The 144,179-nt window shown below is 41.5% G+C and overlaps 3 protein-coding genes across 7 annotated transcripts; 1 reads left to right on the top strand and 2 right to left on the bottom strand.

Moving 5' to 3' along the window:
- Positions 1 to 8,242: 8,242 nt before the first annotated feature.
- On the bottom strand, positions 8,243 to 67,611 carry NSUN3 (NOP2/Sun RNA methyltransferase 3). Of its 2 annotated transcripts, XR_006888226.1 has the most exons (8): positions 67,329 to 67,611; positions 66,631 to 66,740; positions 51,552 to 51,895; positions 41,036 to 41,190; positions 40,196 to 40,317; positions 34,880 to 34,933; positions 33,971 to 34,113; positions 10,209 to 10,324 (listed from the first exon to the last, which is right to left on the bottom strand). XR_006888226.1 is itself a non-coding variant. In XM_046658558.1 (6 exons), exons 1-6 carry the CDS (start codon positions 67,443 to 67,445, stop codon positions 10,054 to 10,056), a joined length of 1,119 nt encoding a protein of 372 aa, XP_046514514.1. In that variant the 5' UTR covers positions 67,446 to 67,605; the 3' UTR covers positions 8,243 to 10,053. The 2 variants fall into 2 exon arrangements, 1 of the variants encoding a protein (XP_046514514.1); XM_046658558.1 differs by lacking the exons at positions 33,971 to 34,113; positions 34,880 to 34,933 and having other exon boundaries at positions 8,243 to 10,324; positions 67,329 to 67,605.
- Positions 67,612 to 73,224: 5,613 nt separating this feature from the next.
- ARL13B (ADP ribosylation factor like GTPase 13B) lies at positions 73,225 to 141,182 on the bottom strand. Of its 2 annotated transcripts, XM_046658406.1 has the most exons (10): positions 140,865 to 141,182; positions 125,373 to 125,443; positions 116,635 to 116,884; positions 95,027 to 95,132; positions 93,970 to 94,172; positions 91,296 to 91,410; positions 87,414 to 87,633; positions 84,472 to 84,588; positions 83,192 to 83,260; positions 73,225 to 75,091 (listed from the first exon to the last, which is right to left on the bottom strand). In XM_046658406.1, the coding sequence occupies exons 1-10, from the start codon at positions 140,921 to 140,923 to the stop codon at positions 75,015 to 75,017; spliced, it is 1,287 nt and encodes a 428-aa protein (XP_046514362.1). In that variant the 5' UTR covers positions 140,924 to 141,182; the 3' UTR covers positions 73,225 to 75,014. The 2 variants fall into 2 exon arrangements, with proteins under 2 accessions (XP_046514362.1, XP_046514363.1); XM_046658407.1 differs by lacking the exons at positions 116,635 to 116,884; positions 125,373 to 125,443.
- STX19 (syntaxin 19) lies at positions 97,684 to 111,526 on the top strand. Of its 3 annotated transcripts, none has more exons than XR_006888215.1 (2): positions 97,684 to 99,587; positions 100,996 to 101,046. XR_006888215.1 is itself a non-coding variant. In XM_046658408.1 (2 exons), exon 2 carries the CDS (start codon positions 108,146 to 108,148, stop codon positions 109,028 to 109,030), a length of 885 nt encoding a protein of 294 aa, XP_046514364.1. In that variant the 5' UTR covers positions 97,684 to 99,587; positions 108,133 to 108,145; the 3' UTR covers positions 109,031 to 111,526. The 3 variants fall into 3 exon arrangements, 2 of the variants coding, with proteins under 2 accessions (XP_046514364.1, XP_046514365.1); XM_046658408.1 differs by lacking the exon at positions 100,996 to 101,046 and adding an exon at positions 108,133 to 111,526; XM_046658409.1 differs by lacking the exons at positions 97,684 to 99,587; positions 100,996 to 101,046 and adding exons at positions 101,134 to 101,170; positions 108,133 to 111,526.
- Positions 141,183 to 144,179: the final 2,997 nt, after the last annotated feature.

Genomic DNA, 144,179 nt, shown 5'->3' with positions numbered 1-144,179 from the left:
AGCTCTTTAGTCTGATGAATTTCCACTTGTTTATTTTTTCTTTTGTTTCCCTTGTCTGAGAGGACATGGTATTTGAAAAGATCCTTTTTAGTTCGATGTCAAAGAGTGTACTACCGATATTAGCTTCCAGGAGTTTTATAATTTCAGGACTTACCTACAAGTCTTTCATCCATTTTGAGTTTATTTTTGTGTATGGTGTGAGATAATGGTCTATCTTCATTCTTTTGCATGTGGCTGTCCAGTTTTCCTAACATTTATTGAAGTGACTGTCTTTTCTCCATTGTCTGTTCTTGGCACCTTTGTCGAAGATTAGCTGTCTGTAGATGTGTGGTTTTATTTCTGGGCTTTCAGTTCTGTTCCATTGATCTGTGTGCCTGTTTTTGTACCAGTACCATGCTGTTTTGATCACTATGGCTTTATAGTACAATTTGAAGTCAGGGATTGTGATATTTCCAGCTTAGTTCTGTTTTCTCAGTATTGCTTTTGCAATTTGGGGTCTTTGGTTGCCCCATATGAATATTAGGCATCTTTGCTCTATTTCTGTGAAGAATGTCACTGGGATTCTGATAGGGATTGCACTGAGTCTGTGGACTGCTTTGGCTAGTATGGACATTTTCACTATGCTATTCTTCCAATCCAGGAGCAAGAAATCTATCTCTTCAAGTCATTATCAATTTCTCCCAGTAATATCTTATAGCTTTCATTGTATAAGGCCTTCACCTCCTTGGTTAAATTTATTCCTAGGTACTTTATTCTTTTAGTTGCGATTGCAAATGGAATCATATTCTTGAGTTCACTTTCTGTAAGTTCGTTATTGGAGTATAGAAAAACAACTGATTTTGGTAAGTTGATTCTGTACCCTGCAAATTTACTGTAGTTGTTAATTATTTCTAGTAGTTTTCTGATGCATTTTTTGGGGGGTTTCTATATATAAGATCATGTCATCTGCAAACAGTGAGAGTTTCACTTCATTCCCTATTTGGATTTCTTATCTTGTTTCTGTTCGCAGGGGGATGGTGCTCAGTTTTTGCCCATTGAGTATGTTAGCTGTGGATTTGTCATATATGGTCTTACTATGTTGAGGTAATTTCCTTCTATCCCCATTTTGTTCAGAGTTTTTATCATAAATGGCTGTTGGATCTTGTCAAATGCTTTCTCAGCATCTATTCAGATGATCACGTGGTTTTTTATTCCTCAGTTTGTTGGTGTACTGTATCACATCGATTGATTTGCAGATGTTGAACCATCCCTGTGTCCCTGGTATGAATCCCACTTGATCATGGTGTAGGATCCTTTTGATGTGTTGCTGTATGTGGGTTGCCAAAATTTTGTTGAGAATTTTTGCATGTATGTTCATCAGCGATACTGGCCTGTAGTTTTCCTTTTTTGTGTTGTCCTTGTCAGGCTTTGGTATCAGAGTGATGTTGGCTGCGCAGAATGTGTTAGGAAGTGTTCCATCTTCCATAATTTTTTGGAATAGCATGAGAAGGATAGGTATTAAATCCTCTCTGAAAGTTTGGTAGAATTTCTCAGGAAAGCAGTCTGGTCCTGGGCTTTTATTCTTTGGGATGCTTTTGATTACTGTTTTCATCTCTCTTCTTGTGATTGGTCTATTCAGATTGTCTGTTTCTTCCTGACTCAGATTTGGGAGGTTGTAAGAGCCTAAAAATTTATCCATTTCCTCTAGGTTATCCATTTTGTTGGCATACAGTTTTTTGTAGTATTTTCTTATAATCCATTGTATTTCTGTGGAGTCTTGTTATTTCGCCCCTTTTATTTTTGATTTTGTTTATTTGGGCTTCTTTTTTTCTTTATAAGACTGGCTAGGGGTTTGTCAATTTTATTTATCTTCTCAAAGAACCAGCTCTTTGTTTCATTGATTCTTTCTATTGCCTTTTTTGTTTCAGTAGCATTTATTTCTGCTCTGATTTTTATTATTTCTCTCCTTCTGCTGACTTTTGGCTTTGTTCTTCTTTTCATAATTCAGTTAGGTGTAATGTGAGATTGCTTATTTGGGATTTTTCTTGTTTGTTAAGGTGAGCCTGTATTGTGATAAATTTCCCTCTTAATACAGCTTTTGCTGCATCCCATGTGAGTTGGTATGTTATTATTTTCATTTGGCTCCAGATAATTTTTGATTTCTCCTTTAATTTCTTCAATGATCCACTGCTTGTTCAACAGCATGTTGTTTAGCCTCCACATCTTTGTCCCTTACTCAGCTTTTTTCTTGTAATTAACTTCTAGCTTTACAGCATTGTGATCAGAAAAGATGCTTATTTCAATTTTCTTAAATTTATTGAGGCTTGCTTTGTTCCCCAACATATGGTCTATCTCTGAGAATGTTCCACGTGCAACAGAAGAACGTGTACTCTGCTGTTTTTGGATGGAGTGTTCCATATACGTCTATTAAGTCCAACTGTTTTAGCTTGTCATTTAGCTCCACTGTTTCCTTGTTGATTTTCTGTCTGGATGATCTGTCCAATGATGTGAGTGGGGTGTTGAGGTCCCCTACTATTATTGTGTTATTTTTAATATCTTCTTTTAGGTTTGTTAATAGTTGCTTTATGAATTTTGGTACCCCTGTGTTGGGTGCACAGATATTTATGAGTGTTATTTCTTCTTGATGGAACGTCCCTTTGATCATCATATACTACCCCTCTTTGTCTCTCTTTACTTATCTTGAAGTCTACTTTGTCTGATATAAGTATTGTGACATCTGCTTTCTTTTGTTTGACATTAGCTTGGAGTATCGTCTTCCACCCCTTCATTCTAAGCCTGTATTTGTCATCGGATCTGAGGTGTATTTCCTGGAGGCAGCAAATTGTTGGGTCTCGTTCTTTAATCCATCTCGCCACTCTGTGTCTTTTTATTGGAGAATTCAATTCATTTACGTTTAGGGTGATTATTGATATACGAAGGCTTAATGCTGTCATTGTATCACTCATTTTCTGATTTTCCTGCATTTCCTTTCTCATCCTGTGTGCTCTGGCCTACCCATTGAATTATGTAGTTTTTTATGATGCTTCTTTGTTTTTTCCTTATTTATTTTTTGTGTCTCTGTTCTACTTTTTTGTTTAGTGGCTACCCTGAAGTTTGCATTCAGAATCTCATGTATAAGATAGTTCATTTTCTGATGGCCTCTTATTTCCTTAGTCTAAACCAATTCAGTCCCTTTCCTCCTTCCCTTCTAAGTTGTTTTTCTCATATCTTATCCCAACTTGTGAGTTTACGGTTAAAGTGATAAGACTGTCTTTGTTTTTGGTGTTTTCCTTCCCTTTAGCTTAATGCTGTAGTTGAATATTTGCTATCCTATTCTGATTCTGTCTACCTATTTATCTTCTTACTCTGTGTTTTGTGACCTCTTTCTCCCTCTTTTTCTTCTTTCAGGTATGAGGGCCTTCTTGAGGATTTCTTGTAGATGGGTCTCGTGGCTACGAAGTCCCTTAGCTCTAGTTTGTTTGGGAAAGTTTTAATTTCTCCCACATAGCTGAAGGATATTTTTGCTGAATAGAGTATTCTTGGCTGAAGATTCTCGTCTTTAAACTTTTGAATATGTAGTTCCATTCTCTCCTAGCTCGTAAGGTTTCTGCAGAGAAATCTGCTGAAAGCCTGATAGGGGTTCCTTTGTATGTTGTTTTCTTCTGCTTTGATGCCCTTAGTATACTTTCTTTGTCATTCCTTTTTTCCAGTTTTACTACTATATGCCTTGCAGTAGGTCTTTTTACATTGACATATCTAGGAGTTCTGGAAGCCTCTTTCACACAGATTTCCCTCTCTTTCTCTAGGTTTCGGAAGTTCTCTATTACTTCTTTGAACACGCTTTCTGCTCCATTCTCCTTCTCTTCGCCTTCTTGAATACCTATTATTCTTATGTTCCATTTCCTCATTGAGTTGGATATTTCTCAGAGACCTTCTTCATTTGTTTTTAGTCTTAGTTCTCTCTCCTCCTCTGTCTGGAGCATTTCAACATGTCTGTCTTCGATTATGCTGATTCTCTCCTCTATGATGTCCACTTGAGTGGGAGTCTGTATTTTATCTCTTTCATTGCGCCTTTCATCTCCAATATTTCTGATTGATTCTTCTTTATAGTTTCAATCTCTTTTGTGAAGTAGCTCCTGAACTTGTTGAATTGTTTCTCTACATTCTCTTTTATCTCGTTGAGTTTTTTGATGATAGCGATTTTGAATTCACTGTCGTTTAGATTACATATTTCTGTGTCCTCAGGACTGAGTTCTGGGTGCTTTCATTTTCTTTCTGGTCTGGAGATTTGATGAAATGCGTGATGGTGGAAGGATGGATCTTTCCCATTCTGATATTATTTGGTTGCAGTTACAGCCTATCGTCACCGAGTGTGGGTTGAGAACTGCGTATCCTGAGTCCTCCACATTCAGCCGGCATGGCACAGCATGGGTCAGGGGAGGGGCGCTTTCTCCTGCATGCAGTCCTGGTTTCCCAATCAGCTCTCGCTATCTGGTATCCTGGGGTCTTGGCTTGATGAGGTCACCCTGTGTGAAAACTTTTGCCCCATAGGAGGGCTTCCCTCTAGGCTGCAAGGGCCCTAGGGAGTCCTTGTTCCCGTGAATGAGCATTCCCCTCACCCACTCCTTCACTCATGGAGCCTCCTGTGGCAGCGACCACCGTCTCTAGGGGAGGGAGTGAAGTTCTCTCTTACCCTGTTCCAGCTCCTCCAAGGGCAACTCCAGCCTCTCCACCCTCTGTCCTGTGGCTGTGTCTCTCTCTGAGGTTTTTGTGCTGTTAGGGTATTTTCTGTTGGAATATGGTTGCTCCTTTCTGTTGTATGTTGGAGGGGAGAGAGTCCCGGGCACATTCACTCCACCATGATGCTGACGTCCTGGCTGTATTTTTAACGAGAATGAGAGAGTAAGACAGCTGCGACAGGAGATGCTGAGACTGAGTTTTCCTAAGTGCAGAAATTGTAGGTCTGTGTTGTCCAATGTGGGAGCCACTAGCCACAAGTGGCTACTCACAGTTAAAATAATTAAAATGAAAAATTATGTTCCTCAGTCACACTAGCCACATTTCAAGTGCCCCACAGCCATGCATGGCTTCCATACTGTCCAGACTGGACAGGGCAGATAAAACGTTTCCATCCTGTAGGAAGGTCCATTGGAGAGTGTAGATAATGCCAAGTTCCAGGGAATGCCCAGGAGTATGAGTTGCTGAAAACACTGGAGACAAAAGTCATTACGGGAGAGGCAGTGAAGGAAACGGGAAGGTAGGATACTGGATGGGTTTTCCACAGACGTTGAATTCAGCCTGTGGCAGGAGTTCCAGTGGAGAAGATATGAGCTGGACACTCAAGTCCTCAGTGAACGCAGGTGGTGTGACCAGACACACACCTAAACTTTGCTGGGAGCTGTCATGTGCTTCTGGAAGGGTTCATCCTGAACCCTTCAGGCTTGCTTTAGCCCTTGGCTTCTGAAACACGCGTGACCAAGTCAATCTAGGCCCGACCCAAGAGTAACGTTCCAGATCCCAGCTAAACCTGTCCTGAACCTCCCCCTGGTTCAAAATCACCTTTCTGAAACTAGAGCAAGTTGCTTCAGCCAACTCAGTACTATGGGATGGGAAAGGAACCTGTTGAGTTAAATCTACATGGTCAGGTTAACTGAGAACTGAAAATAACGTGTCTATGGGCACAGCCACAGCTTTATAGGGAAGATGTAACACAGACTCTCTGTACTAGGACATATAGGAAAAGCAATCTTTTTTTATTGAAGAACACAGGTAGTTTGTGTATGTCCACTGGGTTTATAAAACACATTTATTATATTCTAGGGCTTACACTGACATGTTTTTATGGTCAAGAAGGATGTCTCTCAATGTGGTAATATGGTAATGTGGTATAGCTAGTCATGTTGGCTATTCATGACTAAATATATCACACAGAACAATTTCCAGGAACGTCAGAGCTGGTTGCAACCACCATGTCCCCTTTCCTTTTTCTTTAGTCGGCAGCCATGAGCACAAGCACACAGTAACCTTGCCTACTGCTGTCAACGCGTGAGCACGAGTCGTCCAGTCCTCTTCCCTCCTCAGTCCCACACCCCAGTGAGTACTGTAACACCAGAAGGAGGGAGAAAGGTTGTTAATGCTTCGTTTGGATGAGTAAATGAAGATTCTTTCTCTATATAAGTTAATAAGGTGAAATGAGCCCAGTCCCTCTTTTCTCCTGTCACCAATGCTAATCCCTCTTCAGCATGTCCATTCTTGTTAATATCTGCAATTCTGCTCCTACTTGCTTTTAAGAACTAAGAAGCAGCTAGAAATCTAGTCCTTTCTTATTTTTCAATGGGCTATGTTTTCAGTCTCTGTTGATTCTGCTGGGCTATATAGTTATTTGTGTGTAACAGGCTCTTCCAGAGCACCATGCAGCAGAAAACTCCTCCTGACAAGCCACAGCAAGCTCAACTGAGTCACCATGTAGCCATCAAACGGCTTCCAGTGAAGCAACTGGTCCTCTTCCAAAGGCGGCAGGTGCTTCCACCTAGTCTCAACACGACCACATGGTCTCACGTGACTGGGAAACTACTTTCTTCATTCGTGAAAAGTTACAGAAAGGTGTGGCATTAATATTTGACTGGGCTAATTAAATTTTAAAGAGATGTACACTCTACCAGGCTTTTTTCCTCCTTAGACTTAGTGAAACGTTTTCTTAAAATCTTAGCACTGAATTACAGCTCAATGTTTTAAATTTGTTTTTTTACTCTATTGTCTAATCATTCCCTGAGAATTCCAAATCCATTCTTTTAAAATTTATTTTAAATGTCGCATAATAAGTAACACTAACAGGAACTACTCTGTCAATTGAGTATTTCTGATCCTCTCCCACTGACTTTGCAGCCTGAAGCCTCTCCAAATCCCGACATTACTGTCAATGTTTCCAGGACAGACGTTGCTAGAGCCTTCAGCACGAGCAACAGATTATCAGCAGACACTAGCTAACTTGAGAGCCTCCAACTGAGTATCCATCAGATACCCATGGGATCTGGTGCCATTACAGCTCCAGCGTCAGCCTGGAGTAGCACCAGTGATGGGCATCATCCTTACCTCCCTCCCCAGGGCAGCAATGAGGCAAAGACAAGGAGACTGTAAACCATCGATTTGAACCATATAAATGGATTAAAAATAAATTGTGCTACCTGTTATATTTGTCCCCAAAGCCAAATCTGCCTAACACATAATACAAGTGGTCCTGTTCAGTTACCTCAAAGGACTTCTTGGCATCTAGTAAAATGGCTGCTCTTGGTTCCAGTCTTCTCTTTGTGATTCAGATGAGCTGCATCAGCCTGCGTATCACCTGGCCCTCTTCTCCCAGGCAGGAGGCCTTCGTGGACAAGGGCCTGTTAGACTCGTTGTTACTTTATCTAATCATGTAGCAAGTGTTCTGGTATCATTTTATACCCACTCACGTTGTATAAAGGATATTTTTCACAATACTGCTGGGGTGGTAACATGCCATCTTGAGTATATGGCTATATGGACATATGCAACAGGATAAAGGATAGTAGGCCACCTTGATTCCAAACCACAGGTAATTTCCGAGGCTTTAAAATTCAGTACAAACCATTAAAAAAGCACTACATTTATTCATAGCCTATTTCTGAAAGTAGCGGCTGTTCAGTGTGCTGATGGCAGAGAGAAGTTAATGTGTTGGTGAGCAACCCAAATTATTACAAAGCTATTTTCAAAGTAACCCAATGCCACAGAAAGTAGCATCAATTACTCCTTGGTTTTCAATTGACATTGCGAGGCTGCTCCAAACTTCTAGTTTTCAGTTCAGCATCCGCAAAGACAAGGAAGGCACAGAATACCTCCATGGGAGATTTCTGAGCATTGCAACACAAGAAATTCTTCTTTAGAACACACACTGAAATATTTCAAAGGCTTTCTTCTCCACGTCTTGATTAACTTTTGACGCGCTGAGAATAGGGAGTCGCATACAAGTGGAAAACTGACCAACAGAGAGCAAGGGTGAAGCCCAAGGACAATCTGAGGGTCCCCATGACCCATACCCTGTGAGACAGCACAGCACAGCACAGGAAGAAGGGCCTGGCCTGTGGCACTGGTTGGAACCTTAGCTTCACCCGTTACCCACCAGTGTAGACTCGGCAAAGCTGCCACCAGCACTGAGCCTGGGTTTTCTCACTCGCAAAAGGCGGTTCCAATACTCACTCCTGGAGTCTTTTAAAGACCAAAAAGATACATCTGTATAAAGAACTTGATCAAATATTTTATGTTTAATAAATGTCAGCTCTTTCATTAAAATTATTGTTAATAATAAAGTGGGCTCGCTCTATCTTTATTTGCACTTTTCAGCAATCACAGGAAGGTGTAACCAGTGGCCCACAGAGTGTTCAGATGAGGCTCAGGGCACATGGTGAGAAAATAAGGACATTCAACAAAGTGCACCACGAAAATTTACTTTGTGCTTAACTTACACAGAATAAATGCACTTTTTAAACCTATAGTATCTGAAGACAGGATTTCAAGTTGAAATAAACCAATAAGCACCAACCAAAAAAATTAAATCTTTTCCATTATTATTAATCTTTCATATTAACCCAGTATGTGTCACTGAGTCCAAGAGATCCAGCTTTTCTTTAAACATATTGGTTACATATAAAGGGAAAAAAAGGCTCAATGGAATGAAGGTACAGAAAAAACATTCTTCCTAGGACTTTCCAGTTATTGGAACCTGGTCACATACGGTTCCCAGTTATTGGAACCTGGTCACATATGCTTCCCAGTTATTGGAACCTGCTCACATATGCTTGCAAAACAAAAACAAGTTCATAAGCAAACACTCTCTAGTTTAAATGCACAGAATGTAATAAACAATTCAAAAGGATTCAGCTTCAGCAGAATTTCATATTTATATAGTCGGTGTATTTTCTTAAAAAAGCTACTTTCCAACAGATATACTCTTTTGAAGTATGCTGCATAATTTTTCTTAACATTAGGAAAAAATTGTTTGGACTCTGAGAGAAGCAATGTCTAGAGAAAACACATGATCCAAACCTGAAGCTAAAACCACAAGCACACACGCAGAAACGCGCACAATCTTCCCAGGATATGTGTGAACAGGGAGCCAGTAGTCCATGCACGGAGTGTTGGTAACGGCTCTCACTAGGCGCCTCCCCCTCATGCATTAACGTGACCTTGTGCTCTCACACAACACTGCACAATGCAGTGAAGTAAACAGCCCCCAGACGGCAACTGCAGGACAGTCAGAGTCTACTGCTCACAAAACTCCAAACACAGTTCAGCCACTGTAGTCACTAATCATTCTGGGTTTGTTTCAAGTGCGTTCTCTACCGCCTGCTGGATAGACTCCATTCTCCCACCACCTGGATGTCGAAGTCAGACATGTACATGCGGATCTGCTGTTCTAAGGCCTGTCGACATAATTCACCCTTTCAATTTGTATTTGTGAATACGAAAAAGAGCAGAGACATAAAGCTGGTGTCGATTGTCACTGACCTTTGAAGCAAACAGAAGACAGTCCCTAAAAGAAAACAACTTGGCAAATAAGAAACCTATTTTGCTAGAACCAAAAATAGTGCTTCTGGAAGAAGTTACTTCCAGAATACCAATCAGTTCTTACAGAAAAGGGGGGAAAAACTCTGAAATCATCTGTATATTTGATAAGGAGAGGCCGGCAACATGCACTTTTAAAGGTTCAAAGTGCCAACGTCATGGATAGGTGTTTCTAAACATTTTATGCATAAAACTACATATTCTGATTAATTTAACTAGAAAATGCCAAGTAAAAGACAGCAGATTTATTATCACACAGAACAAGCACCATCTGTACCACCTTAAATCATTGCTATAGATGTATTTCTAGGAAAAAAATACACCTGGAAAATTCCCAAACCTCGACTCTGAGATGCTAAGGCATTAACTAAACAGGATTCCAACAGACCCAGGGAAAGCAACTCCACAATTATTTAAATGTCAACATGTAGCAGAGCTCAGAAAAACAAATATAATACGTTGACATGGTCCACAAAATGCAAGTCACCAATTTCACGCAGTCCACGATTTTTTCAATTTGGCTACATACATCGGGCCCCAGGCTCTGCCCTTATCTGGAATCACCAAGAGCCCACACTCCTGACCAGTGGGAGCAAAGGAGAAATCCTGGGAGCAGGTCCTTGCCATTTCCGTAATGTCCACGGCGATGACGTTGCTGTGGGTGTTTAACACATCATTGATCACGTCTTGATTTTCTGCCCTGGAAAGTGTGCAGGTAGAGTACACGAGGAGGCCTCCAGGACGCAGGGCCTTGATTGCCGACCTGCACGTAATCAAGAAAAAGCAGAAGACTGGTTAGGTGCCTTCAAAGGCACTGTGGGGTCTGAGGGCCAGGGAGCTTACACATCTGAAACGAAGCTTGCTCCAACCAGTGACGCTGCACCTTCTCTAGCTCAGGAGCCATTACCTTCTAACAGACCCTAAACGACCGGGAAATGGTAGCCAAATCAATCACCATGGGAAAGAGGATTTCCCAGGAAAAGAGTGAGAAAAAAAGTGGACTAAACACAGACACTCAGAGAGCGCCTATGCTTAAGGGGCAGGACTCAGACAGGGACTGAGAAGCTCCACCAGAGGGGCACGCAGCTGCAGGGAACAGACGGGGAGGAAGGTTTGCTTTTAGGAAGAAGACCTGCACTGTTTGAAAAGGGTGAACCATGAGAACAGCCCAGGGTTCCGACTGCAAAGGGACGTGCCGGCTTCAGGAAAGACGGGGTTGCACTCTTCGCCTGAAATAGCATGGAGCATGAACGGGAGCTGGGACGTTTTAAGTCAGTGAGGCGACAGACAGCTCTGACACTAAAGAGGCAAGCAGGAAGGTCATCACTGGGAGGCAAACCCGAAGGGTCAGTCCTGCTGCTGCAGCGACTCCAGGACAATTGCTGACCAGGAGCTGTTTTGGTAAGACATCATGTTCTAGAACCACTACTGGATTTAAGACTACAGGCAGCTCCTTGTCTCAAATCTGCATTTAAAAAGCTGGAGCACATCCCAGTAACTGAGATGTATAATGAAGATCCACATCATCAAAATAAGGTCAAATTGTGTTCTCTGTGTGATTAAGGGATGAAGAATTCTAATTCAAGACAAGCAAAGTCATGACAAAGTTTTCACTCCTCTCTCCTTCCTTAGACACCCTTAAATGAGATGAAAAGAAATGAATTACTAACTGAAAACAATAAAGTAAATAGCACGGAGAGAATCACTACCTAACAACAGATTTCGACAATTTCTGAAGGCTGACCCGCAGAGGAGTGGTGGTGGATGCAGCAGGAGGAGAGGCCTCTCATGAGGAGGACCACGGTGACAGAGGGCTCCTCTGACCCACCCAGCTGCAGAGAAAACGCCAGATGTAATGTGACAGGAGTGAAAATGAACAGAAAGATAGTAATTCAAAGCATATATAAGAAACGATGGGTTCCATACTCCCATATACGGCAAGTCTGGCAGCCAGGTAAAATGTTGAAAGGTTTTTATCTAAGAAAGTTGAATAAACAATTTGGGGAGCCCTATGGTAGGCACTGTGCGTATCTGCCCCTCAAACCAAAGACCTCTGCATCCTACCTTGAAGGGGCCTCCAGGTAACGGTGAGCTCATCCTGAGGGCAGGGTCCCATCCCTGCAGCAAGCCTCCTGGTGCTTCACTGTCCCATCAGTAAATAAAAATGTACAACCAAGGACTGCAGATAATTAAGCGTGAGAAATGCCCAAGCACTATGTAAAAGCAAGAATAAAATAAACAAAAAAAAATGGCATAGGAAGAAACATAAAATTCAGGAAACAAAAGAGATACAATGAGACCTAATAAATGCAAGATCAGCAAAGATGCAGCACCCGTAAAACAGTGACAGAATGCCACGAGACAGGATGAGGAACAGCGCTCAGGAATTAAACATGCTCGTCAAAATACAGCCTTCTGTAGAAGTGTCTGGAAGTTAAGGTTGCAGAAATCTTCCAAAAAGTAGAACAGTGACTGAAAATGAGACAGGGAAGATCAATCAAGTGGGTCCACATTTCAACTGACAGGAAGACAACACAGAGAACTGGGGGAGGGTACTTGAATTAACGAATAATCAGAAGAGAGTCTTCCAGAGATGAAAGGACAGGGGTGTTCAGATTGAGAGAACTCATCAAGAGGCTGGAAGGTTCGATATTGTTTCTTAAGCATCTACTACATTGCTGGGCATTGCTCTAGGTGTGGGGTATATATTGAAATAGAAAAACAACAAAAAGCCTCACCTTCATGAACCTTACACTCCAGCTGGGGGAGACAGAATATAAAAATAAGTAAGTCTATCATCGGCTGAACTGTGCCCCCACCAAATTCACGGTGAAGTCCTGGCCCCAGTGTTGTGACTGTATCTGGAGACAGGATCTTTAAAAAGGTAATGAGAAAAAATGACGGCTTTAGGGTGGTCCCTAATCCAATACCATGATGTCCTTCTGAGAGGAAATTTCGGCACAGGTACACACAGAGGGATATGATGTGAAGATACAGGGAGAAGACAGCTCTCCCCAGCTGAGCAGAGAGGCCTCAGGAGGAACCAGCCCGCAGCTCCTTCACTGACTTCCAGCCTCCAGAACCGGGAGAAGGAACTTCTGGGGTCCAAGGCCCCAGTCTGCAGACTGACACAAAGGATACACACATAAATACATACACACTCACAACACACACATGTGTATGTATGTTGTAGCAGGCCTGGCAGACTGATACACAGTATACACACATAAATACATACATACACACAACCACACACATGTATGTATATGTGTTTGCATGTTTTTCCTTCACCAAGCAATCCTCCAATTCTCTGCAAACGCTGACTGCATGTCCTAAAATTTACCTCAGTTCTGACTCTCCACGTGGAGTTTCCATCAGATCCCACGAGTGAAGAGCTGGGCCCTTCAAGACTGCCCTTCAGACGCCAAGTGCAAGCCCAGCCCTCCGGTACTTCTGACCCACGACCCCCTCCGTGGGTTCAATACTTTGCTAGAATGGCTCACAGAACTCAGGAAGACAGTTTATTTACTAGATTAATGATTTATTACAGAAAGATACAATTCAGGAACAGCCAGATGGGAGAGATGCCTGGGCGAAGCACGGGAGAAGGCATGTAGGGCTTCCATGCCCTTTCCAGACACCCCTCCAGCACCTCTTCACCCCCCGGGAGGCCCTCCAAATCCCTTCAGTTGGGGTTTTTATGGAAACTTCATTAAGTAGGCGTAAGCGATTACATCACTGGTCTCTGGTGAGTGGGCTCCATCTCTAGCCCCTCCCCCTCCCTGGAGGCCTCTTTGAGGAAAGAGGAAGCCAGTGAGGCTGCAGGAAGGTAAGCTAGCGGGGTGGAAGGATGAGATGAGACCCGAGAGTTAGGAGGAGAGGCAGAGGGTCTTATACAACACTGCAAGACTTCAACCTTACAATGAACGAAAACATCCACACTTAGGCTTTATTGCTAAATTTTAGAATGTCAAGAACAAAGAGAAGACACTAAATGCCTCCAGGGAGAAAAATGAGTGGCCCATAAGGGTCCAGGAGCGAGACTGGTGTCAGCGGAGCAGTGCACTCCAATCCTGGAAAAAGGCAACGTAAAGTGGGTACTATTCACTGCCAAACTGTCAAATAAATATACTGAAGGGATACAGAAAATGTCAGGTATTTGATGATTTAGAAATTAGACCTCTAGCAAAATGAGGAGGTAAATCAAAAAAAAGGAGGACGGTGATAGAGAAAACAGTGAACACAACATACAAGTGAAATCCCAGGATGATAACTGCATGGGAGCCCCGGAGGGTGACCACTCCAGATGAGAATGAGAGGGAGTTCTCCAGAGCCCCGGAGGGTGAGGCTCCAGATCACAATGAGAGGGAGGTCTCCAGAGCACTAGGGGGTGACCACTCCAGATGAGAATGAGAGGGAGTTCTCCAGAGCCCTGGGAGGGTGAGGCTCCAGATCACTATGAGAGGGAGGTCTCCAGAGCACTAGGGGGTGACCGCTCCAGATGAGAATGAGAGGGAGTTCTCCAGAGCCCTGGAGGGTGAGGCTCCAGATCACTATGAGAGGGAGGTCTCGAGAGCACTAGGGGGTGACCGCTCCAGATGAGAATGAGAGGGAGGCCTCCAGAGCCCAGGAGAGTGACTGCTTCAGATCACAATGAGAGGGAAGTCTCCAGAGCCCTGGGGGGTGACCACTCCAGATGAGAATGAGAGGGATCTCTCTAGAAAGAAGTGAGACACAATGACTCAAAACAGAAAAAACCTTGAAGACGGCACAAGTACCGGCAGGGTAGAGAGAAAGAGAGAGGGAGGAAGAGAGGAGAGAGATTTCCCCTGTAATCTGATGGTAGGAAATTTCCTTTCAGTGGCACTCCGATCACAACACCTAATCAACAGAGAAGGAAATTTAATTCTAACATCTTAGTCCATCTGCAGTGAACAACATTTACAGAAGTAAACAACAGATACTTACTACTGGTCTTCACCCTTCAGAATCATTCCATAGCCTGTTGTTAGTACTGTTACAGAACAGACATAAACTCTCAGAGAGAACCCTGTCAACCCTGACTAGTGAAGGTGCAGCTGTTAAGAGCCCGGGAAGCAGAGGGGCTGTAAATGATCCTGCATTACAGGGGCAGACATAGGGCCTTGCCCTGACTGCTTCTCAGAGGAAACAGAACAAAGCTGAAGCGTGTGAGAGGTACTCTCCACACTCACAGGAGCCAAGATGCAGCTCCCGGTGAGCAGGACTCGGGAGCTTACCACGGGCGAAGCTGAGAAGGGGTGAGCAGCAGGCGGGAAGGGCATGAAGGGGAAAGGGTAGTGCGAGAGAGAAGTCCCGGTGAGAAGTCAGCAGTCAGCGTCTAAAGCTCATAGATAAAAATAAAGAAGAAACGTGATTTAGAGGTTTGGGAGTGACCTGCAAAATAAAGAACAGAAATAATCAAGCAACTGCTCCAGGGAAGATGGGAGTGCAGGGGTAAGTTCCTTCACCTAAAAGCTCACTTGCATTTTAACGTTTTACCCATGTGTTGTGTTTCTATAACAAAAATTAAAGAGGAGCTGCAACAGTAGGATAAATACCAGCAACTTCCCATAGAGGTCAGGTAATTTTTTAAGATTTCGACTATAAGGGATTAACTCTCTAGAAGACTTATTCCCTGAGGTTCCAGATAACTGAAGTGTTATGGTAGCCAGAATTCCCAGTCCTCCCATGTATTCATTTATTGACTGAAGAACATTTGGGGAGGTACCTACCACTGAGGGCCTCCTGAACCTTCAGTGCTTGTCGTTAGTCTCTAAAAAGGTTTTTACGTGTATCTTCTTACTTCTCACTGTCCCCTAAATATCCCCCACAGAAACAAAAAAGGCTCAGATCTGGACACCAAAGACTTGAACTGTTAATGGGATAACAGCCTGTGGTAGGAAGACCAGAGGCCCCCAAAGATGTCCATCTCCTAATCCCCAGAACCTTAAACATGTCACATTGCACAGCAATAGGGTATCTGCAGATGTGATTAAACTGGGAGGTCATCCTTGTAAATGGAAATGGAAGCAGGGAGCCCGAGAGAGACGGAACTAAGGCTGGAGCTGACAACCCAAGCTGGAGCCAAGGAACGTGAAGAAGGCAAGGAAACGACGAAACACCCCCGCCTGGGGGGTGACGCAGCAAACATGGTCTCTCACAGTTCTGGAGCCTGGACTACACGTCAAGGTGCCAGCAGGTCCAGGTCTGCGAGGACCTGTCTCTTCGGCCACAGCTGTGTCCTCACGTGGGAAAGGGTCTCTTATAAGGCACTAATCCCATCACAACCGAATCTACCTCCCAGGGGCCCCTCCTCACACCACCACCTCCGGGATTAGGACTCCAACACACGAACATCACGGGGCACAAACATTCAGTCTACAGCGCCCTCCTGCAGCCTCCAGAAGGAACTGCAGCTGGCCAGCACCCTCACTTTGAACTTACGACCTCCAGAAGTATAAGATAATAAATCTGTGCTATTTTAAGCCAGTAGGTTTGTGGTAATTGGTCAAAGCAGCAACAGGAAGCTAACACACGCCTGGAGCTGGCTGTTTTTACAGCAACAAATTAAGGCATCAGTAGATTTTGCTAAAATTGTGTAAGTTACAACTACATTCATTTTGGATTATTTTCTACTAACTATAGCAATGGGTACAAGGATTTCTTTTAAAAAGCTGGATTACTGGACAAGGGATGTATGCAGATGTGAACACAGACATGTTACTCTGATCCCAGCTCCACAACTAGCAAAGCTGACGCCTGGCCCAGTGAGGGGGAGTCTGTCTCGTCACAGTCATGCAGGAGTCCACAGAAGCCTCACATTTACAAACACTATGTTTGTGGCTTCACACAAATTTAAATTAATTTCTATAATGCAGCCAACATTGGCTGGTTCTTTTGCTTTGTTTTCCTTCCAACATTCTAATTTATCTTTCTAAAATTCGGTTGGTGTAACTTCACTGGTCGTGCTACTTTCTGAACAAGGAAGCTGCGTGGCAACACCAAGGTGCTCTCACAAGCAGGTGCATCCCAGCACCAGGGCCGAGGTCAGGGAGCCCAGCCAGTGGCTGCCGCTGCTGTGCTGCTGACTGTGGTTTAAATACCACCTGTACCCTTTTGTTTGTAGTAGTTACAGATTCCAAAAATACCATCATACTGTATTCAAAGATCAAGAAAAATAGGCGATGTGAAAAAAACTCACTCACAGGGTTCATTTGGCCAGCCAAGACTTTTCTACACAGTCATGTGTCGCTTAACAATGGGGATAATTTCTGAGAAATGCATTAGGTGATTTCATACTAGGGCCAACATCAAGAATGTACTTAAGGGGAACAAAATTTGCCACCCCAAAATGTGTCTCTTTAACATAAGGATTATTTTAGGCTGATTATTTTTAAGAAACAAAAGACTCAGAAAATTTTTCTTGTTACCTCCCCCTTAACTGCCTCAAAGAATTCAGACAGATAAACCTGTCAGGAAGCGAGTGATCACCTTAGCACAACAGGAAGAGGAGGAACCTGGAAAAGCCTGTTTGTTGGGCTTCCCTGTCTGTCCTTCTTTCTGTGGCCAAACACTCATTTCCCAAACATACACTCCTTTTTACCTGCCTTCTTCCCTTTGAAGTTCCTGACTCTCCCCACCCCCAACATCTTCTTTTGAGTTTAGCTGAGGACAGTACTTAAGGTGAGGGCTTTGGCCATTTTGGCGAGTTACTCAATTTTCCTGGGTTTCTCCCACATATACATGTTATTAAACTTTTGTTTGTTTTTTTCCTGTTAATCTGTCTCAGGTCTATTTAATTCTTAGACTGGCCAGACGAACCCAAAAGGGTAGAGGAACATTTCTTCCTCCCCTACAGTACTTACACAAACCTAGACAGTACAGCCTAAGACACACCTAGGCTGTATGGTACTAATTTTATGGGACCACTGTCATATATGTGGTCCGTCATTGACTGAAACGTCGTTATGTGGCACGTGATAGCACTGAGAATTATTTTATAACACAGAAGACATTTTTCTCATGAATTGAACCACTCCATATTGAGGTCTACCACTGGTTTGACAGGAGGTATAAAGCTATTTCTAAAATTAGCATTGATCAATACACATAATAGTTTCTTCACTTTTGATACATAAACGGCAATAGGTACTCTATATTAGTTAAAATTAGAGTATTTAACAACACTATAATCAGATTAGTTCAGTGATTTAAAAACCAATACTTCTGGTATTGGTATTCCAATAAAAACTAAAAGATACTTTTAGCATGTGTTTTACAATATACTAAATGAAAATTAACACACTCCTAAAATCTAAGTACCTAATCATGCTGTAATCTGCCCACCACAGTAGTTTCTAGGATAAACCATCTGTTTCCATAACAATTCACCTATATTTTTATTTTATTTTTTTTTAACGATGGGCACCTGGGCTAACAACTGTTGCCAATCTTTTTTTTCTTCTGCTTTTATCTCCCCAAACCCCCGCTGTACACAGTTATATATCTTAGCTGCAGGTCCTTCTAGTTGTGGGATGTGGGATGCCGCCTCAACGTGGCCTGACGAGAGGTGCCATGTCCGCGCCCAGGATCCGAACCCTGGGCCACCGCAGCGAGGCGTGCGAACCCAACCACCCAGCCACAGAGCCGGCCCCTCACCTATATTTTCAAGTAGCCCATAAGAACCAAGTAATTATACTATAGGTCTCATCCAAATCATAAAAAGACTTCCAGTAGAAGGGTTAGGGTTCTGTACACCTATGTAAGTTTCTGTGCCATGCAAAGTTATTCTTTTTTTAGTAAGAGGAAGGAAAACTAAACAACTAGCTAAGCAACAGCCATCTTGGCATAACGGTATCCTGTGCTAACATTCTCCAAATGAGCTGTGGCCCTCGGCTTCTCAGTGACTCTAAGTTTAAGGCTTAACAAGACCCTGAGTCACGGAACATTCTTCACTTGCACTGCAACACTAACTATATTGCGTGAAACTACTACAAACCAAGTGGTATTCACCAGAACAGAGAGATGGCCAGCGGAGCTTTCTAATCATACTTAGCAGTGAAGGCAGAAAAAGATGTCATGAGTAAAACAGCAGATGAAGCAAAGTGTTACTTTGACCAGATTAGGCAGAAGCTTACCTTAATACTCTGAACTGAATGGGAACTAGCAGACATAATCTTGGGTTTTACAGATTATTCAACACACAATGTCCCACCACAATCAGAGCTGGAGGAAGTACTTCTAAAGGAAGCAGAATTGCCACGTAATACCATCCTGCTGTCATTTCCCCAAACATACTATTTCCCTCAAATTCTCCTACCTAACTGCTGATCAGGCTTAACTCCAACTGAAACATGAAACAGGAGTCTACCTCACAGCACAGCTGTAGGAAATAAAGCTGAGCCCGACTGCCAGCATGGTATAAACAGCGGGGAACGCCTTCCCCCAAGGACTCCCGGCAGAAGTGGGGGGGCGGCTTGCGTGCCGCAGACGTACACCAGGCACCCCGGGGCTTAGGCAGATGTCGGCTGTGCACGTTTGTCCAAACCCTGGGTCATCTTTCAGTTTACTATGGAATCGGCTGAACACATTAACTAGGTGCTTGGACCACCCAGTTAATGAAGCAGCTAAAAATAATACAAAACATATTCTTAAAAAACCACATTAAATAGAATATAATGTTAAATTTAATTTTCCCATCTACACACAGAAAATGTTAACTGATTTTGGGCAGCTCACAGAGTGGACCCAAATGACAATCAGGTCCACCATCTCTCACATTTCACTATAAGATCCAAAAGCTGTGCCAACTACAATTTTTTTCTTGAGTTTGTGGCAGACTCATTTGGCCTCAAAATCTGACCTAAATTATGTAAGCTATTTATGGTCAAGACTTAGCGCATGCGACATAATTATCCATATGTTCTGCTGAAAACGTATTAACGTTTGATCACTGAGTGCTGCCCAGATGCTGCTGGGGAAAGGAACGACATGAAATATCAAACAGGTACTATATCAAAGTCCAAGAAAACTGGAAGTCTGAAGCACATCTGGGCCCAAAGGTTTTGAAGATTTTGGATTGTATTTTAGATTCAAATGAGTTAAAATGCAAAGCTGTGTAAAGTATCTTCTGTATTATATCTACATGATAAACTCATAGCTCTGTGATGAAAGCTTGATTCAACTAGCTTTTCTCAGGAAATCATTTACACGTCAACTTCCAAAAGCATCAGACAGGCAAACTGCGATCTACGTGCACGCGTCATCCCTGTTCTCTCTAACACAAGCAGGGGGACGGGATGATTGGGGTCTTCTCAGCACACCAAGGCTTCTTCCCCACTCCCCCAAATAGCGTTTCGATTTGTATAATGCATTTTTTAAGGAACACCTTGTACAATCAATAACAAAGTCTGTTCTCAAGAGTTCATTTTGTCATTTTGTTCTGTGCTTGTCACTGAACTTCTCCATCCTTGAGAGGAACGGAGTCAAGTCCAAAGAGCCGTCTGAGATGCTGGCTGAGAAACAGGATGGGATGTGTGGCTTTCCCAGCATGAGAGAGACCACTTCCAGACCAGGCCATGCCGTCTTCCAACCGTCACAGGTGAAGCATATGACCAAGGCAAATAAAAGAAAAACATGACCTGATTTCAACACCTTGCAGAAAAATAAGTATTACCTTATGAAAGCATAAGTTCGATGACCTTGAAAAACTAAAAACAGAACAAAATCAGACAGTCCTGGAACCTGACTGCTGCCAAGGCTCAGAAAGAAGGCACTTCAGACTTCCCCAAAACTGAAAGGCGTGACCCCACTGCTCCACAGTGAGTGTGAGTCTTGGAGGGCGTCATCTCTACAGACAGCTACTAGAACAACCGGACGCATTTCAAAAACATAAATTCCACTTCTCTCGTCTATTCTCCTGGTGTTTGACTAGATATCTGGCATTCTGTTGCGAGGATCAGTGTTAATTAGATCACCAATTTAACTGTTCTCTGCATTTAAAAAGCCTGAGCCAGCTCAGAAGAGGACAGGCGGCACAGCAATAGCGCCATCTTTTGACGAAAGCAGAGTGATTCCCTCTGGCTAACTCCTCCTGCCTCACCGCTGGAGCCACGCTGCTGAGCGAGTCCTCCTGGGATGCGTCTGGAGGCACAGCCAGGCCTCTCCTACAAGACTCTCTGGTGCTAGAGCAGCCATGGATGTCTGTACTCTTGAAAAATCAGGATGACAGCTAAACATCCCTGTGACTAATATCTTTACTCCTCATCTTCCTCGTGTCCCTTCTATCACAATGAAAGCACCAAGGCAACAGCTACCATTCCTTCAGATGTAAATATGGAGACGCAATCAAGTGAAACAGACTTAAGAGTCCTTCATTGCCACAGCGTTATCAAGCCTGTCCCCCTTATCTTAGAGACTCTAGCATTGAACATTTTTTTAAAACCAATTTTTTAAAATATTTTAAAATTTTAAAATGAGTATAGGAGCATCAATCCTGCAATTGGTCCCTTGTAACCATTTAGTATTCAATTAATATTTCAGAGATTCTATATAAGGCTCCTTTATAAGGTTACTTGCACTTACGTAGAAAAGAAAAACAGTTATATATAACTAATAACATGAAAACTATGGGCAGTCTTTGCATCCTACTGCCCAAATAACAGTTAAACCAAATCTAAAACTGAAAAGGTGGCTTCCAGAAGACACTTTGCACACAGCACATACCACTCCACGAGGAAATTCTCACTCTTTCTTTAGAACAGAACAGAATATTCCTGAATCAACAGGAATGTGGATTTGATCCAGGAATCCAAAAGCATGCTGATTCCTATGTTAACAGAGTGAAGGACAAGTGATAACCCTAATTAATAATGTTACCATATGTTTATTTGGTGCTTAATTTAAAGAGCACTCCACACATGGGAGTCTTAACAAAACCTTACGAGGTGTACAGGGTAAATAGTCTGATGCAATTTATCAAACAGAGGGTCGCAAAGACTCGGTGACTTGCCCGAAGTTACACACCGAATTAATGCAGCACAAAGACTGCCCCCTAATCTAATGCCAGGAAAAGGTCTGCAAACTTCACCACTGCTATCCACCCTGAAGCCACATCACCACTCTCAAACAAGTATGGGATCGGGGGTAGTGAGACAGGATGCCACATGCACACGTTTCATCACCCAACTGTCCCAAATACTCACTGAAGTCAAAGAACAACTAGATTCTCTCAGACACTTTTAACATAAAGAAACTAAGGATGGATCGGTCCGAAGCGAAGACCTGAGAGTGCTGTCCACAGCTCCTTCCACAGATACAATCGTCACCCACCAAAGTGGCGGCGCAGAGAACTTAGGACAAGGTCAATACAGCAAACGCCTCATGCTGAGATGCAGTCTGAACCTCTCCACCCCAGACTGGCAATTCCTCAGTTCTAAAGAATTTTAACAGACTAGACTCAGCGGTCAGAAACTCAGATGTAGCTACTCCTTCACAAAAATTCCAAATAGAATAATTTGGTGATTATTACAAATAGTCTGGCAATTTCTTTAACCATACTTTGTTTCCACAACTCTAATAGTTAGATAAAAATATGTTTTCCTCAGAAGCTTGTTGATAAAATGAGTACAAAACCAGCCTAGATTACAAGGCTCACTTTCAGCCTTCACCTCACCTTTTAATTCTCTCGCTCACTCTCGACTTGGAGAGTCTCCCACGCTGGCCTCCTGTGCATCGCCGACATCTCTGAAGCCCCTTTTTGCCCTCCTTGTTACCTGTCCTCTTCTTCCCACCCCTTACATATCAGCCTTCCTAGAACTTCATCCTTGATTAATCTTTTCCCTAAAGTTAGATGTTGTACAAAAGTTATCTCCTCTAGTCTTTCAATTAAGTTTTGAGACATGAATTATTATTCTCACTTTGCAGATGAGGAAACTAAGGCAAGAGTGTTAAGCAACATGGACAAGCCCACCAAGTGAGTCAGCGTCCAAACCAGGAGCCAAAGCGAGGCTGGAGCCTACAGCTCATGTCTTGACCGCAGTCAGCTGTGACACCTTCTCTCCCTTCCCACTCCAGAGCCAATCAATGGCCAGATTCTGTTAATTCTCCTGAGCACATCTTGCAATGGGACCATGCGTCTATTCCTCTCCCACTGACTTAGGTAAGGACTTTGTCATCCACTTCTTGACTACTGTCAAATCTTTCAAATTGGTTTTCTTGCTAAAGGGTTTCCTAGTTAATTTTCTCTGTATCCTCCAGTGTTATCTGATCAAGGGATTTCCGACTTGTGACAGACACTTGCAATTGTTCTTCAATGTCTGCTCTCACATTCTTCTGCAGTAATGGGATTTTTAACTGGGCACAGCTAAGGCTAATCTCCTAGGCCGCCCTGCACTAAAGGCAGTCACAGGACCAAGTCAGACCCTGAGACGTGGGGAAGCAACGTGGGCAACGTGGGGTGTGCTCTTTTGTGCCTTCCTACTAGTCGCAGTGCAGGTTGAACAGCAAGAGCAGGAACAGCCACTGGCCATGAGGTGGAAGACAGACGGGGCCTGGATCCTGATGACTGTGGAGTCCGGCAGCCAAGTGATCACCACGACAACCCTGGGAAGCCTACTCAGACTTTTACTTATTTAAGTCACTCTCATTTTTATTCTCTCTCTCTCTCTCCTATATTGGAAGAAAAATTATCTTAACCAATATTGAATTTGGCACCAAATGTGGAGCTGCTTTAGTAGAATCTACAATGTAGAAGTGGTTAGTATGCAGACAACAGGGGGCAAGGCCAAACACCCCAGGCTAGAAAGCCAGTGGTTACTGACTTATGTGACAACTTGGCTGGGCTGTGGTGCCAATATTTGGTTAAGCATTATTCTGGATGTTTCCATGAGGGTATTTTTGGATAAAATTAACATTTAAACGGGTGGACTTTGAGTACAGTGATGGCCCTCCATAACATGGGCAGCTTCATCCAGTCAGCCCAAGGTCTGAAGAGAACAAGAGAAGGACCTCCCAAGCCGGAGGGAACTCTGCCAGCAGACCACCTTTTGACCTGAACCACAGCATGACTTCCCTCATCTGCAGGCTGCTGGCCCACCCTACAGACTTTGAACTTCCAGCCTCCATAATGATGTGAGCCAATTCCTTAAAAAATCCCTCTCTCTATATATACACATCCTATTGGTTCTGTTTCTCTGGAGAACCCTGACTAACACAACCAGTAACCCTGAATATGCCATGGAAAATATTTAACAGTATCACTGTTGATGATGTCTTGAAAGACAGACCATGTGCTAATCAAAGCTTATATAAGCCTGGGGTAGCTAGAAGAAAACCTCAAGATGTCAGTGTGTTTAACGAGAGCAGGCTCAGGAGAGATCCTGGGAATCTGGAAGCAAAGAGGGAAGGAACACAGCTCTGCCTAGGAAGGTCCTCTGCCTATGGATTACAAAGTCACGTGTCGCTTAAGGACAGGGATGTGTCCTGAGAAATGTGGTTTCATTGGCGTGCAGACATCACAGAGCGTACTCACATAAACCAAGACACGTTCTGTATCTCGACAGGGTTATGGGCTACACATGCCTGTGTCACTGTCCAAACGCCTTGAAACGCACATGTAAGCTTAGTGTACACACATTACAGAGCCACCAGCTCAACTTGCAGGTGGGGTGGGGGGCAACTTTCCCAGCAATCATGGGGTCTTCCTTTGGCTTCTCTGAATCCCATACCAGGTTCGTGTGCAGCTCCATGAGGAGAGGCACCAGCTCTTCTGCACATCACTCACATCGTTAAGGTTGGATGCCAGAGGTAGACATAAACCTAAGCAGGTTCTGGTGACAGCAAGACGGGACCCTTTATCCTCTGGGTTCTAGCGTGTCTCTGTTCTCTCCCACTGCATGTGCTGGCTGTCAGCCCTGCTAAACTTCTATTCCCAGACCAGAAGTCGGGGCACAACTACAGACTTCTAGAGACTACTTAACCAGCTTCCGTGATTAAGATCTAACTCCAGGAAGATTCCCTCACATCACCTGCAGTGATTCTTCTCTGACAAAGTCCTGACTGACAGTCCGCAACACCTCTGCCTCTTATGGAGCAAGACAGACACCGTGTGATTTACTATCAAGTCAAGGAGTTAAAATTCATTCTTTGCCAGATGTTGAGCAAGCTCTAATGCTTACATAAATTATTTTTCAGTTTCCTTTTGACCAGGTGAACCTCTACTCATCCTTCAAGACCCACTTCAAAGCTTGTATCGTCCCTGAAGCCTTCACTGATTCCCCACAGAATTCCTAATCTGTTTTCCCCAAGCAATAAATCTTCAGCTCTTTCAAAACAGGATTTATGTTACATTTATTCTGTATTTTTTAGATATAGCACAACTGGAAAGTATGTGCTCAAAGCATACTTATTAAATAAGCGAATGAATGAATGTTACCTTAATGAAAAGGTGGGTCAACAGAAGAACTTTTCAGGGCCAAACAGAGGAGTATATTTAATTGCAACTAACACTCAAAAATTCTGGTAGGGAACAGCTCAAGCAACCTACAACTCTCATGTTATAGAACAGATGGAAATCATAGAGGCCAGAGGCTTTATTTGAGGCAAAAAAATAAACTTTTTGCCAACAAATAATTTATCAAAATGAGAAAAAAGATTTTCCTCTTGGCAATAATAAAGGCCTACAAAAGGTAAAATAATCTGTTAATAAAGGCTGCTACTTAGCAATTGTGGTCTCATTTCTCAGTAAGTGGAACAGTCTGGTAACTTTTACTAAGTGAGCTTGGCTGCTTGGAAAACCATGCCCACTATTTTAAATTGAGATATGTGACACCAAAAAATGCCGCTATGACCTACTTAACAAATGTTATCCCTGAGACCGCCTTTCTAGAACACAAGGGAAACCAACACTGGGGGCTAGTGGGGGCAGGCAGTCTGATTTAAAAGTAAGACAATAAATCTAGTCTTTTAAAAAAGTTATTAGCCTTATTTGATGAATGAATAGAAATATTTTAACTACTACCAGACTATCTAACAAACGGTAAAACCAAACCTTCGACCTACCATTTGGAGTTCCATGAAGCTCTTATCTCTACGTTGTTCCTTTTCTGTCCCCAATCCTAAAGGTCTGATCCCTTTACATTTCATGTCTTTTCTTATTCTAAGTGTTTTGGGGAGTTGTTTCCTTTACTTTTCCTGTCCGTTCCATACTGCTCCCATGTTGTACCATTTTTCCATTTTTGTTCCTTTTCAGTAGTTCCCATTTCTTTTGTTTTTCCATTGCTGTTTCTCATAATTTCACTCCGTTTGTATCAGTTTATTATTTCTGCTGGCAAACAGAGAAAATAAAAAATCTCAGGCCTGGCCCTGTGGCCAAGTGGTTAAATTTTCATGCACTCTGCTTCAGTGGCCTGGGTTCATGGGTTTGGATCCTGGGCACAGACCCAGTCCACTCAACCAGCCATGCTGTGGAGGAATCCCACATACAAAAAAATAGAGGTGGACAGGCACAGATGTTAGTTTAGGGCTAATCCTCCTCAAGCAAAAAGAGAGGAGGACTGGCACAGATGTTAGCTCAGGGCAAATCTTCCTCAGGAAAAAAAAAAAATCCCACCACTATTATGGTCTGCGACCTAAGAACACACTAAAGGGAGAAGCTGAAGTTCATGTACAATCTACCAAACAAACGGAGATTCAAAATTAAGTTTCAGTTACTACAAGCATCCAAAACACAGATATTTCTAGTTTGATCGTTACCCAGTGCTATCATCAGTTTTAAGAGTATTATTTCGCACACCTTGAGGGTAGTCTTCACTGTGCTCACAAGTAGTCAAATTTCCAGATAGCAAATTGTTTATTACCAAAGAAGTTCTATAAGTTCAAGATAAAGAAACATGACCAGGCTTCTATTTTCAGAGAGACCACAGCCAGCAGCTATTCAGCCTAAGAAACAAAAACAATGCTGATAATTATCTTCTCGGCCCTGGAAGTAAGCTATCTCGAAGAAGGGATATTTTTATGCAGTACTGGTAGAGCAGAGTAAGGACACTAGACAGTCCTGAAATTGATTATAAACGACAAGTTTTGACATATTTATTATCAGTTTCTACTTGAAGATCTTGTAACCAGGGGCCCTCCAGGGCAGGCTCCACTTACCCACCTTATCAAGAGTAACTTGAGTGGTTTTCAGGAGCTGAGACCCCTTGTCCAGTTCAGGCCGGCTGAGACCACCAGCCCATCAAGCGAGCCTGCGTGGACGAGCAACAGGCGACCCTTTGACATCGAGGAGCTGAAAACTCAGCCTCAGAGAATGCTAACACCATTTTGTGAACATGCGTCCTATGAGGAGCCGTGGAGCTGGACCACAGTTGTGCAGATCGTCAAGTTACCTCACTTCTCATCACCTCTAGTCACCTACCTCCACACCTCAGACCACCCGGCCCTTCATCCCCTAAGTTGTGCCCCAAGCCCTGGATCGGGGAGACAGAGCTGAGAGCGCTGCCTCCTACCTCCTTGCAGGTCCACCTCACACCAAAGCCTTTTCTTTTCTCAAAAGCTGATGCTATAATAATTGAGTTTTTTTTAATGTGCATCAGGCAGAGAACTCACACTTTGTGCAGTAACATCTTCTCAGCAGCTGATTACCTCATTGAGATGGGCCTAGGAGGGGGCTTAGAGATGAACGTTAAGGAAACCAGCTTTGTGTTGCCTACATTAGAGAAGAGTGACAACAGACCACATGAGTTCTGCTAAACTTTAATATAGGGTCTTTGACATACTGTCAAATATAGTCCCTTCACTCATAAAAAGAAAAGAAATAAAAAGCTTGCAAGAAGACCACCAGAATTGACTTCATTTTGGCCCATGGCAAATGTGCTTATGAATGAACAGAGATTGCTTATCACTGACCAGCTTTTCAAGCCTTTTTTTTTTTTTTATTAGTAAAAAAAAGACTTTCTTCAAACGAAACCCTACAAGTCTAACCAGATGGAGACACCATGCTCCTTGCTGGATCTGCTGTGGTGAACTAAGAGGCTCTCCTGGTCATCCCTTTCCCATCCCTCAAGACGGCAGCTGAAGCGAGCCTCCAGGCCCTGTCTGCACAGAGCGGAGTCTGAACACCACTGCCCTCTAAATAATTCTTTGGGGGAAAACAGCAGCTCTCTCCTCCTAAAGAACAAAGTCGTTTGACTCCTGCAGTGGCCAGGTTATAAAGGAATTAAAAGCCTATAAAGTTTGCTGAGGCCTTTTAGTGACTCCATTTAGGTCACTAGCTCGGCAAGTTCAGAGACCTGTAGTGAGTGGCAGAATGAGGCCCAGCACGGGACAACCTTTCTGATGGAGAAGCAAGAGCCACAGGGACTCCTGATGGACAGGCTGGTCTAATCTTGCTTTTTCAGCCTTGGTCAAATCCTTTGCATCATAAAAGTCGTGGCTTCCAGCAGAAAGAAGACTCAGGGGAGGCAGAAATACACAGGTCACCAAGTGACAATCAGGAACACTCAGATGACAAAGAAGCACTTCCTCCCATGGCCGAGAGCCAGGTCACCCCCTGCCACACTTACTGGTCACTGTTCAGAAATCTCAGGAAAAAAGTGCACGACTTTTAAAACAGAAGAATTTACGTGCTCTCATGTTTCAAATACTTACTGCAGACTTACTGCAGACAACTTCTTATACTTACTACTCTGGATTCATCTTGTTTGATATCCATTAGAGGCTTTTCAAGTTATTACCAAAAATAATTTAAACTCTTGTTAACATCAATGATATTTTACAAACTGCATAAACTAGGACGAGTTAATGAAATGCTTACGTATCATCTTGAGTATCTTTGTGTTTTAACTTTAATCATTACTCGCTTAGAATTTTCAATAACCTCCTAATTAGCTTTCCTTTCTCTGTGCTTGTTCCCTTGTATGCATCCTCTACGTGGTATAAATGAATACTTCTAAAAGAAATGCAATCATGTCACCCCAGTATCAAAAATTCTTCAGCAGATCCCCACTGCAGACATAGCAGTTGTGCGAAGTTACAGAGTAAGCTACTCAAATTAAACGTTACGCAAAAGCACAGATGGTTAAGGCAAACAGAGGTAGTACTGTCTAGCTCAGGACTAAGCAGGGACAGTAGAGCCCATGTTTTAATAGCCAAGATGAGGGGCCTTAAGGGTTCTGGAGCAAGTATGAAAACCACTACAAAACAAAACCTCTATGCTTCTAATAACATGGCCTTAAAGTTGATGAATAAATAAAAAGCAACAGGATACGCTGGAGTATATGAGGAAGTCATTTGGGTTAAAACTAATTCGGCCTGACCTTGTTTTTCCAAAAGGGCCTGACGTGGCCTGTTGAGCAAGCACTGTAATCTGCTTTAAACATTTACAATGTCCAAAGACAAGAATGATGTCCTTAAACATAAGGATATAACTTCCCCCCATCCTGGCATTTCTTTCAGGATAAGCATCTCTTCTTGAAAAATAAGGATTAATTACTGACTTGCTGTGCTCACCTTGTGACCACTGACCTGCTGACCAGCGACCTGCTGTGCCAGCTAAGCATCTCATGACAGGTGTACAAGAGACATTCCTGTCATATGTGATGTATATGCTCTTTGCTCCAAGGCAGTATATAACCACTCTGTACACCCCACTTCTTTGGTGCCCTTCCTTCCTCAGGGAAGGAAGATCCCAGGCTAGTCCTCAGATCTGGCTCCTAATAAATGCTCCCCAATTTTGATTTATAGATTGATTATGGATTATTTGTGTCAACAAAATATATAAAGAGAAACCTGACAGAATGACAGGAAGAAATGTACAAATCCAAATCACCCTTGGAGATTTTAACACATCTCTTTCAAGAACTGACTGGAGAATTTTTTTTTTTAAGTAATGCTATAGGGGCCAGCCCTGTGATGTAGCGGTTAAGTTCAGCGCATTCTACTTCAGCAGCCTGGGTTTGCAGGTTCAAATCTCAGGTATGGACCTACACCACTCATCAGCCCTGCTGGGGTGGCAACCCACGTATACAGTGGAGAAAGACTGGCACAGATGTTAGCTCAGGGCTAATCTTCCTCAGCAAAAAAAAAAAAAAAACAACACACACACACACACACACACACACACACACAAAAGTAATGCTATAGAGGACTTGAATAACAAAATCAACAAATGTCACCTAATGGACACCTAACAGAACACCGTATACTAAACAAATGCAAAATTCACATTCTTCTCAAGCACACATAAAATATTTACAAAAATTGACCTAATGTGGGGCTATGAAGACACAAGAAATTTCAGATTTGATTTAATACAATATAGCATATGTTTTCCCATCACAATAAAAATTAACAAATAAGAAAGATAACCAGAAAGTTTCCATATGTCTGGAAACAGAAAACGAATTTACAAAAGATGATCAAATTTAAATGCTGGATCTCGAAAAGATAAAAATTTGACAACCCTCAGGTAAGACTGATTAACAAAAATAAAAGAGGGCATTATTATAAATCCTGCAGACATTAAAAAGGAGATAATTGTACACAACTTTATGTCAGTAAGTTTGCAGACTTGGATAAAAAGGGAAAATTACTAAAAAAAAAAAATCTCACAGAGCTGATTCAAGAAGAAAGAGAAAGTTTTCAGAGTCCTATAACTATTAAAGAGACTGAATTAATGGTCAAAACTTTTCCCACAAAGAAATCTCCAGGCCCACATGGCTTCAACTGCAGGTTCTACCACATATTCAAGGAAAAAAAAATAATTGCAATGTTACATAATCTGTTCCAGAGAATATAAATGAGAGCACACTCCTTGATTCCTTTTATGAGCCTAGATAACCCTGATCCCAACTCTAATAAGACTATCTCAAGAATGAAAAATTACCGGCCAGTCTCATTTATGAACATACAAGGAAAAAGTCTAAACAAAATTTATCATACAATAACCAGAAAAGAATTATATATATTTCCGTATACTACAGAATTATGAAAGTTTGTGTTGAAAATCCAAACGAATCTAGACAAATTTTTAGATTTAATAAATTTGCCAACATCATGAAATACTGGAAAAAATGTCAAAACTCTCCAAATTGATAGATTTAATGATTCTAATCAAAATGCCAATAAGTTTTTCACAAAATTTGACAAGGTAATTCTAAAATGCATATAGAAATATAAAAGGGTCAAAAATAGCCAAAATAGGGGACAGCCCGGTGACGCAGTGGTTAAGTTCCCATGTTCCACTTCTGCAGTCCAGGGTATGCCAGTTTGGATTCTGGGTGCGGACCTACACACTGCTTATCAAGCCATGCTGTGGCAGGCGTCCCACATATAAAGTAGAGGAAGATGGGCATGGATGTTAGCTCAGGGCCAATCTTCCACAGCAGAAAGAGGAGGATTGGTGGCGGATGTGTGCTCAGGGCTAATCTTCCTCAAAAAAAAAAAAGAAAAAAATAGCCAAAATACTCTTAACATGACAAAATGAAATAAAAAAACAGGCAGACTTGCACCTACGTTTTATGACATTAATGCTATGGCAATTAAGTTAGTGTAGCAGTAGCTGAGGGATCAATAAATAAAGCAATTAAATCAAATAAAAATCAGACCCTGTTAATGCAGACATTTGACTTATGACAAAAGTAGCAGTACAAAGTACTAGGAAAAGGACAGACTTTTCAATAAATGCTGTTTTGACAACTGAGTATCCATATGCAAGAAAAAAGGAAGGAAGGACGGACAGAAAAGAAAACAGATTCGTATCTCACACTAATAAGCAAAAATCAAGTGAGGTAGGTAAAAGACCTAAGTGTGGCCTATTTTTAATTCAAAAAAATAAAGGTTCCAGAAAATAACACAAGAAATTATTGGGGGTGTGGAAAGATCTCTTAAACAGGACACAAAAAAGGCATTAATCATAAAGGAAAATATAGATAGAATACATTACATAAAAAGTAACAACCTCTCTTTGTAATAATAAAAAAAAAAAAAACCCCAAAAAACACCAGAGAGAGTAAGACGCCAGGCACGTCACAGAGGGAGAAAGTTATCTGATCACAGTGTCAGAAACTGAAGGGGCTGGTATCTCATGCTGCCGACAAGTAACAAGCTCGCCAGCTTCACAGATGCTGGCAGAAGACAGAGACTCCCGAATGAGAAACCAGGGACAGCTACTTTCTCACAAGAATAAAGCAGCCAAGGCAAACAAAGTTTGACTGCCCTGTATCCCGCGGATGTGCGGACACAGACGGCACTCAGCAAGTACTTCTGGAAAGGACGAAGGGCCAGGGAGCACCCTCGCATCCTCGCTCTCCCTTCGCTAAGGAGAGTCTTCCTCCCCACGCACAGGCAGGGCAGGCACTTGGTGGAGTGAACAGTCAAAGACTCTCCACCTACTTATTCAAGCCTCTGCAAACAGGAGAGAAGGAGCAGCACCTACACAGTTGATGAAAGGCATCCATCGTCACCAGTTTTACTAACTATGGAGCCAGAGTGGAAAAGCCACCCTTTAGGAGCATCCCCACCTCTCGCGTCCTCGCAGACCTGCCTGGGCTCTGGCTCAGCGGGGCCTGTCCCTTCGTCTCTTGACTATGCTTCCATGCAGAGGACAGAGGCGGAGGGCTCTTACTTTCTGTCTGTCTAACTGCTGGGTGGTGAGCTGACTGAGTCCCGAGATTTAGATGTGGGACTGAAACACAGGCCTGCACTTGGGGCTCAGGGCCAAAGGCTGCTCCTCAATTTAGCTCCATCAGCAGTGCCTGGTGGGGTTCAGAGGAGAGCTAACAGGAAGAACTGGATCGTCAAATCAGGCTCTCCTGAAGCAGAGACCTCACCCTCTACCAAGCTTCACTAACATTTCAAGTATATAAGCAACCAAGTGACACGAGGGAAGCAGGGACAGCGCTGCGGCTTCCTGCAAGTCTCGTTTGCAGCTTAGGTCTTCCAGCCCAGAGTAATCGACGAGTTCTCTAAGCAAGGTTCATAGTCAGCTCACATGGGAGAGCGCATTTAGGCCACGTCAATCTCCAACATACTCTAGGAAGTCGAACAGCTTATAGGACATTCTCCAGGAAGCCAGGCCTCACCATCCTGCAGATTCTGGGCTGTGTTCACCCGAGGCAATCCTAACCAGGGACATCCTGCACAAAGCATGCCACAAGCAATTCTCCTCTTAGCAAAATGCCTCCGTCTATTTACCACAGAGGTCAGCTAGCAACACATTTAACTGGATCATCTGCCTTCTTTCTTTCGTGGGAGTGTCACCCTGGAAATGAGAAGGGAAATGGATCCCAGGCCAGCCGCCAACTCCTTCCCTAAAGAATAATCACACTCTTGCCCAGACCATTAAAAAAGATGACGTTTTCATCTCCATTACAATACGTTTTTGTAACTATTTCTTGCATTAATGAGATTCTATCATTAGAAAGAACAGTTTTTGATATTTCTAACTACCTGAATAAATGAATGAGTGATTTACTATAATACAGCTATTTGAAAAGCATGTTTTCAAAGACAATTTAATAATTAAAATGTTCATAATAAATGAAGTGGAAAAAATATCAAGTTGTATCACTATGATTTCTATTATTGTAAATACTATATGTAGTGAAGGGAAATAAGTCAGTGAAAGTTTCTTTTAATGAACTGCTTATTTTCTTCTTTATATTTCTTTGTATATTTCAAATGCTTTACGAGATATTACTTTCATGATTAGGAAAAACTATTAGAAAAATATCCTCAGCTTAAACGTTTCTCTGCTGCTTATTCTGTAAATATACCATCTTACACTCACACCCCACCCTTAACCTGAGCAAAGTCAGCTGTCCCTCTTCTTGCTCCCTCTGCACCCACACTACCCCTGTTACCATCTCCTTACCACACTCTATGATAACTGCCCTGAGGACCCTGAGAACAAGGAACCTTCTGTACATATTTTAGTATCTGCAGTACCTAGCAAAATTCCTGACATAAAGTAGATCCTTATTAAATGTTGGATAAAGTAATAAATGCTAATAAAATCTTATTTTCAAGATTGTATTTCACATTGTCAATCCACACCTGAGACATATCCTTATGACTGAAAATACAACTGCTACAAACTACAGCTTTGGATGTCTCTTCAGGCGTCACAATTTCACTTATGTGGATTATTTCGATCTGTAAACTTTTATTGAAAAGTATGTCCTTTGCCCAAATGAATTACGGATTTTTAATCTCAGAACCTCTGACTCTTGCCACTTAAAGCAAAAGGAAGAAAGAAGAGGAGAATTAGTAGTATAGTATTCATAGTGGCTTGCTTTTGTTTTCTGGATTCCACACGTATGACTTAGCATATGACGAAAGTATGAAAAGTTAACTGAATTAATTGAACTTTAAAAAGAAGATACACACATACCTGAAACAGTGGTGGAAATCTTTCATTCTAAGAGAGCTACATGTCCAAAGATTATTCTTCCAATACGAACACATCAAGTTCTGGTCACCAATGATGAAAGAGGAAGGCCGTGCCTCACAGTCAGGAGGTAACCCCTATCTCAGCTGGAGAACATGACAGAAGAGATGGGGATTTTTTTTCTAATGTTTCCTTTAAAACACAATTCTTGCTGTTATAGTACCACTTTTGAGGGATTGTTATCCGGGTGATTTATACAAATTTTCAAAATGTTACCAAATAACCTAAGGTTCCTTTTTCAACGAGTTCACAAATTGGATTTCACTTGTCAAGTAGAAGGAAAACCAGAAGGGGTCAGTATTTTATATGTGATTGATTTCCTCTGAGGAAATGGATGACATGATACATCACTGCAATAAGATACCTATATTATTGTCATAAATCATATTCTTCAGTTCGAGCTTTCCCATCTAAAAATCATGTAAACTTCTTTTGCACAAACATCATGGCTGCTTTCTAAAAACACTAGATGCTTATCATTTTCAGCATATTTTCCCACTGTTTTTCTTAATATAGTTAAATAAAAATGAGGCAAGAGAATCTGACTGTGGAGTATGTACATACATAGTATGTAAGAGAAACGACTGATCTCAGAAATTACTTCGAGAAATGATAATAAAGGTATACTTTCAAATGATACTCCACTAATAGAACTGGCTTATGCTCAATTCTTCCACGTGTTCTTGCCCCACGTTCTCCCTCACCTTCTGCACAGGGTTTTGGGGACAGATGTTTGAGAGAGCTACATACAACTCACACCTTCATGTTTTATAAATTTAATAGAAGATTCTAATTTTTCCACCTTTGTATGGATTAAATCCAAAGTCCTCAGTAAGTGTACAAAGAACTCACATGCTTTGGGACTTTTCTCCTGTTGTCACTGTGTCTTCCAATAAACTTTGCATGCTAAAAAAAAATCAGGATGGATTACCACTTTCATGGCTATGTATAACTCTATACATTTTTTTTTTTCGGTGAGGAACATTGGCTCTGAGCGGACATCTGTTGCCAATCTTCCTCTTTTTGCTTGAAGAAGATTATCACTGAGCTAACATCTGTGCCAATCATCCTCTATTTTATGTTGTATGCCATCACAGCGTGGCTTGACGAGCAGTGCTACGTCCACACCTGGGATCCAAACCTGTGAATTCTGGGCCACCGAAGCAGAGCACGTAAACTTAACCACTATGCCACCAGGCTGGCCCCATAAATTAATTTTTTAAAGAATTCTAAAAAGACTATTACATATCTACTAACATTACTCCTTTTAAAAAATTTAACATCAAGAAACTTCTATTAAATAAAGTATCGATTGTCATTTAAGTATCACATTCATAATATTGCAAGGTTAATATTTGGTTTTAGTATTGTGGTTTCAAAATCTGAAATTCTGAACACTCCGCAGGCTTCCTCCTTGATGTGAGCAGAAATGATTTCCAGTAAGGACACAAACACACAGCCATGGCAGGCAGAGGGTGCCTCTGAACACCACGATCAGCAGACATGCAGGCACAAGTCTTGCCTCCCACAAAACAGCACTGTCGGAAGGCTGTCCTTATTTGCCTCTCAGCCTCCTTGGGCTCCTCTCTCCTTCTGACCTGCCTCCTGCCCCCAGGACCAGGCCTGGCGGTCTCTGATCCGTGCCTCCTAACTGTTCTTTGCAGGTGCAAGCGAGGAGCTGAGATCACCCCTGCAGCCCGCTGACCAAACTCAGACACACCATGCATCTCTCTTGCACAGGTCCACACTGAAAACCTTCCCTTCTCACTGTGAAACAAAAGGACTGCCTTTCGCCAAAGGAAGGGAAAGCAACAGCTCAGCGAGGGGGTTAAGAAGAAGGTGAGAGAAATCTCTTGGTCTGTGATACAGCGAGAGAGCCAGCCCGAGGAGAAAAGTACTAGTCTTTTTGTTTTCCATTTTTTTCGAGCCAGGGGCAGGAGATAAAAGAGAGGCTGTGCTGGTACCATCATTTTTCCCTTCGCCGTTTTAACCCCCAGATTTGTAGACATCAGGGAATTAGAATCACTTTATGCATCTCCAGCCTGGATTTCTGCGCCTTCCCCCTCCTCATCACAGTCACACAGCCCAGGGCCTGAAAGTTTCAGCTGCTTCAGGTAGCTCTGAAGCCCCTCGCACAGACCAGGCAGCAGAGCAGCTGCTCAAGGAGAAGACTGCAGGATGGCTGGCAGGATGGTCTTTCCAAACACATACAGTGCATGAAGGTCTACACTCGTGACTGAGAGGTTGGTTTTGCACCCTGTCAACTTGCTACTAAAGTGATGTGGTACTAAAGACACTCCCTTTGGGGAGTAGGATGACGGGAGAGTGGAGTGGTCACCAAAGAAGAGCCTTGGGTGTCAGGGCACAGGAAGGCGCCTGTGTGAGGCTTAGGTAGATGCATGGCCTACGTGATGATGACTGAAATGCTGTCTGGTGTTAAGGGAAACGTATTAAATGGAGAAAAACTAAACTAAAGCCATGTGTGGTTGTGCAAAAGCAGTACCAACTGAACTGCTTTACATTTACAGCTAATTACCATGCAGCACAATAATGATTTTATCATTTTTGTCAGATTGACTTTGCTATAAATTTAAATGCAGACATAAATTCTAAATACTCAGGCCTTGTAATTTACTGCTTTTAAACAATTATTTACTGAATCCCTTCTATATGGTGGACACCAAACTATGTATTGGAAATAAAAATAAGACTGAAACTTGCTAAAAGACTGGATCTTAAAAGTTCTCATCACAAGAAAAAAACATTTTGTACAAAAAAAAGCACACTAAGACAATCCCTGCTCCCACGAGGCCCACAGTCTTGTTGAGGAGGAGACAGCACCCAACAAACGTGAAGCAGAGAATTAAATCATCAGTGTAGGTGTAAATGACGGCAAGGACATGAGGCAGTACCAACACCAGGCCCAGGAAGTCAGGCAAGGCTTCGATAAAGAGATGTCAGAGCTGATTACTGAGGAACCAGGAGAGTTGCCCATCCTTCCCCAGAGGGAGGAAGAGTTAGAGGAAGAACTCTTAGGCAACAGGAAGAGGAAATGCACTGAGCTCAGAAACGAAACACCATGTAGAGAGTCCAAGGAGCTGCTGCGTCGGAACTAACGTGGGGGGAGTCCTGAGATGGTGAAGCTAGTGAGGCAGGGAGGAACCAACCAAAAGAGGACTCGAGGATCACACTAAGGAGTCTGAGACCTAAATGGTGACAGCAAACCACTGCAGGACTTCAAAAAGCAGAACGACATGATCAGATCTACATTTCAGGTCAGATTTCGTTTTACCAGAGAGTGAAGCAGAGGTCACAGTTGGAGACACGCAGGGCAGTTGGAGCCCATTGTGGTGATTTAGGTCACAGATGTTGGGGGCTCAGGTTAGGCTACTAAGGACAGAGACCTGGATGGGCTTGAGAAATAGCCAACAGGTACAATGAAGCATCTCTGTGACTGACTAGGTAGAGGAGAGAGGGGGGTTGGAGATGGATTTCAACTTAGGCCAATGTAACTACTGAGCTGGAGAAGAGAGGAACAGAGGCAGTTTGGTGGGTTTCTGTCTTGAGTTTTCCTTTTGTTGATTTTCAAGGGGACAGGAAAGCATTAGAAATTATGAGTTCCCTCTTGACAAACTGAGTTTTACATGTCTCAGGGGCTTCCAAATGGAGATCTCTGATAGGTAACGGAGCATACATGTCTGAAGCTAAGGAGGAGATCTCAGCTTAGATGTATATTTGGGAGACGGCACTTTCTATCAGTTGAAGCCATCAGAGAGGGAGAGAAGGCAGCCAACATCAGCAGCCTATGGAAATCCAAAATTTATGGGATAAGCTGATTAAGAACAAATTAAGAAAAACAGGTAGAAGAAACGCAGGAAGGCATATGATCACAAAAATCAAGGGAAGATAATATTTTAAGAGGGCGCAAACAGTCAAAGCCAAATGCAACATAGTGTGCACCGGTACAGCCATTTTAGAGAACAATTCAGTTTAAGCAAGAAAAATGTTAATATGTGTGTCCAATGAGACAATTAAAGGATAGTTTGTATAAGTGAAAAAAGGACATGAAGTAAATATCCAAAAACAGAGAATTAAATGGAATATGATAGTCTGACCCTACCGAATATTTCACAGAAGTCAAAGAAAACAAAGTACATCTATAAGGAAAAGACTTTAAGAAATGTTAAGTACAAAAAAGAGCAAGTTACACAACAATATAGACACAGTGATAGCAGTTATTTTTAATGTATTTCTCTATGTATACACAGTTGAAGAAAAGCTATAGATGGCGCAGTCCTGGTGGCCTGGCAGTAAAGTTCAGTGTGCTCCACTTCAGCAGCCCAGGTTCAGTTCTCGGGCACAGACCTACACCACTTGTCTGTCAGTGGCCATGCTGTGGCAGCAGCTCACATACAAAAAGAGGAAGATCAGCGGATGTTAGTTCAGGGCATATCTTCCTCAGCAAAATAAAAAAAAAAAAAGGAAAAGAAAAGCTATAGAAAAAGTTTGGAAGAATGTACACCCAGCTGAAGTCCAATAGTTAACCCTTGTGAAGAAAGCTGGTATTTGTTTGGGTTTGTGGACAAAGGGGCCTTTTGCTTGATTTGTATCATTTGAGTTTTTTTACAATGAAAATGTTTCCATGTAATAGTTGTAGAATAAAATATATTTTTAAAATACCATCGAGATCAAGTAAAATTAAAATTGAAGAATATCCATTAAAAAATATCAATTTAACTTATCAATTTAGTAACTTTAATAAGCATAGGTGTGGAAGACTAAAGGGAACAGAAGATAGATAATGTTGAATTGAGAGAAAATGGCAAGAAAAGTAGTATTACAGAACATAAAACAGAGAAAGCCTGGTAATGGATAGGAAGAAAAAGAAGTGAGGGGAGGATTTTTATGAGAGAGAAAAGAAAAATGATCTTCTCAGGAAGCCTGGTTGCTAAGAGTTTAAAAAAAGACTAGAGGTCACAATGCTAAGCGGAGGTCATAAGATGCAGCATCTGCTCTGGGGGGCGTAAGAACAGCAAGGCTCGGAGCAGCACGAGGAATTAACTGAGGAGTCAGAGCAAGAGACTCGGGTGAGAAAAAGGACAGAGCCAGCTCAACCAGCATCCCAGGCTCACAGCCAGCAGGCAGGAGGGAAAGGTGCACAGAATTCGCAAACTGTCCCCTGGTGGCAGCAGATGAAAGGCACCTGCCGGAGGAGGAATGTCTGGAAGAACCTGCCGGCACGTACGAGCTAGAACCAGCACAACGAGCTAACACACTGCCTGTACAGGAGGGCCATCAGCACTGGCTGTGCCGCTCAGGGACCGGCAGGCGTTCGCCGTGGACCGCTGAGAAGGCGGACATGGACCCGGAGCCAGCAGAGCAGGTGCACCGCCCGCACCCTCACTCCACAAAGGAGCAGAGAGGACGCGGTGTCGCTTAACTAGACCTGACACAGCTCGGCACGTTCGCCGTGGACCAGTCAGAAGGTGGACATGGACCCAGAATCTGCAGAGCTCGTGCACCGCCCTCGCCCTCACTCCACGAAGGTGTCGCTTAACTAGACCTCACACAGCTCAGAGAATTCCTGTTAAGTACTGAACAACAGGAACCACTTGGGAGTAGGATAAAAGGAGAAATCTCTTTTGAAACCAGGATGGGATGTCCCAAAATGCCTCTGTTCTCAAGGAAAACAAGTACCTCTTGGTGGTCATGCTCTTCTGGAAAATTCTTAGAGGGGCGATGAGTGCTAACAACAAACCACAACTTCCTAGGAGGCTAGCTCATCCAGAACAACGTGGCCGCTGCCAAAAGGTGCCTCCTGGCCCAAAGCAGCTCCTACAGCGCTGCTCAGAGTCAGTGAAAGCACAGGTGATAAACCCAGGCTTAGGGTGGTCCCGAGGTGCAAACAACCCCAAGCCTCAGGTAAGTGCTCTGCGCCCTTTAAAGGACCAGGCACAGCAAAACTCCATTTCATTCAGGGGCAGGGCGGGGGCAGCGGGACAGGACAGCACAAAGGCTGGAAGGGAAAGGCTGAGAATTTTCCGGGTGCAGCGTCTGGAGGCATGACGACTGACCCCACGCAGGAGACCATCATTTGGGGGCTGCGTTTTGCCCAGCCTATGTAAATTACCACAGGACCAAGGTAAACCCCATGTGGAGACCTCTCACCACAGAAGCCCTCTCTGCAGCACAGGCAGACTCCTCCTCTGGCTTATCCTGCAGGCCGCCTTCTGAGCATCAGGAGAGAACAGCCAGCTCCGATCGTTTGAACACGGAGCATCAACCAGCACCTGAAACAAGGACAGTAAGGTAAATCTGCGCTGAAAATACACTCTCAGACACAGCGTGCACAGGGAAGCTACGTAAACCCGTGACAAAAACTGCAAATACACATGGACGTTTCCCTAGTAGCTGAAAACACACCATGGTAAATCCTTCTTTATGATATTTGTTCACTAACACTTTTCAAAAAAATGTCCTGTGCACTCTCAGTGCTTGGTTTTTTGGGAGGAGAGCGAATGGGAGGACCAAAAGACTACTAACATTTCACATTCTTGACAACTACAGTAAAAACTTTTACAAAAGTTACTCATTTGAAACAGACATTACTACTAGTACTCCTGAATTCTCAACATTTTTAAAAATGTTTCAACTTCAGTTTCCTGAAATGCTCCTTTTCTTTACCTGTCATACTCTGATACGAAATGTTAGCAAATTAAAGCAATACAGGGCAATTGTGTGTATGGACCCCAATCACAGCTTATCTTTTCCTGAGAATCTCTGAGGTACTGGGAAATAAAAACATTCTGTAGTTCCCAATCCCACAGTGGCTGCTTCCTCTGAGCCATGCTGACCACCCAGTGAAAACCGCATCCATGCTCCCATTATCAGTTTCCCATGGCGCTGAGAAATGGCATCCAGCCACTTCTGGAAGCAGGTGGAAAACAAGAGGCAACCTAACGGTGGCATACTGAGAGACATCAGCGCGTCACAACGTCATGAAGGCACCTTGTCAAAAGTTTCAGGCTGGGCGTCCCCCACGTCTCTGCCGTCCGACTGAGACACTTTAATCCCATTCACCAAAGGCTGTGGGATGAAAGATTCCAAGGTCTGCATCAGCCACTTCAACCTCAAATGATCGTATTCGTTGCAATGAAGATAACCTAAAGGATTAAAAGTTTTAATATGAATGCAAAGACACTGTTAAATTTCCACTTTTGATCAAATAAATTTCAGAAAGAAATCAGCTCACCCCAATTATGCAGAAATAGGACTCAGAGGTAAACATCGTGATTATTTTATGCTTTAAAAGCAGAAACACACACACACACAGCATAAAACATGCACAGCAGTCAGGCCGGCACAGTCTCTCAAAGGCTCCCACCATCTACTCACTCAAATCTAATTTTGTGAGGCAAAAACCTTTAGAGAATTATGGATTCCTAAAGATATGCCATACAACCAATTCCTCAGACCCATTCTTCCCTACAGCTCTTAAGAGTAGACGATCTATTCGATCATCTATCGAGCTCCTTCCAGGACAGAAGGCCTTCATTTTAAATAAAGGCAGGCATGTGGAATGTGGAAAAAGCACGTGCAGTGCTCCTGGCTCTGTGGTTCAGACAGACAGGCTCTAATGATGAGCTAAGAGACTTGTGGGGGAGTTCCTCAGCCCTCCTCAAGAGCCTCAGTTTCCTCACCTGTACAATGGGGACTGCACCTAGTGAAGGGCTCAGAACACACCACCCCAAATACGCTGCTCTGGTACACTGATTATTTTGAGTTAAAGATACCTGAATAACAGCAAACACAGGAATGGCATTTGACCTTCCTTTCTCCTCCTGAAAGCAGGAGATGGACTCACATGGGAAAGATACCCTTCCTATTCCAGAGGAAAGAAACATTCTTTAATTTTTTTTTTATGTCTTCCTTTTGGGGGCAGGGGGGAGGAAGATTGATTGGCCCTGAACTAACATCTGTTGCCAATCTTCCATTTTTTTCTTTCTCCCCAAAGCCCCAGTATGTAGTTGTATATCCTAGTTGTAGGTCATTCTGGTTCTTCTATGTGGGACACCGCCACAGCATGGACTGACGAGCAGTGTGTAGGTCTGCACCCAGGATCCCAACATGCGAACCCTGGGCCACTAAAGTGGACATGTGAACTTCACCATTCAGCCAGGGCTAGCTCCAAAAGATTCTTATCACCAGAGACAGGGAGTCAAGGCCAAGAGAAATCCATACAAACAGACCTTGCTAAAAATAACTCTTCCTTTCTTCTCCCCATCTGTTTCAGTTACTTTTCCACAAGTGGCACTGTTTGTTCAACCTGGTATATGAGCACTGAGGCCTAGCTACTTCTTCAGGTCTTCATTTTCCTGGGGTGACTCCCCTAACCGGTAAAATTTTATTAAATAAAATTTGTATGCTTTCCTCCTGTTACTCTGTTTTATGTCAGTCCCAGCTGGAAACCCTAAGAGGACAGAGGAGAAATTTTACCTCCCCTATACTCGCTACCTTACAAAGTGGTTGCTAAGACTCAATGCGATCCTTCAGTAACATATCTAGCATAGTACTGTAAAGCAGTGACTACAAATGTTTATAATAATTACTAACAATTCTTGTGTCTTTATCTTGTGCCAGGCATAGTCCTAAGACTTTCCATGTAGCAACATATCTGACCCTCATAAGCCCATGGCGCAGAGGCCTTCAGTAATACTCCTGTTCTACTGATGGAGACTCGGGCCAAGAGTGAAGTGCTTGGCCAGGTTCACAGGGCAGGAAGCCCAGACCTGAGTCCAGAGCCTACCTCTCACCACAGACACATGGCCCCTCGGCAGACAGGGCACCTCACTCCCTCATAAGACAGTCTTGTTTTCCTTTATTTAAACATATAGTTATTTATTTATAAATATTTACATACTTCTTACATAATAAAATTACACACAATATGTGTTTACAAAATATATACCTAAATACAAGCATATTTTTTAAAATGCATGAAAGTATAAAGGAAGAATATCAAAAATTACCTGAAACCCACCGTCTTCAGGTAACCACCATTTAACATTTTGATAAACAATCATACCATATCTCTTCAAGCATATAAGCCACACATAAAATTTATATAAATGCAATTTTATTTTTCTAGTATCACTTTTTTTTTTAGATATGCTTTTTTTGGTGAGGAAGATTCGCCCTGAGCTAGCATCTGTTGCACATCTGTTTTGGTTTTCCTCCCCAAAGCCACACAGTGCATAGCTGTATATCCTAGTTGCAAGGCCTTCTAGTTCTTCTACGGGGGATGCCACCACAGCATGGCTTGATGAGCAGTGTGTAGGTCCACACCCAGAAACTGAACCAGTGAACCCAAGGCCACTGAAGCGGAACGTGTGACCTTAACAACTACACCACCGGGTCAGCCCTTGAAGTATCAGTTTTTCACCTTATTCTTCAACCGCCCCCTTCACCAACTGCCCAACTATCCCATCAAAAGAAACCTCTACTATCAACCTGACATATATGTGCTTATATGATTATATGCCCAGGATTACATTTACACAGTTCTCTGCTTCCTTACTCTTCACTTATCCCAACACTTCAAAGGAAACACCACCATGTCAACTGGCACAGAGACACATAGTCTCTAAAGGTGCTAACAGTACGTGCAGTGGTGTCCTCTGCTCAAGCATTGCCAGGGGCTGGGGCTCACACTGCTGTCACTGACAGCAGCAGTAGCTGAACATCTTTCTACAGCTGTCCTGTCATCTGTGCTTTATTATTATGGGACATTACCAGAGGAGCAGCGAGGTCTGAGTAGGGGAACATTTAGTTTTAGCAAGTACAACTGCCTTGTCCCTCCACCAAACTCCTGCAGAAGTAAGCGCTGTTGGTCTGATATGGGACGTGATACTGGAGCACAGCCCTTCATTTCTCACACAATGGAGCATCTCTGAGACTGCCTATTTGCTGTTAAGTTTCACTTTCCTGTCAACTGCCTATTCTTACCCTTTGCCCTTTTCTACCTATTGCACTATTTATACTTTTCTTATTAAGGTGAGACCTATTTCCTTAGTATAGCTCTTAACCCTTTATCTGCCATCTGATTTGCAAATGTTTCCTAAACTGTCTTCTGAATTTATTTGTAGATCTTTTTTAATACATAAGTTTCACAATTTTTTGTAGTCAATCATATCACTTTTATAATTTCTAGGTTTTCTGGTCTTATTTAAGGTGGTCTTTTCAACATAAAATTCATGCAGGCCACATTTGGCATCACCCTACACAGAACAGGAACCTCCAGTGGCCAAGAGGGCAGGCTGACATCCTCTTTCCTAGAAGGCCTGTGGTGGCTCACACAGCTGGTAACTCAGTACGAGAAGTTGAGACTCACATTGGGCAGGTGCAGGAGCCGTTCTGGCCTAAAAGCCTCATGTCCCACAGGAGCCAACACCTCTTCTAACAACTGCAGAGGCACAGCATCCAGGGTCCCCACAGGAACATCCCGATTACAGTGCTTCACTGCACTCAGGAAGACCCCAAGCAAGGTCTCAAGGGGTTAATTGGTCTTTCTTTCAGGGCACGTGCATTTTACCAATCAGAATCATTTTTATCATATGCAACGTTGCCTAGAAACACAGTGACAGTCTCTGTCAGGTTACCAGGGAAACAAGCTAGAGAACTAACTGAAGATGAAATTCTAACGTCAAGGGGGAAAAAATCTCTGTAAACCCTTTGCTCAAATACATATACATATGTATGACCGTATGAGTGTGTATATACATCTACGTATCTATACGTATCTATACATACGGTGCTGTTGTCTCTGATCGTCTATCCACTGGTAAAAACTTTCAATGACTTCCCATCATCCACTGAATAAAATTCAAACACCTAGCCTTTAATTTCAGGTCTGTGACAGGGAGGCCTCAAGACAACCTTTCAATTTCAACCTCCCACCATCTCACCAACACGCTCTGTGCTCCAGCAGATGTGGCTGACGAGCCCACTTCTCAGCCACTCTGCACCTCACCTCCGGCGTGTGCCATATTCCACCTGGTGCGAGAGGTGTTCATGCACACTGCTTCCTCCCTACCACCCGGCCCACGTCTCCACACGGAAGAGGGTCAGGAGATGCAGCAGTTTTGTTAGGGGCAAAGAAGCAGAAAACCAGCTTCAAGCTGCATTTGCTTAGGAAGTGCGCTTCTTAATTTAGTTCACGTTTCTCTCAGGTGCTTTTGGGAGATTCGCTGATGTGGCTGTGGAGACAAGCGTGGCTGCAGGGCAGGCAGGCCCACCCCAGTATCTGATCAGCCTTGTGGAGCCCCGGCTCCAGGTGAATCAGCTCTGGGAGGCTCCACTCAGCAGGCTCCAGCTCTGCCTTCTAATCTGCCTTTTCAAGAAGTGATGAACGTGGATATGCAAGTTCCTCAGGTTAGGCACGTGCTCCCAAGTGAAAGGCTGGCTTCACTGCTCAATTCACTGTCTAGGTTTCCACTCTTTCAGATGCTGACCACTGAGCACTTGGAGATCGTTGATGCATTTAGAAAGGTTTTGTTGGGCGGGCCCCGTGGCTGAGTGGTTAAAGTTCCACATGCTCCACTTCGGTGGCCCAGGTTCACGGGTTTGGATCCTGGGCTCAGACCTACTCAACTCACCGGCCACCCTGTGGCACTGTCCCACATACAAAAAAGGAGAGGAAGATGGGCACAGATGTTAGCTCAGGGCTAATCTTCCTCAGCAAAAAGAAAACTTTTTTTTGGTTTTCCCTTAACATTAGATCCTACATATTTTAGTGGTTTCAGCAGGAGGCTGGGTTAGGATACCCAGCTGGTCATACCAGAGGACACGGAAGTCTTATTATGTCCACATCCCTTCCAGCTCCACACCCAACATCCCATGCCTTGCAGAGAGCCTGTGCTCATTAAATACAGCTGACAACTGAAACACAGCATTATAATAAAAGACATTTAAATCGCTAAAACTGAAAATCAGGGCAGCTTTTCATTAAATTATAGCTTTAGTCAAGATTCTCCGTTCAGCATTTTAAAATATCTCTCAGCTGAAATATAGGTTTGTGCTATATATTGTGGTTTGGCCTAGATACAGATTTTATTTGAAATAGTTTTAGATTGGTTAAACTTCTAAAAATATGCAATACAAAGCATCACAATCCAAGTTTCATATATATACTAAGACCTACTACATTGAGGTAGAATTAATGTCATGTTTAAATTGTCAAAAATAAACCAAATCTTGGTATCTTTTCATCTAAGCAGGAAAGGGGTGAATTTAATAAAAACTAAGCCTTGAAAAAGTCATCGAAGCTTTACATCGACAGATGACAGCCTTTGGTCCACGGAAAGAAACTAAAACTGGCAGTTTCATTCATTAATTTATTTTGGTACACATAACTCAGTAAAAACAATTCTGCCTACTTTCAGTTCTGCTGATTATTCCTTGGAGCCAAAAGCCATAATGATGATTGTTTTATGTCCCTCAGTGCAAAAATTGGAACAATGACACTGTCCATCCACTATAAGTACTATGAAGGCTAATGGTAAGGTTCCCTGAATCACCTGGAAGCAATGTTACAGATTCACAGAACAAACTGTTAACAACAAACTGACAACAGATTAAACACAACAGGTCAAAATACACTTGAGAGTACCGCTTCAAGGTTCTGTCTGCTAAGCACCTGTATGGACTGGGCACAGGGCTCCAGCTGCAGATAGAGGTAAGTGGGAGCCTGTCCCATGCTCAGCAAGCTCTCTGAGGGAGGAATCTGGGCAGGTCAGCAGCTGCATAACACTGGAGCCTGCAGAACAGTCAGGAGCACGTGACTGAAATCTGAGTTCAGACCCCAGCTCTGCCACCTAGCTAGGGCAGTTTAGTTAACTCTCTGTGTCTCAGTTTCAACTCTAACGTGGGGATAACAATGCCCAACTAAGAGGGTTGCAGAGCTAAATAAGATCATGTACACCAGTGATAGTCACACTGGGTTCTTCAGAGTCCTAGCACTTCCGAAAGATGTTTGTCTGGAAATACAACATAAGATGGGGAAGCAGACTACTAAAAAGTGTTTGAAAAACAAAGATTTAGGCAATGTGATTAATACAGTCCTTGTACATCCGAAGTGTTCCAAAATGGTCACTGTTTTTATTCTTACCAAAAAGGAGGGGCACCTAACGCAGGGAGCTCTGGGAAGGCAGTCCAGGAGGGTTGATTCCTGAGTGAGAACCTGAAGAATGGGAAGGAAGTCGCAGGGAGAGAAAGGGAAAGCCGTTCCTGTCAGTGAGAGCAGCAGGAGGAAGACAAAAGCAACTCAGGAAAGAAATGGTCTTTCTGATCTTTTCCACCACCAGAGCAGACTCGATGTCCACAAGGGATTACTGGCAACAAAGAGAATTTCACACCTGGAGGGATCTGGCTCTCAGCAAGAAAGCAGATCAACCCTAAAGACTCCACCAAAAACTGTTAGAATTAATAAATGCATTCAGTAAAGTGACAGGACACCAAGTCAACACAGAGAAACGTGTGGCGTTTCTATACACTAAAAGTGAACGATCAGAAAGAAAAACTAAGAAAACAATCTCATTTACAATTGGATCAAAGAGAATAAAATACCTATGAACAAATCTAACCAAGAAGTTGAGGGGGCTGGCCCCCTGGCCGAGTGGTGAAGATCATGTGCTCCCATTCGGTGGCCCAGGGTTTTGTCGTTCAGATCCTGGGCACAGACATGGCACTGCTCATCAGGCCACGCTGAGGCGGCATCCCACATAGCACAACCAGAAGGACCTGTGATTAGAATATACAACTATGTACTAAGGGGCTTTGGGGAGAAGAAGAAGAAGAAGAAAAAAAAAAGAAAAAGATTGGCAACAGATGTTAGCTCAGGTGCCAATCTTTAAAAAAAAGACGCTGAAAGACCTGTACACTGAAAACTACAAGACACTGATGAAAGCACTGAAGATGACACAAATAAATAACGAACAAGTGAGACTACATCAGACTAAAAAGCTTCTGCACAGCAAAGGAAACCATCAACAAATGAAAGGGCTACCTACAGAAGGGGAGAAGATATTTGTAAATCATACATCCAATAAGGGGTTAATACCCAAAATACATAAAGAACTCATACAACTCAACAACAAAAACCAAACAACTCAATTAAAAAATGGGCAGAGGACCTAAATAGACATTTTTCCAATGAAAATATACAAATGGCCAACAGGTAAAAGATAGTCAACATCGCTAATCAGGGAAATGTAAATCAAAACCACAAGGAGATATTACCTCAGACCTGTCAGAATGGCTATTATCAAAAAGACAAGAAATAAGTCTTGGTGAGGATGTGGAGAAAAAGGAACCCTCATGCACTGTTGGTGGGAACTGGTGCAGCCAGTATGGAAAACAGTATGGAGGTTCCTCAAAAAATTAAACACAGAACTATCATATGATCCAGCTATTCCACTCCTGGGTATTTATCCAAAGAACAGGAAAACACTAATTCGAAAAGATATATACACTCCTGTGTTCACTGTGGCGTTATTTACAATAGCCAAGATACAGAAACAACGTAAGTGTCCATCGATGGATGAATGGATAAAGATGTGGTATACAGATATATACACACACATAAGCACACAATGGAATACTACTCAGCCATGAAAAAGAGTGAAATCTTGCCATTTGCAACAACATTGGTGAACCTCGAGGACATCATGCTAAGTGAAATAAGTCAGACAGAGAAAGACAAATGTCACACAGTGTCACTCATTTGCAGAATCTAAAAAACAAACAAAACAAAATCAAACTCATAGATACAGAGAACTTGGTGGTTACCAGAGGAAGGGGGTTGGGGGGTGGGCGAAAGCGGTGAAGAGGGTCAGTCGCAGGGTGACAGATGGTAACTAGACTTATGGGGATAACCACTTTGTAGTGTATACACATGTCAAATTATGATGTTGTACACCTGAAACTTAAATTTAAAATAAAGAGAAAGCTGATCAAGCCACTCCACCATGCTCGGTCATTCTTAGTACATTAATGCTTTCTCATTTAGAATCAGACTTGTTTGCTCTTTTTCAAGACCAGGAGACCAGGACATTACAAGGCTATGTTGACAAAAACAAAACAAAACCATGACCAACAATCCATCACTGTGCTAACAGGTGCAAGCAAAAGAGAAGTAGATTAATGTTTTTAATCTTCCTAAAATATGAGCTTTTTAATCATTCAAAGCTGTAAGCCTCTTGGCCCAGAATAAAGGCCAGAACTGATCTAAAGAATTTGGAGTATAAACGAACATTTAGTGCAGGCATCAATTTAAGTTTTGCTTATATAAACTTTTCTAGCGTTGCCTCTGCATTCTAAATTCAGGCAATATAGCTAACCTACTTTGGGCTTTGAGCATCAGTGTGAAGGCACGTGTACTTCTTAGTAAGCCATTATCATTAGCCTGCTTGTACGAACAGCTACTTTACTTGGAATCCTGCCTGGCCTTCACTGCCCTTCACAGCAAGATTCTCCTCCACTTCAAACTCCTGGCGTACATCGGTTTGCCTCTGGACTCCTGACCAAACCACCTTTCCTACTATAAGCATGTGAAATATTTAGTCTAGTAATGAGGATAATTTAGGATTAAAATGCCCTCTCTTCAAAATGGTACCCAAATTTGACAAATTTACCTTTTACAACACTAAAAATTCTATATTCAAAATTGAGTTAGCAGCCAAAATAAGAATACTGTCAAAGAACAAAGGAGTGAAAGTAAAAACAAACACTCCTGATAATACATGATTCCATAAAACTTCAGCTCAAATAATAAAAATAACCTTAAAAAATAATCTCTCTTGCTGTGATTTCTTATATAAAAAGGACAGCAAGTTTCAGTAACAGAGTTTAAACCACAACTCTAAACACACAGTATGTTATCTCCTGAATATATGGTTGATAACATATTTGTACCAATGCCTCAACAACTGGATTCACAGTCCTTGTAGAAGCTTTTGTAATCTACTCCCACAGGCAATGCTCTCAAATGAAGATATAAATTAGCAATCCTCAGACTGGGATTTGCCTGCCCTGGGGAGACGAACAACGTTCTCAGGGATGAGCCAGCTCACATGGTTCTAGATTAATTTTCAGGTCCTCAACTTCCTAAGGAGAACAGCTCTGGTCAGGTGGTCAGGGATCTCCTTTCACAACGGCCTGTCCCCAACTTTACAAACGAGGAGCAAGCTCCCCCCGTCCAGAATCTTAGCACAGCAATCGTGCTGGGTGTGGAAACCACCAACGCACCAGACAAGGCAGGTCAGCACGTCAGTGCCGAGCTGGGAAAGGAATGAGTCAGACAACTGGAGACAATGGCTTTTGTGACAGACGGTTTCCAATGCCTTGCCATCCACAAAATCAAAACTAGACCCAAAGAGTGCGCACCTAGTTACCATTACAGTTACACTTGATGAAAGATATCTATGTGATTTGTGTGTAAGTCGGGAGCTTAAAGAACTCGTGAAACTCCCACAGCACAATTCCCACCGTTTCCATCTTCTTATCTATGTGAACAACAGCACCTGTATTTATAAAAACAAAACCATCACACAGGCCAACAAAGCCCAGACAGAACTGATGCTGAACCCTGTCTCTTGGAGCCATAACCAACATTCATCTAGGGAAACCTAATAATTAAAAAAAGTCTCATCGTCTCACTAAGAAAATAATTTACGACGAATGTCAACTCATTACCTTTAACAAATATTTATAAAAATGCACATTACATTTCATCGTTTTTGTTCTACTAACAATAGTAACAATAACTCACTTCCAAAGAACTTTTCAAATCTTTTAACTTACATTGTCCAATACCATATCGATTTGCCACAGATGGCTGTGAGCTTGAACGTGGCTGGTCCAAACTGAAATGTGCTATAAGTGTAAAATACCAATTTTGAAAACTTTGTAATAAAAATATCTCATTAATAATTTTTATTTTGGTTACATGTTGAAATAATACTTTGGATGTATGGGGTTATAATGTATTATTAAAATTAATTTCACCTCTTTCCATTTTTCTTGAGACTACTCAAAAATTTTAAAGTATATATGTACTTCACATTATATTTGTATTGGACAGAACTGCCTTAGAATCTTATGGTCCATTGACACAAAAAATGATTTTAAATGTCTATGTTTTTGTTGCATAGAAGTATGACAAGGATATCAACACAGGACTCTCAAGTAAAAAAGTAACAAGAAAATTAGAAAATCTTTGCCACTGGCTTAATAAAATTCAAATTATCTGACAGATTTGTGTTCACAAAATGTTGTAGTTTTGTTCCCAATATCTGTTAAAATTAAGTAGCTGAAAAAAAAACATTGTTTACACTGATTTCCTCAGCTAAAACGTCCACTCTTCTCCACACTGTCTTAGCCTCCAGCCTGCAAACTCAATGTCACACTTCTCCCCACACACATCAAGAGTACTTGCAGCACTGCCAACTGCTGCGGGAAAGCACGCTACCTGGGTCCGCACACTGCAGCAGGGCGATCGACTTGCCCCCGGGAGCAGCACACAGATCCAGAACCTTCTCCCCATCCCTCAACTCCAGAGCCAGCACTGGGAGGAGAGAGGCCGCATTCAGGAGATAGTATTTTTTTAGGTTTCCAACTTGGTGTCTTTCTGAAGGCATCCTGCCCGCAGTTGCGCTAAGGTAACACTTCATGGATTTAGGACAGTGGGGTAAAGATCCTTGGAAGACGGTGCGATAGCCCCTCAAACGTAAAGCCTCTTCCAGGTTGAAAGGATAATTGAATCGGTTTAGAAGGACAGCATACTGCCAGCAGCAGGGCGATGTTAGTACGTCCCTAGAAACAGAAACAGAACAAATATTATTATCACTCCCACTGACGCAACTCTGCAACTTAGTGGAGTGAATGTGGTCCTCGTTTTCCACTTCACTCTCCTGTGACCTGCAGGGCAAGGGTCATACTTCTGACTCCTTTTGCCTTAGCTCCAATGCAGCTCAACTTAGCACTGTGATGATCCTGTCTTTAAAAGTTTGGTATTTTCGAGTGAGGTAAGCATCATGGTGGAGTAAACTTTCCCAGTAATCCTCCCCCTCCAACATACAATGAAAAAACATTCTTACTCCAACAGAACACATACAAACACAACACAAAAAACATCGAAGAGACCTATGCAGCCATACCAGTGGGCAGAGAGGCTGGAGCCCCCCTTGGAGGAGGTGGAATGGGGTAAGACAAAACTTTGCCATCCCCCAAAGCCTGCAATCCAGGACTGCCAGAGGCCTCCGAGAGGGAAGGAATGGGGGAGGGGACGTTCATTTGAGGGAACAACAAGCATCCTGGAAGGCCCTCACAGCCTAGAGGGAAGCCCTCTATAGGGGCGAGAGCTTTCATGAGGGGTGACCTTATCAAGCCAACACCCCAGGAGAGCAGAGGAAGAAAACTCCTAGAGCACAGAGGAGAAAGCACCCCTCCCCCCACCTGCCCACCAGGCTCCACCATGCTGAAGGCACAGGGCTGATAACACATGGCTCCCCACCCCTAAGAAGTGGCGATACGCAGTAACTGCAACCAAATAACACCAGGGTGCATAAAAAGAGCCACCAACATTACATCAAATCTCCGGACCAGAGGGAAAATGACGATTACCCAGGATTCAGTCCTGAGGACACAGAAATATGTGATCTAAGTGACAGTGAATTCAAAATAGCAATCATCAAAAAACTCAATGAGGTAAAAGAGAATGTAAAGAAACAATTCAACGAGTTCAGGAGCTACTTCACAAAAGAGATTGAAACTATAAAGAAGAATCAATCAGAAATATTGGAGATGAAAGTCACAATGGAAGAGATAAAACAAAATATGGATTCCCTGAATGCTGGTGTGGACATCATAGAGGAGCGAATCAGCATAATTGAACACAGACATGTTGAAATGCTCCAGACAGAGGAGAGAGAACTAAGACTAAAAACAAATGAAGAAAGTCTCTGAGAACTATCTGACTCAATGAGGAAATACAACATAAGAATTATAGGTATTCAAGAAGGAGATGAGAAGGAGAATGCAGCAGAAAGTGTGTTCAAAGTAATAATAGCAGAGAACTTCCAAAACGTGGGGAAGGAGATGGAAATCCATGTGAAAGAGGTTTCCAGATCTCCTAGATACGTCAGTGTAAAAAAGACCTACTGCAAGGCATATAGTAGTAAAACTAGCAAAAAAGAATGACAAAGAAAGTATACTAAGGGCAGCAAGGCAGAAAAAAATAACCTGCAAAGGAACCCCTATCAGGCTTTCAGTGGATTTCTCTGCAGAAACCTTACAGGCTAGGAGAGAATGGAATGACATATTCAAATCCTTGAAAGACAAAAATTTTCAGCCAAGAGTGCTTTATCCAGCAAAAATATCCCTCAGATACAATGGAGAAATAAAAACTTTCCCAGATAGACAAAAGCTAAGGGACTTCATAGCCACGAGATGACCCAACAAGAGATCCTCAAGAAGTCCCTCATACCTGGGGGGAAAAAAACCGGGAGAAAGGGGTTACAAAGCACAGAGTAAGGAGATAAATTGGTAGATAATCAGATTGGGATAGCAAATAACTATAGCATTAAAGACAAAGGGAATGAAAACACCAACAATAAAGATAATCTGGTCATTTTAACCACAAACTCACAATACAAGATAGAATAAGATGTGAGAAAAACAACTTAGGAGGGGAGGAGGAAAGGGACTGAATCAGTTTAGACTAAGGAAACAAGAGGCCATCAGAAAATGGACTATCTTATACATGATATTCTGAATGCAAACCTCATGGTAACCACTAAACAAAAAAGCAAAACAGAGATACAAGTAATAAATAAGAAGAAAATAAAGAAATACATCATAAAAAAAGTACATAATTCAATGGGTAGAGCAAAATACATGGGACGGGAAACAAAGGATGCAGGAGAACTGGAAACGAAGAGATAAAATGGCAGTGTTAAGCCCTCATATATTGATAACCTCCCTAAACGTAAATGGATTGAATTCTCCAATAAAAAAACACAGAGTGGCAAGATAGATTAAAGAACAAGACCCAACAATATGCTGCCTTCAGGAAACACATCTCAGCTCCAACGACAAACACAGGCTCAGCATGAAAGGGTGGAAGACGATACTCCAAGCTAATGGGAAACAAAAGAAAGCAGATGCTGCGGTACTTAAGTCAGACAAAGCAAACTTCAAGATAAGACAGGTAAAGAAAGACAAAGAGAGGCAGTATATAATGACCAAAGGGACATTCCATCAAGAAGAAATAACACTCATAAATATCTCTGCACCCAACACAGGAGTACCAAAATTCATAAAGCAACCATTAATAAACCTAAAAGAAGACATTAATAATAACACAATAATAGTAGGGGACCTTAACACCCCACTCACATCAATGGATAGATCATCCAGACAGAAAAGCAACAAGGAAACAGTGGAATTAAATGAAAAGCTAAACCAGTTGGACTTAATAGACATATACAGAACACTCCACCAAAAAACAGCAGAATACACATTCTTCTCAAGTGTACATGGAACATTCTCAAGGATAGACTATATGCTGGGAAACAAGGCAAGCCTCAATAAATTTAAGAAAATTGAAATAATAACAAGCATCTTTCCTGATCACAATGCTATAAAGCTAGAAATTACGAGAAAAAAGCTGAGAAAGGGACAAAGATGTGGAGACTAAACAACATGCTATTGAACAAGTAACGGATCCTTGAAGAGATTAAAGGAGAAATCAAAAATTATCTGGAGACAAATGAAATTGAAAACACAGTATACCAACTCATATGGGATGCAGCAAAAGCCATATTAAGAGGGAAATTCATTGCAACACAGGATCACCTTAACAAACAAGAAAAATTCCAAGTGAGCAACCTCAAATTCCACCTAACGGAATTAGAAAAAGAATAAACAAAGCCCAAAGTCAGCAGAAGGAGAGATATAATAAAAATCAAAGCAGAAATAAATGCTATTGCAACGAAAAAGGAAGTAGAAAGGATCAAAGAAACAAAAAGCTGGTTCTTTGAGAAGATAAATAAAATTGACAAACCCCTAGTAAGACTTAGAAAGAAAAAAAGAGAAAAGTTCAGATAAATAAAATTAGAAACGAAAGAGGAGGAATAACAACGGATACCATAGAAATAAAATGGATTATAAGAGAATACTATGAAAAACTATATGCCAACAGAATGGATAATCTAGAGGAAATGGATAAATTATTACGCTCTTACAACCTCCCAAAGTTGAATCAATAGGAAACAGACAATCTGAATAGACCAAGCACAAGGAAAGAGATTGAAACAGTAATCAAAAGCATCCCAAAGAATAAAAGCTCAGGATCAGACAGCTGCCCTGGGGAATCCTACCAAACTTTCAGAGAGGACTTAATACCTATCCTTCTCAAGCTATTCCAAAAAATTAGGGAAGATGGAACACTCCCTAACACATTTTACAAAGCCAACATCACTCTGATACCAAAGCCTGACAAGGATAACACAAAAAAGGAAAACTGCAGGCCAATATCGCTGATGAACATAGATGCAAAAATCCTCAACAAAATTTTGGCAACCCAAATACAGCAACACATCAAAAGGATCATACATCATGATCAAGTGGGATTCATACCAGGGACACAGGGATGGTTCAACATCTGCAAATCAGTCAGTGTGATACACCACGCCAACAAACTGAGGAATAAAAACCACATGCTCATCTGAATAGATGCTGAGAAAGCATTTGACAAGATCTAACAGCCATTTATGATAAAAACTCTTAAAATGGGGATAGAAGGAAATCACCTCAACATAATAAAGGCCATATATGACAAACCCACAGCCAACATCATGCTCAATGGGCAAAACCTGAAGGCCATACCTCTGCGAACAGGAATAAGATAAGGATGCTTACTATCACCACTCTTATTCAACATAGCACTGGAGGTTTTGGCCAGAGCAATTAGGCAAGAGAAAGAACAAAAGGAGTCCAAATAGGGAGTGAAGAAGTGAAACTCTCGCTGTTTGCAGATGAGATGATCTTATATATAGAAAACCCTAAAGAATCCATCAGAAAACTAACAGAAATAATTAACAACTACAGTAAAGTTGTGGGGTACAAAATCAACTTACAGAAATCAGCTGCATTTCCATGCTCTAATAACGAACTTACAGAAAGAGAACTCAATACAATTATATTTGCAACCACGACTAAAAGAATAAAGTACCTAGGAATAAATTTAACCAAGGAGGTGAAGGACTTATACAATGAAAACTACAAGACATTACTGAAAGAAACTGATAATGACATAAAGAGATGGAAAGAGATCCCATGCACGTGGACTGGAAGAATAAACATAGTTAAAATGTCCATAGTAGCCAAAGCAATCTACAGATTCAATGCAATCCCTATCAGAATCCCAATGACATTCTTCACGGAAATAGAACAAAGAATCCTAAAATTCATATGGAGCAACCAAAGACTCCAAATTGCAAAAGCAATACTGAGAAAAAAGAACTAAGTTGGAAATATCACAATCCCTGATTTCAAAATATACTACAAAGCCATAGTGGTCAAAATGGCATGGTACTGGTAGAAAAACAGGCACACAGATCAATGGAACAGAACTGAAAGCCCGGAAATAAAACTGCACACTACGGACAGCTAATCTTCGACAAAGGTGCCAAGAACAGACAATGGAGAAAAGACAGTTTCTTCAATAAATGTTGTTGGGAAAAGTGGACAACCACATGCAAAAGAATGAAGATAGACCATTATCTCACGCCATACACACAAATAAACTCAAAATGGATCAAGGACTTGAAGATAAGTCCTGAAACCATAAAACTCCTGGAAGATAATATAGGTAGTAAACTCTTTGACATAGAACTTAAAAGGATCTTTTTGAATACCATGTCTTCTCAGACAAGGGAAACAAAAGAAAAAATAAACAAGTAGGAATTCATCAGACTAAAGAGCTTCTGCAAGGCAAAAGAAACTAGGATCAAAACAAAAAGACAACCCACCAGTTAGGAGAAAATATTTGCAAATCATATTAATATATAAGGAATTCATACAACTGAACAATAAAAAAACCAAACAGCCTGATCAAAAAACGGGTAGAGGATATGAACAGACATTTTTCCAAAGAAGATATACAGATGCCAATAAACAAAGGAAAAGATGGTCAACATCACTAATCATCAGGAAATGCACATCAAAACTACACTAAGATACCACCTTACACCTGTTAAAATGGCTATAATCACTAAGACTAAAAATAACAAACGTTGGAGAGGGTGTGGAAAAAAGGGAATCCTCATACACTGCTGGTGGGAATGCAAACTGGTGCAGCCAACTATGGAAAATGTATGGAGATTCCTCAAAGAACTAAAAATAGAACTACCGTATGACCCAGCTATCCCACTACTGGGTATCTACCCAAACTGCTTGAAATCAATGATCCAAAGTAACATACGTACCCCTATGTTCGTTGCAGCACTATTCACAATACGCAAGACTTGGGAACGATGCAAGTGCCCATCAACCGATGAGTGGATAAAGAAGACGTGGTATATATGTAAAATGGAATACTACTCAGCTATACAAAAAGACAAATTCATCCCATTTGCAACAACATGGATGAATCTGGAGGGAATTATGCTAAGTGAACTAAGCCAGAGTGAGAAATACAAACACCAGATGATTTCACTCATATGTGGAATATGAACACACACGTGGACAAAGAAAACAGTTCAGTGTCTACCAATGGGAAGTGGGTTGGGGGTGGGCAAAGGGGGTGAGGGGGAGCACTTACGTGGTGACAGACAAGAAATAACGCACAACTGAAATTTCACGTTGATGTAAACTATTACGAACCCCCCCCCCAAAAAAATTATCAGGCTTTATGGCTCAATTTCAGTTACAATATTGAAAATTAATACACTTTTAAAAAACAAAAGTAAAACAATCAAAAAGTTTGATATTTTGTTCACTGTAGGTCTTTTCTTTTGTATAAGTTTTGGCCATTAAAATATTATTTATCTTGATCAGTGAGTTTCAGGGGTCCCTTAAAGTCTGCACTGGAGAGCATGCTTCATTTGCCTCAGGTAAGCCCCTCCCTTCAGAATATCTGGCCAAAGAAAATGGCCTGCATTTGCATACCTCTAAATCCATCAAAACAGATTTTAGTCTATTAGTCTTTGCACAGTGTTTTTCTTAGAGATGAATTTACAACTTGGAACCCGAGACTATTAATACCGGAGTTTTGGAAAAGCACTGCCACTGAAGGGGTTTAAAGGAAAGAGTGTGGAAGCTCTCCTCTGAGGAATATGGAAGGACGGAAAGCTAACAACTGTGAACCTACAGTTAGGTTGAGTGAGCCTACTGAGGTCGTCAGGGGCTCAGACATGAAGCCAAGAGTGGTTTAAGAATCACAGAAGGGCCTTCCTAATTTTTTATTTGGTCCAACAGTTAGCTCTCTTGACAATCACAAGCTCACATCAACTGACAGACGATAGAGCAGGAAATATTTAACTTATTCACCAGCTGACCTTTCTGGCTGAGTTATTTGGGAGCCTCATTAACCACAGTCAATTATGTAAATTCCAGATGCTACCCACCCTGGAGTTGGCTGTGTGAGGAATGCTGGATCAAAACATGATACCTGCGAGCCCAAGGGTGCCATGTGAATTCCAGCTGAGGGCTCACATGTAACATCGCTTTCTCCTGTCGTTTCCTTCTCCTGTGATGGTGCATCTCAGGAGCCCAAGGCATCTGCTTCAGCTCTTCTGAAGGATGACAACCTCTTAGTTTAAGAAGGTACTCTGAAACGTTCCTGCGCCTCAAGTGTCTGTAAAAGACTGCTGGGCCTACCCTGGAGTTTCTGATTCAGTAGGTCTGAGGTGGGGCCTGAGAATTTGCATTTCTAGCAAGTTCTCCACCGATACTGATGCTGTGGGTCCTCTGACTACACTTTGGGGACCACAGCACTAAAAGAGACCCCAAAAGGAAATCTGTGAATGCCACTGTTGTGAATCTTACGTCCGTCCATCCCATTCTTACCCTCCAAATTGGATGAAAATCTATCCTGGGTTTTGAGTCACATACTAACAGAGAAATAGTGGTCAGAAACATAACCCAATTAACACAGGCTGGAGTGCCTTGGCCTGCATTGTGTCCACCCCTTAGCTAACAAATAGTAGGTCACTTTCAACCGGTTAATATCTGACAGGGCAAATCTCCATTCCTCTTTTTTTTTTTTTTCCAGAACTTACAAAGCTATTTCAGAACATCTATTTTTTCAGATGAACTTGAGAATCAGTTGGTCAGTTAAAAATAATTTATAAAATACTTGTGTAAATAGATTGTAACCCTGACTAGGGTTGTAGTAAATGCACTAAACTGGGGAGAACTAACATCTGTACTGTATTCAGTCTTCCCAACCCTGACCACCATGCGTCTCTCCACTAATCCACATTTCCTTTCAGAGCCCTTAGCAAAGGTTCTTCATTCTACTTATTTCCTTCTAACCTTATCATACAAAAGGACTGTTAGTTTACGAACACCACTGATTGTTGTGTTTACCCAATGTGTCAAAACTGGAAGGATGAGGAATTAGAGGCACCCTGAGGAAGGAAGTTCCAGGCAGAGGTTGAGGAGGGGCAGGGCACATGGGGACTCAGGTCTGCTGTGGCTCATAGCAGGAGACTACTGGGTCAAGAACAACACGCCAAAGTTTAAATCGTATCTTGTAAGTGATGGGAAGGCACTGAAAGACTGCAGGGAGAGAGCCTCATTAGACTTAAAACATGCACTCATGGTAGAACGAGGCAGGAATCTTCAGAAACTAGTCTCTCTCACCCTTTAACAACTAGAAAACATAAAGCCTTGCTTAGAACAGATTAATTTTCTGATCCCTCCTAACCTACACCCAGACCCACTGAACCACATGAATTTCCTGGAACAAGTTTTCTTCAGCGTTCACCAGTCTCTGCATGAACTGCCTCTCTCCTCTCCTCTCCTCTCCCACCCACCTGTCTCCCACTGACTCTCCTCGCTCTGCTCAGGGGGCGGTTTAGGCTTCATCTCCTAGGGAAGCCTTTCTCCTATCACCCAACCCCCGGTCCTCCTCATTCCAACAATATTAACAGTAATCACTAGTGATTGGATGTTTACAATCCTCATTTAACCATCACAACGACCGTGAAGGGCAGCTATTACCCCCATTCTAGAGGTTATGGAACAGGCTTTCAGAGACTTGGAAACTCAGCCAAGGTCTCATCGCTACTAAGCAGAAGTACCTGATTCAAGATTCAGCCGGCTTTAGAGTCCAAAAGGAGTGTGAGACCTGGCACTGCAGCACTGGCGGTGTACAACCCAGCGCAGCAGTTTCCACCCCAACCCTCCCCTGGTGCCAGGGGCCCTGGGCTCCCAGAAGGAGGCCTACTGTCTCTAACAAAGACTCTAACAAAGAGAACAGCTGACACACTCTGCCCTGAGGACCAGCTGCAACAGAACCACCTCAATGCAGGGACTGCTGAGGCTGCTCAGGTGGGTGCTTCCCAGTCCTAAGGAGGCAAAGCTGTGGAGTCATGTGGGTCTCAGCTCCCCCTGCACCCACACACCAGGGACCCCCCTCCCCCCAACACAGACACAACCTCCAGTGCTTGCACTGGTAGGATGATGCCCTGGGGCTGGCAGGCCAGTGGCCACTCAGGTCCAAAGCTCTGACGAATGGGCAAGCAGCCCAGCAGACAGTAGAGGGAATGTACATTAGAAGACTCAAGAAGATGCTGGTCAGGGGCCACACTGCAGGCCTCCTCCTGATTCGTAAGGAGGGGCCTGCAGCTGCTCTACTCACTGGTCTCTGAGGTCGGGAAGTTCAAGTACACCAGCATCAGGAGAACGGGGACCCCGCAAGGTCAGCGACGCGCAGATGTTTTGGTAGTACATCCACTGACACCATTTTGAAAAAACTGTACCCTCTGGCACATTTTAAGTTAACATCAAAATCATCACCATGTGTTTAAGGATGTAATTTCCAGCATACTGTAAAAATTGACATTTTAAAATACACTTATACCACGTTTCAAAATGTATCCAGTGGAATCTAAATACCAGACTGATGGTGAAACCCATCAATGTATATTTAAATTCAACCGGTGGGAAATCCACTGTTTCTGGTCCTCTCTTACCTAGGGTCTATTTTCCGATATAATTTTATCCTAATACACTTTTGTGCTCAAGCGTCTTTATTACCTCATCATACTTCTCCACCCCACAAATGCACGTGTGCATACACTAAATTTGTTTTCACCATGGCCCTAAATCTCTTAAAGTGTTAAAATGGTAACTTCTAGATTGTTATCAATAAAATTATTAGTACAAAATTGGTCAAAGTACCATTACAGATTTGGTAGATATAAAAAGGAAAAATTGATAGGAAATGGATCTCTTAATGAGCTTTTTTCCATATATCCAGGGATATCACCTGTGCTATAAGTCAGGATTGAACATCAATTTTGTTCCTATTTTATGTTTTTATAAGGGCTGAGAAGAACCTTCACTTAAATAAATGGGTGAGAATCAAACACATTTTGTTATAGCAATGTCTCCCTTTTTTAAAATTTTCTTCTGAGCTATATGCCCAAGTCACTTAATGATCTATCTTCAAAATTACTCTAAATGATCTGTTAGCTGACAACTCAAGGGGAGTTCCTCTACTTTTGCTGAAAACAAACCTCAGAAACCCTCTGACCTGTCACAGAATCTGTTAGTCGCTGGTCGTCTACTTTCTAGACCCTCACGGTGCTGTTCCCACAGTCTCCCCTGAAGGAACGCAGAGGGTCTACAGGGTGAAAGTACACCCTCCGGTAAGTGGAAACAGACAGTCACAGAAGGGCAGGCTGGGAGGAGGAAGCGGCCCTCAGGCACAGGGAGCACAGGAATTTTCTGGAAGCACATGGGCCGAAACTGAGCAGCTAGAAACCAACTGCTGCAGCTTGCCTGTGCCCGCACGTCCCCTGAAAAATCACACCATATACTATTTGGACAATGTTTGTTCCTTGATATGATTCTTTTCAACTTTCCTGTGATTCCGTTCTTTTCTCTTACTATTCTAGTATCCATTCTACCATCCAATCCAATGATGAGGATGAAAAATCACTTTACCTAGACATTGCTAAGCACAATTGGTATAACCCTGAACATTACAAAACCAACTGAATTTTCAGGGTCAAAAACCCAGAAATCCCTTTTTTTTATCGCTACTGTCATCCACTATAGGCACTCCCTCAATCACTGTGAACGTCCAGTTTAAAGACACAGAATCGATCAATCCATGGAAGTGCTCCAAAGGATGTTTTCCAGCCATTCTACTTGACTCTTCAGAGATTCGAGTGGTGGGCTACGGCCTCCTGCTCTCTCCTGGCCTGCTTCCTGCTGGTCTCTCACCAGGTGATCTGTGTCCACACCTGTCACCCACAGTGCCATCGATGGAGTCCTGAGGAAAGGTCTGTGGAGACGACAAAGGCTGAGCACCGCCCAGGGCCTCCAGAGCCTGCGGCAGCACATGGCTGCAGAAGGGTCAAGGCACAGGCCGCAAACCAAGATGCTGCAAGCTTTCTACCCTCTGACTGTAAAGGGGCCGAAGCTACCACTTCACTGAGATTTGCACAAATTAAGGTTAAAACGTGTATAAAGCCACATAAGCAACAAAATCGGAATCTAGACACTAGTTTATGTCTGCCCTCCCCAACCCCACCCCACTCCACCCCTTCACAGATGCTGGGAATGCAATCTTGTGATAAAAATATTTTTCCCCCTGTAGTGGACTATGGTGAACTCTGCGTTAGCGAGGAGACCGTCCGAATAAAAAATATCCACAGACGGCCAGACTCAACTGGGGCTTCTTTTTTTTCTTTCCACAAAGTGCACACAAAATTTCCAAAGTTCATAAAGATTTCCAACTAATCCTCCATTCATACATTTGAGGACAGAATATATAGAATCCATCTTTGTATCCCCAGTGCTTAGCCCAGTGCCTAGCAGATAAACACCACCTAAAGTGTGAATAAGCAGATGACTTGCCCAAGTCTTAAGGTACTGGTTCTTCAAGATCCTCCCTTGTCAGGGAAGAGACAAGCAATTTAGTAAATGATGAGGATACAATCATGAAAGAATTACAACAGCTGTTATAAACAAAATGCAATGGAAACACACAGTGCAGAACTAACTTTGCCAAGAGTATCCGGGGAAGCATGATGAAGAACTGGTTAATATCACTAACAGTAATAAAAATACTGCTAACGTGTATCGAGGCTTTACTACTTGTCCAACAATATTCCAAGCACTTTGAATATACATAATTTCCTTTTATCTTCCCAAATAATTCTTTGAAATGGATACTATTTCCTCTCTACAGAGAGGGATAGTGAGGCACTCATCTAGGTCATACACTACAAGACGCAGAACGGATCCGAACCCACTCTGTCACGACTTACAGAGGGAGCAGCAAAGGGTCATTCCTCCAGAGGGAACAGCACATACCATCCGAAACGGAGGAAGGAGCCTGTCTAGGTGTGATACTGCAGACGGTGGGGAGCAAGGGAGGCCTTCCCTCCAGGACACACAGAACATGGCAGCATGGCAGAGTGGCTAAGACAGACTCCCCAGGCTCCCCCAAGTGAGCCAGACATCACTGGGCAAGTTACTTCACCTCTGTATGCCTCAGCCTTCCTACCTGTAAAATGGAAGTATATCTCCTCAGAGGGCTGTGCAGAGGATTATGTTGTTATTTGTAGGGTCATTAGAACATTGCCTGGCATATAGTGCCATAAGAGCAGTAGATAAAAATAAGCAAACAAATAAATAGTAAAGGTGGGAGACTGTTGCACTATGCCAGGTAAGACATGATGCAGGCCTAAGGAGTCACAGTGGTGATAAAAAGGAGATCCACGCTAAGAAACCTGTCAGGCAGCAGCCACAGCGTTTGGAGGGCATAGATTGTGATGGGGGCAGGGCAGTGGTGTGTACAAGTACACAGTTAGGGAGTCCCCAGGAACACCCTCACTTCTGACACCAACTGTAAGTCTGGAGTCCCCAAGACCACTCTCAGGTTTGGTTAGAGGCTGGGAGGACACACAGGACTCACTGCCAACTCGTGGTCATGGTTACAGTTTATTATACAGACGCTTGGAGAGGAGTGCAGGAACATCCAAGGCGTGAAGTGTCAGACAAGGGTAACGTCTCCCTGCAGCCATGTGTGACAACAGGCACAGGAGCACTGCCAACCACGGAGGACCACCAGAGCCTTGGTGGCTAGACTTTAGTGGGGCTCAGTCACACAAGTGGCTGCCCACTCGGCTGATCTGTATCTCCAGACCCTCCAGAGATGGAGGCCGAGCTGGTCCTGCGGCTCACAGCCCCCACCATAAATTACATGGCTAGACCTTCCCGGGGGGCCCAAGCCCCCAGGTAAACAGACACTCTCAGGCAGGACACTCCAAGAGCTGAGAGCAGACACCAGACTTGTTTTTGAGTAAGGTTCCTTCTTTAGCGCAAAAGCAGTGAAGGTGTGGAGAAGCAGCAGCAGACCGATGGGGTGCCTTCAACTGAGACAAAGCAGCAAATGGCAACACAGGTTTGGAAGAAAAAATACTATGCTTTTGAGTGTGCCTGGTATGGAGCTGAGTGAAGGTTCCAGAAAACACCCACGGGACTGAAGCCTGGGAAGGCCGGCACAGCCTGAGAGGAGAGCACAGTGAGGGAGGCTGTCACCCCAGGAGCCGGCGCACCTGCGGGAGAGCGCACAGGCAAGACCGGGACAGGTTAAACCCAACTTTAAAGGGGTGCTCAGAGGGTGACGCACAAGAAAGGTGATTATGAAACAACTAAAATAAATACCAACCCTTCCCCACTACTGTGAGAAACTAAAATTATGGAGTAAATTACTTCCCAGGTAGGACAAACTACACTTACTTTCCCTGGAAGTAGACTCCGCAAGCACGAAGTCTTGCAAATAAACAGTTAAAAACCAAAAACACTTCTGTTCTCATTTCTCCACGCCATCTTCCATGCACAGACTACTTTCTATGCTGAGAAAGCCTCTACTGTGCCCATGGCAAATTTACCACGTTTATGCAAAACTTAAATAACCACAAAAACACAACAAAAGGTAGATGAAGCAGAAGGCACAGCTAATTAAATGGACTTGAGGTTCACTGCTCATTTTGTTTGGGGTCAAATAATTTATAAATCTGTCTGAGTACATTAAATACAAGAATAACTCATTACAGGGTATGAGCAGCCAGACCACTACAAAATCTGAAGACAATATACCTCTTGAAATCTCTCTTTTTAATCATCTATGTGTGCCTAACACCACCCAGGTATGAGAGGCACTGGAACAGGGTCAGCAGTGGAGTCCTCGAACCAGAGAGCCCAGGCCCGGATCCCTGCGGGCCTGCTCGCTCATCCAGGGAGCCCGGGCTAGTCACTTCACCTGTGCTGTCTCCTCAAGTGAACCCATCACACTTCACTAGTCACTGATTCTTCTTTCCTCTGTGATAGAAGTCACCCACTTTAAACTCCAGTTTAAACCACCACTCTAAACCACATTTTCATATTACAGTATTTACAAGTTCTAAAACAGCTTAACTTGTCCCAAAATTATCTGAGAACCACCTCAGACTTTATCGTTATTTGTAAAGACTTAACTGTTTTTTTAAATGATGCTTACAGTTGTCCTTCGTAAAGGAGAAACTCTTCCTGAGCTGACCCAAAAGAAGACGAACAAGATGGTCATCTGAGCAGTCCCCGATGCGTCTGCAGCCAGTAGCTTCCCCCCGAGGGAAACGTGGGGTTTGCCCCAAACTTCCGCGTCCTACCTCAGCCTCAACGCCGGCGCCTTTGCCAAGGCGGCCCCCGGGAGTCCCCGGGACCTGGCTCCCGGGCGTGCTGGTGCCTCAGGGCTGCTGATCAGCCATCCTGCGGGCCGCTCGGGAAGCCGCGGTCGCGGTCGCCCCGCCCTGCTGCGCGCACCCGCTGCAGGACCCCACGGGCCGCCGGGCTCCGAGCGGTCTCCGGGGCACGACCCAGAGCCACATCCCGGGAAGGCCGACTCAGCACGCGCACACCAGGCTCCGCTCCCTGATGCCTGCGCCTTAAGGCCTACACCGTTCTCTACAAAGCATCTGCACACGTGAGTGTGCACGTGTTCAACGCCCAGCAGCCCCGACACCGGGAAGAAACGCGGGGACCAAGCGCAGGGCTCTAGCCGGGATGGAGGTGCTGGCTTCAGGGCGGTGCGCTATCTTCCGAATTTCAGGAACCTCAGAAGTCTCCTTCTAGACTTCCGCACTACAGCGTCACTTTGTCAGACGGGCGCGTCCCTGTTTCGGAGACGAAGCAGCCTCCGAGGCGAGGCCGGCGGCGGCTCCGGCACCGGGTCTCCCCCTCCAGCGGCTCCGTCCCGTCCTCCCTCCCGCCCGCAGCGCCCCGGCCGCGTGCTGTCCCCCGGAGCCCGGGGCGGCCCCACTGACCTGACCGCGGCCCAGGCGTCGCCGAGCTCGCTGGAGTACTGGGCGTCGAAGTGGTCCAGCACGACTCCGCACACCCGCCGGGCCAGCCTGCGCTCCGGCGCCGCGGTCAGCTGCGGGACAGGGGCACGGCGGTCACACCCGGCACGCGGACGCCAGCTCACGCCGGCGGCAAGCCACCGAGACCGGACGCCCCGCAGCAGGCACTTCGCGACGGGCGCCTCCGCGAAGCGAGCGGGCCGCGGCTCCCACTTGGGAGAAGAGGGCGCGTCCGCGGGAGCAGGGGCGGGGGGACCCCGCGGCGCCCACAGGGAGCGGTCAGGGACGAGCCCGCGGCGCCCACGGGGAGCCGGGTGAAACCCTGGGCCCGGCGACAAGCACACGCAGCCTGTATCCTTGCGACTCTCCGTCAGCGTACAACTCCTCCACGCCCGCTTATCCGGAGGTAAATTCCGCCACGTCCCGCGGACGCCGCCCCCGCCCTCATCCGGGCCATCCGGGTCCCCGCGCCCTCGTCCGGGTCCCCGCGCCTCCGGGACGCGCGCCGGCTCCCGGCCCCGCCGGGCTGAGGGCGGGTCTCGGGGTGAACCGCGTCCCCGGGCCGGCTGTGCAGCCGCAGATCCCCGACCACCAGCCCCTCCCGCCGCCGTGACAGCGCACGAAGGCCGGCCCGCTCTGGGCGTCCTCGGCCCGGCCCTCACCCGGGTCAACACCATCCCGCTAGGACACGCCAGACGCCAGCTCCACGCTGCCCGGCAACGAAAGATCCAGGAAACAAAACAGCGAGGCTTCCGGGTTCCGCCGGAATCCGCTCTCATCCCTCACGTTTCCGGTTCCACACCTCGCGGGACAGTGCTTTGCCTGTGTTATCAAAATCTCGCCAAAAAGGCGTAGGTCCCGCGAGAGGCACGAGGGAAGTTTTTTCGGCGGGCGGCTGGAGGAGGCGGTGCCTACTCCCGGGGCGAGGGCGGAACCTGTGGGCCGGGAGCCGGGCCCTTGGTTGGGGTGCGGTGGTGGGCGGAGCCCTGGGGCGGGGCCTTGGCCGGGGTGGGGGGCTGGGGCGGAGCCCTTCGGTGGGGGCAGGGCCCGAGCCGCTGAGAGGTAGGGACCGTGGGCGGAGACCCCCGGGCGGGGGCGGGGCTCTCGTTTTGGGCGGGGCGCGGGGGCGGTGTCGTGGGCGGGGAGAGGGCGGAGCTCTGTTTCGGGGCGGGGCGGAGCCGGGGGCGGGGAGAGGGCGGAGCTCTGTTTCGGGGCGGAGCCGGGGCGGGGTGGAGCCGGGGGCGGGGCCTGAGCGGCCGGGCCCTGGAAGCCGCGCAGCGCGCGTGCGCGCCTGGCTGTGCATATGCGGGGCTCAGGCAGGGGAGGGGCGTTCTTGTCGCTCTTAGGTTTTGTTGTATGATCATTTTTTCAAAATGTTGTCAGAGGCGAAACTGTTAATCTATCAAATCTGATGACCCGCCGTTACCCGGATATTCAGAACTCAGGATGAAAGGATGCATATGATGAAAAGGAAATTGTCACGCGTTTCCTAAAATGGCCCATTGGCATATTTTTCTTTTAATGGGAAGAGTTAAATGACTAAATCGATTGAATGACGCAAGTAAAGCCCTTAGCACAGAGACCAGGAAACAGTGAAGGCCAAACTTCAGCTGTGCTGAGTACGATTCCGCTGTCGCGACCTTCTGGTCATCGTCGTCAGGCCCTGAGACCGATGAGGCCGCAGCGCCGCGTGCGCCCCGCAGTGCCGGGTTCCCGCCGGAGCCGTGACCTGTGTGTGTGTTAGTGCTGCTCTGAGTGCCCCCGTGTAACAGCAATCAGCAGAGTATCAGAAAATCGGGGTAATGTGGTACCTAACATTTAACGAGCATCGTGAATTTGAGACCCTTGATGCTCCAAGTATCAGTACAGGTGTATACTATAGGTGCAAATCTTAAGACCGTGAAAAGATACATGTCATTGCCACTAATGTTATTTGAAGCTTAATATATTTATTTAAAGAAGTTCCCCAATAATCTAAAACTGAATTTAGATTTGGTGCAAAAGAAAATTTAGTATTAAGGAGTGAAATGATTAAATGTGTGCGGTTTGTTGGATGTGTAGGAAAAAGTCATTAGTCTACCTTTCAGTCTCTACTTAGAGATTTTATATAATTTATTTTTTCTGTGCTTATTATAGAATGTTGCATTTAATGAATTAATGTGGCAGTATATTTGCAATGTAGACATATAAAAGATTTTTAAGCAGGTAGTAGAAATCGTGTATACTTTATTTCTTTTAAAGAAAGTGGACGTATGCTTGGAAAGAGGTTGTGGTAGTTCTATTGTATTGTTTTGTGACTCAGTGTATTTCTGTTCTTTCATTTTAAATAAACTGATGCTTATTGAAGAAAATTATTTTAAAAAGCCTATGAGGGGGCCAGCCCCGTGGCCAAGTGGTTGAGTTCGTGTGCTCCATTTTGCCGGCCCAGAGTTTGGATCCTGGGTGTGGACATGGCACAGCTCATCAGGCCGTGTTGAGGTGGTGTCCCATGTGCCACAACTAGAAAGACCACAACTGAAATATACAACTATATACTGGGGGGATTTGGGGAGAAAAAGCAGAAAAAAACCAAAAGATTGGCAACAGTTGTTAGCTCAGGTGCCAATCTTAGAAAAAAAAAGGCTATGAGAATGAAAGTGAAGCGTAATGCCACTAAAGATAATCACTATTAACATTTTGGTGTCTTTCTCTAATTTTATACATTTTCAGGGTTGATCGAAAGCATTTATATACATATAAAGGTTGATCAAAAGTTTTCATAAGCATTTTCTTATATTAAAAGTTCATATACATCACTCCTGGAAGTTACACAGTGTTCGAAGGTGTGGAGGTTATCATACTTACTAGCTATCTCCTTATTCTTGATAAACATTTTTGCTCATGAATCTTTCCATGTCTGTTAATCTTACAATTTTTTATTACATCCTTAGTTTGGGTAAGTTTTAAAATCTTCTTAGTTATTATAGTCCTTTTGTAAATTGCCTGCTCATGTCCGCTTATCTATAGATGTCTTGGTGCTATTTTTATTCATATTTATATTAGAAATGTTAACCATAGCACATTTTCAAATACTTTCCCAGTTTTTCTTACAACCATTTGACTTTAAGTGTGAAAATACTTTATATTTTTATGCAGTCAAGTTTGTAATCGATTCCATTGCTTTCAGGCTTGGAAATTTCTTTCCATAGAAGAGATCTACTTCGGCTTCTTTCTCGCCCCCTCTTTTTTTTTTGTTTAACCTTTACTATTTAACCCATTAATCTCTCTAGAATAAGTGTTAGTGTATCATGAGGTAGTTCATGGATTTGCCTACCCCACACCAAATAGCTGCTGAAGAATAAACAAAGCTGCACACTGAGTTCTGAGAAGAGGAGCTGTTAGCAGCACAGTTGTTTTAAACCACTGCAGACATGAGAAATTGAGCTGACACAAATGCCAGAAGTTGTATTAGTTTTTTATTATTATGGTGTTAAAGAATGAAGCAGCTTAATAAGGAGCAGGGAAAGGATTTTTAAATACATAACAATTTTATTGTGAAGTCATTTGATCTAACAAGTGTTTCAGAATAAGTACACTTTATAGACTATCTCCAATACTATGTTTATGAATTTTCATACTTAGATAAAACATCTCTCAAAACCTTCCTGTTCACATAGAGTTTTATGTGTCAAAAAGGTAAAGGAAGGCTTTATAGTTAAACCATCTGTTACCGAACCTGAAGTGAGTTCGCTCACCTGTTGCGCAGCAAGCCAATTTCTGACACCAGGGGTGGTGGAAGAAAGTAGGAATTTTATTTTTGCACAGCGCTGAGCAAGGAGAGAGGGTAGCTAACGCTGAAATCCCAAACTCCCCGAAAAGCTAAAAGGAAGGGTTTTTATTTGGGGTTTTAGGGAGGGGAGGGGGAGCATATGGCCTTGCTGGTTGGAGCTTTCCCACCAGCCTGTCTTTGGCCTTAAGACACTTACAGAGAGGAGGGAGCTTGTGACCTTGCTGGTCAGCAGCTTTCCCACCAGCCCGTATCTCTTTGCGGGAGGAGATAGTCCAGGTGCTTGTCCTTGACGATGTTTGTCTCCATGGAGGATAGTGGATTCTGGAGCCAGGAAACCAGGGAGTCAGCAGGGAATGAGTGTTTTGGTTTTCACCCCATATATGCTGAGTTTAATGTGGGGAAACTGATATCAGGGTTGATATCACATTGACATCAAGAGAATGTTAGCACAAGAGTGCAACAGAGGAACCTGCCTTCACAGCTGGGAAGGACGCACGGTTCCAGGCAGTCCTGGGCTCTCACGTGAGTGAGAAGCTGGCTAGCCAAGGCTCAGTGTGTTGTTTTAAAGATTAAATTAAATAAAAATACAAGTTACTATATTTACTTCCCAGTCCCGGTGTCTGCTGGAGGTTGCATACACACTCTGGTGGCCTAAAACATTTTTTTAGGGGAGTATCTGAACATGCATGTAATTATCATGGGCTGAAACTTGTCCCCCTCAAAACTTGTGTCTTGAAGCCCTAACCCCCAGTACCTCAGAACGTGACTGTATTTGGGAAAAGGGCCTTTCTAGAGGTGATTAAGTTAAAAGGAGGCCTTTAGGGTGGGTCCTAATGCAATCCGACTGGTGTCCTTATGAAAAGAGGGAAAGTGGACACACTGAGACACTAGGGGTGAGTGCGAGCACAGGAAAGACCTCGTGAGACCCAGGGAGATGGAGGCCATCTGTGAGCAGAGGAGAAAGATCTCGGGAGACAGCACCCTGCCAACACCTTCCTCTCAGACTTGCAGGCTTCATACCCATGAGGAGGTCAGTCTCTGTTGTTTAAGCCACCCAACTGTGGCACCCTGTTATGGCAGCCGAGTGAACTGATATGGTAACAAGTATAAATGCATACCAAACATTTTCACTGACGAACATGTTCTATTACAAAATTTGGAGACCAGTAATGCATCTACCTTGGTGGTAATTCTGCTTCCTCGTCAGCATATAGAAGGACCTGACAGCTCAGGCTCTAGAGAGCAAATGATTTTCTTCCTACTTTCCCTTTAATTATAAGCTGATGCCCTTCATTAAAAGAAATTCATTTCTGATTTCATTTTTCTCAAAAAACAGGCTTCTATTATCGTTTCCACAAAACTAGTGGATTTTGCTAATTTATACCATACTTTAAGTTTTGAAATATCTGCATTTGTTCTTCGAATCAGCTGGAATATATATCTTGAAAAATTAGTCAATGCTAGCAGAAGCTCAGTTGCAAAGCGTACTGCACTTGGAGAAAAACTTTGGTTTTAAAGCCAAGGATTATAAGAGTTCTAAGCCACAGCTCTATTTGCTTAAGCAGTTTCACTTTTTTTTTGGTGAGAGACTGGCCCTGAGCTACCATCCGTTGCCGGTCTTCCTCTGTTTTGTATATGAGGTGCCACTACAGCATGGCTTAATGAGTGGTGTGTAGGTCCATACTCAGGATCCAAACCTGCAAACCCAGGGCCGCTGAAGCAGGGCCTGCAAACTTAACCACTGCACCACTGGGCCAGCCCTAGCAGTTTCACTTTTGATAAGCTCTTGCCACCTGGAAGCACTGGCTTTCGTTAGTGTGGAATGGGAGAAACTGAGTAACATGGGTAGCATAGCACAGAGAACTGAATATCGAGTAAAACACCATCATAGTGAGAGAGCACTTTTTAAGCAGCTGCAAATATGATCGCATGTTCTACCATTGAATGTCTGTGGGCTGTTCAAGGGAAGTTTGACATATTAAGTGAATTCTCGTCCTTCATTTGGCATTTATAAGAGCATTTAATTTTAAACTCACAGAAAACATGGTGCTTAATTTTTACAAAATTATTAATTTGCTTCCCCCATTATAAAAGTAAGCCAAATTACAAAAAGCTGGTTTGAAGAATTGTGGAAAACACACAACCAATAACTCAAAAATTCACTATTAGCATTTTGCAACATTTCTTTCTAGTGTTGCTTCCATTCATAGTTTTATAGTTGAAGTCAATTACATACAATATTGTGTATATGTTATATATGCTTTTATGCAGAAAGGCATATAGAATTATCTTTTAAATAAGTAAAAATATGTCTTTGGGTCAGTAGCTGTAATTTAACAAAAGACAAACATTGAATCATCTAGAATCTTAAGGTGATATGATGTTATTTTTAACTGCCACTAAAATGACAACATTCTTTCCCACATACATAAAAACTTGTGCCGAGAAAGAAGTTTTTCATGTAAAGTAACAAAAAATTCATTATTTTATTCTATTGACCTAGTCTTTCAATAATCATATTTAAAAAATCTTTTCCTATTTTATTACCCAAAAGAAACCATTTAAGCTTATCAAATGAAAAGCGAAAGAGCGTACTGATATAAATTATTTTTATTGTGTGAAAAATGTCATAATTCATGAAGATTAATAAAAATGCAGCATATAACAAAATAGGCATTTACTTGTTAAAAGCCACCTGAATTTACAAAATTTCTTTTAGAATATTTTTAGAATGCTTTAAGAATACAAATTAATTTTTTGAGAGTGATATAAAACATTTTACTTTATCATATATTTAATTTCAAAATCATTTTTATTAAATGGACTCAGTAATTATTGTACACTGCAGTAATCACTGGTAGGAAAATAAATTTTAAAAACATATTTATTCTCAAACTAGATGAATATTAAAAAGATGGCAAAGTATGTTTAGTTTTTAAAAACATGAATAAATGTAAATGTTACAAAAGGAACCAACAAGATGTGCAAACAAGTTTATTCTCTAAAATCTAATTCAAAGTTTATACTCTGTCTCCTTGTATTGTTTTCCTTACATTTCAGCCAGCTATCAAACTTGATCTGAAGGACGGTGCTGTTACTCAGTGTGCTAGGTAGGTACATGTACAAAACCCCAAAAACCTGGAGTTTAATCAGTAGTAAGTGACCTGATTAATTAAAGTTCAACGAGTTAAAAAATGTGAATAAGATGTGATGCTCTGAAGTAAAATTCTAAAAGTAAACGATCACATTAAACTGCCTTGGACATACCTATCATGTTTCTGTCAGACACCTGTGTGAGTCTGTGGTCAGTACAAGTTACCAAACGACCAATTTTAACACGGTGATGGAAACCATACTGTTTATGATATTTTCTCCTTGATATAAATGTATGCTTTCATATAAATGAACATGAATCTATTACTCAAAATATATGTCTAAAAGTTTGTCTAAATGCCAGACGAGTACAGCATCCTGTAGATGCCATTCGTCAGTGCAAGAGAAGTAATACTTTATTTTGGAATTATTTCTTTATAAACGTAATTTTAAACAGACAGTTTTATTCTTACTGTAGTAACCAAGCATTTCCCAGTTATAAAACACAAGTCTCTGGACCTACAGAAGCTTTTCAGTCTTTTTGCCTTTAATTTCAAGGCACAAAAGAGTCAGAAAAACCTAAAGTCACTGCAGCTTCTGAGAGAACAAGGGGTGACAGGAGCACCTGGATCTAAAAGGCCCAACTTTAAAAGAAGCGTTTATTGGGACTTTTAATAAATTCTCACATAATATTTTTATTAATTTAGAGAGTATTTAGGTCAAAAGGTATTTCAAGTCTCTTTCATTTTTGGGATCATCACCAAAGAAAACAAACAAGAAGAGAAAAACTGAACTCTTTCCTTGGGTAGTGCTTTCAAATACCATAATTTGGTAGAATAAAGACCTGAGAATCTATTTTAAAAAGGTATTATTTTAAAATTAAGTCAAATTAGGATGTAGACTTCATGAAGAATACTATTATAAAACATACCTCAAACCATACAAATATATTGTTTGTATAGTTCATGTTTGTCAAGTAAATCAACCCCATTTTCCAGACACAATTTAAACAAAGCATCTATAGAAAAGTGCGCAGTCAATATCATAGTAATTAAAATTCTTAAACAAAGGTTTTAGAAAAATATAAAAAGTTAAAAATTTAGGTTATAAATTCCCAGGAGTCCCCCTTCCATGCACATGTATCTCACAAAAAACATTTCAGATACAGAAATAGAGGCTGTTAGACAGTAGGAGAGTGTGCAGGGCCACTGGCTCTTCTGAAGAGGTTTCCCTCAGGACAGTGCCCGAGGAGGATGCAGAACCAGAGTCAACGCAACTCTTGCTGGCCAATTCTCATCCCGTCTGCTGGTCATCTCGCTTCCTTTTTTAACCATGAAGAACACGGACAAGTCACCATCAGGCTGGTCGCCTCCTTGGAGCCGCTGTGGTCGTCTTGCCCGGGCGTCAGCCTTCAGGGTTTTCTTCCCTGAGGGGGAAGGTCCTCCAGCTCTTTAGGACAGTGGGAGAGCTCAGCCACGCGACCTGGTTATGAGATCACGTCGTGAGCATCACTGTTGGGTCTCTGTCGCACGGCCAGGGGAGGCAGCGGCTTCCCGTAGAAGTCTACATAAAGAATGGATACCAAAAATACAAAACAGTTATGGTAAATCAAGATTTTTGATAAAATTCATTATTTTCCAACCAACACCCTCAAAAGAGTAAGACACTGACTTGACATGTGAAGCAATGGGCGGGGAAAATAGAAAAACAATCAGAATCTAATAAAACTTGAATAAATTCAGAACACAACAACTACAGTAAACTCCTACTCTAGATTATCAATTAATCTCTACTTGATGTAATAAAAAGCTGCACCTAATGTATATGTTAGTACTTTTTATTCCAATTACATGTTCACATTAGAACAGGACAAATAACAAATATTCAAAATCTAGGAAGCCTGTTGCCAAAGCTCTGACGAGCCTGACAATCCGCATTCCTCCCCAACGGCTGTCACTTGTAGGTATTTGGGGTAACTAATTATCTTAGTGTTCTGGTAAGTAGGAATCTCTTACAATGATGCTTCAATATACTTCAGTGATTTGGGGTATATTTGATACAAAAAAGTCTATTTTGTACTTCATAATAAGTTCCTATTCCTTAATTATCATAAATTGGCATATAAATTTAACAGCACACATGGACCTTCAATAAGTAATTATTTTCTGGCCTGATAACTTAAAATTATTCTAGAAGCACAGGTATGCAGGCTCACTTGAAGTAAATACTGAGAACGCATTAGGGGCCTGTGTCCGGTCCTGCAGGTATGGAGCGTAGCCGAGCGCTCCGTGGTGCTGCTGCCTCAGGGTCGTTCGTCCAGTGAGTGGCCTGTGAGCGCCTGGAGCAGATGCAGCCCGTCATGCAGGCACGGCCCTGGAGGGCAGCCTGCAGAGTCACAGGACGTGTAAGTTGCTGACACGACTTCCCCAGGGGCCCTGGTGACCAACAGTCCCCCTTGCCTTCCAGGGCCTTCCCCTAGATGAGCCCTGTGGGGCTTACCAAAACTCCACTCTTTTGGGTTTGAATGAACCAATCTGGGCTTAGCCTGGGAACCCCAAAGCACTCGACCCACAGACCTAATAAAGCCGTCTTGAAACTCTGCCTGCACTCGATCTTGACCAGCCCCGCAGAGCTCGAGGCTGCCACGCACTTTCTCCAGGACCTGTGAGTAGTAAACGTCTCCATTTCAATCTCTGTTGTGGTCTTTTTGAACCGAGTCTTCCTGTCCAGCCCCCAGGAGCTCTATCAGCAAATGTTAATTGAACAAAGTCACAGCAGCATGCAAGGAGCTTGGAGTCCCCACTCCATCCTGACAAGAAGTAAAAAGCTGAGCAGACTGAAAAATCAACAACTTCTCTGGGACCCTATGAGGAGAGGACACAGGGCAGACTGCTGCCCTGAAGAATGGAGAGGCAGGCAGACGCATGGCGCCTCAGTTTACCCGAACAGGTGTTTGTGGATGGGACTGCCAGGGACCAGGGCTGCGGAGGAACCTGGACTATGGCTGACAACTGCTGGGGGCTCCGTGTGCACAAGCCTGAGAGTCAGAACGCCAGGTGGACTATGTCATTGGAGGACGCCCACAATATTGTCAGCTTGGTCTCCAGGAGCTCGAGCAGGTTCCTCCAGCTCCAGCAGGGGAGGGTAAGGGGACATTCGGAAATGCCACAGCAGCTCTTCTCCTGCACAAGGCCTGCCCTCAGGGGACATTGATTAGCTGGGACCTCACCTGCTGGGGACATTGGAGCCTCAGTGACCCGGGGAAGGAGAACACCAACTCCAGCCAGCTCTGGCCATCCTGTCCCACCCAACAGGGAGAAGGAAACTGAGAAACTCTTGTGAAGTTCACGGCCCAGAGGCACAGGCTCATGAGACTGGGCCCGACCACAGGATTACAGAAGGCTCCCGGCACTGAGGGCCTATGTATAGCAGGTCCTTTTACTGGGACATCACGTCAGGCCATCAAGAAAAAACTATAAGGCACACCAAAAGGCAAAAAACACAACAGGAAGAGAGAGAGAGCAAGCATCAGAACCAGACACGGCAGGGGTGTTGGAATGATCAGACTGGGAATTTAAGACAACTCTGATTACTATGCTAAGGGCTTTAACAGATAGAGTAGACAGCATGCAGTGTAGGCAGAGAGATGGAAATCCTAAAAGAGAACCAAAAAGAAACGCCAGAGGTGAAACACATGGTAACAGAAACGAAGAGTGCCTTTGACTGGACACAGCTGAGGAAAGAACCTCTGAGCTGGAGGGCACATCAACAGAAACCTCCAAAACTGAAAAGCAAAGAGAACAAAGACTGAAGAAAACAGAACAGAACATCAAAGACTGCGCGACAACTACAGAAGGTGTGATGTATGCATAATGGGAACAGCAGAAGCAGAGAGAAAGGACAGGGGCAGTATTTGAAGCCAAGACGACTGAGAATTTCCCCAAATTAATGTCAGACACCAGACCATAGATCTGGGAAACTCGAAGAACAGTGAGCAGGATAAATGCCCAAAAACCCACATCTAGCCATATCATTTTTGAATTACAGAAAATCAAAGAAAAGAAAAAATCTTGAAAGAAACCAGAGGCAAAAACACCTTCCCAATTGAGAAACAAAGATGAGAATTACACACCACTCCTCCTGAGAAAACACGCAGGCAAGAAGAGAGTGGAGTCAAATAGTTACAGTGTTGAGAGAAAAACCCCATGCACCGAGAATTCTGTACCATGCAAAGTTGTCCTTCAAAACTAAAGGCTAAAGAAAGAAAAAACTAAGGGAATTTGTTGCCAGTAGACCCGCCATACAAAATAAGATAAAAGGAGCTCTTTAGAGAGAAAGAAAATGATATAGGTCAGAAACTCTGATCTACATAAAGAAAGAAAAAACATGGAAGAAGAAATAAGTAAATGAAAATTTATTTTTCTTATTCTTAATTAACAGATAATTATTCAAAATACTAATAGCAATAATGTATTAGATTATGTATGCTTATGTATATATCTTATGTATGCATGAATATATACATATATGTGCCTACATGAAATGAATGACAACAAGGAAGGGGCAAGAGGAAGGAATTAGTTAGGATAATTTGGTTATTATAGGCACTTGCTCTACCCGTTAAGTTGTACAGTGTTATTTGAAAGTGGACGTGGATTAGTTATAAATGTGTTTTGCAAACTCTAGGGCAGCCACTAAAAAAAGTAAAAAGAAAAATATTAGTATAAGTGATAAGCTAATAAAGGAGAGAAAAATGGAATCATATAAAATGCTCAATTAAAACCACAAAAGGTGGGGCCGGTCCTATGGCCTAGTGGTTAAGTTCGCACTCTGCTTTAGTGGCCCAGGGTTTTGCCAGTTCGGATCCCGGGCGTGGACCCAGCACCGCTCATCAGGCCATGCTGAGGTGGCGTCCCACATAGCAGAGCCAGAAGGACCTACAACTAGAATAGACAGATATGTACTGGGGGGCTTTGGGGAGAAGAAGGGGAAAAAAAGAAGAAGATTGGCAACAGTTGTTAGCTCAGGTGTCAATCTAAAAAAAGAAAAAAACCCACAAAAGGCAGAAAAAGAGGGGAAGACAAAAATAGGAACAAAGAACAAGGGCAACAAAGAGAAGACAGCATTGGATAAAGTAGATATGAATCCAGCCACACCAACAATCGCTCTGAACACCCATGGTCCAAACGCAGCAATTAGCACTGTCAGACTGGATCAAAAAGCATGACCCAGCTGGATGCTGTCTACAGGAAAATCACTTTAAGTATAAAAGGTATTAGGAGAAAATGATTTTCAAGCAGCTATATTCAAAGCAACTACTAAGCTGCAATGATGCTTAATAAATCTAAATGTAATGGTGTAACATCATGAATTAAAGCCATGGGTTTCAAAGCTGGACAGACCTAAGTTCAAATCCTGATTCTGCCACTTACTAGCTGTGTGACCCTGGGGTGCAGGCTCCTCATGTACAAAATGGGATATCACTGCCTATCTTATAAGGCTGTGGGGAGAATTAAAATGAAATAATATAGCTAAAGTGCTTAGCAATATGCCAGGCACATGGTACATACCGTTATTACCATTGCTATAATTAAAATTGTAACAGAGACAATTATTTTGATAAATTTAAAGTATGCCTTTTCTAATTTCTTTTTTTTTTGAGGAAGATTAGCCCTGAGTTAACTACTGCCAATCCTCCTCTCTTTGCTGAGGAAGACTGGCCCTCAGCTAACATCCATGCCCATCTTCCTCTGCTTTATATGTGGGACACCTACCACAGCATGGCTTGCCAAGCGGTGCCATGTCCGCACCTGGGATCCGAACTGGCGAACCCCGCGGGCCACCGAGAAGTGGAACGTGTGAACTTAACCACTGTGCCACCAGGCTGGCCCTCTAATTTCTTGATTTCAAAATTAATGAGAATTTTCAACACACAACAGAACTCACAAACCGAAGTGAATATAGTTTCTAATATGTTTTACTTCTGGAATTTGAAAGCACCCTCCTAAAAAGATAAACCAAATACACACGGCAGGAAACATCCTTTTCCCTCCCAAGAAATTATCTTATTTCTGCAGTTGATTTTGTATTATTTCTTTGCCAGAAAATGAAATAATTCTATACAAATTAGGTTTCTTATTGCCTTAACTGTAGGAAATATAAGTCGATCTTAGTGCCCAACTGATATGACCAACATAATTGGTAACACACATTTTTATAAAGTGCTTCAAACTTTTTAACATGAAAAATTGAAGAGTAGTAAAACTATTTACAAAATTTTATCTTCACTCCTATTTTAAGATTTAAAAATATTCTTTAGGGGGCTGGCCCGGTGGCATAGTGGTTAAGTTTGCATGCTCGCTTCAGCAGCCTAGGGTTCGAGGGTTTGGATCCCAGGTGTGGACCTACACACCGCACATCAAGCCACGCTGTGGTGGCGTCCCACACACAAAACAGAGGAAGATTGGCAACAGGTATTAGCTCAGAGCCGATCTTCCTCAGCAAAAATAATAATAATATGTATTCTTTAGTTTGTGCACATGGTATTTTTGTCTAACAGAATCTTTGATTTATCCCTCATAATGCATGGTACATGGCATGCTGATGAAGTACGACTGGGAGTGTTTTCTGAAGGCAGCTGTCTCACCTGTTAGACTAAGAAAGCTGTACAGACAATAAATGCAATTAGAAAAGTTGACTCAAATTCCTGTCAAGTAAATGTCCATAATCAAAGACCCAGTAAGAATCTGCCTTAAAAATCCCAATCTGACCAGAACAAATTGTTTTCATCTCACAGAACTTTCAGTGCCAAACCAATTGCAGTTAGCCTTTAACTCCCTTCTCTAGTCCATCATGTATCTGTTTACTTACCATCAACCAAATGCAACGAAGCATGCACAAAGTCACGGGAAGGAAGAGAATGCAGCTATAAAATTGGCATCTCCCAGCATCTCAGATGAAGATCTCACAATAAACCCTAAAAACTAATGTCAGCTTTTTTACTAAAATTTTTAATTTATTATACGTACTTTCTTCCCCATTAATGAAAGCAGAGTTGATCGTACTTTTTTTTTTAACCCAGGTTAGATATATTTTGACTTGAAATTTATGGGAAAAAGGAATAAAGATATTTTAAAACTTGTGAAGTTAGTGTTTTCTTTTTTGCTCTGGGAAGCTAAATTTATTGATACATACTGAAAATTAACTTAAGTATTGGAATATGGTGGTCTTAAACTTAACTAATTTATTACAATTCTTTCCTAGGAGTTCTAATTAAAAAAACACAGGAAAGTAAGGAAAAAGAAAACAAAACACCTTCTTCTCAGTCCATTTCCAACTTCTTTTCCCACGTGCCCTGGACTGTAACGTCCCCGGGACGCTGCCATCAACTCTCTCCTCACTCTACACACGGTCCCTCGGACTCCCTCAGCTGCATTCCTTCAGCAAACAATCACGGAGCTTCCACCGCGGCTGAGCACCCCCACGCGCGCCGACAGCTGCTGGAAAAAGCCCCCTCCACAGCTCCCGCCGCCCTCTTCTCCCGAGCTCCAGGCCTTCCCTGGACTGGCAGACAGTCGTTTCCACACAGACAAGGCACAGACGCCTCCCAGCAGGTCCCCTTTCCCTCCTGTGCTCGCAGTCTTAGAGACAGCACCAACCTTCCAGCCCCGAGCCCAAGACCCTCTACTCCTCCCCTCAGCCCACATGCCCACTCCTCAACAGCACTGACTGCAATGGCTACACCCTGCTGGCATCCATTTCGCACCCTCCGTTCCAGCTTCCATGCCTCCGTTCTCACTCTGACCACTGCCACAGCCCCTAAGCGGGGTCCTCGCCTCAGGCGTGGCACCGTCAAGTCTGCACCTTGCATTCCTAGACAGCACATCAGTGGCACGTCCCCGGCTGACAGCGGGAAGCTCAGGGCAGATGCAGTCATCCTGATGCACGCGGCCCTGGGCGCAGGTGCAGCTCCAGCCCCCTCTCGAACCCCCACCTCCTCACCCACCCTACGCACGTGGCCCGAAGCTCCGTTTTCCGAACACCAATGTCCCTTCCCACCTCCCCACCTGCGAAGAGTCTGTCTCCTGTGCGCAGCGACCCCCTCAGCCCTCAGAGCCGCACCGACGCTTCGGCAGGCCGCGCCCCAGTGTGTGCTCCACGCCCCAGGCCCGCACCACCCCGCCGACCACCGCGCCCCACACGCGGAAGCACTGTCTGCCCTGTGAGACTAGAATCCCCAGAAGGCAGAATTCATGTCTCGCTTATCTTCGCGTCACCGTGCTGTCAAATACACAATAGCTGCTTGTTGGATGCCTAACTTAGAGAAAAAATACCTGTCAAATGAGAAATGAGCATTTTTGTATATATACGTGTATGTATACACAAAAATAAATACACACATCTAGTGACATTATCTGATTTTTTCTAACAACACAGTGACTATTTAAACTGATAATATTTTCCAACATACATAATATCAGAAAATAATAAAACAGGAACTAACCGATTATAGTCAATAAAACGTCATGAAGTCCTGCAAAGATGTGATTTCATTCTAATTCTGATATAGTCTAAGGACAGATTTTTCTGTCTTTAGAACTGAAAAAAAAACTTTAATTTTCATTAATGATTATGAAGAAATATTTCATGACTGACTTACAGTATTCTAAAAAAGAAAATAGCACACTTATACTTACATACTTTTTGAATAAAAATATTTTATACAGTTTGATATAATTTCAAATTATATAGGAAGGCTTTTCCAAAGATTAAACTTGTTTTTTTTTCTAGTAAATGAGTCTCCTTAGGAAACTAAGTTCTAGATTATGTAAACAGAGCCATCAAAAATGGAACCAGATGTTCTTGATGGAGAAGTTTATTGAGCTACAATATATACACAATCATCCTTCTGCATTCTAGAAATACTTTACTGAGAGAATTGGGCTGATGGTCCGAAGTCAGCCCTCTGCCTCCCGGATGAGGGAGCTCTCTCCCCATCGTCCTTTCTCTGGTTCCCAGCTGTGGGCTTCCACTGCTATATACTGGCGGGACTAGACCTTAAGTTAACTTCGTCCAAAGAAAACTGTTTTCTTGAGTCAATAAAGCCTTTAGTAACTTTCTTTCTACTTGGCTGAACTTTTTGGTTTATTGATTTGGTCTCTGATTCTACAAATTGTGTTGATCTTGACTTCGTTTTAATATTCAGCAGCTGGGCATCTTATCAGAAGAGGAGAAAGAACAGTATGTGGTATTATCATTGAGAATATTGAGCATATATATGACAATGCAGTTTCTAACAATAATTATAACTGCACTGTCTCATATTTAATTTAAATTGCTTTAAAACCTTTCCCTTTTCATAACCATTTACATAAATATATAATAGATAAACACAAGCTATGATTATTTTCACCCCTGTATTCTAAGGTATATAGAATTATACCTTTATATATATTCTAAGGTATATATAATTATACCAAATTATATAGAGGCAAAGGGCATTTAAGAATAAAAAATTAAATAAAATGGAAAAATTTGTGTATAATGAAAGGGATGGCTGTGGATTTGAAAGGCCTCCAAAAATAAAAGTTTGTTGAAGTAATGAGGTAAATAAAAGTGGATGCAACGTGCATAGGTATCTGAACACTGATCCTTTTGCGTTACCGTTATGACGTGTTTCACCAAGAAGCTGGAGTTTTGGAAGTCTAGTGACTTTGGGGGTTCCCCAGCCAACTAAAGAAAAAGAAAAACATTTTAAAACACTTTAAAAAATGTCTCTTTGGGTCTGTTGAGAGGATTCCTCCCCAGCAAGTGTACGTAACATTTGATGTCAATTCATATGCTCTACTGAACGACACAGGACTGAATAGCTATAAACCCATCATAAATGACTTCTGTTTAAAAATGCAACTACAGGCTGGTAACATCTGCTTTAAGTTTTGATTTACCTTAAGTTAAAAATATAAGCATCTTCACCATCATAAATAACCTTGGGCTACTAACCCCCAGCAGAAGCTAAAAGAAACGCTCCCTTATTAAATGGAATACTAGAACTGAATCTTCAATAATTCGCAAAGGAAAACGTTACTGTCTAAAGCCTTCTGGCAGGGCTGAAGGGCACTACAAACACGAGCATTTAGGTGCTCACTGAGCACCTGCAGCACATGCAGGGCTGTGCCTAGTGCTGAAGATCACTCACAGCCACTACGCGGTGTGCCCGTCCCAGTGCTGTACATGCAACACTCCACTAGTCCTCACAAGAACCTAACGGGTCGGTACACATGTTGGAAATATAATGGGAAAATTCACACATCTTGGTTTCAAATGTTAACTTTCAGGATGAAAGATCCAACATTTTAAAAGCTCATATTAGGGGCTGGCCCTGTGGCCAAGTGGTTAAGTTCGCGTGCTCGGCTTCCACAGCCCAGGGTTTCAGTGATTGGGAACCTGGGCATGGACGTGGCATGCTCATCAGGCCATGCTGAGGTGGCGTGAGGTGGCCACAACTAGAAGGACATACAACTAGAATATACAACTATGTACTGGGGGGCTTTGGAGAGAAGGAGAAATAAAAAATAATTCGAATCTTAAAAAAAAAAGCTCATATTAGCTATCCACTCATTAAACTTAAATTCCTTTTAGCAATCTGGGTACCGACATTTCAAATAGGACCTGAATTCATTCTAGAAAGTGCTTGGGTAAGATTTTCTTATTAATTTTTCCTTATTTTCTAAATTTTATAAAGCAATTTTTCTGATTAAAAAAAGCAATGGATACTTATGTAAATAAATTTTGAACGAAGCAGACAGAGCAAAGAATTCTATCTTTTCTACAAATTCACAGGATAATGAATATATCTAATAAAAACCACACGATTTCTTTTTTCTTTCTCTTCACTGTTTAAAGCAGTATTTCTAGTTCAGTCCCAATAGCAGTTTACTCACCAGGAGGAGGAGGTGGGGGTGGCGTTGGACTCTTAGGAGCAGACTCATCAGTACTAACAGGTTCTACACGGTGACTCCTTTTTATTCTTAGTTTCTTAGTTTTCTTTTTACCATTGTCTACAAGAATATAACACAGAACTTTACACCTTTGGGAAAAAGTAAACTTCTACAATAAAAAATAAAGAACAGAACTAGAATATTGATACTATTATTACCACAGAAATATATCTTAAATTCAACTTAGGAAATCGTTACCAATAACAAAATGTGAACTTGCTTTTACTAAGAGTAAATTTTTTAAATGATTACTTATTGAATGAATGATTAATGAATATGATATGAACAGCAAAAAGTCTATATTTTAAGTTCAATGAAAGGTTATTCAGAATACAAAAAAAATGCATAGTTCTAAAAGTAACTTAGATTTTTTCCAAATGTCATATTAAGTATAACTGTAATTGCAGAGATTTCCGTGAAACTCAGCTCAGCATGGAGAAAGAGAAGGGGTGTTGATTTGTCTCAGTACGACATACAGAATGATTCTAGGTATAAACTGTCCCAAAATAATCCTTTGAAATGTGAAAAATGACCCCAATCAAATCTAAACACATTACCTATTAGAATAACCCCCAAACAAGGTATGCTCAATATAAACATATGTAACTAAAATCACATTAGACCTTGCAGAATTGAATTTGTGTTACTTCTAAAAATAACTATTTACAGATTCTCACTTAAGCACATATAAACATCTTAAGGACATCTATGTTGTTACATGTAAACTTTAACAGTGTAAACCAGGATAGCAAGTAGTTAAATAGCCAAAGATCAAAGTTACTGAGATATTTTTTTTTTCTTTTCTTTCTTTCTTTTTTTTTTGGTGAGGAAGATTCACCCTGAGCTAACATCTGTTGCCAGTTTTTCTCTGTTTGCTTGAGGAAGATTGCCCCTGAGCTAACATCTGTGCCAATCTTGTTCTATTTTGTATGTGGGATGCTGCCATAGCATGGCTTGATGAGCAGTGTGTAGGTCCAAACTGGGGATCCAAACCTGTGAAGCCCAGGCCACAGAGGGGAGTCCATGAACTTAAACCACTACACCCCCGGGCCAGCCCCATGATATAGTTCAATCCTAAACTGTTAAATTTATATATATGTAATACATTTTCTAAAATGGGAATTATCTGTTACATAAGAAATAGCCAACATCTAGGAAACCTACAAAACAATGAGAAATAGAAACATATTTAGAAATGTTATTTTTCTAAATAAATTAGTATCATCTGAGACATTTTACCCCAGAGGGAAACAAAGACATCTTTTGACAATTAAAGCTGTCAGCTTTATGGTTGGGAGACAGGAAGGAGCCTCCAGAACCATGTGGTCTTTTACAAAAGGCGAGCTCAGGGTCATGGAAGAGCAGAGGACAGAGCAGAGGGTCTGGAGTGGGTTTCAGCACAGCCACAGATGAGACATATGCTCTTAAGTAACTCAACCTCTCTGAGTGCCCGGTCTTCTCCTCTATGTAGTGGGCATAACAGACCCTAGGATTGCTATGTGCAATGACATACTACACCTGAAACCACCTTCTAAAGTGTACAATATGATCTCAATTATTATTATTTTTATAGTTATATGACTGTCTATCTTAGATCTTCCTGTGCTAAACTTTTAAATCATTTGCCAAATCATTTTGCTCTCTAAGTATGTATCAGTGTGAGAATGAGCTCTTTCAACATATTGAGAGGCAACTTTGAGTCTACTTTCTAACTCCGTTGACAGAGTTGTATGCACATGGATACGGCTGCCCTAACTTCCCAACTTACAGAAAGGATAATTTCAAAATCTAACTATTTTATTGTTGTTGTTGTTGTTGTTGTTGAGAAAGACTGGCCCTGAACTGACATCTTTTGCCAATCCTCCTCTTTTTGCTTGAGGAAGACGGTCCTTGAGCTCACATCTGTGCCAGTCTTCCTCTACTCTGTATGTGGGACACCAGCACAGCACGGCTCGATGAACAGTGTGTAGGTCCAAACCGGGGATCTGAACCGACAAACCCTGGGCCACCAAAGCAGAGCACGTGAACTTAACCACTACACCACGGGGCCAGCCCTAAATATAACTATTTTTTTACAGTAAAACATCCACATTAGCTAGTCTGCCCCTCAGGGATTGACAGCTCATTTTCATAAACTCTTTGATGCTGTACAGAAATCCTTATACACAAGGAACCACTGGGCATCTCCCACATGGGTTTTATTGTAAATGACCCTAAAAGCCCCATGAAAAAGATGATGCTAATCCCCCTTTCAGAGACAAGGAACTAAGACTGAGCAAACGCACAGCAGAAAGGAAAATCAGGGTTCTACCCCACGCTGTCTGATTCCAAACACAGGCTGTCTCTCTGTGACACAAAAAGACACAAACTTCCTGTTGAATCACATAATCAGTTAGCAACAGAAAAGAATAATGGACTGAAAATTTTGCATGATACTAAAGAGGAAAATGTCTACTTGATAAGGCATTAAAAATGTTTAACTGATTATGTCTGCATCCTACAGAAATAGCAAGTCAATAAAGGAAATGATGCTGATTGTAGCATTATGAAGCTTAAAGAAAACCAAAAAACAAAACAAAAACAAAAAGCCTTAAAAGGTATCAAATACATTCTGGGAGTCCTGGCGCTATGCTATATTCCAAATTTATAAAAGTGAAATTGAAAATGGAATTTTCTGCTGAAATTCTTTTAAGGCATCAAGAATAAAAACATAAGTTAGCAAAGTGACCAATGAGTAAGTATAAACCATGACAAATACTGCATTTGGAGACAAAAAAATATTACAGTACATGTTTTGTGAAACTAATCATGACACATGAAAGGAGTGTAGCTAAGTTTTACGTGTGACCTCTATGTATGCGTATTCAAGTGACAAGACTTATCACCTGATTCTGACGACGGCTGGTCTGTCTCATCTTCATTCTCCAGCGGCTGGGTTAGTGCCTCCTGATAGTTTTCTACTAGTCCAAACTCACTGTTTCTTTGGCTGCTGTTGCTGATCTGGCTCTGCGTCTCTATTTGCTCATGATCCATTTTATGTTTCAGGGAGCAGCCATCATTGTCTTTCTCCATATTTTGCCTCTTTTTTTCAAGCTTTTTTTCATTCTAACAAAAATGAAATACATAGTCTTTAATATAATGGTGGTATCTAAGATAGTTTTAAGGGAGAAATCAAATAATCCAAGAACATTCTGTAATTTCAGGGCACTGTGATATTTCTACTAAAAGATTAATTTGTTGAATATATCATTAAAACATGTTAATTGCCAAACATTCAGAAAACATAGATATATAAAGAAAGAAAACAAACATTCTCAGTAATTCCACAGTCTAGAGATGGGTGTTGTTTGGTGTATAACCTCTAAGAGGTACCCCCTCCATGCAAACAGACACCACCCACAAACGGACACAAACGTGACTGTCTCTCTCGATATACATATTTTTGTTCTTGTGGGGTTTGGGGTTTTTTGTTTTTTGTTTCTGAGGAAGATTCACCCCCAGCTCACATCTGTGCCCATCTTCCTCTATTTTTAGTATGTGGGCTGCCAGCACAGCATGGCCGCTGACAGAGTGGTATGGTTCTGTGCCTGGGAACCGAACCCCAGCCACCGAGGCAGAGCGTGCCAAACTTAACCACTAGGCCACCGGGGCTGGCCCTCTGTATTTGTTTTTTCAGTGAAAAGAATTGAAGGTTTTCTTTCAGAATGTATATTTCTTTCCTTGTCAATGAATACATGAAGTGCTCAGAACAGTGGGTGACACACAGTAAAGTGCCGGCTACACAGGTGTCTATGACACAATATGCATTAGCTACGATTACTGTCACCAGTTACATGATCATCTTGAACTGTTACACCATAGCTTATTGGACCAATTCCCAATCAATGGATAAAGAAGCTATTTTCAATTTTTCACTATTATCAGAAGTACAATTATTGAATAAGTTCTATAAAATAAATTCCCAATGGAACTGTTGAATTAACAGGTAAGCACATTTTAAAATGTGACATACTGCAAACTTCCCTTCAGAAGAACTAGAGTCAATTCACACCCCCAGCAAGGGGCTGGGGGAGTGACGTTTCCCTGCTGTTTTCAACGCTCCATGTCACCTTCAATCTTTCATATCTCCGCCAAATAAATACTTTTAAATCAAATTAAACCAACACTGAGGTAAGTTATTATTTTTTTTTAAAGATTTTATTTTTTCCCTTTTTCTCCCCAAAGCCCCCCAGTACATAGTTGTATATTCTTAGTTGTGGGTCCTTCTAGTTGTGGCATGTGGGACGCTGCCTCAGCGTGGTTTGATGAGCAGTGCCATGTCCGCGCCCAGGATTCAAACCGATGAAACACTGGGCTGCCTGCAGCAGAGCACGGGAACTTAACCACTCGGCCACGGGGCCGGCCCTGAGGTAAGTTATTTTTTTATGACCAGGGAAGATGAACTATTAAATACTCATATTGCCATTTTTATTTCTCTTTAGGGAACTACCCATGGTATCCTAATACCCATTTTTCTATTAGATACTCATTATTTTCATAGTTTTAAATTCCATAGTTTCACATTTTCATAGTTTTCATTATTTTCATAATTTTTAAGGGTTCTTTTTTTGTCCTATGTGTCTCAAATATTTTTCATTAGGGTTTGATTTTTTTTTGCCTTTAACTTTTTTTTTTTTAAAGATTGGCACCTGAGCTAACAACTGTTGCCAATCTCCTTTTGTTTTTTCTTCTTTATCTCCCCAAAGCCCCCCAGTACATAGGTGTGTATTTTTAGTTGTGGGTCCTTCTAGCTGTGGGATGTGGGATACTGCCTTAGCATGGCCTGACGGGCGGTGCCATGTCCGAGTCCAGGATCCGAACCAGCGAAACCCTGGGCTGCGGCAGCGGAGCGCGTGAACTTAACCACTCAGCCAGGGGGCCAGCCCCCAGCCTTTAACCTTTTGAACAGCTCTTTAAAAACTGAATATAATAAAGATCTCTCTATTCTTCACTTTAGGGTTTGTGGCTTGATTGTCCTGCTTTGGAACATTTTCCTCCTTCAAGTATATACAAATTTTAACCATATTACATGCTAATATTTTTAAAGCTTCTTTTCTTATACATTTAAGTCTTCTGGAATTTAATTTTGTATACAGCACTCAATAATTTTACTTTTTTACAAATGTTTCTTCCATTGTTCCAACATCCTTTTCTCCCAAACTTGAAATGTCAATTTATCTCATACAAAGTTAGGTTTTTACTATTTGTTCCTGGATCTGTCTATTCTGGAACCAATACCTCACCATTTTTATTATCTGTGGTAAAATCAAAGAAATGTAAGATGCTTCTCTAAAAGGCAAACATTTCAAAGGAGAAATTTTGTGGAAAAAGGAAAATCTGCTTGGTAAAAAGAAGACTACAGGCAACCTGTTTCACTTCTTTACTGACCATCTTGTTAAAATTATAGTAGCTTAAAAGCGTAGTAATTGTACTTTCCCCATGCCACTAATTAATTCAGGGACTTTCCATATAAGGTACACCATACTGTACACCAGGACTGTGCACATCTTCACATGGTGAACAACACAAGGTTGGCAGAAGCAGCGAAGCCTTCTAAGTAGTTCACAGCCCGGCACTATAAAACCATCAGTCCTATTACAAGTCAGCTTTATTACACAGATAGAGTCAATTAATGTTTCAAGGTGAAAAGCCAAACTTGATTTCCTTCTTCTCTACCAATATTTTTAGAAAAACATAAAACAAAACTTGACAAACAATATTTAACAGGATGGAGACAAAACAACAGCTCAAGTTATTAAGACGGCTTTACTGTACTTAGAAAAGCATACACTTAAGGTAAATGCAGTGAGCTTAATAAAAAGATTAACTACAATTAACCTTCTGGTATCTAAGCAACTAAGACCAAATATCTCATATTACCAATTATTTTGGAAAATAAATACCAAAACTACCAAACTACCTTCTTACCTGAGGAGCTCCTCCCTCCTTGCAGCAGCCCCAAAGAAGGAATCACACACCTTTCCAGACAAGCCCCCAGCAGAGGAGGCAGGGGCAGCAGAGAGGGAGGGACCAGCAAGCCAGCTGCCAGTTAAGCTCTGAGCCAATGGGAGGAGGTTTAGGGAGCTCTGCTTCTGAGGAGGCCCGCCGCCCTGAGGGCAATTACAGCAGTGCCAGTGCAAACTCTTGACATCACTCCAAAGGAAAGCAGACCCACACACACAACCCTCACTTCCTCGTGACTATGACTACAAATTAACTGTAAAAACTTCTGACTGTTAAACAATATTCAGATGTAGGATAATCTATTATAGTTTCAAACATCCTTAAGTATCATGGGAAAACAATTAGAAAATCATTTACATACTCTAATGCATCATAAGCATCTAAATATTACTGTAAAGGGATAGTAACAGCAATACAGAGATGAAAACAGTGTAAGTAAATACATTACTATCATGTGAAATAGAAGACAAAAAAGATTTATCAGGACAGTAACTATGATAGCTGCTACATTCAGTCTTCATTTTCATTCTCAGTTAATTCTGAAGTCATCTTTCCTCTTTTTACTAGACCAAAGGGTAAATTCGAGAAGGAAGAAAAAAAAGCAAACTTTTAACCCATCTCTCCCATTTCACTTCTTTTGGAAATAATCAATCTCTGGTGAAACACTTCTATCTCCCTTCCTCCTTTCCCAACTCCCCACCTCCGCTCTCAACCTCCAACTTTACAACTTAAGATAGAAAAATTACATTTGCCACCATCCGTACCTCAATGATTACAGACGCTATGGGCTGGAAAGGATTAACAATAACAGGTTCTGGGTCCAAGTCAGCCAGACCACTGGTTCCATCAAGTTCAGCCTCTTCTCGCTCTCTTTGTTCTCTATTGTTTGAGGGAAAAAATTTGGAATTCCTTTTAAGAAAATGCTGAACCATGTTTAAGAACACTTGCAATAAGTTTAAGACTATTAAATTTAGTAATTTAAACCTCTGGACATGACTTTGAATTACTGAGAGATTTTCAGAAATCCTTTTGAAGGTAATAGGCCTCTACCCCCATGTAAAAATTCATCATTTGCAAATGCCAACAAAAATGACATTTCCATGACTGACTTCTTAATGTCAATGGTGCATATTAACTACTTTTCTATGAACTCAGGGTTTATATTTATCAATGTATTAATTACTCTCCCAAACCAATGCTGTCTTCTTCATCGATGTCAACAGATGAATAATCCTCCTGTTAACCCTCTTCTTAAGGGCTGTGTCCAGTTGTGTATCATATATGAACTAGATAACAACTCTTGCTTTGCATGATGGCAGAAGAGGCTATAAAAATAAGTTGCCTTATATCACTCAGATTAAATATTTCCATATTAGTAACTACTGGAATGTTTACTACCTCTATGATTTACAGTCAATGTTGCCCTAAACACGAAGAGTAGTGAGTTGCTAAAACAAGTAGCTGAAGACAGAAAATGAGTACTGCAGACCTGCAACTAGACTGAGCAGAGCATAGCAATGTGAATGCTCGTTACCGCGACATCTACTCATGTTCTGTGATGGAAAGATGCATCCTTTCATTCTGAACCTAGAAAGCCAAGATGTAGATTTGAAAGTTCTACTCCTGCAGCCTTGGACATGTATCTGGATCTTTGAGCCTCAGCTTTCCCATAAATGTGGATAAAAATACCTACTTCGTAGGGTTGTTTTAGATAAAGTAATACATGTGAAAGCACTCTGTAAATGAACATACTTATAAGACAGTAATTGTTACCAGTGTTATTCATTTATTAGTAAGCAATTTCAGGTATCTAGTATCAATATACTATTTTCAGATACAAACAATAGCATATTTTACTGTTTTTCAAAAATATCTGAACCTATTAGATTTAATTTAATGAAGTAAAAAGGTCTTTTAAAATCATTCTTGTCTAAATGCCAATTTACTTCTAATTGTGGAGTCTCTACTCAGCAGGAGAGGCCTCGGGACACAAGTGGCATGGCTGGGAGAACAGAGGAAAGGGGCATGGGGATTTGCATAGCTTGCATGGCGTGATCCAGAACACCTTTATGGAAAAGGTAAAAACTTGAAAAAAAATGACTAACATTAGGTTCCTTTTATCCAACTCAATTTTTTTGTTTGTTTTCTTAGTGGAGGAAAAGCAAAGGAGTCTTTAGAAAGGACAGCCATATACTTTACTTTCATAAATATATAAAAGAGATCCTTACACGAATGATGGGCTGTACTGAGCTTTCTATCATGAAAATACACACCAGGATAGAAAACCTAAGATGCTCAAAAGAACTAGAACCTCACAGAGGTATCAAGAGAGACCGAGATGAATGCCCTGCTCCTATTATTGAGCACTTGGGGATGGGGAGTTATCTCTGCAAAGATTTCTTTCCAAAGTCCTATTTCTGAGTTAAGCGAAGGATTACAGTAATTCGAGGATTTCTGTAGCCGCGTAAGGGAGCCCCTCACAGGGCATCCCCAAGGGTGGCTGGCGGGCTCGGGGTTGGGCTCGCGCTCTGGCTCTGCGGTCACAGCTCTGCTAGATCACTTAGGAAGGAAGAAGACAACTCTGCAGCTTACAGGAGCTCACAGAAAAGTCTTTTCATTTCTCCCCTCCGCTACCTGCAACAATCCAGTGGAGAAAGAAAGAGATATCTTCGATTAAGTACTAAATTCAACTTCTAATCAAATCTGAGTACTTTCTTGCAGCATTAAGATTATTCTGAACGATTCTGTGGTGGAATTTATATAATCATTTTGTAAAACTCACTGTTCAGTTTAGTTTGAAAATTTCCTTTCAGGCAACATACTTTTAAAATAATTTTTTACAAACATATTTTAAAAACCTAATATAGCAATTCCATCTACTTTCTCACAAAACCAGTGTCGAAGATAAGATTTTTGCTTTGGTTGACTGACCCACTAACAGCTTAACTTCTAAAATCTCTGCTGAGACTAGAGAAGGGTTCCCGATCCATCGACCCCCGGGCCCAGTCATTCTTTGTTGTGGCGACTGTCCTGTGCGGCGTAGGGTGTTGAGCAGCGCCCTTGGCCTCTGGGGGCCTCCAGGAGCACCCCTGCCCCCAGCTGTGACAAGTAAAGATGTCTAGACATTGCCAGATGTCCTCTGAGAAGCAAAATCTCCCTGCAGACTGAGAACCGTGGTACTAAAAGTAGCCAAGAGAAATAAGAGATAAATATCTTAAAACCTTGGGACATAATAAATGCCTAAGGAATAAATTTGACTCCTGTAACACCACCAGGGAGATTAGAACCCTACCACCCAAAATTACTGTGTAGAGAGACAGACCTGTAAAAAGAGAAAATTTACCTAGTGTCTTCCTTCACACAGAAAGAGGAAAGTGAATGGACAAAAATTATTCATAACATTGTTGTATTTTTGACTTTTCGAATGCACAGTGGTACCTTTCTTCCCGCAGTTTTCGCACTCGTTCAGCCCTTTCTTGCTTCTCTTGTTCCTCAAGAGCACGCTGCTCCATGGTGTCTTTTTGGATGCGCTCATTTAAGGCATCGAAGTCTCTTGCAATGATATGGAGCAGCCAATAAAGGCCTTTTTTAATGGACTTGTCAATTTTCTTTCCATATCCCAAGACTGCTGAACAAGGTTCCTGAAAAACAGCATTTGACTTAAAGATTAAAACTAAAAGTTCTCCACAAAAATCTATTCATAAACCATTAAGTTTAATTACTGGCAAATCAAAATTGACCCATTAAATGAATGATATGAAGCACCTGCTTATTTAACTTACAAACACACCTCCGCAATGATCACTAACACTAGTACACAGGAGTTAAAATATTTTATGGGTGATATCTGTAAGCTATGAGAGATATTATGACAAAAGAAGTTGACAGTGCCAGTTTTAAGTTTAAACAAACTGAATGGAAGACAAAATTGAACTGCCAGAAGCAAAATACACCTACTTATTAAAAATACGGGGAATTTTTAATTCCTCATACCAGGGAATTTATACAATAAACATCTTTAAGACTGACAGCCTAAAGATCATCTTCTGAAACCAGAAAACATGATCAAATTCTCTGTCCATCTTTCTTAAGACTGTATGACAACACTCCTGACACGATTTTCCAAAATTCATTATAAACCGTGTTTAAATTTTGTATTTATACTTTTCTTTACTGTTTCACAAAATTTATAGCATGACATGTTGTACAGCTTACAGGTCCTGTCAGCAATATCTTAAACAAGAAGGAAACTCTAAAGTCTGAAATCATGAAAGAGAGCTGATGGAAATCACTAACAACTAAGGAGAAAACACTTATTACAGTATTGGGTAATACCAACAGAACAGTGAGAACATGATTTCCTGGGTAAAAAAATAAAAGCTCTTTTAAAACTAATATATTATTTTCTTAGCTGCCTACCACCTAACTGCCTGTCGCCTTTACAAAAACTAACTCATACTGAACACGTTTCACAGGACGACAACCCGACACTTACAATCTGACACAGGCACTTGTGCTCATTGACCAGCTGCTCCAGAGACAGACATTCAATCACATCAGCTTCTCCTAAGGCCCCTTCCTTGTCTTGTTTATTTGCCAACCTAGAGACATAAATGAAGTTGTTTTATAGTAAATATATAATCAGACAGCCACGCGAAAATATTTTGACCATGCTCTCCTTATTTTAAAGTTGTGATTACAGAACACACTGATTTTAGAGAATATTGTACCTATTTCATCATCTTTCCTTTATTACTGCTAAAATTAGTTTGTAAGAACTGTCCTGTAAAAGGGAAATCAGGTTAAGAAAACAGCAATAGATCAATAAGCCAAAAAAAGCTACATTTGCAGGAAAAAAAAGCTATGTTGTAGAAAAGGAAGTGAACTCATTTCCACAGTGTCCAGCCATCAATTCCAACTTTCACATTAATTATGTCCTTATCTTCTTAAAATACACCGCATTATGACGTACATGTCCTTATCTCACATCCTTATCTTCTTGGAATACAAACAGTATCATGTTCTAAACACCCAAACCTTCATTCTAGCTCTTGGCATGTGAGCTCATCTGCATCCAGCGCCGGGACTGTCCCCACACACGCACAGTCTTCTGGAAGCCTGGGGCCACTTCTGTCTAACCTACTTGGCACAGCACTGGGCATAAAAACATTATACTCAACGAGGAACAAACTGGGGAACAACAAAAGGAAACACAAAAGAAGTTCTAAAAAAAAGCAAGAATTACCACAAAATGCCACTATTTGCCTATGAGATGGCAGGGGTCCAAAAGTTAATAAAACACTGTCTTGGTCAGGGTTTTGATAGACATTTAGGCAAATATATATTATTTAATACATGGAATAATAAATCTAATGAACTTTATCACTTATCTTTAAAAATTACCAACATCGTGCCATTCTTGCTCATCCATATATCTTCCACTTTTCCCCCAAGACATGTCACTTCACCCCAAAATTTAAAAATTAAAAAACATTACAATACCACTATCACACCTAACAAAACTAATATTCCTCAATCTTTTTACAAGTGTTATGTCCAAATTTAGATACAAACCAGATCCACATTATAATTTATTAAGTCTTTTTGAATCAGTATCACCCTCCAGGACCAACAGCCCCACCCCTGCACCACTACCACCACCACTTTTCCTCCCATGACATTCATTTGTAAAACAAGTCATTTTTCTATAGTATTTCCCATGCTTACGATTTGGCTGATATCTTCCTTACGAGGCTTTTTAATATACATACCCTGTATTTCCTGTATCTGGTAGTTAGATGTACAGGCTGGATGAGTTTCAAGTTGAAATCTTTTTCTCCTTTTTAAAGATTTCATTTTTCCTTCTTCTCCCCACAGCCCTCCAGTACACAGTTGTGTATTTTTTAGTTGTGGGTCCTTCTAGTTGTGCCATGAGGGACACAGCCTCAGCATGGCTTGATGAGCGGTGCTAGGTCCACGCCCAGGATCTTAACTGGCAAAACCCTGGGCTGCAGAGGCGGAGCACGCGAACTTAACCACGTGGCCACGGGGCCAGCCCCTCAAGTTGAAATCTTTTGGCAAGCATTATTTCACAGATGGTGCTGGTTCTTAGGAGGCATAGGATATCTGCTTGTACCACTTTTAGTGAGGTTAAAATGGATCAGTGGATTCAGGTGGAGCTAGCCTGATTTACTCCAAATAACACTCCTGATTAAACTTTCACCTAATGATTTTAGCAGCTATTGGTGGCTTTTACTGAATTCTATTATTTTATAGGAGCTTATAAAATCATAACTTTCCTAGTTCTATATTCCTTCTGCATTTACTAGCTGGATCTTTGCTAAAAAGTAAGCTTTCATCAGCTACTTGGTGACACTTATCTAAATACAATTCAGAGAAAAGTCAAGATAAATGCTCGATCCTTTGCCTTCATTTCCTAATTTTTATAATGGGTGCCCTAGCAGCCTCCAAAGGTAATCAAGTTCTTCCTCTGGTTTACGGGGGCTATCATTAAGAACTCACGGATTCTTACATACATTTGATGTGTGTCAATTTATCATAGCTACTGTTCTTTTTGGGGCTCCAAGTTATCCACTTTTGGTCAGTGGAGTCCCATTTGTGTTGGCTGCTGTATTCTTTTGGTACAACTCCGAAGGTCTTTGACAGCTTCTTTGCTTTCTCATAAAAACAATGTCCCAGACCTAGAATCATCCATTTCCCTAAGGAGCCCTGGCTCCTTTCAGTAGGAACCATGTTTGAAAGAACACGGTCTGGGTGCTAAAGACATTTACTGCTATTGACTTGCCATTGCTTCTAGACCCTTTTCGGTGGACAAAGCTAGGGAAAATGCAGGTTTTTAAGAAAGAAAAAAGTTAAATCATGAGCAGACATTGATTTCCCCATCTTAAACAAAATATTACCAAGTTTTTACTTAGCTGCTTAATTTCTTTTTTCTTATACTTTATTATTTATTTATTTATTTATTTAGAGGAAGATTAGCCCTGAGCTAACATCTGCCACCAATCCTCCTCTTTTTGCTGAGGAAGACTGGTGCTGAGCTAATAATATCCGTGCCCATCTCCCTCTACTTTATATGTGGGATGCCTGCCACAGCATGGCTTGCCAAACGGTGCCATGTCCACACCCGGGATCCGAACCTACAAATCCCAGGCCACCAAAGCAGAATGTGCGAACTTAACTGCTGTGCCACCGGGCCGGCCCCAAATTTCTTTTTTCTTATGCTGAAAAATTGAAAGCATAAGAAATTACAGTTTCTAATAAAACTGACATTAACTATTTGCTTTATCCTACGAGATATGAGTTTCAACATAACAATACCAATATTATTACTAAAAATAAGAGTACTAAAGGCAGGTTAAGATTTCTTTGTGCTTATTCTTGTCTCTAAGATATATCCCACAAGAGATGCACAAAGTACTGAGTTTTAAAATTACTTGAAATAATCCTTCTCTGTATGGTTGTGCCTCCATCTAGATACACAGCTAGGTTTCTTTGTTTCAGGCTGCTTTTGATTTTTAGATAGTTTTATTTTTTAAGATTTAATTTTTAAAACATTTATATGATTCCAAATTCAAAACTATGAAAACAAGGTACAATCAGAAAGAACCGTTTTCCATCTCTGTCCCTTTTTCTCTCTCCATTCCTTCCATCCTCCTATTGGTAACCATTTTCATTAGTTTTTGGTTCATCTTCCCATTGTTTCTTTTTGAAAATACAAACATATATATGGAGGAAATGCTATTTTCAAAGACCACTTCTTGGGCACTATGGATATTCAGTACTGTTGAATGGCTGGAGTGTTGTGTGCATCTCCACCTTATTTCTTGCTCAGAAGCTAGCATATATACACACCCTTGTGCATCACCATGCTTTTTTAACAGTAAATCCTAAAATCATCCTGAAGCAGTGTAAGGAAATGTTCTTTATTAAGGAGTAAAATGCTCATTACGTGGATGTTTCATTGTTTATTCACCCAGGCCTACACAGAAGGACTTTGGGCTGTTTCCAGTGTTTTGTTTTCACAAAAGTGCTGTTAAGAGTAAGTGTGTGAAGCAGTTGTTTCTTATTTGGAGAAGAGATTGAAGTGGACTACTAAATCAAAGAATAAATGCAGATGTTGTTTTGATGGATGTTACAGCAATGTCCCTCCTCTCATCCTCAAATTGTATAACTCAGGCAGAATAAGAAAGAAAATAAGAAATTTAGTAGTGAGAGAAATTTCATTTCTAACTGTTCCTACAAAGATTTCTCTCTGGTAAAAATTTTAAATTACTATATTGATGTAATAAAGAGCATCACATATATTGCTGCACAACTTTAGTTTTTCTATATTGAAAACTATGAAAGAAACTTATTTTAAACTACAAATAGCAGGTATAGTAAGAAGAAAGGTAGGGTGGAAGATTTAAAGACACAAGTTTTTTTCTGGCTGTTGTAGCTTTGAAATTCCATGATTTTATGAGTTACACCCTGGGATTCCCTAAAATAGGGTAGAAATTAATCATTTTAAAGTAAATGGAACAAAAAGCCCCATTCCTATTTATTCCAAATTCCATATTTTTGGCAAGTTTTGACACCTAAAGAAAGCAAAATAGCCTTTGTTTAAGTACAAACCCGTTTTTGGTAGGTAATGCATTTTATATATAATACAGGACTGGAACCACAGAGCCCGAGCCAACACTCTGAGGCAGTTTAATGAGGACTTCCTGTGACCAACCAGCTCCAAGGAAAAGGATCTGCCTTTCATCTAAACGGGCAGAGAACAGGCAGAACCGGATTCTCCAGGTGTGAAGTAAGCAATTTGTTCTCCTCATTTGATATTAACAGCAAAAGGACAACTTTATCTCCAACTTATTTCACTTCAGTATTTGGCTTTCAATTAAGTTAACTATACGAAACTACAGAAATTAGCCTGTGAACTACAAGGCAGTGACTTAAACAATTTGATCAAAACGTTACGGATGGTACTCAGTTTTTCTCTCCAAGGCAGGACGACAACACCACAGGCGGAAAGCAGCCTAAGGAACAAGACACAGGTAAGCAAACCAATCTCCACGCACTGTTTAAGGTGAGACCACCACAGACTGGAACCCGTGTCACTGAAAACGAGCTCGACAGAAATTACAGCTCTGCTCAGATCTAGACCAGGCTACGAGCCGCTGATCTGTTCCACACACGGCTGACACACTGAACGGGATTTGGGTTCAGAGCTCTTAGAAACAAACCACTATAGTAAAAATCAACTTTTTCTTTTAAGTCCTTTAAAAACACTTCTCATTTTGAAAACACTAGAAAGTCAGATCCTATAAAAACAAACAAAATTCTATTTTTTTAGACTATATGGTAGTCATGCTGTGCTTGCTGCAAGAACACTTTTACATTTAATTCTGAAAAAAGCTTATGCCTAAATTTGACACATATGTATAACCTTTAAAAAGTTAAGATGATTTTTCTATAAGGTCTTAAATAATTTCTTGTGTTTTTCCCAGAATCTTTTAAAAATAATTTGAGGTTATTAGAAAATAATCTTGTTGCAAAAGGACTACTGTAAAATATCACAGTACTGACTTTTTTAATGTTTCAGCTAATAAATTGAAAGCACTCAAATTATAACATTAAATATAAATACTATATTTGATTTCATAGGTTCAAAAATTTTAGTCAGCATCATTTAAATGCAACATTTAATAGGGAGGTCTGATACTTTCAAAATTAAGCAATATACAGAGGCTTAACCAAAACATTTTATTTTTTTATATTTCTTCAAAGTTATTTTGTAATTGTTACCATGCTAAAATTTAATAAACAACTGATTTCAAATCAAAATAATAATGACTTTTAATACATGTTCTAAGGGTGGACTTGAAAGTTGGCTATGTAATGCCTAGAACACGCTATCTTCATGGCTATGCAGTTTAAATTTAATATAAAAATCATTTTATGTATGTACAGCTTACTTTAATCAGATAAGTGAGAGTTCAAAATTGCACAAGTTAATATTTAAACCAAAACCGTCTTATTGTTACCTTAAATAAGTTAATTTAACAATTACACTAAATAAAAAGTAAAATTAAAAAAGAACTGAGACTGCATTACAAAAAAGTCAGATAGTTTAAACTTAAGAGAGAATATATGCAATTTGCAATAATTTTTTTAGTTTGTTTTCCTCCTTTAAGAAGCCAAAGAAGTGAGAATTCTAATAACATCAGCTGCTTTCACCTTCAACTAGGGAAATGCTGCAAGCCGTCTTCACACACAAAAGCCAAAGAATACTCCACATTACGTTGGATAAAAACTGGTTACATCCCTTGAAATATGTTATTTGATCAATATAGTAACTACAGAAATGTCTTACTTAAAAAAATTTTTATAAATCTATAAAGTTATCTATTTCAGGGCATATTTCTTAAAGTAGTAGGTAATTTTTTCTTTCTTTTGAGGAAGACTGGCCCTGAGCTAACATCCATGCCCATCTTCCTCTACTTTGTATGTGGGACGCCCACCACAGCATGGCTTGATAAGCAGTGCATAGGTTTGAACCTGGGATCCAAACAGCGAGTCTCAGGCCGTCGAAGTGGAGCGCACAAACTTAACCACTACAACACCAGGCTGGCCCCAAGTAGGTAATTTTTGTTCATACTTCTGTTCCTGGGAACAGAAAGAGGATGTCTAAAAGAGGGTGGAGAAACTTTTGAGTCATACAAGTTTACTTTTCTATTTTCCAGAACAAATTGTCAAAGTTGATTACCACATTTATAAATTAGTGTCCTAATTTTCTTTTTGCAAATATCATGTTTTAAGCTCAAAGATATAGTCTGTTATTGAGAGTAGAATTCAAAACCGTATAGCAATGCAGTAAGTTAGCATGCTGAAAGATGGTTCATGTTTGGACAGAACTCTTCCAACATTAACAAAATAAATTTAAGGTACAGAAAAGATTGCATGAAATGGTGGTCTCATCAATTTCACCTGGCCTAAGCAATTAAGTGATTTCACAACTATGAGCTTAATATTTTATGCCTTCATGAACTGTCTCTTTCAACTTTTAAATTCTAAAATGTTTAGATGTCCCACTTTGCCTAATATTCTACTTTATGAAGATATAAGATTAAGCAATTAGCTGGAAATCATTATACATGTAGTTATGAGTATGCAACTACTGAAAATGCAGTTCATATACAGCATGTGAGTGCACCTGAGCACCCACATTAAGTTAATTTCTGCAGAGACGAACAAGGATTAGGGGAACATTCTGAATTATGTTTACTCTATAATCACCTATGACTTTTATTCAAGATGCACAGACACAGAAATTCCTCCCTTTTGCTACAAACATACAGAAGTGCTTGATATAATCTTAAGAAAAAAAGATAAATTTTAAAACTACATCATTACATTGGAAGTAAGACAGGGAAATCTCCAGGTGCCAGAAATGAAGAGGCAACACCCTCACAGCCAAAGTGGAGGGCAGGAATTAAAACTAACTCCATGGGCACCAGAAGCAAATCCTTCACCTCAGAGGCTGGGGTTAGGGTTTGTGCATAACAAGGAACTAAAATTGAGTCTCCTAGAAGAAGCAGTGAACTAGAAAAGACAGAACCCAGTCTCTACATGGAGACGGGAAAATCTCTGTCAGCTGGTCCAGGGGCATGGCATCTGCCAGGCTATCACGTTTCACTAGAGAAAACTCAGGCCCACATTTATGTCACCAGGGCTACAAGAGCAAAACTCCAGAGGGCCCGAGTAGTGACAGCCACAAAAATGGGTTAGGAATGCATCTATAATCCAGGACACTCAGGAATTTGCAGAACATAATTCCCCATGAAAATAAACTACTGACAAGGTACACTGAACACATCTGCCCACCACCAAGAGAAACAGTCAGTGGCCATGACAGGCATTTATTCCTAAGAAACCAGAAATAATCTAAATGTAAAGAATCTTTAACATAAATATATTTTAAATGTTCAAAAGAAATAAATGAAGACATAGGATCCATAAACCAAGATGAACACAGCATGAACTTTATAGCTGATTTTATGTAAACACCATTCACAATAATACGCCTGCCATGGCATACAGCGTTGACAGGACATCTGACTCTGTTTTCCCTTTACTATCAGTAACATATAGAGAGTTACAGAAAAGAGAGATTTGGAATACAGCAGTCCTCTCTTACCCACAGTTTTGCTTTCCAGGGTTTAAGTTACCCGCAGCAACCTTGGTCTGAAAATATTAAATGGAAAATTCCAGTGTATCCACGGTATATAGGCTACTCATCTGTTAGTCACTTAGTAGCCATCCATTATCAGATCAACTGTCTCAAATCACAGTGCTTGTGTTCCAGTAACTCTTATTTTACTTAATAATGGCCCCAAGGCCCAAGAGCAGTATTGCTCTTGCTGGCATTTTGGACATGCTAGAGAGAAGCCGTAAAGTGTTTCCTCTAAGTGAAAAGAACAGTGTCCACAGGCTTCAGTACTACCTACAGCTTCAGGTGTCCACGGGGGTCCTGGAAAGTGCCCCCCCCAATAAGGGGGGGACAACTGTATTTACTTATTTTTTGCTAGTAAATTTATTAATTTACTAATTAATTACTAATTAAGAATATAAAATACATATCAATATATTTGGAAGAGTTCCTTAAAGTACCTTTTATTCAAATACGAATGTGTGTTACTCCTTCAGGAAGCTGTTCTTCCAAGGACAGAAACCCAGGAAAAGACAATCTTTGCAAGGGTCAGAGTCAAATACCGTGGATTCCACAAACAGTGACAGTAAAATTCACCTTCCCAAAAGCACTTTGCAAAGATATACTGTGCTACAATATCAATTTTAAATATTCTATTTCTTAAAAAAGAATTCTTTTAAACTACGATGCTTCAGAAAAAGGCTTTTGATGGCATTGATCATTTATTTCTAATTGAAAAAAAGGAACAATTTATTCAGCCATAAAAATGTTAGAGAGAGTTGTTTCAGGATTTTTTCCGAGCCATGCAGGCAAAGAGAAAGTTGGAGACATTGTAGTTCTTGAGAACTGAGAAATTCAAAGATTGCTAAAAGCTACTTAGCTATTATATAAGCATTAGCTAGGACTCAATTCTCATAAATAAATAATCAAAATCTGTTTTATTTTGATCCCCCCCATTTCTCATCTGAGCCTCTAATACTGTTATTCTTTTCTTTTTCCCATATTACCAGGAACACAGTAAAAAAATAGAGCAAGAAACATTCTATCTGCTATATACGTTGTAGCTGTAAGAATTCGTAGTAACAGGTTAGTACAAGAAGAGGAAACAAATCTGTGAACATAAATGGGAATGAAGTATACCTCACTTCCTGTCTACCTTATCAGCCTGTGACGATGAGCTAAAGCAGAAGAAAATATAAGAATCCCGATCGCTACATGATGCCAAGGATAGGATTCAAAATTTCTTAGAAACTTTCTGTGACATAGGTCTGAGATCAGAACTAATTCTTCTTCTTCTAAATTGTAAAGTGCTCAATTTGTTCTGATTATATTAAAGAGCCCAATAAAGCTGAAACAACATAATTATGTTAGATCAGATATGCTATACCACTTCCTGCAAAAACTTTTTTCTTTTAAATAGAATTTATACAAATAACATGCTCACACACTATTATACATATATCTCCTCGATTTTGCTCATTTCCTATTTATAAGGACAAAGGCTAAGAAACACATTCCTAGAAGACATGTACAACATATGGATCAACAACTACTAAGGGTTTTATATTGATCTACTTTCCCAACATCCAAAGTTTGCAGTCCTGTCTATACTACCTTCTTATACTGCTCCTTGACTCATCTTCCTTTCACAGATTTTCTATGTTTAATATTGTAGCTTGTTATTTTGTCTCGCAGATCTTAGTAAGCCACTAGCTTTGGCTAGTTCTATTCCTAAAGTAGAGAAATTACTCCTTGCAAGTAAGGCGGAATACAGAGAATGGAAAGGGGGTAGAAGGGATGAAGCCCTTCCCAACCTAGAAGTCTCTTATTTGCATAAACTACACAGACTGAAACATTTTTGTTTACCTTTAATATAGCAAATCAGTGGCAAAAGAAAAGTCTGCCAGCTATTTGAATTAAGTATTTAAAATATTTAAAATAAATAGAAGAAAACTATAAGTACATTATAGGCAACAAAAACTTGATCTTAAATGTTTCCAATCAGTACTTAAAATGCTCAGGTGCACAGCAAATTTTCTGAGTAAACTGTTAATATCCATAAAAGACTTTTTCCATCAAAAACAGATTTCAAGGTCTTATCTCTTGTGATGTGGCTTCTTTCCCAAGCATCTCACTTATCTAATTGCCTCTTCTCAGAACTCATTAGAGCTGATCTTTATAGAGCATATAATCCAGGCAAGAAATGACAATGACTTAGACCAGAGAAGTGGTGAGAGGGGCCTGGATCCAGACAGACCTTGAAAAGGGGTCGACAAGATTTGCCATTAGTTGGATAGGGGAAGGGGGGAATGGGGGGAGGCGGGGACAAAACAGAGTAGTTAAAAATGACTCCAAAGTTTTCGGTCTGGCGACTAGAAGACTAGAGTTGCCATTTACTGAGATGCAGCTGCAGTTTGGGGGTTGGGAGGAAGACCAAGAGCTTATTTTAGACACAGACATTCAAATGGAGCTGTCAAGTGCATTGGTGTTCTGAGAGCAGTCTACACTGGAGACATAACTGAGTCATCAGCTAACGGACAGCATGTAATGCCAAGAGACTAGAAAATGATGGTGAGTAGAAAGAGGACTGAGCCTGGAAGGCTTCCAATATTCAGAGGTCGGGGAGATGGGAAGAAACCAGGAAAAGAAAAGGATGATGGGAGAGCCAAAGAGGTAAGAGGAATGCCAGGAGAAACACATTTGAAACATGTTTCTTGAAAACGTTTCAAGAAGTGATGGTCATAAGTACTGCTGATGGGTTACAATCATCAGTGAGTTCTAGTACTTCTACCTCCAAAATATATCTTGAATGGTTCCCATTATTCCATCTAGTTTTATCCTCCAAGTCTCTCCTGTGAACTACTTTCCCCACCCTGGGAAACTATTCACTATACAGTGATCTTTTAAAAACATAAATCATATGTTAATACCCTATTCATCCTTTAATTTTCTTTCACTGCACCTAGAATAAAATCTAAACTCACTACTTGGGGCCACAAGGCCCTTTATGATCTGATCCTTGCCTACCTTCCTGACTTCACTCCTCACAATAATTCTATCTACACAGGTATTCATTTTGTTCCTAAAACATATCAGTCCCAGTCATTGCCTTGGGGCCTCATTTCCTATACCAGGTCAGACTCCCTCGGCTCTTCATCTTCCCAACATTTAGGTCTCACAACCTCCTTAGAGAGGCCTTGCCTAACTGATCTATCAAGATCTAAAATTACCTCATTTATCTGTTTACTGTATATTGGCCATCTCCCCTCAGACAGTAAATAACTCAAGGACAGGTACTACTGAATATATAATACAGCATTTAAAACTTTGAATATAGTAGCATCAATAATTATTTGACAAGATGTCAGTCCTTTAAAACCAAAAGAATATTATCAGGACAGTGGTTTAATTTTTTACACAATGTAGGCAACATTTCTACAACATCCTTGACTGGGTCAGCTTTCAAGAACATCCTGGACAGTTCCAGTGATGGCAAGCTTATTATCTCATGAAGCAGTTTATTCCATCTTGGGACAGTGCTAATTGTTTGAAAAGTCTTCTTTATACTAATCAAATCTCTCTCCACGTGATTTCCACCCACTGCCCTTTGGAGTAAAGCCAAGTAAGCCTGATCCCTCCTATACAGACATCATGCTAGACATCATACTATTATTCATGAAAGCATAATGACTATTCTGATAGCTGAGACAGAAAGCTCATAATTAATTAAAATCTCCAGTAATTTTCATAAGCACTGCTATGAACACAAGGGTCTTTCATATTGTAGATGTGAAAGTGTTTTCTAAACAACTAGATGCAATGTGTTACATCTACCCCAGTTAAATATATTTTTGTTACTTTTAGTATAGTGTTCCACGCTATTTTAATCTTTCGGTCCCAACTTGGTACTTCAGCGTACTAAAGATCTCTCCATATTTTGTGTCATAAACATATTTGATAAGTAGGTCTTCTATGACAAGAGTGAAATCATTGATAAAAATATTTTCATAAATATATGAACCACTGAGTCCCATAGCGTAACAGCACAACATCAGAGAACTTTTTCTCTGGTTGATAGTGATAGTATGTATTGGGTTCAATGAGCCATTTGCAACTCCCTAACAGCTTCTTCTTCTCAAAAATATCATGAAAGGTATTATTAAATGCCTTTCTGAAGTCAAGATGTTCTGTGAAAATAAAGTATTTTACTAACAAAGATTGCTTCTTATTCAGTGCATTTTACATATATATGCACATCATTATATGCATATATATATCACTATATATAAATTATGTACATCAGGTTGATTCTATGTATAACTACCAACACAGGATGTGGTAAAAGTCAATATTATCAGCACTCTCAAAATAAGATTTTATATAAAACGTTTATAAAAATATCACTTAGTATGAATTGATAGAAATTTTGTTCTAAGACAGTCTGGATATCTTTGCAAAGGAATGCTAAGAATGAGAAATCAGCATAATCAAACCAAGAATATGTTTTCACATGTATGGAATGGATAAGAAAACAAAGCTATGTCAAATAATGTGTTAATCAATGTGGAAGCCTCAGAGATTTTAAGATAAATTCGGGGCCGGCCTGGTGGCGCAGTGGTTAAGTTCGCACGTTCCGCTTCGGCGGCCCGGGGTTTGCTGGTTCGGATCCCAGGTGCAGACACGGCACCACTTGGCACGCCATGCTGTGGTAGGCGTCCCACCTATAAAGGAGAGGAAGATGGGCATGGATGTTAGCTCAGGGCCAGGCTTCCTCAGCAAAACAGAGGAGGATTGGCAATAGTTAGCTCAGGGATAATCTTTCTCAAAAAAAAAAAAAGATAAATTCAACATTATCTATATTGCTTAATGCTGTCATATGGAATCTGCCTGTCACTACTGGTTTTAATTGAATTATGCATATTTAGCAAAGTGAGTATGTTTTTAACATTATATAGACCAAATTAACTGGGAACAGTAATAAGGGCACTTTCAGGGGCCCCTTTTAGTCCTAAAAGTTGAAGATATGGTCGGCTCTTTCATTCTAAGACGTATCTTCCTACATCGAGAAGAATACGTTAAGTGGCACGACCCTGAAGAACTGTTCTGGGGCAACGGTAGGTCCATCTCTGCTTTCTCAGCCACTTCATTCAGCTGAACGGGACTCAGCAGCCCCACGTTACGTGAAGTAATTTACAATTTATTTTACATTACTTTTCCTATCTCAGTGATCTTTATGAGGAAATTCTTACTGATTCTTCCAATTTTTTAACCTCTTTTCAGAAGAGTAGGAGGATTTTTCCTGGGAGATACACATAGGTATGTGAAGCCAACTGCTACTGGGGAAAATACCAAATTTTTCTTTGTTCATCACAGTCATTTTTGCTTCTTAGGAGGAAGGGGAAGATGAAAGACCGACTTCAGGAGCTAAAGCAACGCACAAAGGAGGTGGAGCTCTCTGGGAACAGGCCAGTGTCGACCACAGCCGCAGAGGAGCACGAGGCACTTCCCCAGCAAGCAGTTCTTTATGAAAGAGAGCCTGTAGCAGAGAGGCACCTGCATGAGATCCAGAAGCTACGGGAGAGCATCAACAACCTGACGGACGACGTCCAGCGGTTTGGGCAGCAACAGAAAAGTCTGGTGGCTTCAATGAGAAGGTTTAGTCTACTTAAAAGAGAGTCTAGCATCACAAAGGAGATAAAAATCCAAGCTGAACACATTAACAGAGGTTTGGATGATTTAGTAAAAGAAGTTAAAAAATCAGAGGCTGAAAATGGCCCATCATCAGTGGTCACAAGGATACTGAAATCTCAGCATGCCGCGATGTTCCGCCACTTTCAGCAAACCATGTTTGTGTACAATGACACAATAGCAGCAAAGCAAGAGAAGTGCAAGACATTCATTTTCCGTCAGCTTGAAGTAGCTGGAAAAGAAGTGCCTGAAGAAGAAGTAAATGATATGCTTCATCAAGGAAAATGGGAAGTTTTTAATGAAAGCTTACTTATGGAAATCACTATCACTAAAGCACAACTCTCAGAGATAGAACAGAGACACAAGGAACTTGTTAACTTAGAGAACCAAATGAAGGATTTAAGGGACCTTTTCATTCAGATATCTCTTTTAGTAGAGGAACAAGGAGAAAGCATCAACAATATTGAAATGATAGTGAACAGTACAAAAGAATATGTTAACACTACTAAAGAGAAATTTGGACTAGCTGTAAAATACAAAAAAAGAAATCCTTGCAGGGTATTGTGTTGTTGGTGTTGCCCATGCTGTGGCTCAAAATAAAGAAGCTACTTTAGAAAACGTTCCAGCTTTAGAATGAAGAATGTCCCATTTTTCAGTGTCTTATATTGTTCTTCTTCATTTCACAGATCCATTCACATATCTTCTATCACTATTAACTCATAATTTTCCCCATTAGTCCTTACCCAGCAGAATTACAGAAACTTCTGAAGCCAGTGTCATGAAAGAAGTCTTCATTTACTAAACTACAAACAGTACAGTTAGCTTTAAACTCACAGGTTAACTACCGACCGTGAGATGAATGATCTTAAGCTTCCAGTCAGGCACCAAGCTCTATTACATACTTTTGTAACTTCCAATGCCTTAACAAGATGAACATCGATAAACGATAACTACTTAAATAACCCTTTTGGCTCATCTGAGAGGATTCTGGTAGTTAAGAATTGTATAAAACAAGACCTCCAAGGGTGCCATATTAAAACAAAATCCAACTAGCAGCTGTATCGAATCTTTTATGCTGAGTTAGGACAGTTAATTCAGAGGTCGGCAAACCCTGGGAAGACCCACGTATGTATCTGATGATGAGTCCAGTTGGTAACTGGGAGCTGAATCTAGCTTAAGGCCTAAGAAGGTAAGTTAAGGCACTGTTTTCCTGAACTTAGGTCCATTCAGGACACTGTACTATAGATTAGGAGAGGTGGCAAATAAAATGAAAAATAAAGGCAAATATACCCTTGAAAGTTTCTCCATCACTGGTGTTGTGAAGCCAGGTACTACACTGTGGGCTTGGGATAGAGTCTGAACCCACACAGGGACAGAGTTTAGGACCGCATTCTAGGGAAGAAAGTAGACAGCACATACAAACACGAGATCACGTCACATTCTCGGCAGAGACTTAGCAAGAGAAGACTCAGTGAGATAAAGACTGTCAGGGTGGCTTCTTTTGGTTAGGTAGTCAATGAAAGCCTCTCTGAAAGGGAATACTAAGTGAGGATCTGAATGATGAGGACAAGGGAGGGTATATTCCAGGAAGAGAAAACAAAGAGTGCAAAGACTATGAGGGTATAACTTACTCGGTTCAAGGAAAAATGAGCAGTACAGCTTATCAGAGTGGCAAAAACACAGTCAGGTAAGAGAGGAGGTTAAGAAAGGTCAGCAGGTGGCGTAGCATGGTGGTGTAGTGGTTAAGTTCACACGCTCTGCTTCGCTGGCCCAGGTTTCATGGGTTTGGATCCGGTTCATGAACCCACAAACTGCTTATCATCCCATGCTGTGGCGGCATCCCACATACAAAATAGATGAAGATTGGCATAGGTGTTACCTGAGCGACAATCTTCCTCGAGCAAAAAGAGGAGGATTGGCAACAGATGTTAGGTCAGGACCAATCTTCCTCACTAAAAAAAATTGAAAGGTCAGCAGGGGTTAAATTTAAGGCTTTGTAAGTCATGCAAGTCTGAAGTTTACCTATTTTTTCTATCCTTTCTAAGACTGTGCCATATCCTTTTACTTAGTGTCTTACTGATACTTGTTTACAATTGCTCCTAAAATGTTTATCATGAAAACTGAGAACATGAAGTACTATTTAATATTCATGAGCACAATTATATCCAGATGAACTTGTAAAATAGCAATTTTCTATTAGCATTTATATCTGCACATAGTGCTTTTAAAGCAAGACGTAAGCACAGATTCATCACAAAGCAATGTATCGCAATTTTCACTGTTATATTTGAAAACCCATTAGTATTACTCTAACCTAAGCAACAACACCAACATGACATTTAACTAATTAGTTGCTGAACAGTTTGTATGTTTTATTCACACACTTAAAAGGCACTAAAAGTAGTATTTTTTTCCTTAAAATTACTACCTTAAGGAAAAAATTCTTAAGCATTAGAGGCACAATATTAGGAATCTACTGGTTTTAGAGGTATCCCATAATAAAACAATAAAATTCTTATGAGCACTTGGGCTCATATTCTTACCTACTAAACTACATCATTTTCTTAATCAAAAGCTTCACACAGCCTGAATTCATATGGCGAGACACTTTAAAACTGGTTCTCCTAATTTATCTCCACCTAGACACAGCAAATCATTGACAGTAACTATTCATATCCACCATCACTTTGACAGAACACTGGTAAAACACTGCACTGGCTGCCTTAAACACATTATTCGGAATTCACATGACAACACAGGTATTAAAACCCTTATTTACAAGTGGAGACACCAAAGCTCAGAAGGATTAAGCCAACTACCCAAGGCCTGTCTGACTCCAAAGCCCACGCTTTCCCCTACCCGAGTAGTTCTCAATTTTTGCTCTGCATTAGAATGATCTGGAGAACCTGTGAAAAAAGCAGAAGCATCACTGGCCCCGCAGAACTTCAGGACGTCCGGGCTGATGCTGATGCAGGGGGTCCCTAGACAACATCGTGCCGCCTAACACTGCCGGCAGGTTTTCTCCATTATTTTGCTTTTAAACAGAGCGTGTTGAGGTGGGGAGGGGGGGGACGGGAACATCTGCAGGCTCCTTGTGCATGAATTACCCAGGAAGTCAACCAGTTGGGGTGCCCCATTGTCAACCACAGCTGCTGCGTGAAGCTGGATGCCACCAGAGACAAAAGGAAGCCCCCTAAGGAAGGCTGCAGGTGAGTCAAGAGTATAATTAAATAAGGATGATGAAGAGGACAGCTTGGTAAGGTTCCACTGAAAGAAGAGAAGTCTTAGACCAATAGGCCCTATGAACACAGTGAGTAGGCGTTTCAGATGGTAAAAACAGTAAACTAGGGTACTCACCACTCTATCTAATGATCAAGTGATTAAACAACAAGGGTCCATACTTCCATACTTAGGGGTTTTCAGCATTCTAAAAAGGACTCGGTTTCTCCTATTTACTACTTAAAGGTCTAACTTCGTAAACATACATTTGACTCAAATTCTAGTGACTGTATTAGGATAATCCATAACCTAGTTAACTTCTCCCGGGCACTTGTAGAAGAATATGTCTCACAGAAACTTGTGAACCAACATTTTCCTGTAATACTGTCTAGAAGGGAGGTGAGTCAAGTAGGCATGTAAAGTTTGCAGACAAAAATCCCATCTTGAAAAAGTAATAATAAAAGCCTGGTTATTGTTTCTCCTAATATGGAAACTCACTGCCATGGTTTTTAACCTTTTTGGTCATGCAATCCTTTAGCAATTTGAAGAAAGCTAAAATCTGCTCCCAAGAAACTGCACATGCACTCAGAATTGTGTACATGATCTCAGAAGGTCCTGGGAGGTCATCCACAGTGCAAAGACCTCAGGGTCAAAAAATCTTTTTATTGAAATGTTCACAACACCTAGCAAGATTGTATCAGAGATATTATGTTTTCTTCCCCGAGTGAAACTCCTCTATTTTGTTCTGAAGTATCCAATTTGCGAGGTTCGGCCAAAAGTTAAGTTAGGTCATATAATTCCACAGAAAAGCAGACTGTATGTAATGAGAAAGTAGCACCATTCCAAGAGTTCAAGCGTGCTAACACAGGAAGAACTGTTATTATCCCGGGAGGAAATTTTAGCCTGTGGATCTCCAGAGTTATTCCAGTTATAAGTACTAGGAGATTTGACCATAAAAAAGGAAGGCTCTGGGGCTGGCCTGGTGGCCAAGTGGTTAAGTTTGTGTATTCCACTTCGGCAGCCCAGGGTTTGTAGGTTCGGATCCTGGGCCCAGACATAGCACTGCTCATCAAACCATGCTGTGGCAGCATCCCACATAAAACAAAGGAGGATTGGCACAGATGTTAGCTCAGGGCCAATCTTCCTCACCAAAAGAAAAGGAAGGGTTATTTAGTATCTCTCTGAGGCCAATTTTCAAGACTATACTAGAGAGAGGACATGTAGAGAGAGCCTTCTTAGTTAATTAGAGTATAGGTTAAAGTTAACCTCTAGATATGGGAGAAAAGAAAGACTTTCTAATAAATAAACAGGTTAACATGATTACAGAGCACAATGTTTGCATAGTATCTATTTTATTCCTTCTCTTTGGAAGAATACAAATCAGTTTTACCTTTCTACTTAAGTGGATTCTTGAGATAGCTTGTAGTACGCAGAATTATGCTACTTTACAGTTCCTTTAACTACAGAAGAAGCACTTAACCACTAGGTCTAAAGAAGAAAAGTGACTCGCCAGGGTCGTGAACAAATTCAGACTACTGCTAGGAATCCAGGTTCCAGACTCTCGATCTCTCTAAACCCACAGCTTTCCAACTTCTCACCACTCACTGCAGATGTTTTAATTAAAATATTATGCTGACTAAGTAGTAAAGGCTATAGAACTGCCAAGCAGCATCATCTGAGCTAATAAAACACAGAAGCCTAGTGACGTCCAGGATTCTGACCCTCCAAGAGAGACTGGAGTCTGTGACAGAGACGAAATCTGGCTGAGGCCTCACTTGCAAGGACACTTGCCGTCAGGCTGCTGTGCAGAGCTGGAGCTTGTCCAGGACCTGCTGCTGTGTCCCCTACTCTGCTTCCATAGCGTGAGCGCGTCGCAGCACTACTGAACTGCGATTCTGCGGTCAGAGACAAGATCCTAACTCTTCAGGTTTGTCTCCTTCTGTTCAAAGACTGCATCTGCTCAGGGGTGTGTTCCTCCTCTCCATTCGCTCATTATCAGAGCATAGGAAGAGAGGGTTATCTAGGTGTCGAAGTGAGTTCTGAGAGGCTTTGTGGATCCTAAATCAACCAATTTAGGTTCAGACAGGGGTAAACAGAAGAAATTAGATGCTATAACTGAATGTAGCAGATGAGAGGTCCAGAAGTCTGTGGGCAGAAAGGTAGCAGCTGTGTGCAACAAGGTAGCCTGGCTCCTAAGTGAGGTACCCTCCCCACCTCCCCACACCCCACCGGCCCCCAGCACTGAGCTCAGCAAGGTTCTGCCGAGGCCCTTTCCACTTATCATCCAGTGGACATTTCAATGTCATACCTAATATGTGCTAAGGTTGTATCAGTTAAAAACCAGAATTTCCTATCTGCATGGAGCTATGAAGGCAGCCTCAAGGACTTTAAGCAGAGGAACAAATGATCATATTTGCATTTTATAAAGATCTCTCACAATCTTTGTATGTTCTTGCATTGTTTCTCTTGTTAAAGCATGTACCAGTTTTGTAATGTGGAAACCACCAAATAAAGAAAGGGTTCCTGCTAGCCACGTCGAGCTGAGCTCGGAGCACAGGCAGGGAGACTGGTTGGGAGACTGCTGCCACCAGGAACACAGCAGAGAAGCGAAAGGGGACGGCGGGAGTAACATCGAAGAAATGGAGAGGAGTAGAGACGCAGACCATGTGGCCACAGCGACATCAATAAGAGAAATTAACTGCAGATCAGAGAACAGGGCAAACAGGAGAAGTTCCAAATATGGAGCTTTGGCAGATATTCAAGAGGGACTTGTAATCATATGAAAAGAGACAGTATACAAAATTTTATATATTATGTGAATAGTGCACACGTTACTTGATTTACAAAAATATGCACAGGAAATTCACCAAAATGTAGCAGCGGCTGGCTGTGCACGAGAGGTCAATCTTTTAATTTTTTTTAACTCATTCTTTCCTACATCTTCTAAATTTATTAAGAATGTGCACTTTTTTTTGTACATTTTGTATATTTTTGAAAAACATATTTCAAAAAGCAGTTTACCTTTATTGATAAAAATTCTATGGTTGTAAAAGTCCCCTACCAAAATTAGTCAAATGGCAAGCCATACTATATTTATAAACATATTACACTATCAATAATTAATTCTCATGTCTTTGTGAGCTCGCACTATGAAATTGTAACAGTGAAGTGGTCACTCTGCATGAGGGCTGTTCTTCCTCTATTCCAGAAGCTCACTAGCTGAGCCAGGCGACAGAACAGAACACAGACATCTTGCTGAAGCTACCTGATTGCTCAGTAATCTCTGCGGACTGCACTGACTCTCACCCCACTGTCCTCACATACCTGCATGCCTGCCTCGGGCTCTTCCACACATGCGTGCATGACTGACTCTCACCTCAGTATGATCATCTTCTCAATAGGACCTACTACGATTATCGTAATTGGAAGGGTAGCATACCCCGTTCTCCATTACCACAAGATTCCCAATCTCCTTTTAGCTGCTTTGTGTTCAATATACGTATCACCTAATGTACAACATAAGTTATTCATTATGTTTATTGTCTGTCTCGTCCCTAGAAGGTAAGTTCCTAAGGCCATATATGGATTTTTATTGTTTTTGTTCCCAAATGTTACCCCATTACCAGAACAATACCTAGCACATAGTGGATGCTCAATAAATATTTTTTGAATTAATGCATGCATGAATGAATAAATGCATGAAAGATTAAATGAATAAAAGAATACATCACGTAAATGACTATTAGGTTAAAAAAAGCATACAATTATTTTACGAATGAATATTAGTCATTAATACTTTTAATTTTAGAAGTTGATGTTTTTTGTTTTGTTTTTTTCTCCTGAGAAAGATTAGCCCTCAGCTAACATCAGCCACCAATCCTCTTTTTTCTGAGGAAGACTGGCCCTGAGCTAACATCCGTGCCCATCTTCCTCTACTTTCTATGTGGGGCGCCTGCCACAGAGTGGCTCGATAAGCAGTGCATAGGTCCACATGGGATCCGAACCCCAGGCTGCAGCGAGATGTGTGAATTTAAATGCTGTGCCACTGGGCCAGCCCCAAGAAGTCGCTGGTTCTTGCTTAAACATTTGCAGAGGCTAATTTAGCCTATGGAGTTCAACAAAGTTCACTGGTCATGTATGTGTCTATTGAAGTTTACTTCAGATTCAATAATGGTAAAAATTGATGGTATAAATCAAATAACTTCTCTAATTGGTTAAATAAAAATTAAACAGTATAAGCTTTACCAATAAATGATGCAGTAAAGTTTATTGTTTGCCATCAGAGCTGGTAAACTGCCTCATTTAAAGATGTTCGTTTACGACTGCGGACCGTGGTGAAACTCCGTTCCCAATTTCTTATTTACCCGCCGAACCCCAAGAACCCGGCAAAGGGACGAGAAGCCCGTGCGCAGGCCGCGCCTGGTCCCCGGCGCCCTCTGATGCTGACCGTGCAGACGTGCGGAGGCCGGGTGTGCTCAGGCACCAGCCACCGGACAAAGGGGCAGGCCTACAACGAAGCGGGTCACAAGACTACACGTTCACTTCAGAAACAGGGAAACTGAGAATCAATGTGGCATTACAAGAACAAACCATTTAAGTGACTTTCGAACAAGAATACTCTTCAAGCAAAAAAGACAAAGGCAAAACATAAATGTGTTATTAGAAGAGGAAAAACATTCCACAACCTTGTTAATAGACCATTCCAAAATGCAAAGTTTATAAAAACTAAATTATCAAATAAAAGTTTATATTTGAATCCCCAGGAGAGCTAATTATAAGGCTTCTTTAGAACACAGCCTCAACCCTTCACCCCTACAGACAGCATTACAACAGGCCTGGGACAGGAACAACGTCCAGTCCATCAGAAATTTTATTATACTAGAGCGTGACTATTTTAGCTTATTCAGGATTTTGCAAGCTAGGTAAATTTCTTTATTGGCTAATGCCGCTGCCTCTACGTTGACAGTGACACCAACATGACTTACACCAGTATAGGCTTTCCCGAGATCCTAGGATGTCTTAGTACTTCTGACATCGTCTCTTTTGTCTCTTCCATTCGCTGTTCATCACTGGAATCCACAACAAATATGACCCCATAGGACTCAGCATAGTAATTCTTCCAGATTCCCCGAATTTTTTTTCCACCTCCCAAGTCAAAGATGGTGACTTCAAACTTTCCTTGTCTAAGGTCAACTTTGGAAAATCCAACAGTAGGAGCTACGTCTTCAGGATACTCTGTTTCAAATGACATAAAAGGAACAATCTTTAGACTTTAAATTAGTAACTAATTTTAAAACTTAAATGACATAAAAAGTGTTATTCATCAGACTTTAGTACTGAATAGAATGTTTATTATTTGCTTATACAATAAGCATTACATCTAAGCATACTGGTTTGGGGGAAGGGTAGATACTATAAAATAGACAACTAGAATTTATGCTCCATGCAGAGCGGATTTCTGTTTCTGTTTGTTTCATTGTTATGACCTCAGCTCCTAGAAAAATGCTACCATACAACAGGGACTTAATAAGTGTCTGTAGAATGAATAATCAGTGAACTCTTGCCGTCAAAGCTAGTGACTCTCCGAGTTACAGACAATAAAAATTTCAATCCTTCAACACCACAGCCGTCCCCAGGGGACTGTTACAACCTCTGTGCAGTCATAAAGACACTCTGAGCATTTAGAGAATGGTTCAGAAGAACCAAAGAATGGGAGAAGGCACGAAGAGTAGACTCCTCTTTTAATTAGCTGAATTCAGCTGTAATTGGAATAAAGAGACTTTTAAGGTCAGCTTGCAAACATAAAGAGTGGATTTCATTATTTCTACAGGAACATGTTTTTGATATTCTTGTAAATTTACAATTGAATTTTTTTTGACTTCTGTATATGACAACACAAAGAAGGTACAGATTGTATATGATTATAACTACCAAAGAGTGGTAATGACAATAAGAGACTAAAAAGATCACTGCGTTTCAAGAAAGACTTTAAGTGGGAGCTGGACTTAGGCCTTCAAGCTAGATAGGATTAAGACAGGCAGAAGAGTAGTCTAAGCAACAGGAATGGCAAAGGCAAGAAGTACCAACAAGCTGAACACTGCGGTTGGAGCAACCCCTCGAGACAGTGAACGCAGACTGAGAAGGTTCTGAACACAGAGCTGGGAGCCAAGGAAGGTATTTCAGCAGACAATAATTGAGGCGACTTAAGGTGGTACTTTATTAAGATTCATCTTTGCTAAAGTCTGTAGGACTGACTGGAAATGAGAGGGATAGCCACTTTTCAGAGGTAAGAAAACAAAATGAGAGGAATGGACAGAGAACTTATGAAAGATTCATTGAACCTGATGGCTGCAGTTAAGGAGAAAAAGAGTGCAAGTTTCACGTCTGCCTCTTCCACGCCCTTCATCACTGGAATCCACAATAAATCTTACGCCACTGGACTTCGTTTACAGTGCACAATGCACAATACAGTCTTAGCACACAAGCTACCTGAGGTTTGTTAAATTTAAAACAATTAAAATTAAACAGCTAGTGGCCCACCATACTGGACAGAGCCAATACAGAACACCTCCATCATCGCAGAACACTTCCTTAAACAACAGTGGTTTAGGAGCCTTATCGTTCTCACACTCTGCAACACATTTGCTATTGCAAAGATAAATTTGAAAGGCATTTGCTGCTAGGCTTATGTATGACTGAGAAACAGACTTGCAATGTACTTGCTGTCCTCGAATATACAGTGCAATACAGAGACACAGGATATAAATGGAAATAACACAAGAATGTAGATGTTCTCTGAAAAAGACTGGAGAGGACAGTGTGAAGGTGTAACACACTGCACATCTGTGTCTCCCTAAAACATATATGGAAACCCTAAGGTGATGGTATTTGGAGGCGGGGCCTTGAGAAGTGATTAGGTTTAGGTGAGGTCATGTGGGTAGAGCCCCCATTATGGGATTAATGCCCTGACAAGAAGAGACACAAAAGAGCTTGTTTTCTCTCTTTCTTTCCACTACTTGAGGACACAGCGGGAAGGCAGCTGTCTGTAAAGCAGGAAGAGGGCCCTCACCAGGACCTACCCACGCCAGCACCCTGATCTTAGACATCAGCCTCCCGCCTCCAGAGCTGTGAGAAATAACTGCTGTGTAAGACACCCAGTCTGTGGTGTTCTGTTATGGCAGCCTGAGCTGACGAAGACAGAGAGCATTCAAGAGGAAAAGGGGAGAGAGGAGGGAGGGTGCACTATAGTCTAGTGAAATGGGAACAAAGTCTCAAAAGCTACAGAGGTATGACAAAGAAGGGAGAAGAACATTCTGGGCAGGGGCAGTGTAAGCACAGACAAAATGATGGCAACATTCCCAGAGAACCCATTCAGCCTGAGTAATGTTTTCAGGGTTACATGGTAGGCAGAGCCAGGACTCAAACCCAGGTCTTCAGGACTTTAGAAGCCGACTTCTTCTGACACATGGAATACCTGCACCCACTTTCCTATTCTTTCCTTTGGCTCCTACTCATGATTTCAAGACTAAGGACTAAATGTTCAGGTTTTTACTTTTCCTAGAAATCCCTGTCTGATGATTCCTTTCTACTTCCAGTATCACCTACATCCTCTAGCATAAAACAGGTATACCTCACTTTATCTTTTCAAAAAACAAGCTCTTCATTTCATTGATCTTTTCTATTCTCTTTTTAGGCTCAATTTCATTTATTTCCCCTCTGATTTTCATTATTTCCTTCCTTCTACTGATTTGGGGTTTCATTTGGTCTTCTTTTTCTAGTTCCTTTTGTGTAACGTTAGATTGTTTACTTGATATTTTCCTTGTTTCTTGAGGTAGGCCTGTATTGCTATAAACTTCCCTCTTAGTACTGCTTTTGCTGTATCCCATAGATTTTGGCATGTTGTATTTTCATTTTCATTTGTCTCCAAGTATTTTTTGATTTCTTCATTCACTCAACAGTTATTCAGTAGCATTATGTTTAATCTCTGCATATTTGCGACTTTTCCAGATTTCTTCTAGTCAATTTCTAGTTTTATATTATTGTGGTTGGAAAAAATGCTTGATGTTATTTCAATCTTCTTAAATATATTGATACTGGTTTTCTGGCCTAATATGTGATCTATCCTGGAGAATATTCCATGTGCGTTCAAAAAGAGTGTGTATTATGCAGTTTTCGGATTGAATGTTCTGTATATATTTACTAAGTCCAAATGGTCTAATATGTCATTTAAGGCAAATGTTTCCTTACTGATCTTCTGTCTGGATGATCCATCCATTGGTGTTAGTGGAGTGTGAAAGCCCTACTATTAGTGTGTTACTGTCAATTTCCCGTTAAGTCTCTTAACATTTGCTTTATGTACTTAGGTTCTCCTAGTTGGATGCATAGATGTTTACAAGTGTTATACCCTCTTGTTGGATTATTCCCTTTATCATTGTGTAGTGCTCTTCTTTGTCTCTTGTTACAGTTTTTGTTTTAAAGTCTATTTTGTCTGACATAAGTATTGTTACCCCAGCTTTCTTTTCATTTCCATTTGCATGGAGTATCTTTTTCCATCCCTTCATTCAGTTTGTGAGTGTCTTTACATCTGAAATTTGTCTCCTGTATGCAATGTATATATAGGTCTCGTTTTTTTACTCCATTCAGCCACCCTATGTCTTTTGATTGGAGCACTTAGTCCATCAACATTTAAAGTAAGTATTGATAGGTATATACTTATTGCCATTTTGTTACTTTTTTTCTAGATGTTTTTGTAGCTCTTCTCTGTACCTTTCTTCAACTCTTGCTCTCTTCCCTTATGATCTGATGACTTTCTTTAGTGTTATGTTTGGGTTCTTTTCTCTTTATTTCTTGTGTATTTATTATAGGTTTTAGGTTACCATGAGGTACATATATAATAATCTATGTATACAGCAATCTATATTAAGTTGACAGTCTCTTAGGGTTGACTTCATACTAAAAGCCCTACACTTTGACTACTACTCTCCACATTTTGTTTCTGACATCATATTTGACCTCTTTAAATTTGGGTATCCCCTAAACACTTACTTTAGATATAGATAATTTCAGTAGTTTTGTGTTTTGACCTTCATACTAGCTTTATAGGTGGTTGATCCACTACCTTTACTATATATTTGCCTTCACCAGTGATGTTTTTTCTCTGATAACTTTCTTATTCTTACTTGTGGCCTTTTCTTTTCCACTTAAGGAAGTTCTTTTAACACTTCTTGTAAAGCAAGTTTAGTGGTGATGAACTCCTTTAGTTTTTGCTTGCCTGGAAAATTCTTTATCTGTCCTTCCACCTGAATGATCACCTTGCTGGGTAGAGTATTTGTGGTTGTAGGTTTTTTCCTTTCAGCACTTTGAATATATCATGCCACTCCCTTCTAGCCTGTAAGGTTTTGCTGAGAAGTCAGCTGATAGGCTTATGGGGTTCCCCTTGTACGTAACTTGTTGCTTTTCTCTTGCAGCTTTTAAGATTCTCTCTGTATCTTTAATCTTGACATTTTAATTATAATGTGTCATGGTGTGGGCCTCTTCAGGTTCATCTTGTTTGGTGCTCTCTGTGCTTCCTGTAACTGCATGTCTGTTTCCTTCCCCAAGTTAGGGAAGTTTTCAGCTATTATTTCTTCAGATAAGTTCCCTGCCCCTTTGTCTCTCTCTTCTCCTTCTGGGACACCTATAAAATGGATGTTAGTACTCTTTATTGATGTTGTCCTAGGGATCCCTTAAACTATCTCTGTTCTTTTTCTTCTTTTTCTGTTCATCTTCAGTGATTTCCTCTACTCTTTTTATCCAGATTGGTGATTCCTCTGTATCATCTATGCTGCTGTTGATTACCTCTAGTGAATTTTTCATTTCCATTATTGTATTCTTCAGCTCTGATTGGTTCTTTTTTATATTTTTTAATTGCTTGTTTAAGTGCTCATCTATTCTTCTCCCAAGTTCAATGAGCATCCTTATGATTATTAGTTTGTACTCTTTATCAAGCAGATTGTTTATCTCTGTTTCATTTAATTGTTTTTCTGAGGAATTGTCCTGTTGCCTTATTTGGAACATATTCCTTTGTCTCCTCATTTTGCCTCCTTCTCTGTGCTTATTTCTATGATTTAGGTAGGTCAGCCATGTCTCCTGACTTTGGAAATGTGGATTTATGTAGGAGTTGGCTTATGGGGCTCAACAGGGTGCTCACGTCTCATCACTCATGCCAAATGCTCCAGAGCTGTCTTCAGTGTGAGTTGCATGTGCCCTTCTGTTGTGATAGGGTTGCTATTGTTGCAGGTGTATGGGTAGACTGGGCTAGCATCCAGACTGGCTGGTTGTGAGACCTGGCCATGTGCTGCTGTTACAGGTGCATTATTGGGCTGGGCAAGCCCTAGTGTGGCTGGTTGTGAGGTATGGTAGGTCACAACTACTGAGGGTTTGCTGTTGAGTGTGGCTGGTCGCTGGGACGTGGGGCAGACAACTGCTGCAGGCCCCCAGTGAGGTTGGCTGTGACAGGGTTGTTGCTTACTCTTGGACAACACAGGACTCTGCTGCAGGCTGTCTGTATGGCCTGGGAGTGTGCCAGTGCCTCAGCTGCACTGGTGGGTGGGAAAGGGCCTGGTGTAGCACCACCCAACTGTTTCAGGCATCTTGGTAGGCAAGGCAGATCCCTTGCGTGGCTGGTTGTAGTCCAGCAGTGCAAGTCTGCTGCAGGTTCACTAGTGGGCAGGCAGGTCCCTGGGGTAGGCTGCCTGCCCTAGCAGGCTAGAGGAAGGATTCCAATGGCACCTGCCAGTGTCTGTGTCAGCACGGCTGAACTAGGTCACAATATTGGCTGCTGCCAGGGTCTCAGTCCCTGGAGGGCTGGCCCAGCTGCCTCCTGCCTCTCTGGTATGTGCTCCAAGCTTAGTAAGTGAGTCTCTTTTACCAGTGGACCAGGCATTTTTCTATCTGGGCCAAATGAGTCTGTACATCAGCCCTTTAAGAGCAGGTTTTCCTTTCCCTGAAGTACTATAGCTTTCCTGGGCATATTCCCCATTGGTTTTCAAAGCCCAGTGTTTTGGGATCTCATCTCTTTTGTGCTGGCTCTAAGGTCTGGGGTGCCTAATGTGGATCTTCAATGCTCTGCTCCTCTGGGAAAAGCTCAGTACCTTTGAGATTGTTCCCAATCACTCCTGCCATGGCTAGGGTGTGGTTTTTCCCCCTGCAGGACTGTATCTCTTCCACCCCTCTGTGTTGTCCCCTGTTGTGGGTGTTCTTTTCATGCAGTTTCAGATCTCTGCCAGAGGAAACAGCTCCACAGCCAGTTGGAAGCTGTTGCATCTGTGGTAGGAGGCAAGCTCAGGATCCTCCTCCGCTGCCATCTTCCAAACTCTCTCTCCATTGTGTTTTTTACAAGATCCCCACCAGCAAGAAAATTATGAGTCACTGAAGGCTCCTGATGGTTAGCATTTTTTAACAATAAAATAATTTGAAATTAAGGTATGTACATTTTTTAAGACATAATGCTATTGCACACTTAACAGACCATAGTGTACAATAAGCATAAATCTATATGCACTGAGGAACCAAAAAGTTCATGTGGCTCACTTTATTGTAATATTCGCTTATTTGTGGTGGTTAGGAACCAAACCTGTGACATCTCCCAGATATGCCTGTGTTTGTCTTCTTGCTTGTCTTCACAAGCTTGTACCTCCCCAAGAGCTGGTCGCCACAAGCCTGTACCTCCCCAAAAGCTGGTCGCCACAAGCCTGTACCTCCCCAATAGCTGGTCTTCACAAGCCTGTACCTCCCAACAGCTGGTCTTCACAAGCCTGTATCTCCCAATAGCTGGTCTCCACAAGCCTGTACCTCCCAACAGCTGGTCTTCACAAGCCTGTATCTCCCAATAGCTGGTCTTCACAAGCCTGTACCTCCCCAATAGCTGGTCTTCACAAGCCTGTACCTCTCAATAGCTGGGCCCCATCTTTGTATCCTTAGCACTCAGCACAAAGCACAGAGTGGCTCAACACCACAACGCCAGGCTGCTACAACTGCTGAGCTGCGGTCCTTACATCCGTGCTTCCTTTCATCCTTCCATTTATTTATCCATTTATCCATGCCTGTAATCATTTATCAAGTGCCCATTATAGATCAGGCATCATACAAGAACCAGGGATACAAAGACTTATGGTCCCCAATCCTGAGGATTTCAGTAAGGTATCCGTGTTAGACAATCTTTAGAAAGTCCAAGACAAAATGAAAATATATAATCAATAACTATTTCTTGGGCATCTATTATATGTACTGTGCAAGGTCCTAGATATACAAAGATTAATAAGATCCAACTTCTGATCTTACAGAGCTCTTACATAGAAAAAAGCTCTTACAAGAAAAAAGGAAAAACAGATATAAACAAATACCTACAATATAATAAAGATGTGTTAATACCCAACAATAACAGGGACCAAAAATTTACACAAAGAAAAATTTTCCAACCCCAAATAACAAGAGTTCCTTAGGAGGTATTAGGAAACAGCATTGGATAGTCAGAGAATCCTGGATTTTCCAGCTTAGTACATGGCTGTTTAGGATAAAGACTACAATCCCCAGTCTCTGTGGCAACTAGGAGCGGCAGTGAGAGCAGGTTCTAGGTAGTGTGCTACTGGTGTACTATTAAATATTTAACCAGCTTGGGGGGTAGTGTTTGCCAATTTCCATGGTATAAATACTCCTATCGTGGCCAATTTCAAACTACCAGTGTGAAGTACCCCAACACAGAGTTGGGAAGGGATGTGCCTAAACGGCTCTCACTAGCTGATATAAACCAAGAAGAGCCAGGAAGAGCCAGCTCCAGACTATCACTGGTATTGGTCAATGGCATGTAAACTGAAGTGATGTGGAGGCTTCTGGTTCAGGCACTTCATGGAAAGGAAGACGGCCTCCCCTTGCCCTTTCCCTCTTTCCTTCCAGCTGAAATGCACATGCAGTAGTGAGCCACCTTGGACCAGGTAGGCAAGGAGAACACTAGGAATGGCAAAGCAAATGGGAGAAGGACCCTGAGTCCCTAACACCATGGAGGTGCTATGCCAGTCTTAGACTACTTTTGCCTGTGCTGTTATGAGAGAGGAATAAACTTCTATTTTGTCAAGCCACTGTTATATTAGGTCTCTGTTAGAACAACTGAACCTATATCCAACTAACGTAATCATTTTGACATCCATGAAGAAGAGAAGGTGACTGAAAGAAGTGAAGCTCAAGACAGGGAAAGTATTCTTATGTTAAGAAGCTATAACAACACTATAGATGAAAGACATTGAGGGTCTGGACTTGGACAAGAGTAATACTGTTAGAAAGGAAGCAGACATATCTCAAAAGAAACAAGATAAAAAAAAAACAGAGAAGAGGTGGGGCCTTCTGACTAAACTCTGGCTGAGAGAAGGTAAGCGGAAGATGGGTACCCTTAAAGGCAGGGGCACGTCCTTTTTTACTTTTCCTTTTTTACTGGCTAGAAGACAGATGTGATCCCTCTGAGCTGATCCAAGGCCTCAAGGAGCCTCTGCACTTCTGCATTTATTCAAATCTGAAACATGATAACAGGCTGGTACCATTAAGCCAGAGTCTGTTCACCATATTGGCCACAAGTATACTAAGAATATCAAGTAATAGAGTGCACACTGTCTGTGGCCAACAAACATGGAATAAACCAACGCAAACAAATAAGTAGTTCAGAATACTGTCATCATAAATACTCTCAGCTTACCTCCTTGGATTCCCTTCGCCGTTGCCGTTTTACCAGCATTATCAAGTCCCACCATCACAAGAGTCACCTTTCTTAAAACAACAAAAATTTTAAAATCACTGAGTTAATTCAATATTGAGGAAAATAAAAGTAAATTCATTTATTCAAGCAACATTTAAGAAGCATCAACTATGTTCAAGAAAATCTGCTGGAAACTAGAGGGTACAATGATGAATAAAATATAGATTCAAAAAGCAAAATTCACAAAAAATATCTTTAAAGTGTCATCCTTTTGTTCTCTAAGCAAAAAAAGGGGGACTATACAACAGACAACCCAAAGAATAGAAGAGGAAGGGAGGGGGAGGGAGGGAGATTCTAACATACAAGTTACTCTTCCTGCCTAAAGACTCAATTATAGCGCGCCCTGGGGGTCCAGTGGTTAAGATCTGGCACTCTGACCACTGTGACCCAGGCTCCTGTGCCAGTCAGGGAACCACACCACCCGTCTGTCAGTGGTCATACTGTGGCAGCTGTGTGTTGCTGTGATGCTAAAAACTGTGCCACCAGGATTTCTCATACCAGCAGGGTCACCCATGGCGGACAGGTTTCAGCAGAGCTTCCAGACTCTGACAGAGCAGGAAGAAGAACCTGGCCACCCACTGCCAAAAAACTGGCTGTGAAAACCGTATGAATAGCAGCAGAGCACTGTCTGATAGAGTGAACATGAGAGGGTGGGGCAAAAAGGCTGGGCAGGGTTCTGCTCTGCTGTCCACAGGGCGGCTAGGAGTCAAAAGTGACTAACAACAACTATAAAGACTCAATTTTCTAGTTAATTGAATTCTAAGGATTATCACAAATCTGTTTTTCCTTGTGAAATTACATAAGAAAAGAATTATTGTTAGGTTCCAGGGACTCCTGGTGTGTTCAACTTTGTCTTCAGATAGGCAGCACCTCACCAAGTATAAATCTTAACTATAGTATAGTAACATGATTCTTAATTTAAGTGCTAACATATTTTGTCAGGGGGTTCCTACAATTATAAAGCCTAAAATGTTTCTGATGACATCCTATACTTTGTAGAGTCAGAAAAAAAAATACAGTATAGTTCAATTTTCCAGTTGAAGAAACGTAAGCCCAGGGTCCTAAGACAATGAGTCGGTTACAGAGTCAGAACTAGAAGCTAATCCACCTAACTCCTGGGGACTTCCTAAACCTGGGACAGGCATAAAGGTACAAAGCTACTATACTGGTCCTATTATCGTGTTGATTCAGTTCAGCACTAAAGGTCACTTCTGTTCCAGGCTGAAGCACTGCACAGTATAAGAGGGGGGACCATCCATTAACACCATGGATTTGGGAGTATAGAGGGAAAACCACAGCAGAACACAGGGCCACAGGCCTATGGCGCAGAGGCAGGATTTCTGCTAAGTACAGCAATTCTTCCCTGGCAATGATCCCAAGAAGGGTTAAAAACAGACCCTACATGGCAAGAAAGGGTGTTCTTTCACCTCCCTAGGCCTGGTTCTTTGAGATCTGGCCCTTTTTTTTTTTTTTCCAAATGTCTTCAAAGAGTCTGAGGGTGATGCATTCCAGTTATGGGTCGCAAGCTGAAGAAGAACAAATTCAGCCTTGCATAAACCAAAGGGTCATTTACTAAACAGTCACTGACCATCTGTACACCAGACATCAGTGTTCCAGGTACTTGAGATACACCTGTGCTTATTAAAATCAGCACTACAACAATGAAAAATGAACAAAAACAGAAAAAGAAACTCTTCCCTTATTAAACTTAACATTTTACTGACAGGAGACAACAAGAATAAATATAAAAAATATATATAAAAAACAAGAATAAATATAAAAAAATACATAAAAAACAAGAATAAATATAAAAAAATATAAATATACCTATTCTCATAAGTAATAGAGAATGTTAGAGGTGATTAAGGAGTACAGAAAGAAGAGTAGAACGGGGTGAAGGGGTGGGATGGGAGGCGGGCTGCAGCTTCGTGTGGGTAATCAGGGCAGGCCTCACTGGGAAGTCAAGTCTGAGCAAGGCTTGAGGAAGGAGTTAGTCTGCAAGTATCTGGGCCAGGAGAGAAGAGCGGGGTCAAGAGCACTCACGGAGCATGCAGGAATGCTCCAGCATCAGCCAGAAGCCAGGGGTCTAAAATCCAGTGAGAGAGGGGTAGGGAAGAAGGAAGGAGGGCAGATACACATGAGAGGCCAGATCATGTGGGGCCCTGATGGCCAGGGTGAGGACTTGTAGCTTTTGTGAATGAAATTAATCTACTCTCCATGTAAATTTCCTTTGTCATCCAGGAGCCTTAGTCTCCTCTAAACGTTCAACCTTTGCTACCCAGCATGGGGAGTAAATGGAAGCACATCTACGCCTGAGTCAGTGCAAGAATAAAGTAAGTCGCCATTAGCAGCACCCCCTAGCCCATCCCAGTCACCAGTGGTGGGGTTGTGGGAATGCCACAGTGAGCCACAGCAGCTTATGAGTTTAGGGAGCTGACGAAGTATGTGAGGTCTAGGTACCTCCATCCATGTGGAAATTTCACCTGGATTATCAACTTTGAAAAATATGAGGGTATTTCTTAAGAAAGCTGCAAGATATTTAGAGTATAACTTCATTTTTTTTAAGAATTCATAAGCACCAAGTATTAAAGAACAAGATTTAAGTACAAAATAATTTCCTAAACAAAATATAGTAAATGACTATCCAAAAAAGATAATGTAGAATTTAAACAATATTTTAGATAATTCAAGTTATTAGATATACAATGAATTAGACTAAAATAATATTAAAGCTAATTCAATTGCTCTTTAACAATTTATAACGCATTTCAAGATCTATAGCACTTCAAACATCACCATGAACTAAAACAATTACTTTTGGGGAACAAATCCTGATTTTGTGCTTGTTCGTATCATTTATTCTATAAATGTTCATTAAGCACCAATTACACAGGAGCAAACACACACAGTCCCCAGCCCTCACAAGCTTAGAGCCTGACAGGAAGCAGGCACTGAGAGGCAAGCACGCGTGACGATCGCTATCAGGGAAAGACGACACCTATGCTGGAAGCCAGGGAGGACCCCGCTACACAGACAACACTGGGTCGGCAGTGCCCAGGAACATCCTGGAGCCGCTTCCCATCCCTGTGAGCCACAGCAAAAAATCTCAAATATCCCTCCTTAAGGAAAACCGCCCCTCATTCTCCATTCCATGGGTAGCATCCTATGTTTTTCCCCCATTCTCGTCAAGATTTCAGTTAAAAAAGATCTTCCCAATAATTACTATTACACATTTTGAAACACTGCTCTTAAAGCTAGCTCCCAAGGATGTTAGCTTTTACCTTAAAAGCTTTCCTTTTTTAAATAGAATATTAGGTTCAAACAAAAAACATCCTTCACACACGAAAATCACTTTGGAAAATGATAATCACGCTGAGACTAGTACAAAATAAGCCTCTGGATTTCTGTTTTTACTTTGACTACATTTGAAGTGGTTGATTTTTAAGACCATTATGCTATATACTTGAAAATGTGGCTTTAATTAAATATCTGACGTAATTAAAGCCTTAATGAATAAACATAACATTAGCAGTACAAATGAAAATCACAGGATGAATTACTGCAGTGCCCGATAACAAAGCTCTAAATTTATGCTTTCAGAATCAAGTGGGGTTAAAAGGTTAACATTCACCTAACACTAAAAATTCTATGCAACTCTTTAAATAATGAAGACGTACAATCTAACACATGTTAAAATGCACGTCATCGTTGCTTTTTAAAATATGGTAAATTATCACCAATTGGGAACAGTTTGGCTGTGACATAATAACAGAAAAATAAGACTGTCTACGTCTTTTAGTCTTATGATTATTGATCAGATACATTAGCCCTTCAACTGAAAAAAATAATATACAGTGTTCTTAGGTTTATAGTGTCTAGAAAAGTTGACTACAGCAATAAAATCAATCATTTAGTCATTTGGTCAGACGGTAATTCAATAAAAGTGTACCAGGCATTATGGACACAAAACTGCCTGAGACATGGCTTCTACCCCAGAGTGCTCATCCTCTGAGAGTGCCTGAAACACAAACGAATATTAAATTAGTATATGGTGACACCAGGACAGTTTGGAATGCTTATCTATACAGCCGGCCCGGTGCATCTGTGGGTTCTGCATCTGTGGATTCAACCAGCCCTGGATGGAAAGGCCTACAATAGTTGTGTCTGTACTGAACATGTAGAGACTTTTTTCCTGTCATTATTCCCTACACAATACAGTCTACTAATCCTCACATAGCATTTACACTGTATTAGGTGTTACAAGTAGTCTAGAGATGATTTAAAGTACACGGGAGGATGTGCACAGGTTACATGCACACACCTCGCCACTTTACAGGAGGGGCTTGAGCATCACGGACTGTGGTGTCCCACCTGCCGCCAGTGCTGAGGTGCTACATGAGCACAGAGCGAGGGACTTCATCTGGCCTAGAGATGCAGAAGGTCAGAGAAGCTTCCTATGCAAGGTGATGCCTCAACTAAGTCCTTAAAGTGGAGAAGTTTGCAGAGCAAGCGGAAGGTGCACACAGGAGGAGGACGGATGAGGAGATTCCAGACTGAGAAGACATCACAGTAAGGAGGTGAGAACCGGCAGGGTGATGAGCTACGAAAGCCAGGGTTTAAGAGGGTACATCAGGGGAGCAACCTTAAACAAATGGAGAACAGCTTGTGAGCCTCAAACAATCACAACTCAGTACAACTATGGACTGAATCTACAGGGAACTGGACGTACTTCTACTGAAGGAACCAGCATCATCAGTTAGTTAGCAACGTGACCGTCCCAGAAACTGGAAGTGGTCACTTCACTCATTACAGTTGTCCCTGAGTCTTTAATCATATACCAAACTATTAAGGCTGAGTGGCAAGGACTCTGCAGTATTGTAAGATGTACCAGATGTTCGTGCCAGTACTCAGTAACACAATGGAGATCGTGGGCACTTGGAGGTATAGACACAAAACCGGTGTCAGAGAGACCTGTGTTCAAGCCCCACACTTCCCATTTCCAAGCCATATGATCTGGGACATGTTATTTAACTTCTCAGAATTTCGTCAGGAAAATGGGATAATAACAATATCCATCCCATAGGGATGTGGTAAAAAATAAATAAGACAATGCAAGTAATGTGCACAATGCCTGCGGCACACAGTAAGTGCTCAACCAATAGCTATTCTTATTACAGCACAAAATGCAAGACAGAGTCCACCAGATGAAACCAAAAGGATGGGCAGGGACCAGATTACAGAGGAGGATTAACAGGTTCAGTTTCGCACATGTTGACAAGGATGTTCATCTCACACTGGCATCAGAGGCTGGAGGAAAGATCTGCACTGGGTTTATGAGACATACACTTGGTGGCTAATGCTATGAGAACAGATGAAAGAGCCCAGGGAGAGCACAGGACGAGAAGAGCCAGGGGACAGGGGAGCACGGAACCCCAAGAACCTTTGAAGAAACTCTTAAAATTGTCATCAGAAAGAAATGAGGGGACCAAAGAAATGGCAGCGCTGGGAACAGTTTTCAGAAGGGTTAAGAGATGAACAATATCAAACACTTAAAAGTTTTGTAAAACAAAAGTATCTTTTTGGTAAAAGCCCCAAATTAAGTACCTCAGAAATAAATGCTCTCAGCTGTTCCCAGACCCTGCAATAACCAAGCGTGACCTGACAGTTCAAAGCTATTTTGGCCTCTCATTTGTCTTCACACTGTCCCTGCAAGGAGAGCAGGTACAAGTTACCCAAGGAAACAGCGCTAATGAGAAGTCAGTCAACAGCAGTTTCCGTGGGAAGTTTAAATACAACGCTTTACAAAAATAATAATAATTATTATTATAAAGGGTAACTTGAGCCATTTTGTTTACACTGAAATTTACTCACATTTATATATAGACACACTAATACACATCAGATAGCCAGGCAGTCTGGATCATTTTCATAAGGTATCTTGGAATTTTTGTCCTCAGATTTAGGTCTATCATAATCGTAACCTGGTTCCTGGACCTAACAGAAAGATTACCTAGTAATAGGTAGATTAACTAAGGTCATGATTTGCATGCTACTAATAAAACCTAACCATGATGCTGATGAAATTTAACCACGGCATTTTTCTGCTTAAAATCCTTAAACTACAGCCACTCCCCAGCAAGCCTACGAGGCCAGATGCCCCAGTCCTTTCTGGCCATCTGTGCTACCATCGCAAACAGACCTGAACTTCCTCATGCAACTTTCACAGTCTCGTCCGCTAGACCTTTCTTAACTCTGTAGCCCCAGGATCAAATGTGCTGGGTGTGCAGTAGGCATCTTTACTGAATGAAACAACATAAATCTGTTTTCTGATCTCCCATCTGCTGAGTAAATGCGAAGTAAAATTAAAATACATAACATTCAGCTAAGAAAGTACTATAATGGATTTAATTTATATAAATCTTCACATCAAGGTGGCTTCAATATTAGAGAATGTAATTAAAATTATCTATCTTCTTACATCAAACTGGCTGAACTTTTCTGAAAAAGTTTACATGCTCATGGTTTCAGGGTAATAACAGATTTTTAAAACTGAAACAATTCTGAGTAAGAAAAATGAAAAGTAGAGATTAAGAAAGTCAAAGCCTGTTTTATATATTTTATCTCAGGGTCCTTTTTTATATAACAGATATACAAATTAGTATGTCAGAAATATAAGCAACGTAATATTGGAGTTTTGAATTTAGACTTAGAAAACACTGAATTCTGAATCTTTTCTGAATGACAGTATTGCAATCATTTGAACATCTACAGCTCTAAACTTCCTAGTCTGTCGACTAAGGAAGACAAAACTTCCAATGAGATAATTACATAAAAGTTATCTTAAACTTCAAAACTATTATGCAAATTAAAATAAAATATTTCACTAAAAACACTAAAAGACAAAATTTGGTCCATCAAAACTGATATTTATTACCTAAAATATTTAAAACTACATGGAACAAGTTCTAAATTTAAAAAGTAACATAAACACATGTATGAAAAGGGACTTGGAAACAGTTTTACGATCTATGTGAGACAATGAAAAAAGCTACCAAAATAATTATGGTGTGATTTTATTGTACAAGTGCACTATATTTTGACATTTTATTTCAGATTGTAGATCCCAGGATAATATTACATCTAGAGCACTACCTAAATTTATGGAGCACAAGTAAACAGTAGGAGTACCAAACACGGTCATATGCTTCAAAGTCTTGGTCAAGCCAAATTTTGAGTGTCAGTTTGTTCATCTCTAAAACGTAAAAGGGTAGAATCAGGTCTCTAGGTCCCTTTATATCCTAAACTTCTAAAACTCTCACTGTGAATAAACAAGAAGCTGTAGGGAGATAAAAAGAAACATAAGACTTTTCAGTTCTACAAACAGAACACTGGATAATCCTTCCTAATCTGTATGTACAGCTTAAGAAATTAAGAACTCAGCAATTTCTATAAATGGTCTTGATTTACAGGTATACTTATTTAGACCAAGAAAGATGGCTATTAGGGTGCTACTGTTCCCCCACTGAAAATATGCACAGCAGAGATGACATACCACATCACAGTATGCTTTATCAGACACCACACTGATGAACAAAAAGCACCAATCCACACTGCTTGCTGTGACATCTGAGTCTCTTCTTTCAGAACCGACCATAGTGAACAACAATTTACTAATAAATTTCAGGTAAAGCTTTGATAGGCTGAATTGTGACATCGAAACATACAGATGGGTGTGGGGGAGGGAGAAATTTCCTCTACCCTTCTAGGTTCTTCCGGCTGGTCTAAGAACTAAATGGAACAGGACACAGATTAACAGGAGAAAAGCAAAGTTAATTTCCTATGTACAGGAACCCAACAAGAGAGTCAGAGACCCTACACACGTGAGAGGTTCAGAGACAGAAAGGTAAAAGAGGGTGCATGTGCCATCTTGAGCCAAGGAGTCAGGGAGGGCCTGGGCTCCAGAGGGAGGAGGGCAACTCACAGGATGGTGAGGAGAACAGATGCTCAGTAATTAGACGTTTGCCCTGCCAAGCAGATAGGTCACAAAAATTTATTTCTGGTGGTAACACTTGCTATGAATTTAAATTCTTTAAGGGTAAGGCAAAAGTTTCCCTTGAGCCCACAGGGTCTCAACTGCCTTTAGCTCAAAATATTTCACACGCCAAAGTGGCACATCTTGGGGAGGCCTGTTCTGAGCCCCTTCAAGGGCAAGAAACTAGTTCCAGCTGGTGGTCAGCACTGGGGAGGGATGGCAGGGGACGAACAGGGAGGTCAGCTTTGGGGAGGGATGGCAGGGGATGAACAGGGTGGTCAGCTCTGGGGATGGGCGGCAGGGGACGAACAGGGTGGTCAGCTCTGGGGAGGGATGGCAGGGGAGGAAGAGAGAGCAGGGAGCTTCAAGGATCTGTGCTCTACTTCAAGAGGAAACTGAAATGTGATGATCAGAGGTTAATATTCGTAAAACCTGGGTGGTGAGCATGAGTAATTATTATATTTTTTTGTTTAAATAATGTTAAAAATATTTTTTATTTTAAATTATATTTTATTACATAATTCTTGTTGCCAAAATTCTTTCATTTAAATTGATGTTAATTTTCTGCTTCTCTTGGGTGGGCCATTTCTGAAGTCATGCTCACGGAAAGCTTAGTAAACAGATTTCTCCAAGACCCAGGTAAAATTACACCCCTTCCAAAATATTGCTTCCAATTCTTGCTAAAAATCTTGGAAATCATCTTTCAACTCTTGCATATTCTATCATTTTTATATGTACTACTTCATCAACTAGACACTACTTGGTACAAATAAAGGAGTTGAGAGTATGCAGATGATAATAAGTAAGGGTGAGGACTTGCTTACAGGGCCCAGATACACACTGAGCAGCAGGGCCTGACAGACCTTGTGTTCTGTGCCCAGGATGAAGGCTACTCCCTATACACAAAATAAATTTCAATAGAGATTTAAATGTTAAAAATTAAAACATGAATACTAGAAAAAAGTACAGGTGAATATAATCTTGGAGTGGTGATGAACTTCCTAAGTATTACACTGAAAGGGTGTTATATTTGAATTAAAAATGTTTAAATGCTTATATGTCAAAAACCACCAAAAAATAAAAAATCTAACAAATGGAAGAAAAATATCTGCAATGCATAATACAGAGAAATGGTTACTACTATAAGCATTTAAAATCTCTTTTAGAAAATTAGAAAATTCAATAAGAAAATGCACCTGTCCCAACAGAAAAACAGCAAAGAGAATCACTGGGAAGTCCCAAAAGAAGAAACACAACTGTCCAAGGAAACACTTTCCATCTTAAAGGCAACCAAGAAAACAGGAACTAAAAGCAGACAGCATTCCCTACAACCTCAAAAATGAAAAAGTAATGACTTCCATTTTTTGAGGGAGAAAGGCATTCTCACACACTGCTAGTAGGAGTAGAAATTGGTTTAAAAAAAAACAAAACACCTTGCTGGGGCCAGCCCACTGGCGCAGCGGTTACGTTTGCAAGCTCCACTTTGGCTGCCGGAGGTTCACTGGCTGGAATCCCAAGTGTGAACCTATGCACTGCTTGTCAAGCCATGCTGTGGCAGGCGTCCCACATATAAGGAAGATGGGCACAGATGTTAGCTCAGGGCTAATCTTCCTCAAAAAAAAAAACCCCTTCTGAAGAACAATTTGGCAGCATATACCAAATACTTTAAACTTTCTCCTATCATAAGATCTAGAATTCATTTCCAAAGATATTTATGTAGGGATGCTCACCAAAACATTGTTGATGGTAGTGAAAAGTTTTAAACACTCTAAATATTTAATAACAGGAATGATTAAACACACTTTGGTGAATCTATACAACACACTACTCTGCTGCTATTAAAAAGATGTTGAAGAAAAATATGTAATGATGCAAAAAAGTGTTAATTATGCATTAAAGCAAAAATAAATAAAAAGCTCTGAAATAGCACTCTATTATCTCATTATTCTTTAAAAATTTACACATATGTAAGAGATTCTACACCAAAATACTAAAAGTGGTCATCTCTGAGGGTGAGATTGTGGGCGACTTAAATTTGCCACTTCCCGTTTAACTGTGCCTTCAATGTTCTACCTTTTACATAACAATAAATATACACTGCTTTTCAGTGTGTGCAATAGCAGCTCCTGTCCACAAGCCACCCTAGAGACCACTGAAAAGAGCTGAACAGACATTTCATTACAATACAGGGATAAGGCAAGACAAGCAAACACAGGGAAAGGCAGAGAATCTAGAATTGAAAGTTCCCTGAAGGAGAGAATCTCCCAGTTGAGATCTGAAGCATGACTAGGAACAGCCAAAGAAGACAAGGACATTCAGGCGGGGCAGAGGGACTAGAGAACTCAAGTATCCCAAATTTAGCTTGGCAGGAGAAGAAAGAATAGCTTACGACAAGGAGTCCACACAGCCAGGTTCAGGTTGAATCATGAGTATCTTATAAGTAAGAAGCTTAGATGTTATCCTGAAGGCAATTAGGAAAGATGGCAGATTTAAAACCAGTTGCACACTAAAAAGACCACAGACAACAGCATGGAGAATTAATCAGAGGGGAAACAGTGGAAAGTCTGTCTAAGAAATCTGGGAGAGGAAGCATGGGAACCTTACCTAAAACAGAGCAGCACTATGGAAAAGCTGAGAGAGTGCAAGACAGGTAAGTGATACGAAGCAAGTAGAAACCAAAGGCCTTGATGACCTGAGCGAACAAAGTATAAAGAGGTGTCCAGGATTACTCTCAGCTTCTGATTTGGATAACAGGAAATGATTAAAAATCTGCTTTCAAAATGGAAATGAGAGAGGATGTAAGCTCAATTTTGGATGTGCTGGGACTGAGGATTCCATAGCAATTGGATATGTGAGTCTTCAAGTAGTAGATGAGTCTTTGTGCTGGAAACATGGACTTGAGAGTCGTGTGGAGGTGGTGGCTGAAGTCCCTATGTATGGTGAGACTGACCACAAAGAGAGGTCATGCAGGAGAAAAGAGAACTGAAGACAGAACCCTGGGGCGAACTTGGGACCAGATGAAGAAAGGCAAACTGGCAAAAGGAGAAAAGTCAACAGGCAGAAAGGTAAAGATTTTAAAATTCAGGAAAAAAAATTCGGAGAATTTCAAGGAGAGTGGTCTTAAGTGTCAAATGACGCCAAGAAATTGAAAAGAATCCATTGGATTTAATAACCAAGCAGCATCTGGTGTAGCAAGAACAAGTGAATCGAATGGTCTGGGCAGAAGTCTTCTAGGCAGGAAGTTACAGAATGCATGAGTGGGAGAGAAGCTGAGAATGCGCCAGAGATCCATCGCCACCTGTTAAGTCTGCCATGATGAGGAGGAGAAGGGCGGCGGCTGCAGGGACCGAGGGTTGTTTAGTATGGCCGACACAGAATAACGGCCGCTCAACGAGGTCCACATCTTAATCGCCAGAACCCGTGAACATGTTACCTTACATGGCAAAAAGAATTCTGCAGATGTGATTACATTAAGGGTCTCAGAAGGGGAGCTTCTCTTGGAGTATCCAACGTAATCACAAGAGTCCTTTTAAGGGGGTGCAGGAGATCAGAGAAGAGAGAAGATGTTATGCTGTTGGCTTTGAAGATGAAGGAAGGAGGCCACAAGCCAAGGAACATAAGCAGCCTCTTTCTTTGCTGGAAAAGCCTCCAGAAGGAATGCGGCCCTGCCAACCCATCCTAGACCCCAACCCCAGGACTGCAGGGGAAAAAGTTTGTGCTGCTACAAGTCACTAAGTTAACAGTAATCTGTTACAGCGGCAATAGGAAACATTCAGTTTTGTTTTCTTGGGTAAGAGAGGCTTGAGTTTACATACTAAGGAAAGAACAGAAGTGAAGCTCTGGAGACAAGAGAAAGACATTTTGTATTTTTGATAATAAAACTGAAAAATAAAGTTTGGGATAAAAGTTTAGGTTTATTCTCATATCCCAGAAGTTCTCTCTACGATCTCTGGCTGAATGCTGAAGAAGTGAAGTTCACCAGGAGATGGGAAGACATGGAATAAAGCACACAGGTGTAAGAATTAACCTTGGAAAGGAAAATGAAGCCTTCCTCCACTAACACAGAAAGGGAGAAAAGGAAGGGCATCGATACTGGTGGGCATAAGATGAACTGAGGAGGGTAATTCACTCACCAGAATTGTCTCCTGGGATCAGAGGTATTATTTACTGAGGAACTACTACACGCAAAGCATCAAATACTTGCCTAAATTTTCTTTCTAAAATGCCGCAAGATAGAAATCATCCACACTTGACACAGGGAAACGTGCCAGAACTCCTAGGATTCAGACACAAACCTGTTTGACTCAAAACACTACATTGAGAAATCTGGTAGACAGCACCCTAACCAAGTGGTCAAGTTCAAACCACCAGTAATAAGACATATAAACATCATGCACGCCTTGATAAGATGTACCGAGAAGGACACATCACCTCTGTGGTATTCCTCTGCTCAAAGTGCAGCAACATCTTTATCAAATCACAAGAACACGTCAAACAAATTGCAGGGTCTTCTGCAAAACAAATGACAAGCACTCTTCAAAGCCTCAAAGTTATGAAAGACAAGGAAAGACTGAGAACTGTTACAGATTAAGGGAGACCAAGAGACCTGACAAAGCGGCATGGGATCCTGGATTATATCCTGGACAGAAAAAGGGGGACTGGGTGTTAAAACTGGTGAACTCAGAATCAAGGCTGTTATTTAGTTAATAGTATTGTACTAGAGTTAATTTCTTAGCTTTGATCATTGTATTATGACCTCAAAATAAAAAGTTAAAAGCAACACCACTATACCGCACTGCTTCCACAGGAGCAAGCCCCTTACTCACCTATGGGTCTCGCTCTCAGTCTATCCAAGACTAATCTACATAGCTCGAAAGCCTAGGGTTAGGCTCTGACCACTGGTTAACAATAGCCCATATGCATCCTGGTCCTGACTCCTGATCTAGACTGATCTCTGACTCTTGCCTTGTCCTTACCACACATTCTGATCATCTAATCCCCGATGCCAGTCTCCAAAATAATATGCTCACTGGAGAGCATCTAAGTGAGGACGGGTGGGTAAATCCAAAGGGTACAAGATATATTAGATAAGCCAGCAAAGTGGCCTGAGGTCATAATGTATTCATCATCATTTTCAGCTTCTCTCTTACACACTCACTTCTCACATTTGCAAACACATTTTCATAAAATATAAACATGAAGAGGAATTTCAACAGGAGCAGCATAATCTAAAACAAAAAATTACAGAATGCATCATAAAAACACAAAATTTGATATATTTTTTTAAATCAGCTTGCTCACCTCTCATTCATTCCAGCAAATGGAAATATTTGCTAATATTATTTACTTTAGGATGATTATTGCTAAGGAGTGATCAAACTACATACAATATTTTGCAAATATTTATTCAGCCACTATTATGAACCACACATTGAACAAGGGTGCTTAAAAGAAAGATGTAATCCAACTTGTTTTTAAGTCCTTTGACAGTTAACTGTATCCACATGGAGAGATGTTCAGCTATGTCCTTTATATCAGGCCCTGATCTAGATCAGCAAGGTCCAACAGAGATATACTGCACGCTACATATATGTTTAAACTTTCTAGCTTAAATTTTCTAACTGCTTTTTTAAAAAGTGAAAATAAAAGATGAATTTTAATACTGTATTTTATATAACCCAATATATATAAAAGTTATCATTTCAACGTGATAATCAAACTAAAAAAAGACATAAGATAGTCACTTTTTTTTTTTTTTTTGCATAATAAATCTTCGAAATCCACTTTGTATTATACATTTAGAGCATCTCAATTAGGACTAGTTACATTTCAAATGCTCAACAGCCACATGCAGCTAGTCACTACCTTACTGGACAGCACAGATCTTGATGCTACTTATTAAAGAAGAAAATACACTGAGTTATAGGGTTAAATTTCAATTCTGCTTTACTAATAAAATTCACTTATCTGTCCTACTTGGAAATCAATACATTCTCCTTTCTCCGAACTCTGTTTTTCCTTTAAACAATCATCCCAGAGAATATACTAGAGCTGCTAAGAGAAGCAAACACAAAGAATGATTAATTAAATTGAAAACTTGTTTCGGAGTGCAAGCTTTTTGAGTGTTTTTAGTTAAAAGAACACAGGCTATTGTGCCCTCTTCCAAAAATAAAATACAGTTTTAGAAAGCAGATACAGAAACATAAGGGGCCCTTTATTATGAATGATCCTCTGAAATCAGACCAGAATATGATTAAAATTTAAAAATCTGAGTCTACATACCCAAACACATCTTTGACTCTTACAGTCCATCATATCACTCACATTTAAAACATTCAAATACAATTAAAAGTTAATAATGGGAAAAGAATTTCAAAAGTTTCATTTAAAGCAAATTTCTTTTCCCAATGTAGACATATTTTTCCTTATAAAATACAAGTTACAAGTGTAGTTCTTCAGGTTCACTCTTTAAAGGATAGTTCACCCTTACTACAAATACTATGTTTGAAATGTTAATGATTTAGAAAACCCAAAAACTGCTATAATTTATTCTTGGCCTAATTCCACAGTACAACTATAAAAAGAAACAAGCTTTCTTTACAGGTTGAGCTGCTCAATTTTAAAAAGATCATTTTCACTGATTCCTTCCTAGCACAGTGTCTGGCACATGGTATTTTCTCAGCAAATATTTGTTAAAAAATGAATGAATATCAAGGAACATGCAGTGAATATTAGTACATCTATCATTTCAAAATTAAACGTTAAGAAGTGGACTCTTAAAAAGGCTTAACTAGATTCCATATGAAAATTGAAGCTACAGCTAAGAACACACTTCCCATCAGTTACTCTCCCGTAAGGCAACACTCCTGAGGAGTAGATATTCTCACCCCCATTTAACACAGGGAGAAGGTGGGAAGGTGGGGCCGAAGAGGTTGGGTCACGTAATTACGAAGCAGTGGAGCCAGATTTCAAGCCCAAGTTCTCAAACAAAACGGTGTGTGTGCGTGTGTGTGTTGGAAAGGGAGGTATGGAGTTTATGAAAAGGCTATCCTATCCTTCTCTACTATAAAAAAAATTCCTATTACAAAGCTTCAGAAGAAAAACACACAGCCGATAGTTTCCAATTCCACACACACAGAATACACAACTTTTAAAGCAATTCGAATCCCTTTCCAGTGTTCCAGCAATAAGCATGTTGATGAGAACTCCGTGCAGCCAGACAAGAGGGATCGCGGCCCAGGACACGCTAGCAGCCGGGAGGAGCCTGCCAGCCCACCAGGCCCCTGCACCCAGGCCAGCGCCGGCCACCGGCCCAGGCCCCGTCACAGGCCCCCCCCCCCCCCCCCGCCCGACGGCCCCCCCACCCGACGGCCCCCCCTAGCCCTGCCCCGGCCACCCACCTGACCGGCTCGCGCCAGCGCCGGACCCAGCCGCAGCAAGTGGCCATCAGACTGAACATCCCCGGCCGCTCCTCCCGCCGCCCATCCGAGCCCCGCCGAGTCCGGGGCCGCCACCGCCCCGAGGCCTCTGAGGCGGGGAGGCGCGGACGAGAGCCCGGCGGGGAGGCGAAGGCAGTCCGTCCGAGCTCCCAGCCTCGGCAACGGCGCCGGCCGCGGGCGGGCCCGACCGCCCCTCGCCCAGGGACACCGGCCGAAGCGCAGAGCGGCACCCGAGCGGGGGTCGCGGGCCGGCGGAGAAAACCCGCGTCGACGTGCTGACGTTCGCCCGGCGCGGAGGGTCCGCCCCGAGCACCGCCCATGCAGTCCTCCAATCAGCGCTGTAGGACTCGCGGTGCTGGCCTCTGAGTGGCTGAAGCGGCTCGGCTCGGGGGCGTGGTCTAGCGGGAGGTGGAGCTCGGGGAAGGTGGAGCTGGGGGAGGCGGCTCTCGTAACTAGGCAACGCGAGCGTCCCGAGAAGAGCGGCGGGATCCGGGACAAATCTTGGCGAGGCTCATCTGTAAGCCTGTCTAAATGCGTTGCCAGCCGAGGTGCTGCTCCACGTCTGTCTCCAACCACAGCTGAGATCCTAAGACCTCAGGGCTTGTGCGGGTTTTGTTTTGTTTTATGCAGCAGAGATGCGGATCCTTGGGGATTCCGGCAGACTGGCTGCACAACTACAGAAACAATACATTGGGGCAATTATTATAAATTAAGGACAGGGGAAAAACGCATTTGCTAACTACCTCAATAGGTCAGATGAAAGTGACGTTATAATCTGTATAATGTTTATTGCTATTTGTTACATAAAATGTGAAATGGAATTGTATAATATTTATTGTGTTGGGGGGATTATTATTACTAGAAATATATGCTCATTGTAGAAAATTTGGAAAACACTAAAAAACGAAGATGAAGAAAATAAGATCTCTCACTCACCACCTAAAGATAACCGGGGTTAACATTTGGATGTGTGTTCTTTCCGGGATTTTAGATACATAGATGCTAGCTATTTGGTTTCTGCAAGATGCAGACCATGATCCACTGGCTGTTTTGTAATAGGTTTTATTTTATTTAAAGAGCTGTGTAGGACCGCCCCTTGGAGGGGTGGTTAAAGTTCCACTCACTCTGCTTGGGCAGCCTGGCTTCCTGAGTTGCATCCCGGGCACTAGACCTATACCACTCGTCACCCATGCTGTGGCAGTGTCCCACATACAAGATACAGGAAGACTGGCACAGTTGTTAGCTCAGGGCAAATCTTCCTCAAGAAAAAAAAAGATATGTAATATCTGCATTTCTTTTTATATTCTTTGGAAAAGAAATGACAATACATTCCTATAGAAAAAAATGCATGCATGATATGTAGGGACCTATTCACGTATGTAGGGTCCATTCAGTTTCCACTTAAATATATATTTCAAATCCTTGTAAAAGGAGAAAGGGCCCTGGGAAGCTCAGTGTACCCAGAGGAAAACAATAGTTCGGGACTAAGATGGATCTAGGTTTAAAATTATTCTCTATCCTTTACTAACTCATGTAACCCCAATTCAAACTCATAAATATCTCTTACAGCTTACTGTCTCTGAACCCAAGTACCCCATCTGTAAAATGGGAACGAAAATACCTACTTTGCACAGTTGCTAAGATGATGAAATGAGAGAAATAAAGCTCAAGTGCAATTTCTAACAAATAATAGCAGATTTTGAACTTGGTATCAACTGTCCCATAAACATTTATGGCATGCATCCTCCCAACCTCTCTTCACACTGCTAAGGGTCTTGTCCACTGTTCTCATTGTTCTGCCTTAATAACTTCAATTTCCATTTCAATTGCTCAAGGCTGCATGACCTCTACTGGTTTCCTGAGTCTGCCCTTCTTCATCAGTGCTAGATGCTGCCTTTGCAGAGACAGCCCTGTCCTACATTGAAATACCTCCATTATACAGTGCTAATGAAGAACGTTAGATGATCCCTTCACACATTTTCTTCTCTCCCTGTTACCCCTGTTTCTTCTCATTTGCTAATAGAGATCTACTTCCTCTTTTCCAAGGTTATCCACTTTCCTGGGACTTGGACAAACATCATTTTTCAACTATTCTAAAATCCTCTTCCTTCAATTACTTCTTCTTGATCCAACATCTTAAGTGTATTCCTCTCCATTTTCCCCCTAGATCTTTGGCTACAGTATCCAGGGTGGGGGAGGGGTAAGAGCACAGGGCAGGGAAGGCCACAATTCCCTCTTAACTAGAACCCAGATTGGTACTGTTCTGCTGACTCTTTAATTTCACAACCCAACTTCTTAAACGAGTGGTTCATAAACCCTAAATCACTATTTGTGCTGTTCACTCTTTTTATCAGTTTACTGTGATTGGGCTTCTGTCCCATCAAACTACTCAAAACATGGGGTTTTTTTATATATGACTTATGTCCTCCTAAGTACCAAGTCACTTCTCATTTTCTTTTGCATCACCTAATACATTTAATACAATCAACTCTTCTAAAACTCTTTCCTCCCTTGGCTTTTCAAAATTGTGCACTGTTCTGGTTCTTTTCTTGTCTCACTGATCATTCCTCCTCCAGCTTCCTGTATATATTCTCCAAGATTCGATCTTATCCCTCTGCTTTCCTCTTTAAAAACATTTTCTCTTGGAAAATCCAATTATTACCTCTGTGCCTTCCTATGTGGATATCCCTTGAGAGTTTCTGCAATTATACTCTACAGCCTTGCTTTCCAGAATATACTCCACCCAACCCTACTTCCTGGCCTCCCTGGTTATGATAGTGACGCATTACCAAATATTTCTGGTGCCAACACTCAGTCATCAGTTAGTTAACTGAGCTGAATATTCGTTTTCAATATATTAAGTGGTTTGGTAGACATAAGTGCTGCTCACTATTTCCAGTTCTCTTTTCCTTACAAGCACATGAGATAGTTATTCCCACTCTCTCAAAGTCATGAGACTTGCTTTGTCTAGTGAAATATGAGTGGTAGCGTTTGTGTCACCTCTTGGTGAAAGGATTTAAAAGCTGGTGCACAATTCATGTTCTCTGTTCCCTTGTGATGTTAATATAACTTTGAAGTCCTATAAAATCCAAACAGCATGGAATGCTGAGCCAGCACATGGAGAACAGCTGCGTGGAAAGTCCTACAGGGACTTCCTATGAATAAGAAATAAACACTTGCTATCTTAAGCCACTGCGATTTTGTGGCTGTTTTACCACATTATAATCTAGTTTATTCTGAATGATGAAAACAGTCTTCCTGCCATCATTCTAGTTG

This window comes from Equus quagga, chromosome 4 (genome assembly GCF_021613505.1).
Source record: "Equus quagga isolate Etosha38 chromosome 4, UCLA_HA_Equagga_1.0, whole genome shotgun sequence".
Lineage (NCBI taxonomy): Eukaryota > Metazoa > Chordata > Mammalia > Perissodactyla > Equidae > Equus > Equus quagga.
Note: the sequence above shows the minus strand (reverse complement) of the source record. Positions and strands in the feature narration are given on the sequence as shown.

Excerpts from the sequence above, each read along its gene's own strand:
- STX19 (XM_046658408.1), top strand. The coding sequence starts at position 108,146 with ATGAAAGACCGACTTCAGGAGCTAAAGCAACGCACAAAGGAGGTGGAG.
- ARL13B (XM_046658406.1), bottom strand. The coding sequence starts at position 140,923 with ATGTTCAGTCTGATGGCCACTTGCTGCGGCTGGGTCCGGCGCTGGCGC. Across the intron at positions 95,133-116,634 it reads TCGGGAAAGCCTATACTGGT|GTTGGCAAATAAACAAGACA; the intron begins GTAAGTCATGTT and ends TTATGTCTCTAG. Across the intron at positions 75,092-83,191 it reads TGGTGAAACACGTCATAACG|ACTTCTACGGGAAGCCGCTG; the intron begins GTAACGCAAAAG and ends TTCTTTATGTAG.
- NSUN3 (XM_046658558.1), bottom strand. The coding sequence starts at position 67,445 with ATGAGAGCGGATTCCGGCGGAACCCGGAAGCCTCGCTGTTTTGTTTCC. Across the intron at positions 40,318-41,035 it reads AGCCTGAAACTTTTGACAAG|GTGCTGGTTGATGCTCCGTG; the intron begins GTGCCTTCATGA and ends TCCTTGTTTCAG. Across the intron at positions 10,325-40,195 it reads CTGCAGAGAGGGCTTCTGTG|GTCGGCAATCAAGGCCCTGC; the intron begins GTGAGAGGTCTC and ends GATTACGTGCAG.